The sequence below is a fragment of the Pagrus major genome, chromosome 15 (genome assembly GCF_040436345.1).
Source record: "Pagrus major chromosome 15, Pma_NU_1.0".
Lineage (NCBI taxonomy): Eukaryota > Metazoa > Chordata > Actinopteri > Spariformes > Sparidae > Pagrus > Pagrus major.
The window spans coordinates 25,556,723-25,700,901 of NC_133229.1; the positions used below are offsets into that span (position 1 = coordinate 25,556,723).

Genomic DNA, 144,179 nt, shown 5'->3' on the forward strand with positions numbered 1-144,179 from the left:
GTATGTCAACAGGGCTGAGGGCATGGAGCGACCAGCCAGGACCAGAGGGCACAGAGAGGTCAACACAATGTAAACAGAGACCGCCACACGATTTATGATGTTTGCTGGCTGCTAAGACGAGGGGTCTGCACATTCTCACAATCATAATTGCTTTTTGCAGCTTTTCAATCAACCTGACTCGGTGGACATTGTTTTTGTATTTTTTTTTCACCTCTCATTTTTCCCCCTTGTCATCAGGCGGACTGCTCTGTGCGTCGGTAGCTACCCTTGCGTAGCTGTGACTCGAGTCTCAGCGTAAGCAAAAACCCTAAAGCTCCAAGACTCTTTCCCTTTTTTCTTCTCTTTTCGTAATGAGGAGCAGACGTTGTTTCTTTCTCTCGTTCTTTCGAAACCCCGACATCGGCCACTCTGGCCGACTGCAAAGGGGAAACCCAGTCACACATGTGGACATCTGGTTGGACATGGAGAGCACGCAGCCCCACAGCATTTCAAATCCCCCCCACTCCCCTAACCCCTCCTGTTGACAGTCGTTACCTGTGCCCCGGCAGGCCCTCGCTGCCCCAAGATAAAACGACCTCTATCCAGAGCCAGACGCATAAATATTTCTCTTTCTATTTTCCAAAATAGCTTTTAATTTTACAAGTTTTATGACCCTAATATTGAGTGCATATGTTTTACAAGACACCGTGTCCTCTGCTTCACCCCTCGGGTTCACGATTGGAGTTTTTTCTTTAGTCTTCTAAGAGAAGAAGGGAATAAAAGTAAAGAAAAAAGAAAGCAGCATACATGGTGGGGAAAGGTGAGCCAGAGAAGGATTTTTCTGTATATCTTTCCACATGTTCAGCTGAATCGTTGCAGCGAAGTGTCTTTTCTCAACTGATGATTTTACATCTTGCAGACTGCAAAGAGAGAAAAATAAGAGACTCATCTGCATGACAAGGGGATGAAAATATAAAACAGGTTGTTTACACTGATTAATCATCAAAACCTGGCAGTCAGTGTGCATTTCAAACAAGCATGGGGAACTGAGTATCCCACATGTTGGTTGTTGGTCGTTGCTTTAACTTTAACAAATGAGTTTGTCTCTCTATCTATTTTGCTTTCCCACGTGTATCTGTGTTCGTAGCCTCCCCATGACCTCACTCCCTCTCCCTCCATCTCCTCGACATCATCCACATGTGTTTCAGTGACCACTTACAGCTTAAACCGCTGATTCATCTTTCATGTAGGAGATTTATAAATTTCATAGCATATGCGATGAATCGCCAGGAACTCCAGCTCATTTGACTTGAAAAGAGCGCCATCTGAGAGAATTAACGGATCAAAATACATTCAATGTTTAATGAAAAGCTTATTTATCGTCCTCATATAATGTAATTCAAACCTCAGCGGAGAGATCACAATATGTAGCAACAGTTTTCTGTCTTTCCATAATGCTTTGCAGATTGACAAGAATAGCATAGACCATCCCAAAGACAACTGTCTTTCAAGTGAAAAATATATAAAGAAGGTCAATTAAAGACAAAGGAAAAACGATACAACTGTGACTCCAAGTGAGATTTAGTCGAGCATTCGAGCCAATGGGAGTGTTTTAATTAGCTCATGTTTTGTAACTTACAGAGCCTTTCATTCTGTGATGTGTCAATGACAATGTATCTTGGGTGCTGATTAGCTCAGTTGGTAGAGCGGGTGTCCCACGTACAGAGGCTTTGCCCATGAGTACCAGGTTCGAGTCCGGGCTGGGCCCTTTGCTGCACGTCAACCTCCCTGTCTCCTGTTATCTCTCTCAAGCTGTCCAATCAATAAAGCCATACAAAGGCCAAAAAAATAACACAGTAAATCTGGAGCTTAAGTTGTTGTGTTTCCCTGACACACAGATACAGGTGTGATGGGATGGCGTATACATTTTAAAAAACATTTTGTGCGTCATGTCTACACATTTTAAATTTTTCGCGTGTCATTTAGTGCCATCTGCATTTTGTGAGTTTTGGAGGATAAAATCAGGTGAACATCTTCATGTGACCCTTTGTCGTCATGGTAACAATAGTAAAGGGACCATCGCTGTCGTAGTCAGTTAAACCTTTGTCGCGATATTAACCATAATAAACATGCGGTTAACTTTGTGAAACGGTTGGAGTTTGGTTAGGTTTAGAAAAAGAGGGTTTAAGTAAGTTTGTGACGTTACCTTAAATACGTAACTTAAATTAGATATGTTACGTAACTCAACTTTCAACAAGTTAACGTTGGCTTTTGGTTTTCGCACTTGGGGGAAAGTCTTGCTTTTGAACTAGCCACAGTGAGGGAATGTAACTAAGTACATTTACTCAAGTACTGCACCTAAGTGCAATTTGGAGGTACTTTACTCACTAACCCTAACCCCTAACCCACTTCCACCTCACAACATTTTGGAGGCAAATATTGTAAGTTTTTTAAAAACAAAACAACCGATCAGGGTAATCAGAAAAAACATGCTGAATATCCAAACCGCTAATCGTCCAGGCCGTTAATCTGTAGACCCGTAATGTAGCGTATTCATGTAAATATGTATAAATTACTTTACCAAAAAATGACTTTTGATACTAAAGTACATCTTAAGTACATCAAATACTTAATATCATTACATTTACTCAACTGACTGATTTTAAAAGTATGCAGTAGTGGAGTTTGGGAAATAATATTCTTGCGCAATAAAGAGTCAATAGAGTGATAATATTACAACATATGCAACAAGGCTGAAAACTGAGAGTTTTTTCTCACTCTTTACCTTGTTCATACTGTTTATCACTGCACTGACAGTAAGCAGCGTTGTCCGTGTGCCTCTCTGCAAGACGTCCCGGTTCACAAGTGCAAAACAGACATCAGAACAGGCCCAGCATTGCCTTAGATGAAATACACCACAATAAATCCCCCTGCATATATCTCCAGCTCGCTTGCATCGTGCTGTCCGCTGTGCTCAGATTTAGCCCCAGTGGGGACATGAGTTACAGCACTCTGTCTGAAACCACCTTGTGAGGATTTATCACAGTGGCATGTGACTCTGAATGGAGGAATATGTGGATTGGGGGGGGGGGGAGAATTCAGGAGAAAACTGAAAAAGCAGGAGAATTGATCCATTTTGCTTCAGGTTGAGACAGAAGCATTTGGATGAAGGAAAAAAGACATGGAACAAATATGGTTTTGTTCCAGAAGGATCATAAATAACTGGATTTCTGTGATTGACAAAATGATAAAACATTAACAGCATCGATCCTCCATCTTTTAGATATATTTACATAAAAACTTTTCTTCTTCTTTTTTTCAGAACAGATGTTTTCAGTTTTGTAAATGAGGAGATGTTTCGAAGGGAACATTGGAGAAGTTATTGGTTTTGTTTTATCGCTTCCACTTTGCAGATGTTGGAGACAGACTGATGAGAGAAAGAAGAATGGGCCAGAAAAAGTCCCCGCATCCTTTATAGTATTTGTCCCTTTTGCGATACTTTCCAACTCCAGCTGATGCAAACCAAGGATGATTCAGCCAAATGATTAATGTGAGTTTGTACATCTGCTGTTCAACCACCAGATGCTTGGTAGTTCTTTTCTGGGAAATATCTCTGGCAAACAGGAAGTCAGGCATTTCAGATTTCTGCAATAACAAGTGATTCTGCTTTCACGAAAGAAAAGGACTTTATTTTCAGTTTGATTCATGAAAGCAAGATAAAGAGCAGTACCTGCTGCACCTTGATCAACAGAAAACCCAACGAAGATAAACAGACTTGGTTTCCATGAATCCTGGAAGCTCCTATCAAGTACATCAAAGCAAACGCTTCAATTTAAGTGTAGTCATGACATGCGTTGTTGTAAAGCTTAGATTCTGATGATTCTATTCATCCAAACCATTTCAAGATAAAAACACATCGGCACGGTGCAATCAACAAACAAACAAACAACAAATAGCATGTACAAAGTTTTGCCATCTCACAAACTGTCTGGGTGTTTCAGTAGTGCATCAAAAACTGTTGTCTCTTATTCCCAAATGTCCACTAGATCCATTTCAGTGACATATTTAGTCCATATCACAGTATTCCATGATAAAAACTGCAATCATGGATGCTTTTTCATGTTTTTATCTGTAAAAAGACTCCATCTGTACCAGAGATCCTGAGATGGCAGCTGTTTGACAACACATTTGAGCAGATATGAGCTTCTATGCCCGCCCTACAGCCTACAACAACCAGTGCGTGATCTTGTAGACAAGTGACCCACTCTCTCGTCTTCCTTCTCTCTTCTGAGCCACTTACATGCCAGCCTCTGGATGATTGATGCATCATGTAGCCAATTAGATTTCAAATCCATCAATATATAGTTTATATCATTTTTTAAAGCTCTAAACTTGGAAATGATGTAAGTTCATGTAGTTTTAATGCGTTTTGCTCTTTGAATTGGCTGTTATTCCACCTAAGACCTTGTTTTTGACTATTTTATGTATAAACAGCTATCATGAGTTTTTGCTCCAGGTACTCTCAGGCAGGGTTATTTTGAGGTCACAAAATGGTACCAGGAACTGAGGAACTTTTCCTTCATTTTGCCAAGAATAGCAACAGTCTAAATTTTGGTTCTTGGCCCAAAATTGTCCCTGCTTGAGGCATGATATATTTGGATCTCTCAAAAACTACTGGGTTGGGGTATGGTGTGCTGCAAGGTTGCAAATAAAGGGCCTTGTGACTGCTCCATGGTCTGTGCAGCATTCATTCACAGAGCAAGCAAGCACCGTTTGCCAGTAGCAGCAATATTAGAGCCTAGAAGGGAATTTTTTTTATTTTTATTTATGTTTGAATAAAATTATGTTGCCGACTTTCCCAACTACTGTAAAAAAGGTTTGAAAACATTTGAGACTGGAGGCATTCGATTCATCAGTCTAATTCACCTTGGCTTCACAGTTCTTCATATGTGTCAGACACACAAGCAGGGTTAGCGGGAGCTGAAAAGGGGACTTTTAGTTCCTGTTTTAGTTTCGTTCCTGAGGCTTCTTTGGTCTTGAGACTGTTTGGCCAGAGTTGAGCATTGGTCACAGAACAGCACAATGATGTTCTTAGCAGTTTGTGACCTTTTGCAGAACAAAATCCACTTCGATCAAACTGAAAGTGCCCTCTGTTTACCCATTCTTCTATAGAACATCCTTTCTCCACAGACTTTAACTGTGAAAAAAGACTGGACCGTAGCATCCAGATGTTTTCCCAAACTTGTTGGTAAGTGGCCTCTCATTATCTCAAGTGGTGAAAATCTGACAAACCAGCTGGAGAAAATGATGAGAGCTGATTCGGAAAAAAACAAGGTTTGAGGGCAAAACTTTTTTTTTTTATGTTCTGAAAGTAAGCACAAGCGCTCAAACATTGACATGCAGATTACTTACAGCTTGAATTTGTTTTATTTTCAGTCAAATGTTTTGTCATGAATGAGCTTCCAGGAGCACGAAAACTAGCAATGACCCCTTATCACCATGGATCTCGCCAAAATAAAAGACAACACTCTCTTAAATTATCACAAGGCAGTGCAGGGCTTTTGAAAAGGGAAGACATGTTCGCTGAGAGTGTGATACAGATGTTGATTCATGGAAAGCTTTCCAGTCTTCTGCTAACCCCGCAGCAACAGTTTGGGTAGATTGCTCTGAATGAACAGGTGTCTTGTCAGGTCTTCGATCCAGATCTTTTAAGAGCGGAAAAAGATTGAGAAAGAAATTTTTTTTGCCCAAGAAACAGAGAGGAATGAGGGTTTAGGGAACTTGTCCTGGGGGCCTCCTCCCCTACAGGGACAGAGTTTCTGTATCTAGAAGGATTACGTGTGTGTTTGCTTTGCGCTGAGGACAAAACAGTTTCCAACACGTCCTCACAACTCACAAAGACACAAAGGTTTAAGCCGGGACAGGGAGGAGATGGCTAATCTTTTCACCTAATCTGTGCAAACACACAAGCACTCAGTGTTCTTGGACATTTAAATGTTAAACAGTTAAATATAATGGCAAACAGGAAAAATGAAGTATATATTTAACCCTTCATACTGATAGTAGAACATTTAATGATCACACATTATTTGATCGCCCCTGAAATATCAGTACATTAACCAGTGTAGCTACACAGTATGCATGGGATTTGACTCGTCCTCCTCCACTCTCCTCTTGCCCCTCAACAATGTAGATTCATATACCGTAAGACAAACATCTCCATATCTCAACCCACCCGAACCAAACTCCCCTCCACATCTGAATTCACTGCTGAAAATGTTGAACGTTCGCCCAGTCGCCAAGATTACTGTCACCATAACTTGGCTTAAACTTGGATGACGCATGCAAAGACTGAAGAAGGAAGTCGGTGAACATGACTAAACATAACGTGAATAAAACTTTGACACATTACATCGTCCGTCAATGTCAGAGTCACTGCCAGATAACTCCCATAATCCCACACTGCTTCACAACGTCTTTGTTTTCATTGTTTTGATTGAGAGGCCTCCAGAGGCAACATAATTACACACTGTGCATTTAAATAAAATGTTGACATTGAGGTAGAAGTACTAAACTAATTAGAAGTGTACACTCTGAGAAGGGTATTTTAATGTGGACACAGTTTTAGGCTTCACTTTCTCTCCCTTTTGATAGTCTGATTTTAAGGCACAGACTTTGTGGACCTATTTGGAAATATTTTCACAAACTCTCCAAAATCTCCTTTATTTTTCCATCATTTCCAGCTTTCATTTTTGTCAACCTCAAAATCAAACCAGCGTTTCTCTTCAACCTTTCGTCTCCAACTGACGCTTCATTTTTCTCAGATGCTCAGCAGACCATAAACCTCTCGTCTTGGACCGCATCGCTCCTCCAGCCTGTGTGTTTTAGAGAGCCTCCTTGTCCATAATGCCATATAACATAAACACATTGCGTTTGATTGGTAGACATAAACATTGACTGTGGCTGGAGCGCAGTTTAACGCCAGGCCACAACTCACGGCCGCTGTTAACGGGCTCGCTGTCATGACGGAGGGAAGCCAAGGCCGGCCGCTGCCCCGAGCATTCAGGGTCACAGAGTAGGATGAGAGAGAGGAAGGATAGAAGGATAGATAGATAGATAGATGGATGGATGGAGCTTTCAGATTTTCCCTGCATAATTTACAGTCATTGTCCAGTGATGAACTTCATATCTTGACACACTGCCCCAACCACTTGCAGCTGTGTAGCATTAATTTCTGACAGAATGCAGGATACATGATGTATCCATGTGTCATCATGCGCACATGAATGTGGAGTAAAGATCACGTACAATACATCAACGCCCCCAAAGCATCAACACACACATAAACATGGCGGTGGAACATTGGCACATTGTGAAGCATCACGTCATTTATTCCGGCTTGTTGTTTGTGATACAGCTGCTGCTTTTCTAACGAGTTAAAATTTGCCACAACTCTGTCGATATGTGAGCTTGCATAGAAAACAATGAGTGATGGTGTGTTTTGCAAACCGAATCACCAGAACAAATGTTGGCAATGTACGTGCAGTATGTTCCTGCAAACCCAAATATGTCGAAACTTGAAGTTTCTTTGTGTTGCAACTTGGTAAAGTCCAGTTAGGTTTAGGAACATAACACCACTTGGTTGGGGTTCAGAAAAGATCATGTTTTTGCTGAGCTGGTGCTTTTGCTACAAGCACAGATGGAAATTGTCCTGAGGTCCTGTAAAAATATCTGATATTGTCGCCACTTAACCCGGCTGGAAAATGTTCCAATGTTCCAGTGGTTTTGTGCTTACAAGTGTTGAAGCGCCGTCTCCAAAAGTTTTCTCTTGCTGGCTATATTTAGCCTCCTGTAACTCCACAATAGCACCAATCAATGACGCATTTACAATGTTGAATCATGACAGTATGTAGCATTCTGTAACTGAACTCCTCACTTGTACTTGATTAATACTGGCGATGTTAAATATGTAACCAGATGTGATGATCTGTCCGATCATGTTTAGAAAATACAATGAAGGCCTTGTTTACAAAGTCTTTTGAGTTGGGATTTCTTGCGCCTGAAACAGTCGGTCCATGTGGACTCTTTGGTGAGCAGAGATGATGCTGACAACTTTGAATTCTGTCCAGCGTGGAAACAAACTGTCAGTCTTTCATGGCGATCTATTTGTGTTTGTGTAGCTGCACAGATTGGATGTTATATTCTACGTAACAATACTGCAAAATTATCCATTTGTGTCATTTTCTTCTGGTTTGATTATATCTAAATATGTTTCAGAGAAGTTGAGTATTATCCACACAAACAGAGAAATTGTTTATTGGTAATATGAATTAGTTTGTGTTATGCCAACCCATAAAATGTTAACAATTAATGTTTCTGCAAACCTCTGATACGCTCCCATTTCGTGTTTCAAATGGTTTGTCCCAAATTGACATTTCTACAACGTGGTATGACATGTGTCATGTTTATGTGGAGGGCATGTTGGTGGAGTTATAGACGAGAAGGCTGCCAAGCCAGTGACCGCAGTTTGAGACTGTATTTCAACATTTGTAAGTGTGAAACCTACGGAAGCCCTGAGGGGCAAGGGAGAAAAACATTTTTTCTGGTGCTCCTTTTTCTAAGTTCTGAAATATTTTATTTCATGTGAGAGTGAAAAAATGTTTTTTTCATGGGTGCAATTTTCTTTTTCGTGTGTCGAGCCGAGTGAAAAACAAAAATTTTCACAAGTGAAATTTTTTTTTTCTCAGGTGAATTTTTTTTTTTCTCAGGTGACATGTTTTTTTTTTCATGTGTTGAGAGGAGTTTAAAACATTTTTCATTTGGGAATTTACGTGTGTGTGAAACCCACTGAAAAATATATTTTTCCAGAGGAGCTAAGGCTCAATTGTTTCTTTCTGTAATACTCATTTTGACCACAAGAGGAAAAGCATCCATGTTCGTTGAGGGGAGTTTTCATTTCTCTCTGCACTCCAAACAGCAGGCGGCTGTGGCTCAGGGGTAGAGCCAGCGTCTTGTCATCAGAAGGTCACTGGTTCGATTCCCCTGGTCTGCATGAGGAATATCTCATACATGACACTATGCTGCCCTTAGTGTCACAGGTGGAATTCTGGGTGTTATCAGCTCTCATCAATGGGTGTCCACAGCGAATATTGGATCACAGCCACAGCCAAGAGGAAGACAAAGAAAGTGCATATTTCTGGCAAGAAATGACAGAAATCAAGTTGATTGAGGTAGGAAAACATTCTTTATTAATTCTGCAATTGAAAACATTTCACTCAGCTCAACACATGAAAAAAAAAAATTAACCCGTGAAATAAAAATGTTTCACTTGGCCCAGTTATTAGATTAGATTTAGATTTAGATTAGATTAGATTAGATTAGATTTATTATTATTATTAGATTCTTCACCCAGAAAAAAAACATTTTTCACCCGTGAAAAAAAACATTTTTCACCCGTGAAAAAAAACATTTTTCACCCGTGAAAAAAAACATTTTTTTACCCCTGAAAAAAAAAACTTTTTTCACTTGGCTCAACACACGGAAAACACAGAAAAAAAACTTTTTTCACCCCTGAAAAAAAAAAATTTTTTTCACCCCTGAAAAAAAAAAAAATGAAAAAGACGTTAGCAAGACTTCAGATATATCGGCGGCGCAGTCTAAGTGAGCCTGATGTCATCATTAACTGCATAGCTGACCAGCTATGTAGTTAATGAGGAGATCTCGAATTAATTATATTGTTATCTCGGGAAAACAAAGTTTCGTTATCTCGAGATCTCGAATTAATTATATTGTTATCTCGGGAAAACAAAGTTTCGTTATCTCGAGATCTCGAATTAATTATATTGTTATCTCGGGAAAAAAAAACATTTTTCACCTGTGAAAAAAAAACTTTTTTCACTTGGCTCAACACACGGAAAACACAGAAAAAAAAAAAACTTTTTTCACCCCTGAAAAAAAAAACTTTTTTCACTTGGCTCAACACACGGAAAACACAGGAAAAAAAACTTTTTTCACCCCTGAAAAAAAAAAACTTTTTTCACCCCTGAAAAAAAAAACTTTTTTCACCCCTGAAAAAAAAAAAAAATGAAAAAGACGTTAGCAAGACTTCAGATATATCGGCGGCGCAGTCAGATAATTTTCTCGAGATCTTGAGAAAACAAAATGATAGTGTAGTATATTAAATCATTGCAGGAAACATCATTCAGTGTAGCAATGTCAGAGGAGCAGGAGCATATCGATCACTGCATCACATATCTTTTCAATCAAGGCCTGACACAGGCTGAAATAGCATTATGCCTTGCTATTACAGATAATATACACATTAGTGTGCGTAATCTAAAAAGACGTTAGCAAAGCTTCAGATATATCGGCGGCGCAATCTAAGTGAGCCTGATGTCGTCATTAATTGCATAGCTGACCAGCTATGTAGTTAATGAGGAGATCTCGAATTAATTATATCGTTATCTCGGGAAAACAAAGTTTCGTTATCTCAAGATCTCGAGAAAATTATCTCGTTATCTTGGGAAAATTGGCAGTTGTTATTTCGAGATAATAACTCGAGATCTCGAGAAAACAAATGAAATTAACTCATTATCACGGGAAAACGGAGGAAATAAAATGTATGAATGCATGGCCCTTTAGGGCTTCCGTAATAGTTAGCTTGCACAACCACAGCTTCAGTCTAGTAAAGGAAACTACAATCTCGGAACCCATCACTTTTCACTTGGCTCAACACACGAAACACACGTGAAAAAAAAAAAAATTTCACCCAGAAAAAAAATTTTTCACCCAGAAAATAAAAAATTAACTCGGCTCGACACATGAAAAAAAAAAATTAACCCCTGAAATAAAAATGTTGAACTAGCTTGCACAACCACAGCTTCAGTCTAGTAAAGGAAATTACAATCTCAGAACCCATCACTTTTCACTTGGCTCGACACACGAAAAAAGTATATTTCACCCGTGAAAAAAAAACATTTTTCACCCGTGAAAAAAAAATAATTTTCACCCAGAAAAAAAAAAAAATTTCACCCAGACAAAAAAAAAAAAATTCACCCAGAAAAAAAAAAAAAATCACCCAGAAAAAAAAAAAAAATTCACCCAGAATAAAAAACTTTTTTCACTCGGCTCGACCCCAGTTAGCTTGCACAACCACAGCCTCCACCTTGTAAAGGAAACTACAATCTTGGAACAATCATCACTTTTCACTTGGCTCGACACACGAAAAAAATAAATTAACCCATGAAATAATTTTTTTTCACTCGGCTCGACATATGAAAAATAAAAAAATTTCACCCCTGGAAAAAAAAATTTTTTCACATGGCTCAACAGATTGGTCACAACTTGAAATAGAAAATTGAACCTAATGAAATGTAAAGTTCCAACATTTCCGTGGTTTGCAAAAATGTACTCGGCCAACATTTATTGGTAATTGGGTTGGTTATGCACAACCACAACATCGATCTAGTAAAGGAAACTACAATCTTGGAACCCATCAGTTCTGATGACTCAGTGATGTTTTTTGGTGCTTCCGGTGTTGCAGTCTGACAGCTGAATAACAGATAACAGATATCTGTTATCTATATTAGCCATGAGAATGGATTTGACACAACATGTCAGCTAATCTCTACCATCGTCAGATGATAGCCGGCGGGCTTCGTGATAGCGCTTCAGCCAATGTGTAACGCCTCTTTTGCTCTCAACACTGCATGTAACCAAAGCACATTCAAACATGATTGTTCAAAGGACTTGGACTATAAATGGACTACTTTGCAAATGAAGGGCTCTGCAGTCAAATTAGGTACAAAAACCAGTTGCAGCATTCGATTAGACTTTAGAAATAAAGCTTGTTGACAAAAATGTCATATAATATTATGACTTTTGGAACGTAACATTGTCAAACCGTTGCAGTTTGGTTAGGTTTAGGCACAAAAAGTACTTGGTTAGGTTTAGAAATATTCGTGGCTGAGACCGCGGGATAAAAAGTTTCACATAAAGGAGAAAACAGCAAACTTAAAACAAACACACAATTTCACATAAAAGAAACTAACAGCAAATGACATCAAAACAATAAATGTACTAGCCTCAGTGTTTAAGATGAACCTAATTTCAACCTTCAGCTTCACGTGCATGCTCACACATGTACTGCACATACGCACACTTTCCGGATTGGCGCTCAGGTTACCTTCTCACACAAGTGCTCCTTATTTACCTTGAAAATTGTATTTGGTTGGTTGGGACTCCATTTGGAGGTGGTAACCCTGCTTATCTGGAGCCTAATAAATTCAGCTGTGTTTTAGTCTGCTAACACTAACATACCTCGACGTCATCCATCACGGAGCTCAACAATAGCCGTGTCTTCGGCTGCCTCTGCGCTGCTAAAAGCTTTTTATGTGAAACCTGCAGACCTGCTGAGGCTGTGCATGTGTGTGTTCATGTATATGTGTGTTTGTGCATGTATGTATGTGTGTGTGTGTGTGTGTGTGTGTCCTGGGGCCTGGAGCTCTCTCTCAAGCCTCTTATCAGATGGATGTGTTTGATATCTCTGCTGCAAAAGGATTTTCCCCACATATACATAAACGACCTGAACCACGGGCAGGTTGCTCCGACAGAGGCCGACCGTCGAAACTCTTACATGTTTAGGAGTTCTGTTTCAGTGCTCTTATGTCACCCACTTTCCAGTCCAGTCTTCCCTCTAAGCTACATTAAACAACATAAACCCAGCTGATGAAAAATGGCCTCATATTCCATTTTTCTCTCTCTCTCTGACACCAGCGCTGCTTTATTCAAAACACCACATGACGGTTAAGCGAAGGAGTGTGTGAGCAGCGACGCGCCGCCCGACCAGAGGAGTGACGTCTTCATTGATGTCAAGCTAGCTAGCACTTTGGCCTGTCAGCGTCTCATGGGGCTGCATCATCCATTTACATAACAAGCCGCGCTCGTGACACCACCGCCTCGACAGATGTCAGCCTCGTGAGGGAGGTTGGTCACGTCCTTCCATCATTTCTAAGCTTCTTTCAGTTTTTTTTTTTTTTTTTTTTTGGTTTCCCTGCTTTTTTTTCCGCTTTCGCAGCAAACACTGTTATTTTGAGGTGAGTCACGTCTCATCACAGCCTTGCTGGAGTCGTCACATTGTTTGAGGAGTCACTTGACAGTCATAAACATCATGTGAGGACATAATAAAAGTGGATCATTTTTCAGGGGGGAGCGTATAAAGTTTCATCCTAGATTTTACTGGAATGAAAGAACTCTTTTATTTTGTTTTGGCTAACAAGTCATTGGAGGTATTATAAATTATATATTGAGTATTATGAACTGTAATAACTAGTTTCCTTTTATCATCTGTGGAGCTCACCGTGAGCTTGTTGGCATCAGTACGATTCTGACAATCTCCATCATTTATTAACAATTTACAAAGAAGTATGAACATCAGTTACAGCTTCACGATAAACAATTGCTTAATAAATGGTTAATAAAGCATTTAATTGTTTCCTAACAGTGAAATAACTATTAACTAAGGTTTAGTTAACTAAATACGATTACTAGTAACTAATAACTATCAATTTATCATTTAATTATGATGGTTATAATGAAGGACTGAATTAAAAAGAGCATATTTGCAGTGTTATATTTTTGGGTATACCATTTATTTTCTTATTTTATTAAACCTTTGTTTAAATATTCAGAAACAGAACACGTATTCAGCGCTCATTAAGTCCTTAATCCTATTTTTATAATCTTCCATACTTATCAAGTAATCAAGTTTAAGGTCTCTGTAGCTCTCACCAGGATGAAGGTGCAGAAACTTTAAAAGCACTTTCACCAGAGACGGTGCAGGTTTGAGGAACGACATCCACATGACCGAAGGTTGTAGCTGCTGGTAGTTTCAGAAGTCAGGAGAGAAACAAAATAGAAGGCAGTTTGTGCAATTTGGCCTCAAAAATAAAAAAAAAAGAAAGAAAAATGTCCCAATGTTGCAATCTATGATTGTACAAGGAAGACCAACCAGCTTTCTCATACAAGCTGTTATAGTTGGACTTTGTTGTAGTAAATACTAGTAAAACGTGCACAACACTTTATTATCATTATTAATGGTTAATTTGTAGTTAATTACACTATTTAATAGTTATTTCACTGTTAACAAACAATGAAATGCTTTATAAACCATTTATGAAGCGATTGTTTATTGTAAAGTTGCACCTGATGTTTATAATACGTTCATAATACAATCCATTGAGGAAACCCTCTGGGTCAATGGCTGATGGTTGTAGTCAAGCTACTTTTGCTGTTCATGTTCAACAGATTGTGTATTTCTCTGAAAAAAATCACTTTTTTTGTAACTTTTCTATTTACTCTCTGAACTTTTTTGGACACATCTACATGGTCAGTACATATATTATAGGATAATAATATAATATAGGATTACACCTGTTTTTCACTGAAAAGTGCTGAGGATGATATTATAATAAATGTCTGTAACTTGCTGAGGAAAAGTCAGATGAAGACAAAAGTTTGATAGTGGTCTAAAGCATCCAAGTACATCATTTGAAATAAAGAAAAACATAACTTCCTAACACCAGATACTTACGTTTATATAATTCTAGCAAATTCGTCCATTCTCTGACAAAGCAAATGTAAAACTGGGACTTTAAATGAGCCGGACTGAGACTTAAAGTTCTCCTGAAACAAATAATGTATGACACTTGATGCTGACTGCTAAGATAAGGTAGTAAATAGGTAATAAATCCAGGAGAGTCAGGCGTCACAAAAATTGTTCTAGGTCATTGAGGTGATTAAATATTGTGTCGCTCATCTATAAACATTATTAGGTCGCAACTGATGTTTATAAACCTTTACAACTGCTTAATAAATGGTTCATAAAGCATTTCATCGCTTTTACTTGACTATACATGTATCATTAATTAATTATCGTTCCAAAATCGATCAAAAAGTTGTATTACAATTGATATTTTAGTAAGTATTTTTCTTCTCTGGCTAAATCACAGTAGACGAACGTCCGCACAAAGTGACAACAGCCTGATAACTTCACTGTCTACACCACGTTCTTTTCAATAATCATCCTTTACATCATACACTGGAAACTGAACTGAAGGATAAAGCCGCCACAGTCTCAACATCTCACAGAAGGCTTGTGAGAAAAAAAAAAAGTATGGCAGCTCAAAGACTCTCCTTCATATTTGGTTGGAGTAGTAAGTGGCCGTTGGTGCTCCCTGCTGTTTTACGTCACAGGGGAAACATCTTTATCATGGCGTATATTATTCCAAAACACAGCTTCCTGCATGGAAACGATCCCCCCTCTGCCCTCAATCCGCCTGCCTCTGTGATAGACTACATTGCTTCTTATAAACTGTCCATGGTCCATAAATTGTGCAGCGCCGAGCATAACACTGCACAGTGTCGGCCTGCAGGGACACGCACGTTCACAGCCCCCACCCGCCTCTCCTCTCTCCGCCCTGGCTGAGATTTGCTTAGTAAATTGTGCGATGAGATCCAAGGGGTTTAGAGAGGAGACAGGGAGGAATTGGCAGGGGGGAAAGTTTTAAACATGCTTTGTCTCTGTCACTGTCATTTAACTCTGCAGATGTGACATGTTTTCACTTTCTGTATGACATGCAGATATAAAGATAAGCAGCTCTGACCCTGTAGACAGTGTAAGCATCATCAGACCGTGGGCTGTCATTAGTGAGCAGTTGTTTGTTTTTCTGTATTTATAGTCCTGTACTTTAATTAAAATACTAAGCTTTCAAAGCTTGAATGTATCAGGTGCATCTCGGTTTCACTTCCAGATGTTTTGAATAAAAAACATTCAGTTAGAAGCAGGTTACATTCTTTTTACATACTGAGATTACTTTGTAAATCATAGAGCCGGACTGATGGCTTCAATGTTTCGGTCTGATGCCAATACTGATATTAGAGAGGAAACAATTCTGATATTGATATCAGCCAATACACACATATTTATGGGGATTATCCCTAAAATGTGGTTATCAAAACTTCACTGGAAGTTATAATAAATCAAGCTTTTTCTGCATTATTATCTCGAAAAACAAAAACAAAAGAGTTTTCATATCGTTACAAACCGGACAGCATTCATGCCGATACCAATACATCTGCCGATATCGGCCAATGATATCAGCCAACTGATAAATCAGTCAGGCTCTGACAAACATCAATTTAAATATGTGCCATCGCGTTGTGACAGCCGGCTCTCGTCTTAAGCTGAAATGCATCGCGGCCACCGTCTTTTCTCATTCACATTCTGTCATACTATGGAATGAAATACGAGAAATGGCTATAGATAAGCCCCCTACATACGCATACCATTTAAATATTTGATCTGAAAAAAAAAAATAAAGACACTTCTTCAGTTCTTGGATCCGACCCTCAGACACTGACAGTGACATGTCGAGAGCAACACGTAGCTCGCACCAGTTGTCACCAGGGTTGTGTCCTTTTTTGAACTATCTACTAGCAACTAGCAATTGTGAATAAATAAAATGACCGTGGCAGACGTCTCACTGAGTCTTTTCGTTTATTTTCATTGTTTTTCTTGCTGCTTATCGTGAACGAGGTATGAGTGTATGAGTTTATATTTTGCTATCCTTCTTTTTTACATTTGTTTCTGGTAAATATTTGTAAATGGGTTGGTTACGGCACGAGCTGGAGACAGTGAACTAATATGTTTATTGCACTGATACCTCGTTTATCTCTGCATATGATGATAAAGCCTTCGAATCCTTTAAATAAAAGCGCTTTAATGCTGCAGTACCACCGATGACCAACAGGAAGTTTTACGGCCAAGTGTCCCTTTAAAAGAGAAACAAACACAATGCACAAACAACAATAAACAACAAGAATAACATCAGTGTTAAAGGTGCATTCTGTAGTTTCGGAAAAGAAATTGTAAGATCATCTGACTGATTTTTGTTTTTCTGCCTAAACAAACTAAATAAACAAACTCTTTGTTTTCATGACTGAATATACAAACTGACCTTAAAGGACAACACAGTTTCATACTGTTTTATTTTGTTTATATTTGGTGGACCCTGCCACCTCTAGCTACAAACAGTGTTCTGGGGACCTGATTTTCCTCTGAGAACAGCTTGTTTATTCAGTTATGGAAAAGATAAATATTTATGAATTTGAATTATTACCTAATTCATATTGTAAATATTAAAACTGAGTTTAAATTCCTTCTCCAAAACTACATAGTGCCCCTTTAAATGTGGAGAAGGCGATTCTGAAGATAGTTGACTGTTGAGTCTCATTTCCAGGTTGGCAAACACTGACACTGTGGGTTAATAATTTGGGTCGATTATCACCCCAAAGCTATTTGATGAACTGAGAATGAGACTCAGAATCTTTATTTCCAGAATCGCCTCCCCTACCTTTTAAGGTGAACAGTTTAAGTAAATGGCAGAGCTGCAGCAAAGACACAAATACCTTCGATCCACAGATTTCAACATGCAGAAGAGGTATACCTCAATAAATACATAAACAGAAAACTACAACAACAAAAAAAGTTGCTGTTTGAGAGACACTGAATGAACTTACAGGAAGAAGAAACTCCACTCAGAGTGCAACTTAAGTCTACAAACTGGAGCAGAGAAGTGTGAACTTTCTGAGACTCTCGCAGTAATCAAACTTTTATTTAATTAGAGAAAAGTGTAAAGAAAGTTGAATCACAAGGGATCGACAGAAAATAGCCTGCTGGAGAACACTGCGCGTGTTGTTACTGAATATATCCCTTCTTTTATGTCCAACGGCACAAATTAAATCTGAACTAAGGTTACATTTAAATGACTGCAGGTCAGAGCTGCTTTCATTGTTACAGTCGACCCTGCTCACACACACACACACACACACACACACATTTCAGGCTGCATTTCTAGCAGAGAAACAGACAAAACAACAGCAGAGATGAAGACGCACATTGTCACCGTTGGAGGGTGGAGACGGGCTGACAGGGTGAGAGCGTGTGGAGCTGACATTTTTCTTTACCCATCACTGATGTGAGGCTGATGAATATGCGAGAGGGGGTGTAGCACATCCACAGCCTCGGCTCTATCAATTACTGCAGCGAGAGGGTGGAGGAGAGATTTAACACCAACCGAAGACTAAATCACCAAATGCAAACAGAGTTCTGTCTATAAAAATGTAAGTCGGATTTACAGATAAGAGATATTCTTTTAACTAAAAAGCACCTTTTATGCCTCTTCTGGACTTGTGACAAGTATGCATGTTGGAGGTGTTTGCCAGCTCTGACTGAGGTAGAAACATTTCAAAAATGTCAAATATTTCTGCCTCTCATGCATCTTTTTTAACTTCTTATTTTATTATATAGAAAGAAATGTTACATTTAGTGACTTCACACTTTCAAGCAGCTGCTACAGAAGCTTCAACCCTAAATTATCCATCCATTTTTCTAAATAACAAAGTTCACTTGCAGCCCAACAAGTCTCCTCCTAATCGCCACCACCATCACCCAAAACACACTTTAAGATGAGAGCACAGATTGGATTGAATGATGAATGGCGACGCAGCCTCAACATATACACATAAACTAATGAATGACGTGGCTCGGGGCCAATACTTTATCAGTATTGTGGCTGGAATTCAGCCCCTCTGTCCTGTCTCGACTTGCTTCCTCTCTGTTTACTTTCGGGGGGCCAAGCAGCAGTCAGTCCCCGCAGCCGCTCAATGGTGCGACTGTGCAGAAGAGGGAAAGACGGCACTTTGAGTCCAGCCGCGAGACAGCAGAATTAAAACTCACCCACGATGCAGTTACGCACGAGCTAATTAATGAGATGAGGGCGGCTCGGCATCAGGACGCAGAACTGGTTTGGCGCACAGACTGGACTCGATTATTTCATGCGTAAAACTGCAGGATAGATCAACACAACGATAATAATAATAATAATAATAATAATAATAATAATAATAATAATTTTGACTGAATAATTTCTGGGGGAAAGTGGATATGTTAATCTCAATATTTTTCAGATTTTCAAATTAAAATATCTTGGTTTTGGCTCTTTACGCGCACACAATAGCGCCTTTCTCCTGTCAGCCCCAGTCTCAGATCCTGGCAGCGAGGCTGAAATGTTATTACTGTGTCCAGATCTCTTCTTCTCGGACTCTGGACAGCTGAGTCACTGTTTCAGCTTCAGTTTCAGAGCATCAAAGCTCTGGGAGAAATTTTGAATCACGCGATTTTCCGGAGAATGAGGAGAGAAGGGAGGAGATGTTGGACGTAAAGAAGTGTTTACTGAGAGGTAGAAATATAACACTTTGTGCGCAAAGTTCGGAGGAGATTATTCGACTTTGTGCCAAAGCTGGCGTTTTTATTGTATCCACGAGCAGGTGGAGCGAGGAGAGAAGGGGCTGTGCGTGTGTTTGAGGTCGCTATTAATGGATCCGGCCTCACCAGGTGAGCTGAGGAGCCGACATCCCCCCCTGCTCCTCTGGCTCTCCTGCCCTGCCTGGCGCTGCCAAGGTGACCTTCCAGAGAGGAGGGGGAGAGGAGGGGGGGAGAGAGGGGAAGGTGCTGACAGAAACATCTCTGGTTGTGAACCAGCCGCGGTTTGCTTCTCTCCTCTGGAAAGGTGCGCTGCCAGCGGCGTCTCCCTCCCCGCAGCAGGAGCAGCTACCAGGGAAAACACCGAGGCCAAAAACATGTTATCCCAAGCACCGGATGTCTCTGGTCATAAGCTGCAGAGTGGAGAAACACCCCACGTGCCCACAAAACAGCTGAAATTGAAGATTACTGGTCTGAACGCGCTGTGCGTAATTTCTCCACAACCCGATTGTTGAGGAGTTTACCTGTTAGCCGCCTGTATCTGTGTGAGCCAGGCTCTCTGTCACTGCCTGCGTCTGGCACGCACTAGTACGCATGTCTCCAATCTCTGGCCCTCAAACCCACACTCATACCTGCTGACAGGCCCCCCTTGTGCGCCATGACGCGCAGCGTGTTCACTGCAAGATCGCAGGACGTCACCCAGCAGCCGCAGCCGTCTCCTCTGCCACAGAAACTAAATAAGAAGGTTTACATCGCGCCAGAAAAATGCCTTTTAATGTATCACAGGGCGGTGTAACGCTGTGAAGAAGCTTTAAAAAAATTCCAAAGCAGGAAAGGAACCTTCTAACCCACGCTTTAGTCATTTTTAATTTCCTTTAGACAACTTTTTAATTTGATTAAATCTGCAAGGACCACTGAGTCCAAAGAGTCGACGGAAAAAAATGTTATTTTCCTGCATTTCTTTCATATCATTCATGAGCCATTTCTGTCTGATGAAAGGATTCGTTTTCGAGCTGAAACCTCTAAATCTGGTCGACTGAAAAACTCAGACTCAGAAGGAGTTTATTCAAAAATGCAATTGCCTTCTTAATATTAAAATTTAATTTGCCTGTCCAGCCTAAGAGACGCCATCTTGTCCTCTTTATGAAGTATGACACTGAAATACTTGTGATGGACTACAGGATTTCTTTGGTGTGTGTTTGTGTGTGTGTGCGCGGTGTGTGGGGAGGTTGGGGCGAGGGGGGGGGGCACTTGAAGTAACTCACGTCACAGTAATTACGTCGGTATTCCTTCTGGTCGTTTGGAAAGGGAGAGTATCGCATTTTGTTTGACGCGGGGCCTCGGTCGGGCTCTGAAACTGGATCTCATGACTTCAACCCCCCCAACACACGCAGGCACGCACGCACACACACACACACACACACACACACGAGCCTCTGCAGACAGCATCGTCTGGCCCTGATGCTCCCAACTCCAAACTTCTGTCCATGCAGCAAACAAATACAAAAAAAAAAAAAAAATACCTGTATCATAGTTGGAATATCTCCCCGCACACCTCCTCCTCTTTTTCCTCTCCCTTCATATGCATAAGGTCAATTTGAGCGCTTTAACCACGAGGGCATATTGTTATAGATATGTTTAATCATCACAAGTTATATGACCACTACAAGACGGATGCCCAAGAGCCTAAAGCTGTGCGCTTTAATTCAGAATCTCGTTTTTCAGACTTAATGGAACTAATAACATAACACTTAATCACGTTACTTTCACTCTCCTCTCTCGCTCCTTTGCATTTCTAATTTTTTTATCTGCAGTGGCTTGGGGTTAAACAAATGAAACGAGCTGTTCGCCTCCTCCTCCTCCTCCTCGTCTTCCTCTCCTCTCTGTGAAACCTCAGAGGAGAGCAGACCAAACGTTACTTAGCCTGGACGCAGAGAGGCTGCAGATAATGAGAGCCTGCTTGCATTAAATGGACAAACAGCAATCCGACATCTCCTGACCCCTCGATGCTCCTCTCGGCTCCATTGATCATCCCCCCTTATGAGATAATGCAATTACAAACATCAATAAGGAGCTGCGAGGGGAATCATTATGTGGTGACAGTGATAAATGATGCTGCAGAAAATAGCGGGCTCCTCTCAAACAATCCGTGCGCCCAAGGGGCTTTTGAGGGCCGGGGCCCCGTCGCCAAGGAGACAGATGACATCCAAAATGGCCCCCGCTCAACAGTCCTCCTTCTCTTCTGTTTTTTCTCCTCACCAACAGATTTTTGTTTTTCTCTCCCTCCTTCTTTTGTTTCGGAACCAGCTGCCGCGCGACCTTTGAAGGTGGAGATTTTTTTTGGGGGGGGTTTGGTTGGAGAGTTTGTCCTGCGAGGCGTTTGTGTGCCGCTGTTCAATTTGCGTTTGTGTCCACATTGATTTCATAAAGTAGCTCAGATATTGACATGTCATCTCGGACATTTGTGTATTTCCTGTGTAATGATTTTCGCTTTGGAAACTATGGCACATTGATCAGTTGGGTATTGTTTTGTTGCGCTCTCATGTCGAATATTCACCATTTCTTACATCTTTTCCTCTCAAGTTGTACTTATGAAGCCTGAATGCAACGAGGCCTGGTGGGTTTATCTACATAATCTGCACATTTTATGGCGAACATTTAACTCCTGGCTCTCTGGAGGAGAATAAAGGTAATTAAAAAATATATATAAAGAGCGCTTGTGTTCAGTCAGTTTTACGCATTAAATTCCGGCCTCTCTCTGCTGCGATCTCAATTTGATTTCATTTTAAAAAAGAAGAAGAAAGAAACAATTAATCCTGAACTAAAACCTCCAGTGTTGCAGTTGTTAGAAATAAAATACGAGCATGAATAAAAGACAAAAAATACTCGAGGCAAAATGTGCGTTTACGTTTCAAATGACTCAATTTAAAGAATTTAGCATGAAATAAAGCAACAAAAAAAAATCAGGTTCACACTTTCCACTCAACCACCTTGGAGGGAACAGTTGAGCTAACAGGCCTCGGCGTTCAGCAACCAGTGACAAACAAGTGATTTTATTTAATAAGCCTGCACATGTTATTGGCGCCGAGATTTGTCACGGCATGTAGTGTCGCAGAGAACACGAGGCGCACAGTTTCGCGTCCAAGTTCCCTGTTTTTCTCAACCATAAAGACGCATAAATATCTGCGTTGTTGTGGGAGGAAGACAGGCCTGTCCGGGCACCTCCACTGCTCTGGAACACATTTCTGCTCCATTCATTACTCTGACAGTTCACTGCGCGGTCAGTGTGTGTGTGTGTGTGTGTGTAAGTAAAACCAGGGAGGGTCGGGTGGGTAAGTAAGGCCTACCATCATCTTTAACTTTAAATAACGTTTTGACTTGCAGCTTTTGAAATTAGCACGAGTCAATCAGGATGTAGTTTTGTGCGTAAAAACGACTTTCAAACTGCAGAAGACACAAACAGTCAAAAGAAAACTTAAAGGCACATCTCAGCAGAAATATAGGTCAGCTGTGGCCAAACAAAAAAAATCCCTGAACATGCAAAATCACAATCATGTAAAAATAAATAAATGAACCAGAGAAAATAAAAGACACAAGCTGCTCATTAATAAAAGTGTTAAAGATCTTAATTTAAGCAGCTCTCTCTTGATCGTCTTTAAAATGTCACTGAGGTGAGACAAGCTGAATAAAGTTATTTCAAGAAGGATTAAGTAAGTATTTTTCCCTTTTTGAAATAACTCGTGTCTTGTTCTAAAAAAATTGAACTTATTTGAACATTTTTTTTGTGGCGAATTTTTGAAAATGATTTAAAGAAAAATCTGGTTCCATATTAAATATTTAAAAAATGAGATACAAAAATATTTTTCTTCTTAGTGTTTGTTTGCAGAGCGCTCTTTCCTGCAGCTTCGCTTCTTTTTTTCATTTATTTTTTTTTATTTCCTCTCTGCTTTTCGACTGTTATCAAACTTCCGAGCGCGTCTCCGTCTGCTTTACGTCCGTGCGTAAAAGGAGAGGTGCTGCTGTGCGCCATCTCCAAACGTCCCTGCCCCGGACAGTTACCAGGCCTCCCTAAAGAGGGCAGTCAAGCATGGGCTTTCTCCTCTTGTCTCCACAGCTCCCAGCGGCCACTGGCTCAGGAATTCACATTTCACAGCCTCGGATTTTCCAGCCATGGTGGAGAGGCGAAGCAATTAAAACGTCGCCTGGGTTTTTTAAGAGCGTGTCTTTCTTCCTTCTTCTCTTTTAGTGTAAATAGCATTCACCTCGGCAAAGGCAGTAAAAACACAATAGTTGCGCGGAGGAGAGATAGAGATGGGAGAAGGGGAGAGTATTGATTTACACGCGCATATTGTTATGGATAAAACAGACCTTCTCTTGTTCGCTGGGCTGAAAAAAAACAAGAGTTTGGGATTCAGAGCTGCTCCCCGAAATGTATCAATTAGACAAAACTCGCTCGGCTCCTCTCCTCTCCTCTCGTCTCCTCGGTCGGCTCAGCCTCTGCCTCCTGAGGTGCAGTGTATCCCGGAGACAACCTCGGCTGCACCGCGCTGGGCTTCAAGCGGAGCCCTTTGACTGCGGGCAACAAGGCGTGAGGGAGAACTAATCTTCCCATTTACATGTTTGTAGCAATTTTACCTAAATGAATTTTAATGCTAAATGAAGGATAATTCGCCTTCTTGCCGAGCCCCCTCTTCCCTCTCCATGTGTGAGAACATTACAGCAGAACGCATGCATTAGCTGCACATTATCCACAGCAATGGGAGGACGCTGGACTTAAGTGCATGTGTCTTTAAGAATAAATGGACCTCTGCTGTCTTCTGTGGACGTTTGTCAACATGTTTGTGCCTGATTTAGCTTCACAGCATCACTTGTTGTTCTTGTTGTTTTTGTTGTTTTGCTTTTTGTTCAAATTATTTAACATTTTTTTTAAATTTTCAAATCACAGAAGATAATGTGAGACTACTTCTGAGTTCTGTTATTTGAACAAAAAGTATTTATTTACAACACAGATGTACATATATACCCTTCAAAGTAAAAGCATAAGAAACATGACTCGTCTTCAAAGGAATCTTAAAGATGTGCGTAATACATGTTTGAAGCAATGGATAATGGATGCATTGATAACCCACACACACGTTCTCCCTCACACGCACACACACACACACACACGCAGTGACTTTTACATTCTCTCCTGTCTGTTGATCAGCATTACATCATCTGGTTAAATCAAAAAATGAATGGACTGTGGTATAAATGGTGTTTTCCCATAACCTCTGCCTCTCCCCGTTATCAGGCCGCATCAAACACCGAGGGGCAAGAGAATCCATTGGCCATGCGAGTGCTCGGCCTTGTGACATAAAACACATCAATAGGACACTGGAATAGACTTTCAGAGGCCCTCCATCACACACACACACACACACACATGGAGAAAAACAGGAAACATGTTCGTGGGACACACACTCGTTTCCCATCCACAGTGATTTTCTTTTTTTTTTTTTAGATTGTTTGTGAAGCTCTCTATCATGTTTGTTAGCCTGTCATGATGTTAGCCATGTCGACACCTACATTATGTGCACGTCCTCATGTGAACAGAGTATAAAATGAGTTAAAAGCCTCGTACATCCAAAATGTTAGCTTCTCAGAAACTGCTTTTCGCTTGTCGTCACTGTGTTCGGAGTTAATCCAAATCTGTTTTAAGAGAGTTTCGTGACCCCCAGACGGTCCGAAATTTCTTTTGCACCAGTGGAGAAAAATCAACTGATATGAAAATGTAAAAGAAAAAATAAAAGAAATGACCAAAATTGGAGTTACAAGGTTGAAAAACAAATCTGTTGCACCCTGCATGTACGTAGATGGGCTGTGTCTGTAAGTAAAAAAGAAAAACAGGACATCTGAATCGCCATCACACTCTCTGTTACCATCCAATAAAGGCCTGCGAGAAATGACAGACTGATCGTATTGTCCGTTTATTCACTTTTTTTTTCTTTTAAAAATGCATCGTGATTCAATGGAGGGAGGGGGCAGGAGGTCAAATCTGATGGAGAGACGGCACACACATAGTGTGGAAAGAAATCAGAAAAAAAGAGAAAAAAGTTCACATCCTTTTTTTAAAAAATCTATTAGAAACAACATAATATGCAGAACAATACAATAGCATTTACAATACTTAAATTCCCAGTTCTTGTGAGAGTCCAGCGTAATTTTACAACAGTATACAGTATATTTTCTTTCTCCACTCGCTTCCCAAACTAGGAGTTGATATAGTTATACTTTTAATTTCTTTTCTCTCGCTTTCCCTCCTTCCATGTTTCAATCCACTATATTTTTTTAAAGGGCACCTCTTTTGCTTTGTTAGTGTCCTGTCAGATACAGACATTGGCTTCTCCTTGGTCCAATTCAGTCGTCCCAAAGAGTGGAGTGCTCTTCACAGGAAGTCTCTTTTGTTTGCCAAAGAGTCTAGTATATATCACCCGGTGCTGCATTGGCCAAAGGTACAGGCAAAAGGACACAGCGTGTCTCTTGTGTGTCGTCTATGCTCGCAATCGCAATCACTTTGAATGGAGGAATCCATGTGAACGTAGTGGGCAGTGGCAAGGGGGCGAAGTCTAGTGCCCGCCAGAGAAGAAAGCAGGGGTCTGTCAGGACAGGGGGTCGTCTGGGATGGATGAGGTTTGATCTGTGCATCTCTGTCGCTGGATACGAGGATTGAAGGCAGGTTTCCATGTCGCACATGTCAGCCGAATAAAATGTCGTTGGGTCTTGGTGGTGGACAGAGGGGTTGGCTGTTGGTTGTTGTCACCGGGAAGTCGAGGAGTCTCGTTCCGATGCTCCGTAGCCCTCTGCGAGACAGGTGATCCCCTGGTTTGCACTGCAGTTCTGAGGAAAGAGGAGACCAGAATGGTTAATCAGTGATCGATTTTGCACAGGTACATAAAAGAGATTACATCTGGAAAACAGATTGGAGTCTGCTGAGAAGGGCTGATCACAGAGAGGATCAGACAGACAGCATCTGCTGTTATGTAAAAGCCTTTAAAGGGGAAAGAGTTACTCAGAAAGACTTCTTTTCCAAATAGGACCTTTAACTTCAATCCAGGAATTAAACAGTCCCCGACGAGTTGAAACTCATTCACAGCCAACTGATCGGATGTTGTAGAGACAACAAGGTTTCACGTTGCAGCAGTGACATGTAAATTTGGTCACTGTATAAAGCTTAACATATCAAAAACTCCAGTGTATCATGCAAACATCATTATGCTCTGTGCAAGTTAGCATATTGTCTCCGCCACTGAAGCATAGAGCGTTAACTGCCAAAGAAAACTGTTGAATGAGTTAGATGTCATTAATCATTCATTAAATACGACAATAGATCACAGTAGCCTTCAGAAAGCAGACGCTCAGGTTACATTTTGAACATGGCAGGACCTGCTGATAAGACCCTGGAGGAGCAGTACAGTATGTGGCGACTGCTGCCAACCCAACACAGCGCTAATCTGGGTCAGAATACAGACCACAGTCTGCCCTTCACTAAGACTGTGTGGATGAATGAGAGAGAGAGAGAGAGCATTGGAGGGTTTAGAGAGTTAATCCTACACCCTCAGTAATGCTACTTTAACAGTAGGAGAGGACTTAGAGACCAAACACACATGATCGACTTGAAGTGATACCGAGGTCCAGTACTTAACATTTCCTGGATAATCTGTTAAACTGGACTACAAGGAAACTTAAAATTAGCCTTTGATGTATCTGTTGATTGTTTACAGTCAGCATCTAAGACTATTTCAGCTCAGTTTTAACATCAGATGCAATTTAATCTTGTGTTAAAGTGTAAAACAAACTCTAAAACTCACACATTGTTGTTACCAGTGTTGTAAAAAGTACCCAAAAGTCATATTTGAGTAAAAGTAAATGTATCGTGATAAAATATTACTTTGGTAAAAGTAAGTCACCCATTTGAATGGTACCTGAGTAAAAGTCTGAAAATATCTGATATGAAATGTACTTAAGTATCAACAGTACAAGTAAAAGTAAATAAAACAATATTTACATGTATGTATTAACTGTATATTTGCTGTCAGAATCAGTGTTTTTTTGATCGATTGCAGATAAAATAATTAAAAAATGTGCTGCTTTGTTTCTGATGCAGTCTGCAAAGAAACTAGTAACTAAAGTTATCAAATAAATGTAGAGGAGTGGAGCAAAATGTACAATATTTGCCAACAAATGTAGTGGAGTGGATGTATAATGTAGCAGAAAATTGAAATACTCAAGTAAAGTACAAGTACCTCAAATTACTTGAGTGAATGTACTTAGTTACCTTCCATCACTGGTTGTTAACCCCTTAAACTGATCCCACTTTTCAGTATGCTGCATCAACCCTCCTCTAACAATGAAAAATGAAGTAAAGAAATCCATCTGACGCCTCTTCTCTCTCTACATTCCTCTCTTTAAAGCCAACAATAGCCGCCATCCATCTCCGCAGGTGGAAAGTCACCGCTGAGGAGCCACGGCCATTGTTGTCAAAACCAAAGAGGAGAGGTGAGGCTCGCGGCCGCCCGTCACCTGAGAGCGCCCGGGGCCCGTCCACGTGTTCGCCACACACACAAGAGGGCCACTACAGGCGACACAAAGGCAGGCTGGGAAAAGGACAAAGAGGTGCAGCGGGGAGGAGGACAACAGAGGAGTGAACGCAAGGGCCCTCGTTTGTCATTCCCCTCATCCATCAGTTTTCACCTGGGCTACTGAGGAGAATAGGTGCGACTTGCGTAAGAGAAGGGCGAGCTATTGTGTGAGCTTCAATTAGCTTCCTTTCAATGAGTGAGGTGGTGGAGGTTACATATCTTTCTGGACCTAATGGCATCAAACCTGTGACCTTTTCTATTGTGGGACTCAACCTGTGGCGCTACGACAAGCTAAGTCATTAGCGATGCTAGCTTAAGTGCAGCGTGGAAGCAGTGATGCATTTTGTTTCCATACAATTAAATATCTGGGCAGTTTTCTGTTGAAACAAAACTTCAGCAGAAGACCCAACGAGCAGAAGTCACTGTTTGATTGACAAGTGACTAAACGCCACAACAATGAACATAAACGGTGTAGAAACATCCCAAAATGATCAAGGATCTTCTGGATTACCACTTCAAGTTGTTTCCCTGTTTAACGAGAGCCTCCTGATTACTTTAGTAAATCCATGTCAAGGTCCTAATAAATGCTATGCATGCTTGAAAGAGCACACATCGCTAATAAGGTTTTTCACTTAATAAGCCAATCAATACATTGAGCTGTAGGCCTCCTTTCTTAGACTCCGAGGGGGATTCCAGAGGGGCCAAATCAACAGGGACACACATTCACATGGACAATGCGAGGGGGCACAAAATCCCCATCGGGACCTGTTTTTTCCCCAATGTTCGTTAATAGTAAAAGTTCATCCACCAGAAAGAGAAGTTGGGGGTGGGGGGGTGACGGTGGGAGGGTGCGTGGTGGTGGGTGGGGGGTCGAGGGGGGGGGATCTTGACCCCTCAGCAGAAGGTTAACAAATTTGTGCTTAATGATTGGAGCAGTGAATCCTGGGACAAAGGGTCTCCAGCCGAGACTGGCAGCAAAGGGGTTACAGGCAGCGTTCACTCAAGCGTTCCACCCGACATTTTGGGAAAAGCCGAGAGCGGGGAGGGCCGGAGTAAATTCCATACGCTCTGCGCCATAATTAATTCTTCCACCCTGTGATAACTATTGTCCTGAAACTGAAAATTACAGTTTTCGGGGGCCACCCCTGGCTAATTTTCGTGGAAGAGGGAAAGCAGGGGAGAGGAAGAAGGGAAAGGGGGTAAGGGTCATCTGAGAGTCACTCTCGTCGCTATCAAAGGCTCGGCTCGCTTCTGCTTCACTTGCTGGGCTTCATCTCTGCTGACAGGTGTATTGTTTCGCAGGGGGATATAAGCTCTGTAATCATCATTGGGTGGAAAGCATAACGCTTTTCACTAAGCAGGACTAATTGGCTTTAGTTTTAACTAATGTTCCAGTGTGACTGCTAGGCACACCTTCTGTATCGAGGCTCAGCACTCCTCGGCACAATAACCGCTCAATTTAGCCCCGCGGTAACAAAACCTCAACTCTGCTAATGAAAATTGCTTATAAAATATAATGAACCTGTGCTCTCTTAATCAAATAAGATAACCGTTTCCCCTCCTCTCCCGTAATAACCTATTAATTTAATTGGTCATGAAAGAATATAACACATCACTTACATTTAATTGACCTAGAAAGGAAAGTAGCAATATTTGATGGAGACGAGCTAGCAGCTAGCAACGGCTAACTAATGAAGCCGTAAAGAAACGACTAGTCGTGGAGGAAGAGGAGACATATTTCTGTCACCATCTCTCTCCCAGCTCATTCCCTCCCTCCTCCCTCGTTCCTTCCTTCCTCCCCTCTACTCCCTCAACCCCTCGCTCTTGTCGTCTACGCTCTTCTCGCTCGCCATCTCTTCATCCGCCCCTCCCTCTTACTGTCTGCCCCTCTCTCTCTCTCTCTCCCTCTGTCTTTTTTCCTCCGCTGTCTACTCGTCTTCTCTGTGCTTTGCCCGTCTCGCAGAGGATTCCTCTGGTGGCCCAATTACGAGATTCAGCAGGCAAATTGAGGCTGTTTAAAGCAAGGTCTGCTGGGAAGGCTAGCAGCTGCTGGAAAGAGGCAGCTTGGACACGGCGAACCAGCCCTCATGTTTACACACTCGCACACATAAACACAGACGTGTGCGCACACACACACACACACACACACACACGTCTCATTCTGAAAGCACAGCCCTTCTATTACCATGTCTCCCTGCATTTCTAACCTGAAAGATGCCATTCGATGTGAGATTTTGTGTCTTGGCTTTGGTCGTGGACGTTTGTGACTGAAACAAGGGCGGCATATTTTCATCGTGGCACGGACGCACGCGCACGCACACTCTGTGGAGGGTTAATGGTCTCTATTTTTGTAAACTGAATAAGTCAAATCCATTGGTCACACCTCTGGTGATGGCATATTTAATTTGGATCTAGTCAATTAGGCCCAGCTAAGCTCCATACCCTGCTGGCTACCTCCTCCATTTTGCACTAGTTTGTGTCTCCTCCCTGTGCCAGGAGTAATCCTATTACCATACACACACATGCACATACATACACAGTCATACAGACACACACATTTGTACGCGTGCACACACCCACACACGGGCAAATGCATGTGTTCATATATGAATGTTTGTATGGTACACACACACAGATAAACATTCATTCACACACACAAACATACAAAACAATGATGTTTCACAAAGGTTGGACCCATAGCCACTTTATACACACTGTGCACTGTGACAACACCAAGTCTGTATACATCCAGAATTATGTGGGAGTCTATTTGGCCCTGGGGCAAGAGAGAGAGAGCGAGGGAGGGAGAGAGGGAGGGGGTGAGAGAGAGAGAGAGAGAGAGAGGCAGAGAATTAAAGAGAAACAGAAAAAAGGTGTTTGTGTGAAAGAGATAGAGGAGGAGAATTGACAGTGAGAAAAACCACAAAGAGGGGGTGAGACAGAACGAGCATTAGAAAGACAGGGGGGGTGGTGAGGGTGAGGGAGGGGGGTGAGGGTGAGGGTGAGGGAGGGGGCTCCTCGAGCTGGTTAGTGTGTGTATTAATGTGGCTCATGCATCAACAGCAACCCGGCAGATTTATGACACTTAAGGGGCGCTCACTTCTCTCCCTCTCTCTCCCCCTCTCCCTCTCTCTCTCTCTCCTTGCACCAGCACGACTGCTTACATTTTTGCCAATCAGTCTGTTGCCATGGTAACGTCCTACCTGCCCCCCCCACCCTCTTCCCTTTAGTCCCCCCACCCCATCTCACCACCCACCTCCTGTCCCGACCCATCCCCGCCTTGTTTCCTTCAGCATCACCCCTCTCCTCCTTTCTCCCCTCTTTGCCCCATCCGCCACACACACACACACACACACACACACACACACACACACACAAACTAAGAGCAATTGATAGAAAAATTAAAAAAAATTTGAGGATTATTAATTTAAACGCAGTCAAACATTCAAAACTTATTTGTATTTTTATGTCTGTTTTCCTCGTCCCTGTTTGTCTTTCTTCCTCTCTTCCTCTTTTTCTTTTAAATCCGGAAAACCTTCTCATCTTACCTCCCTGATATGAAGGATGTTTGGTCCTGTAGCTATTGGATATGTGTGAGAGAGCTACACACACACACACACACACACACACACACACATTACATACACAAAAGAGTTACAAGGTTGTGATCAAAGGCTCTTATCACCAGACCGAGGGCGGGACAGTTAGAGAGAGAGAGTAACATAGAAAAATCTGCCTGGGAACAACAGTCTGGAGAATTTCTATTAGTGAAAACAATGACTTTATCCATTTTAAACTCCCATAACTATAATAAAACTTCACAATTATTTGGCAGTGCATTGGTAAAAATAGTCAGAGATTTCCTTTTAGATTGCAACCTACAAGCAGACCACACCTCCTGATCTGCTGCAGACGTAAACATAAATAATGTACATCTGAGTCCTTATTAAAAATGTTGCATGTGAGTCAGTGTGTGTCCAGGTCATCGTGTGTACTTACATCCCCCTTTGTGTTGCGATTGGTCGGACTGAGGCGGGGCTACATGTAGTGCCACTGACCTTCCATGCCCATGTTCATGCCCATTCCACCCATTGGTCCTGGGAAACAGGAGAGACAGGGAGTGAAGTTAAATGCAAAACCATGGTAATAAGGTGTCAAATGTACATATTTTAAAAGGTTTGGCGATGGGCGGGGGCAAAAAAGGCTCACTAGCGCCCCCCAAGCCCAAGGGACTACTTTCACGGACATGTATGAAAATTGTTATACATGTGTATCGCACCTTGTTGATTGTTGGGTTTCATTCCCAAGGCGTCGAATAGAAACAGACGCTTAGTTTGGAGCACCACTAACCAAAATTAGTTTTTGGAAATTGACGACTAAGGAATGAGACTCAACAATCAGCTGTCTTTCTCCAGAATCACTCACCACACCTTTGAATGGTCTGTTTAGGCACAGTATGCCTCTGAGTTATTGCGACCAGGAGAACGAAAAGGTAAAACAGATGATTTTTCATGTGAAACTTAACTTCACACACAACATAGCAGACGAGAGCACTAGCTTAAATCTGTCAGGGCGAGGTGTGGTGAGGCAGGGCGAGGGGGGGGGTTAAGTAGCCTGGCAGTTTATCCAAACCTGCTGACTTTGAGTGGACGGTGAGATAGGGTTAGAGACTTGAGAGAATCCCAGAAAACAGGGGATAGAGGAGGAGGAGAGGAGCTTAAGGACAAACTCTGGGATTAGACCTGATGGCGTGAGAGAGAGGGACTGAGAGCGAGGGAGTGGGAGTGAGGAAGGAGATGGTTGTGTAATGTGATTGACCACACCTGTTCTGGTTTGTGTGTGCCGAGGGAGGGGGAGGTAGCAGTGTGTGTGTGTGTGTGTGTGTGTGTCTGTATCGTTATCACTGTGTTTGAGGGTGCATATACTGGCCCAGCTTACACTTAAACCACCACACGGCGGCCATATAGATTCCACTAAGTGCTTGTGTGTGAGAAAAGACAGGGATCTTTACTGGTAGAATAAACCAACATGGCAGATACCATATGAAAGACACCTAGAGTTACAGTTACAGATGAGAAAGGAGAGCGAAAAAGGGGCTGAGAAAGTAGGGATGAAAGAGATTCATTAGAAGGGACAAGAGTGAGAATAAATTTGGAGGGATTGATAAGAAAAGATTCAAAACGAGGAACAAAAAAGGAGGGCAAAGGCATGAAAATGAGCAAGTAAAGAAAGGAGAAAGATGGCAAGAAAGAGGGAGGAAAGAAAGGAACAGACACGCAGAGAAAGCCTTACCAGGTGGTCTGATTCCCATGTGCTGCTGGCCGTCCATGACGAAGCCCCCCATCGGCTGGCCATCTGGATTGTAGGGAGCTCCTTGACTTACTGTGGATGGAGGAGGAGACAGAGGGAGGGGAGGGATAGAGGGATTGGAGGGAGGGGACGGAGTGGTCAATTAGTGCTTTTAATTAAGGCTCAGTGGCCGAAGCGGGATCATCTGTTGGCCGGTGCACGCACAGGGAGCCGCCACCGTTGTCTTTCAACGTCATTCTGCTCCGTGTCTGTGCAGCCGGCTTCTCCACTGTAAGCTCCTGGTAGACTTTAATGCGTCTAAATGCTTCTAATAGGGATCGGACTGAGAGAGTTCAACACACACTACACAAGGACTTTTGTTTTAGAATGAGACTCGAGCCATCTGCATGAGGTGACAACTGTTACCACAGAATGAACCAATGAAACGTGTTGGCGTGACTGCAGTCCTTGTGAGGATAAAATGCTTTTAATTTTACTCCTTAACATTAAGTTCTTTCTCTTTTAAAGTAGCCTACATTTTTTTATGTGAAAGTCAGTCATGCAAAGGTAAAAACAAGGCTGCTACAGCCTCAATTCAAAAAAGTTGGGATGACGTGGTTCTTACTTTGTGTCAGAGGTTCACAAATTCTTTACTCAAGTAAAAGTACAGATACTTCTGCACAAAAAGACTCTTAAAGTAGAAGTAGTGTCCCTCTGAAGGACATTTCTACCAGCCATTTCTGTGCAAAGCTAACTGAAGCTCACGTCATGTTAATAGACTATTAATACTAAAGGTAGAACCAGTAATGTTTGTCCGAGATGTTCGGAAACGCACCTGAAAGATTGTTGATTGTTGAGTCTTGAGAAGGTGGCGTGCAATGAAGCAGAATAAAAATAATTTATAATTCTCCTCAAAAGCATTTAAACTAAAGTAACAAGCTTGTTTTGAAAATGTAAGGAGTAGAAAGTACAGATATTTGTGTTAAAATGTAGGGAGTAAAACTAAAAGGTTGTCAGAAAAGTACAGTAACAGAGTATTTTTACTTCCCACCTCTCCCAAGTCTGTCAGTCTGAACATTTAACATCTTGCCATAGGTCGAAAAGGATTTGCAAATCATCGTACCAAACTTTTTTTGGAATCAGAATCGTTCCTTAAATTAAACATCATCACTTGTTATGTAGGACTTACGACATTTAATTACTGTTCTCATCGGTGTCTGATTATTGCACATTACCCAAAGAACAAAATGAGCTCCAGGCCGAGGCTCTGATCAGACAATAAGTCATTCTTGCTCGTACCTTAAATGCTTTATCTAATAAATACTGCTTATAACTGAGCAGCGACGATAAGTGAAACCTGATAGGGTTCCTATTTTTCCCCTCGCCCCCATTGTTCTGCTCTCATAGAAATCCACTTACCTTCGATTCAGGCTGTTTGGGGGTCAGTCAAGCAAAAGCAAGAACTCAGCCCCACTGAATGCCTTTGAACTTTACTGCGCCCCTAATGCCACCCTGACCTCTGACCCCTATTACAGGTAATAAAGTTTACGGCAGTCCAAACCAAGCCATGCACCAGGGGGACCGCTCACTCGCTCCCCTCGCTCCCTGAAACAGCCGCAAATAGGGTTGAGGAGGGGGGAGTTTAAAGGAGTGGGGAGGGGTCGGGAGGGAGGGTAAAAACAGGTCTGGAGCCAAAAAGCCAAACAACGGTCACCCAAAAAAAGAAACGGGTGCAGCTCTCTTTCTGTTTTGGTTTGAGCCAGGGAGGAAGGGTTGAGTGTTTTTTTTCCTTTGCCTGGCTGGCAAAAGGGGGGAGTAAGGGGTTAAGAGCAAACTTTGCTGAGAACACAGCTAGTTTTGTTTACGGGGCTTTGAAAAATAAATCCACTCATCGTTAAACTCATGTTCAGCCAAATTATTATATTTTATAATTAATGAATAGCTTCTCACCCCAAATGGCACGTCAAAGTCGATTAATGGTTGCTGTTAATGTTGTAACATTTTGGTTCTTAATTTTAGTGGTCAGTCACGACACTGGAGGGGAAATCCCCAGGAGGTTCTGGACATTCCTGTATTTACCAGCTGAGGGGCCTCCGGGTGCATGGAGTGTGGACGGCTTTCGCCTGCGAGACTTGAATACAGTAACTATAGGAGACTTGCCTGCACGGTTTGACTGGTCGATCATGGGCTGCACTATTCTCCTCCTGGCGTTAATGAACCTGCAGAAGATGAAGAGAGGGAGGGAGGGAGGGAGGGAGGGAGGAAGGAGACAGAAACATCGTCAGTGTATTTCTCAAAACAAGATCAGGCAAAAATTGCTGACTAACACCGTGAAAATCTTGGCACGCAGCATGAAAACAAACGCGTTGCCAAACCCGCCTCTTTCTCTTAGTTAACCATAACAGTGATAGGGAGAAATTATTCTCCCCTAAGCAGCCCTGAGCCCCGGTAAAGCCACAGAAAAAGTCACATCTTAACAGCCCTAACAACCGAGGCAGTTGTCTCTAAAAAACGCAGAAGTCCACGACTTGTACAAACTTGCACAGCCTCGGCTTATACACAGTCACATCGGCCTGAACAGTGGGGTCTTTGTGGGGCGAGGCTTAACCGGGATTTTCTCTCTGCCTGTTCGAAACATGTCGACCCATCTCGCTTTGTTGGAGACATTCCACCTCACGACGAGCTCAGATTGCTGACTGTTTAACACGCTTGCCTTTCGAGCGCGGCGGTGCTGGAAGTGTTGCTGACAGAAACATGTCATGTTGCCACTGGTGAGAGGCATTGTTTTGGGTGATACTCTGCTAAGACAGGTGACCATGTGTTAGTCTGTGACAGCAGGAGCTTTTTTTAGTGTGTGTGCGTGTGTTTTCACAGGAGCTGGATTTGGTACATATAGCCCTGGACAAAACCTCTTTACCCTGTGACCTCCAATAAAAGCACACGGTCAGACCATTTATTGAGCACACACACACATGCACACACACCGTTACTCATATTTAAATCTGCTACTCTTTCATTTTCTAACTGCACACACACACACACACACACACAGACACACACTGAGACTTAATCTCGCTCCATTCACACACATTCACGCCCTCGAACACACCCACCGAGGCAGCGCTCTGGCCTTGCTCAGCCTAACCTCTTGTGAAATGACCCTTTGACCTGTAATGACCTCAAGGAGAGAGGGCTCTTGGGGCTTCTGACTTGATTTATGTGTTCCTGCTGTTGCCGCACCGGACACTTCTATTTCATCTCTAAAAAGGGGGAGCATTTAGCCGAACTTTAAGGAAACAATAGTCGCGCAGCAGCTTCAGAAGCTGGAAAAAAAGGAGCGTTTAAGAGATCTTAAGAAAGGAGACGAGGGGGGAAAGAAACAAAAGGGCCACTAGCTGGGGCATCTGTTTGACCCCTGATTAGTGAATGGGACCCTCTTGGTTTATATCTCCTTAATATTCCCTCACTAACAGCTTTATGGTGCTCCTCCCCGCTATCTCTCCTGTATCACCTCCTAAAGGCAGAGCTGCAGGGGGAGTGAGGAGACAGAGAGTGGCAGAGACAGATAGCAGGAGAAAGGGAGAATGATTAGCAGCCTTGCATCGTTTTTATATAATTGTTTCGTTACATCCTGTAAACCGCTTTGGAGAAATTGTTAATTTTCGGCAGGGGTTGCTAGCGGTGCTTTTCTATGAGGTGGAACGATCTGAGAAACAAAGCGACAGATATCGTGTCAGCCTTTGAGCTTGATTTTATTTCTCAATTTGTTCTAATAAAATATGTTGAACCGGAATTTGGGGTGGGGGGACAGAAACAGAGAGAACTAGGGAGGAATGCAAGAATGCACTGACATGGCAGAGCACCATCAAATGAGGGAACGTCTGGAGTTTTATCACCAACACCCCCCTCCCTCCCTTCCTCCCTTCCTACCCTGTTTTGCTGGGGAGATATGAGAGGAGGAGCGAGGGAGAGAGGGCAAGGAGGGTTGAGGAGGCCTGAGCATTCCTTTAACTCTCCTCTCCTATCTTCTCCTCTCCTCTTCAGGCCCTTTATAGAAGGACGAGGTCAACTCGAGGCCAGCGCTGGCTAACTGTTGACCTCTCCTTCTCTTCACCTCCTTGCTCTTTCATTCTCGGGTCCTTCCTCTCCTCTTCGCTCCTTCTAACTCCCTCGGAAATCCACTGATGCAACAAAGGAAGGTATTTTGGCAATAGGTGTGCACTGCCTAGAAAGTCAGGCATTTGTTCCTGGTATAATGCGGATCAGGGAGGAATGTAATGGACTTGTAAGTTGACGTGACCTCCCAGAAATATGGCACCAGTGGTTATTTACTCGAAGGATTAAATAGACTGTGTGTCAGTGAAGTAATAATCCTACTATCGCCGCTACCGCTGCTACAAGAATAACTACAGTGACTCTCATACCTCCCTCTCTGTCCCTCTCTCTATCTGTTTCCTTCTCCTTATCATTCCTTCCCTGTATGGTGGAAACTGGCGGTCCACCTCCCAGCAACAAACCCACACTCTGACCCACCAAACCCCCTCCTCCGCGCAAAAAAAAAAAACTCTCGCCGGTTTCCTGTCCCCGTCGTCCCCATATCTGAGGCCAGATGCACCATGGGGGCTGGAACAAAGGATAAAATGCCTCTCATAATAGCAGCCAGGGGAACGGAGCGATGGAGAGCGGGAGAATGGGAGGGAAGGAGGAGTGTGAGAGACTGGGGGGAGAAGAAAAAAAAAAAAGCAAGGGGCTCTGGTCTGCAAACCAGACACTCTTGCTGTGACCGTTAATAAGCTGACAGAAAGAAAGACTGTGAGAGAGGGAGAGGTTAGGAGAGAGGGAAGAAATCAGAAAGGGAAAGAGTCCAAGAGAGATAAAGAGTGATGGAGAGACAGAGGGGAAAGAGAGAAAGGAGAGAAGAAAAAAAAGCGGAGCTTCGCTATTAGGGGGAGTGAGGCTTCACCTTTGCGCGACCCCTGGGTGCTATAGGGCCAGTGTTTATGGCCTGTTCATTCCCCTGCCTCCCATCACAACACAATGAGCTGCACTATTCAGCTCCGCTCACTGCAACAATAGCTGGGCTATTTTGGCGTGACACACCACTGGTGGTACGCCTAAAGTTGGGCAAAAGAACACCGAAAGACAAGCAGGAGGAAGGAAAATGACTTGATGTAAAAATTTCAGGGGAGACCGGCGTGGCGCGAAAACACCGCCAGGGGTACGAGCTCCATTCCCACCGCGGGCACACATGCTTGACATACGCACGCACCCGTGGTACAATGGATCAAAAATGTCGGCCACATGTTGTGCCACAACTGAAGGCTCTTAAAAGTCATTCGAGGAAACTGGGTGAGTTTCATTCTTTGTTGTTCTGCCTTCAATCTATTTCTCCTTCTGAGATTGCTAATGTCTGGATTAATCCTCCCGCCCTCTCCCTCCTTCTCTGGAAAGAGTGGAACTGATTGCGACGGCGTCTGCCAAGCCCTTGCTAATGTCCTATTCTCATTACACCCGAGACACACACACACACTCACACTCGCACACACACAGGCGTACACAGACACACAGAGCCGAGGCAGCCGCACACAGGTGTACACGAAGCACACGTGAAATGCCCAATTAAAAGCAAGAAATTGTCTTTTTCATCAGCTGCCTTTGTTGCGTGACCAATTAGGGGATAATTTAATAACGAGCAGTGGAAAGATGCAGATTGGATATACAAAAGGTTACTCTGCAAGCTCGTTGATTTAAATTCATGTGGAGTTCTCAATTTCTGCGGCACACATACTCACACACACACGCATCTCCTGAGCCTTCTACCATATTATATTAGTAATATGAGACACACTGAAACACACACATGTGCACAAACGCATATATACACATGTCCTCTGCACTCATTGCCAATATTACATTAGTAATCTGAGAGAATGTGCACACACATGCACGGGCCTGCACACACCTTACATTTATACAGCTGGATATTTGGGCATCTCACACACACACCCACACACACACGTCAGGACCCGGGGGTGGATTTCAGCACACGTCGACAGGAGTTTACATGCATATTCAAATCTGAGGGCCTCTTAAAATAACTGTATAACTACAAAGTCCTTCTGGCTGCCAATCAATGTGATTTAAAAGCACTAAAAGAAAGCGAGCTCTGACGGGTAGAATCATGTAGCTTATCATCAGGTTGTCACCGCGAAGCTAGCATCGATTGTCTGCTGCTCAACCACAATTAACGCCGAGCCCATATATCCTTCCTGCTGCCACTGAAACACGCACACATAGACACACACAAATACACTTAATCATTCAAAATAAAACACTGTCATTTTATCTGAATTAATCCTGTTAATTCTTTTATCTGAACTGTTCTTTCAACCAATCCTGTTTCTAAAAGTCAGACATAATGTCCTTATTATTAACAAAAACTACACTTTCTGCACAGTTACCACAAGATAAGCCTTCACACAGCATTTTAAAGCTAACTCTTACACCATACGCCCCGTTCCAATTCCTCTATCTCACTCTGTATCCCTGCAGAACTTTATTATCCCATCCCGTGTCCCAGCACATCTCCATCTTCTTAAGTAAGTAGTTATTTTATTACACCACTCACACATGATCCTACGCGTAGCGGGGGAGGCGGCGGCGCGTTTGTGCGCATGTACCTGCATACTGTACGTCTGTGAATGTATGTGAGCGCACCGCACGTGGGTGTGTGAGGGAATTACAGTTATGAGTTTCTCCCCTTGTTCTCCTCAGTTGACGAGTTAACTCATAAATCACCTCCTTCTCCTTTCCTCCCTCCTTCCATCTCCCCCTCGGTGTCGTTCTCAGGTCAGATGCTTGGATTAGATGTTTCAGACAAGTTTAAATAAACTAATGCAGCTGCTTGCACACAAATCCACATATAGTTAAGAGAAGGGAACGTCGGGGAGGAGTGTACAATAAAAAGCCGCCATACCTAATATTGTGCAAAGAGACGTATTGTCCGTGATTTGTCCGTGCAGCTTTCAACACGTACAAACACCTCCATGCATTCACAGTTACAAACGTACTCGTAACCGTATGCTCTCATCCTGCTGCATGCACTCACTTGTCAACCAGTGGCATCATTCTTACGGTTTTCCCTGAAAGCTGCCCAGACCAATCGAATGGTTGCAAATAGCTGCATGTCCATAACACTCCTACACACAAACATACACCCTGTCCCATGATCCTCTCTGCTTCTCATCCTACAGATTAAAAACCTGTCTGACTTAGGTCTAAGGAGAAGGTGTGGTACCTTACACATGCACGGGCATATCAAAACAATATGCAACACATACACATTTGATGTTAAGGTAAGGTTGGAGTGAGGTCATGCAGGAGTCACATGACCAAGGCTGCAGCTAGGCTGTTATTAGACAGGAGGCCTGTGTTTTGAGTCAGCGATACATATACGTCTTTATTGGCGGGCGAATAGTTCCTGAACCGTTTCCAAACACATGCATAGCTATGTACACACACACACACACACACATTCAGTCAGTACACGCTGGTCTGCTGATCGAGCTCATAATAACATGAGGTGGATTAGTTGGATTCACTGCCACATATGGAGGGAAACATAAGAAAAACAGTGTGAAATTTAAAAGGAGCTTTAGACTGAGAGCAGCCATGGGGTCACTTAATCCCCATTACTGCACACACATAAAATACAAGTATGTAAGCACACACACACACACTCTCTGTTGCCCCCACTACCCAAGAGCCCAGTGTCCATTAAGAGAGCCATGAATCTACCACTAAAGCTGGTTTTACAGAGTAGAGCGACAGGCTAACCACACACACACACAAACACACAAGCTGGAGAAGAGCTCAGCGTGTTTTTATTGTGTATGTCCATGACAATGTGCCTCTCAGAGAAATACTGGCCACTTGAAAAACATACATGAACTCATTGGCTCTGACTGGGCTGGCTCTGCAACACTCGCTGACTTCTAAACAGGACTAGCCAAAAGGCAAAATACAAACAGAGGGTGAGAGAGGAATCCGAAAAACAAAGACAAAGACGAAGAAACAAAGGCAGAGAACAAGAATAAGACATCAGAAGAGAGTGTGTAGCTGTCAAATGTGACCTCCGTCATTCTCTTTATCTCGGTTCCTGCTTCCCTTCACACACATTCACACAGTCTTGGACTCAGTCGGCCAGTCATCCATCAATGCCAGAGAGAGGCTATGGCTGGAAGCCTGGCTTTACCCAGAAACAACATGGCGGTCCTGTGTCGCCCACTCCACAAACACAGCATTGGAAAGAGTCTGTGTCCTTTAGCCTTTGGGCTTGGATCAAAATATATGTGCCTCTATATATGTGTGTGTGTACGCCTGACTTTTTGTGCATGTGCTTTGTCGAGGGCCATGTTAGCATTACTCCTCTTGTGTGTGTTTTTACATATGTATTTGCAAGTAAATAAATACAGTGTGTTTCCGTTTACCAAAACCACAAGAAAATACACAAACCCAACCACACAAAACAAAATCTGTGTTTACACACACACAGATGACCAGTGTCACACAGAGCCAGTATTGCTGACAGGGCATACAGTGGTGACTGCTACAAACACACAGTGGTTGACCTAAATCCGCCCCCCATACTGCCCGTGTCATATCCTGTCTCTGCGCGTGTCACTTCCCCCCACTGGCTCACAGCAGCCATCGCTACGGGGATCCCTCTGACTGCCCAGAAAGAAGGCATTCAGGCAGTCGATATCCACAGTCAGCAAACACCAAAGAAAAAAAAACTGATGGGGTAATATGTTTTTGTCTTGTGATAGTGACATGCCTGCAGGATCCACTGAACAATCCCTGATTCAGTTTGTTCCATCAATCTGTTAGCTCATTATTTTATGCTTTGTCTACAAATCCCTCTCACAGAACCATCACTTATCTTAATTGCACAAAATAAATGTCACTCTTATGCTTGTTAATTGTCAGAGTAGGTGTCCTATTTTTTTTCCTAGATGTTTAATTTTGGCACACAGCGCTTGCGCCGCGGCCCCGGCTGATCCGCTTCACAACAGCTTTTGATCAACACAAGAAAACATCAGCGTGAGAACAACAACTGACTGATGGCGGCGGCGAGTACGACAGCGGCCGTGTGTGCCTCGACACAGATCCTGGCATTCACGTTCTGCCGCCTTTCATGTTTTGGACCCCCCCCCTCCCCTCCTCTCTCCGCTACTACAAAAGAAGGTTGAAAAGCAAGGGAGAGGAGTGGGGAGAAAAGAGGAGGGGAATAAAAAAAAAAAGACTGAGAGAGAGAGAGGCGAATGGAGAGAAATGCAGGTTTGGCCTCGGGCGGCGTGCTGTGATGTAAGAGAAACAGAGAGAGTGAGAGGAAGAAAGAGGGAGGTAAGGGGGGAGGAGAGACGGTGTTCGGTTCGCAGTGTTTCTTTGCACATGGACACCTATATGTGTATAAGCACACACGCATGTCTACACACATTTCTGTTGTCATAATACAGCAAAGGCAGGGTCGTGTCTGCACAGGCTGAAGATTCCTGTTAAAGGCGATTGGTGGCAACAGACTTGAAAGTGGGAGAAGAAAATATTAGCTTTGAAATGATTTTCAACATTTTATCTCTGAATGTGTTGAAATCTGAGGGTGACGTCGTTTCCAGAGAGAAACATGCGTGTTCATGTGTGTATGTGTGTATGTGTGTGTGTGGTATTTGCTGTTATGTCGGGGAGTTTCAGGCTGAAGCAACTGACAGAGCTGCAGTGTATGAAACAGGCTCTAGGGCATGGACTGAAACTGGGCCTGCTAAATCCAAAACACACACACACACACACACACACACACACCTCAGAAGGCTTTCTGCGAACAAGTTCCAGCATCTCTCTCTCTAGCTTGTCAACACACTGAACCATGAAACTCATCTCACTCTACCTGTTTGTCTCTCTCGCATTTCTTTTAAAGGATATTTCTGTTCCTGTAAAAGGCGACAGCTCGACTGTCATAGTCAGTAATAACATTTTACTCACCAAGGTAATATCTGAGATCAGGGAATAGCTTTGTCAGATGCAACAACAGGATCAGATTGGTCATAAACAAGCCAACAGTGTCGCTAGATTGTCTAAAAGCAACTCTAATTGGAGAGTGCACATGAATAATAATCTTTTATCACACAGGAAAACTGTGGGAAGTCGAAGTTGAACCAGGATTTTGTTCTGTAAACTGTGAGGAAAGTTTACAACGGGCTGTTTAAGTCATCATTTCACAGTCGGCCTTTGTTTTCTCTGGCTAACCTGCGAGCTCCAGGTGTGTTCTTGTTCTCGCTCTGCCTGATTTCTTTTAGGTTCGTCCCAGCCTTCTCAGAATAGTACAATTATATGACAGCTGCCAACAAACAATGGCGGGAATCCAGATGTAATAAACCGGAATGATCATTTAATTTTGATTTAACACTGCATGTTCAAGTTTACCGGACCGTCTGAACACTTAAAGTAAAAAGGAAATAGACAAAATAACAAAACAAAGTGCTTCTTCTCTGTCTATGTTGTCATGCTTCCTTCTCCTCTCTCCCTCTTCCCTCACCCCTTCCTCTCCTCTCTTCTCCCTACGCTCGTTTATTTTTGAAACCTGATAAGCGGCGTATATGAACGTGCCACACCGCTCCTTCCTAAGTAGCCTCAACGTCCGTCCACTCTGCCCTCTTAAATACTACCTCTCTCTCTCTCTCTCTCTGCTTCTCCCTCCCTCGCTCGCTCGCTGCCTGTCTGTGCTTTTAAGACGTTCGTAAAAGGAGGTCTTATTGACAAAACAATCGCTCGGCGAGGCTTAAACACTGCCTTTAAAGGGGCATTATTAAATTGCAGGCAGGAAGGGGAGGGGCAGCCAACAAGGGAAACCTGATGACCTCGCCATCGATTTTTACATCACCGGAGCGTTAGGAGAACTTAGCAGAGAGATACTGACTGTAGCCGGAGAAAGAGAAAGTGGAGGGAGAAAGACATTTTATATGTTACGCTGGTGAGCTTTTAGCTGATGCACGGTTCAGAGTGGTTTACAGTGCGTGAGCAGGTAAAAGGTTGAATTGTTCAAGGACATTCAGATACTGTGGTTCTTAATAGACTTAAATCTGGGTGACTTTACTTAAACTGGTTACTTTTATGATCCGATTACTGCTTGACTTCTTTCTTTTATTGATCCGTATGGAGCGTTATAGGTTCACATCACATGTTTTTTTTGTAAGACGTGTCAAAATGTCAAGTGACAATGTCTCCTTGTCTGAGTTGATCAGAAACAATGAACAAGTAGTCACTATCTGCTCATAAAAAGCAGATGGGATGTCAATAAAACATGACTTTCAAGCAATCCACTTGGTTCTTAGCCAGATTGATGCACTTGTAGTCCAAAAATAGATTCATTCAGCTTAACAAACATCATTTTTAAAGGGCTTTTCTGGGATTATTTTTGAGCTTTTAATTAACCTAATTGCTCTGCAAATAATGGCCACTCAGATTTGTTTGATTTTTGAAGTTGACACATTTTGCTTCAAGGTCCAATTCACTGCGTAAGAGAGTTGATTGTTGAGTCTCATTCCCAGCTCATCAAATACTGACGCTTTAGGCTGGTAGTTCGGGCCGGCCACTAACGAAGTGGAAACTCGAGGCATCAACGTTTGACGAGTTGGGAATGAGACTCAACTGTCTCACGGTCTGGATCTTTTAGGCTGTGTACTATTGTCATCAGACGTTGCTCCTACAGGGGCCTGTGAGGGACAGCAGCTCGACAGCTCAGTGAAATCAAATAAGTAATGGTTCGCTTTACAGTTTGGTGACTGAAAGCATTAATGAATCTATGCAAGACAATCCTTCAAGTCATCAGAATGTATTCAGAAATACAATGTGGAGAAGTAAAATACTGGCTTCTCTTTATGTATTTAGTATATTACTTCTACAGAATGTTATTTGCTGTATCACATAATGAGACTGAATGTTTGTTGTACATGTGTAATCGTGTGTCTGTGGGTATCGATTAAAAAAACCTTGTGGAGCATTTCACTGTGTGAGCAGTAAAAGTGTTTCTGTCATGTGGCGCTTTGTCTGCTGCATGGGTGTGTGGAAACAATACACTCTTTCACTGTGTGTACATACCTTACCTGTTGAGCATATATTCTGCACAGGCCACTATGGACGGATGTGTCCTAGTATTTGCATTTGGGTGTGGACAGCATGTGTCAATATATGACTCTGCTGTGTAAATGCACGCACAAGCAGTCGTGTTTACATCACGTCAGAGGACATTACACCGACTTACTTGTGTTTACCTGTCCCTCGCTGCTACATGGCTAATCCTAAAGCTAACCTTCACCATAACCTAACCTTAATCCAAGTCTTCAGCCTAAAATGTAATGATGATGACATTATGGTGACTTAAAGGAAGGCGAAGTCCCCACAACATGACAGCCTGAGCAGATTAATGTCCCCACAACATGAGTAATATACATCCACACACACACACACACACACACACACACACACACACACACACACACAGAAAAATTCTCCATTCAAATTGAGATTCCCTGGTGCAGCGTATTTCTGCCAATAATTCATGAGTGATCTGCGCCCCTTGCCGGCCTTTAGCATTTTTATTTAATCTGCTGAGCCCTACCGCGTGCTCGCTCATCAATAATACACACCGACATGTGTGTTAACACATCTATGGTGTGTGTGAGTGCGTGAGAGAGAGAGAAAGAGAGAGAGAGGGAGACAGAATGTGTGTGTACAGTATGTGATGGAAAGCACATTGCACAGTTGTGATTAAGGAGATTGTGTGTGTGCGTTTCTGTGTGAATTAGCGGATGGGGGAGAGTGTGTGTGCGTTCCGCGCTGGAACATGTGACAGGATTGAACCGTGCGTTTTATTTGTCGGTTGCACATGTTTGTCATCGTCAGGTCTCCCCCTGTTGGGACAACAAGCATGGATGACCTGCAGTTCATCTGCGGCCATTCGTCGTGATAGCCAGGGTACGACCGTGAAACACACTCCCGCTAAGTGTTTTATGTCCTCTTCGGCTTGATGTCACAGTTGTAGACCTGATTTAGTGCGAGTGAATGCATGAGAAAGTGTGTGTGTGTGTGTGTGTGTGTGTGTGTGTGTGTGTGTGTGTGTGTGTGTGTGTAGTGCTGACAGAATTTAGACATGCGTGCATTTATATGTGTGTGTGTGTGTTCATGAGCAGCACTGACAAACAGACTCACAGCTAGGGAAATTGACTTCACCAAATCAGTGGGTCAGGAGGTAACATCACCGGGGGTTGCTATGGAGACACCCAATGACGGGGCTTCCCAACCAGCACAACAACACGCCTGCGAAATGGCAGTTCCCCTAACGTAACCTCTCTCTCTCTCTCTCTCTCTCTCTCTCCCTCTCTCCATATATCTGTCATCTTTTCGCCGTCCTCTCTCTCCACCTCTCCTCTTCCACTTTTATTCCATCTTCCTCTTTTTCTCGACTTCATCCCTCCGTCACCCCGTCCGCTCACTTCATTGTTCTCCCTCTCAATCACCCTTTCATGCTACAGTGTACTGCTCACTCGCTCAAACAACCTTGCATGGAAATTTGCCTCTGGACAAGCGTGCACACACACACACACACACACAGGCACACACACAAACACACACACTTGTATACAACGAAATGTGAGGGGGCAGCGGGATCCCAGCATGCAGGGTTTAACAGCTAATACCTCTTAGATTAACCACCCCCGGTTCCCCTCTCTTACACACACACACACTAACACACACACACACACACACAACAACATCTTCCACAAACTAAGATTAACCTCCCACGATTTACACAGTGTGTGTTGGTCATGCACAACTACACACACACACCTTGAGGGTGTGTTGCTATCCCCCTACCAATAAAAACAACAAACAGAATGAGAGCAAGTGACCAAGCTACTGTTCATGTGACTGTCTGACTCACGCAACACACACACGAACACACACTGCTTGGCTTTATCTCAGCTGTAAGAATTGATCCCCCATGGATTTCAGAGGGGTCACGTGATTTGATAACCTCTACAGGATTCCCTCTGGTCAAGAGGCCTTTTTTCTGCCTGTGTGTGCATGTATGTGTGTGTGTGTGTGTGTGTGCGCGCATTATTTCTGGCCCGGTATAAAATGAATTCTCCATAGACTGATACACCATACCCTAATCTAACGTCTGTCTGTCTCTGAGGTCTGAGATTGAACAATGGCTGGGAATAATGTTAACATCATTAGACCGCTGGTAATGGGGATTTATCATGTCTCATCTCTTCGCTCCCTCTCTCCTTATCTCCCTCTCTTTCTCTTCATCTATTTTTCACTCCGTCTGCCTCTTTAACTCTCCCTCTCTCCTTCTGCTGCTCTTTGCCTCTCTGCAGTCTCCGCTTTCATGCCCGTACCTAGCAACTGACTGATACTTTCAAGGATTATTTTAAGGGCCGCTCAGATCAAACACCCTCTGCCCGGACCCTGCCTCAATTACCCAGACTCCAGCCCCTTTAATTAGACATGGCTAATAACACTAAGCATGTGCTGATAGCCATCTCTCTGATAAGACAAGCCGCACAAGGACACAGGGCCCCTTTCTACCTTTAACAGTGCTACCTAAGGTTAAAACGGCTAGTTAGCAGCCGTATTTTACGGCGCGGGCCAGTCACGCTTACGCCCAATTAACAGGCTAGTTGGCACTTACAAAGCATTAATGTGCAAAGGCAGGATAGCAATCGGGCTGCACACTTCTAAGCTAAGCTCCTTGCTAACAAGGACGGCTCAAAATGCTAAATGCATTATGAAACTAGATAATGTTATAAAAGGATATATGGTCAGTGGACACCCTAATGAAATTATTTTAACAGTATAACGATCAGAGGATAATGAGAAGATGTTACTATTACGTAATAACAAAAAGTGAGGGTGCTACTCAATTTAAGTTATGGGTTTTTTAAAAACGTCATCTGGAGGACAAAGCTGCCATTGTCTTCGAGCAAAATGAACTTTAAGCTAGCATGAAGTGATACTCGGTGCATAAACTGGGAATAAATGCTAAATGAGATGTTCAGTCCGTGATTGAAACAAATGTTAATCACACTAAAAGGTGCTACAAAAACCCACAAACCCCAAAATAAGTCAAAGTAAAACCCTATAATTAGTCTCAGAGCTAGCACTTTTTTTCAGCAATCATTCTTGTATAACTGGGAAAACATCCAATAAAATCACCAAACTTGCAAGTTGGATGATTTTATTGGATGTTTTCAGATGGTACTTTGACTTTTAATTAACATGGATGCTCAGGTTTTGGGCTGAGTTAGACTGTTGGTTTGGAAAATCACTCCAGGCCATATCTCTTTAGATGAATTGATTTAGGTGAGGATGATTCAGTAAGTGGCATGTGTGTGTGTGTGTGTGTAGGATGAAAATAGGGGTGGAGTGGAGGCATTAATTCCAATCATTAAGAACTTGGATAGCCCCGGGGTACAAACCCCTGAAATCGACTGCATGTAAACTCTGTAATGACTTACCAGTTGTTCACTTGTAGGATGGTGAGACCTGTGTCTTGCGCCAGCTGTTTCTTCTGTTCTTCTGACGGGTAGGGATGCTGCAGGAGAGGAAGACAACATCTATGAGCAAAAAGCTGACCACAAATTGTTTAATGAAGCTTCTTGTTGTTGAAAAAAAAGGGTTTGATGTGCCTTTTAGTGAAGACAGCGTTCTTACAGGTTACACACACACACAGGCACACACACACGCAAAACCATACAGCGTAATGAGAGGTGGAAAATGAGATGTGTGCTCATGCTCATTGGTGCGTAGGTGTCAGTATGAGCGCTGTGTGTCTGCCTATCTGGATGTATACTGTAAGTATGTGTGAGCGTGTGCACATTAACGTGCCTCTCTACCCCCGATCATTAATGGAATATGAAATCTTGTAATTAATGGCAGCCAAAAAGGCAAGCCAATTAGAAAGTTAAGTGAAGTGGAGAACCAGCTCTGGTAATTAGGCAGCCTCTTACACAAATATATTCGCGTCGACGGCCCCCCTTTCACCCCGCTGCATATGTAATCAGTGAGCGGGGAATATGTAACGTTAACCCGATGGAATACAGACAAGAGGATTTAAAATCTCTTGTCTTTTGCTGCCGTTTGCTTTTATCCTCACTGCAGCTGGTACAAGAACACGACTCTGTTGAGTTTTGCTCCTTTGCTGTGATCATTTTTGCACTTTGTGTTCAGTCTACAAAACCAGTGTTTTAGAAGTACTACTATGTGTATATGATACGTGCGTTGGTCCTATGTAAAACAGGATGTGTTCGTTTGATCAAAAAATGAGGACTTGTGAATACGCCTGTCCGTTAAATTTTAATCTACAGCCAGCAACCGGTTAGCTTAGCTTAGCATAAACACTGCAAATAGGGGGACACAGTTAGCCTTTCTCTGTCCAAAGGTAACAAAATGCGATGTTCGTGGCTGGGTTTAAAGGGAGACAACACAGAAACTACACTGAGCTTTAAGTACAGTTGTGCTGCATTCACAGTCCTCAGATGGTCCCATTTCCAGAGTTGGGAGGTTGTTTTCCCGACTTCAGTGTGTTCATATGCGTCATGTGGGACCAACATGGAGGCCAGAAAGAAATAGTTTTGGATTTTACTGCTCAGAGTGTTTAAACAACAAGCTGTTTCCAGTATTTGAGTCACGAGACAGCGCAAAGGAAACGTTACAATAACTAATCAATACATGACTTTGGGAAACGTCTCTTGCCATCAACACACTGTTTACTTTCATCCGCCATGATTCAACGTCATATGATGTCAACTCGGCAACTCATGTACCAAAATTTTCTCTTGACTTGAGAGGGCGTTCACGTGAATTTTTGCAGTTGGAAAAACATTTTTCCGATAATTCTGACAGCACATGAACGCACAGAAAAACCTTTTAGGTTTCATCCTTTTACCAACCAGCTTAAAAGGAACATACATCTCCTCCAAGTGACACATTGCCACCACAGCGAGGCATTTGAGCTACTTTACATCTTAAATCTAAAATACTAAAATATCAGCCAGTGACAGGGAGGAACAATGTTACATTTATATGATATAAATCCGTTTTTCACACAGAGATCAACTTTTTGGTGTGAATTTCTTCAGAACAAGACAATTTGCACTGATGCAAGATAACCTACGTTGAAGAAAACATGATTCATGAATGCCTGATAAACAACAGTTCAATTTCGGGAAAGATGACCCAAACTGACGTCAAGCCCGGTGTCGAAATATAAACTATTGACGGCAGCCCCTCCCCAAGAGGCCAGCTGAGAACAGTTAAAGTCCAGACACCTGTTTAAATATATCAAATGAATAAATTGGATAAATGTGAACTCGGGGAGTTTGTTGATTTATATTAGAGTTGGGGGTGGGGGGGGGTGTCACAGTTGCACAGAGCCTTGTTCGTGGAGGACAATGTTCTGTTCATGACCGAGACAAGACATGGACTGTGCTGGACACCATAAAAGAGGAGGAGAGGAGGGAGCAACAGGGGAGCGAGGGGAGAGAATAGATTGTTGAAAGGGACTAACTGGAAACTTTATAGCAAAATGCTATGTACACATTTAGGAAAGAAATAAATCATTGCAGATCGCTGAGTGATTCATTCTGCAAAAGTGTCTTCATCTTTGTCGCATTACAGTGAAATTAAAAGACATACTTTGTCAGCTAATTCCACCATGTTCTCCTTTTGGAGTGGTTTATGCGGTTTATTTTATAACACAAAAATTTGTAAATCCACAGTTAAATGAGAGAGAGGCTCCTTGTGTTTATTTTTGTTCCATTTACTGAATGAAATGACAGGAATAGGCCACCCTCTGACATTTATTCAGTTGCTTTCCCATGTTATGGTGACCAACAATAGGCGCCACAAATACGGCCACTGTGAAATTTACAGTATGGAGTATGTCTAACAAGAACACACACACTTAATAGTCAATCAGACGTGCAAAATCTGTGCGGCGCCAGCGTTTTCATTTTTTCATTACAGTTTTTTCAGCGCATAATGAACAGGATTGTGTTTAATGCCGGGACGACCCGACAGAGAGAGAGGAGACAGATTTTTTCCCAGCCTTCCCTTGTCCATGTGATTGGTTGTGGGGAATGGGAACACAAGGAGGCTAATTTCATGCGCTAAGTTATAATTGCATTGTCGCCTCTGGCCAAATTTGTGTCCACTTCTGTTCTGCAACCATTTTTTATGTGCCTTTATGTGTGTGTGGTTGCGCACATCAATGAATATCAACTGTGTGTCCATTCATACACTGTGTGTCTGAGTATCCACACCATACTGCGGACTGATCAGATAATATCAGAATGAAAATAGCTGCAAATCTGGGCCACGGCTCGCCTGCCCATGCGTGCAGAAAGTGAGGATTCATTACTCTTTGGGCTCGTGTCATCTGATGTCTTGACGCATTGAGCGCTTCACGTATAGACCCCACACACACTCCCAGCTGACGTGTTGACGCTCATCATGTGAACAACATGTCTTTTAAGGCTTTCTTCTCAACAGACAAAACTGATTGAACATGAAGAAGATCAATGTGTCCATTCTACATGCCGTAGATATGAGGAGAAAGGAGTGTCTGCCTCGTGATATCGGGGGGCTGCGGCCACGCCAGGGGCCACAATACAGCACAAATACACCCTGTTTGAGCGCTTCCCTCCTTTAGCTTCCCAGCACACACATGCAGACAGAATGCTATACACAACTAGTCACACACAGGCAGACTTGCACGCAACCTCGATCGCAGACAGCAGCGCTGGGAGAAAAATGAACCTGGTGGCCTCGCCGTGCTCTGCTCAACACACATCCTGCCAGCAGTGCAATATAAATAATTTTTTATAGGTTTTTGTAATTGGAATGGTTGCAGAAAAAAATTACCTAACAGTGTATCAAAATGAGCAAAATTAGATCCACCCCCATCATTTACAATATGAGTAGAATAATGCATGAGTGTACGATCACACAACACCGGCAGGGACCATTTTGTGGCTACTTCTACTCTTCATGCTTTAATCTCGCTGATAACACAACTTTTACTTAACAAACTTGTGAATGCAGGACTTTCACCTCTAATTGAGTGTTTTTAACGTTGCGGCGCTGCTACTTTTACCTAAGTGCAGGATCTGAAAAACGTCTTCCTAACCCTAATTAAACCTCCAACGTGCTCCATGTGCCAGAGTTCTCAAGTACAAAATAAGACACTCCTAATAGAAGCGTTACCAGGAAAAAAGATGGCCCGAAAGCCAGAGCATCAAAACTGTTTTTGTCCTCCTTTTTTCGAAACCGCCAAATTAGCTCCTATCTGTCAAAACACTGTGATTTACTTTCTCGCTCAGCAACAAGTCGCCCAGTTTTAATATTGTCTGTGAGTGATTCTGGTGTCTTAACGGCCTTTGGCTGTGGTTCAGCGGGTTGAGGGGGAGAGAGAGAGAGAGAGAGAGAGAGAGAAAGGCCTTTAGTGAGAAAAGCAATAACATGTTCTTTAAAAGAGCAGATGGAAAGTTTCTGCGCATCCTTCCCTCCCTTTCCCTCTTCCCTCCGCCTATCTTAATGATATGTCTTCTCCAAATATACAACTCCTTTCATGAGAATTTCCACCCTGCTCGCCGCTCTCCGCTGGGCTCTGCATGTGGGTGCCAGGAGGGGTGTGTGTGTGTTTTTGCTTCTCTCCTCTGTGAGTCTTATCAATCCGAGTGTGCATGCGTGGGTGTGTGCGTGCATGTGTCCATTTGAGTCGATGCTTCTTTGCTGGAGTGTGTTCGTATTAGCGAGTTCATCGCAGCGCAGACATTAAGTGTGTTTATGTGCGTGTGTGTGTTTGTTCTCATTTGAACCAGCGAGTTCGCTTGGCCCGACAAGTGAGTTCAGCTGTGCGTGGTCATGTATGTGTGTGTGTTGGCGTGCAGATGTCTGTGTGGGTGAGTAACAGAGCATCAGTAACATCGACTCCCTGTCTGACCGTCTTCCTCTCTGACCCCCTCAGACAAGAACAAGAGGGGGGATAGACAGACGGAGGAGAGGAGGAAAGAGAGAGGAAGAGGGGGAGAAGAAGGCAGAGGAGGAGACATGGAAAATGATATCTGGAGCCCCGAGGGTTTAACGAAGAGATAAGAGCATAAATATTCCTCAAGACCCTGCTTTACTCCCTTTGTCCCACGCCTAACCCTGGAGAAAACTATTTAAAAATGGCAACCATTACAGTTAGCAGCGCGACAAGACTCGCTGTAAAAATTTCTACGCTTAATAAAATTATTTCAAATTATGCTTCATCAGCTTTGGATGATAATTAGGCTCTGCAGAATATTTTCTTATTTTCATCTTACCTTTTCTACTTTAAGTAGTCATATTACCAAAAATATTGAGTTGTATCAACGTAATGATTCGATTCCCTGCTCTGCTTTTTAATTTATGTTTGAGAAACCTGAAGGCAGAATGGCTTACAGTACGCTCAATGTGACTTTGACGAGCCACGTGGCTACTGCTAGGCCGAACCATTAACCTTTACAGGACAAACTGTCCCCCAACAAAAACCTTAATCTCATCTGCAACAGCAACAACGCACCAAAAACTTTAAGTACCAACTTTCTAAAGGTCATGCCACTCTAATTTTTTTTTATTTTTGCAACTTGAAAAGCGTACGAAGCCTCACCATAGTCTCTCAGGAGCAATAAGAGAAAGTAGGAAAAGGAACAAAGAGCAAGAGTCTGAGTCACTCTTTTGTCGGGGATGCTCCGCTCTACCACGAGGGGAGGGCTATTCCAGAAATGTCTTTTATCTCGCTGCTGTTCTCCCTTCTCTTCATCGCGCCTCCTCAGCAAAACCAGTCGTCTTTCCTGTCTCTTCCCCCTCTCTCTCTCTCTGGCTGTCTCTTCCCCTCACTTTGTCTTTTTACTTCTAATTTGGCTTTGGCTCAAACACAGGTTATCCACCCTTTAAAAGTGACATAAACATTGATGAAACAACACTATAAATACGATAGTAAAACTCAACCTTTACACGTTTTCGTGCTTTGCCCTCTTCTCACACATCTCCATGTCAGAGTTGCGATTCCATCCTTGTTAACCAATTCACTGCAGCCACAGTCCTCTCAGTCCTTCCTTAGCCATTAGCATTATAGTGTTATCATTGCATATATTGCTATTTAAAGCTGCGCTTCCCAAGCTTCTGTGCATCCCATTAAAAAGGCTTGACACGCCACATTAGCTTTATAAAACTGCTGCCATGAAACAGGATGGAGGGAGGAATAAGAGAGAGGGAAATCATATGTTGTCACAGTCATGTGATGTCCCTCAAAAAAGAGGCCATGACACTGCACAATCTGTGCATAAATGACATGGGTCAATGGTATTTTGAGATAGCTTACTTTACCACCAGATGGTTGGGGTTTGCCACAAGGCACAAGGATGCCAGAAAATGCAATGAATCACAGTAAACAGCTTTTTGATATGCAGCAATTTACCCTGCCGCACTTTCCTGTTATCAATAATTTACTTTTAGTCACTTAGAAAAGAAGTAACCCCAACGACCTGCGGCAGGTTACAGCAGCATTATGCATGGTTATTGACTTGGATGTGCCAGTTGAGGTATAAGTAAAAAGACTTGGCGAGAACCGGGTCTGTTCCCCTCACTGGTCCCAGGTCAAATCTCTGTGGAAACCGAGCTGCCCATCAGGAATGCCTGACGGCTAATCCAGGGGCCTTTTTGGCTAGAAGGGCATCAGAGTATCATACCAAACTGTCTAACACACACACACACACACACACACACACACACACACACACACACACACACACACACTTACATTCAGGAACACACAGTTTACTGGAAATGTAGCCTTGCCACTGCCAGACGTGTATGAGATTACCTTGAATATTTGGGGAGGCGAGCACATTGTTATGCTAACAACAAATGCCCAGAACCATGAGCACAAGCAGACTATAAAACAAGCGGTCCAAACTGTAAGTCTGGTGTATCTCATACAACAAGCTTCCAATTTCAGAAATTTTGGTGCTCATTCAGTGGAAGTTTCATCCTGTGTGTGTGCGCTCACGCTGCGCTGTGAAAAGCTACGCCATTTCAAATTCCTCTCTGTGTAGGTGGCATCGACTGACATCCCTTTGACTTCATTAGGGAGCAGGGACCCAGCAACAAAGCTGGCTCTGGGAGAAAGGGGGGATTAAAGAAAAGAAAAAAAACAGAAAAGAGAGTGAGAGCGAACAAAACAACAACAGAAAAAAAAACAAAGCACCCCTAACCTAATTTCCTCTGATTCAGGCTGCTCCAATGCAAAATAACAAAACAGAGCAAAAACAGATCTTTTGAGAGAGTCAAAATGAACTAACTACAGGATGAGTTTCCCAGTGCCCTCTCTAATGTCTGCACAAAATAAACGCCCCCCACCCCCCCATCTTAGCGCTTTAATGCGCAAAAAAAGCCTCTTTTATGGCGTTGGACTACAGTAAACCAACTCTGTGCTTGTAGCATGAATAATTCACCTCGATTTTTTTTTTCCTCGATATATACACCCCGAAATGGCAAAGAAACCCCCATTCAAACTGTTTTTGTCATCAAATCTCTCCATTTCTTCTGGAGATAAAGAAAAAAAACAGATGTTCTTGTGCCTTTCATTCATTAATGAGCATTTCTCCCTCAAAAAACAGCTTTTGTTGATTTAGGGAAATCTCACAGCACTGTTGCCTATGGGAATGAGATAAATCTAGTTAGCGAAGCAAAGGGTGAAAAGTATGTCATTAAAGCTCTAGTACAAAGTGGATTAGACAATGTACAGCATTACCATCTTCTCAACTATAATAATTGATGATTAGCATCGCACACCGTCTTCCTAAAACTCTAAGGGCACATAAGATAATGCAGGGCAGCAGCCGGTGCTGGAGCTGCTCCTGCTGTGCTGCAGGGCGTGAACAACGATCCGTGTGCTCTACAGTTGGGTGGGTCTCTACATGTGTACACTGAAGCTTATAGCATGTATGCACATGACCAAGTCTCAAGTCTTAACAAAGTGCCATATTGTTGGGTTTAACGCAGAATGTAAAGGGTGAGGTCTGTTGCTGGTGATGGAAAGCATCTTATATTGTGTGCTGTATGTGTGGTGTCTGTACTCGCTGGTTGCTTTCACTAAGAGCGAGGGCGTGCTTCATTAGTCCTCCCTATTCCAGCTCAGGGGAGGCTAAATTTATTAAGGGGGCCGGATGTTGCACAACACCTGCTGCTGTGCTTCCCTCTGTGCAATAAAGGGAAGGGGGTGCAGCATGCTAGCTAGTGCTAGTGGTAAGCGCTGCTCGTTGGACTGAGGCTGATGAGCTAGGGCTAATTCAGGGGGTGATTATGTAGTTTGCTGGACCACTAAACCTCTTTAAGCCCGTAATTACTGCCTATTTGAGCGAGGGGAGGCACTCCAAAGCAATCGGTACTTGCACCAAGCGGCGCAGTGAACGGCAGCCACAGCTGGAGGTGGGCTGCCTCAGGGCTGCCTGGGATGGAGGGGTGTGTAAATGAAGAGTAGGAGGGATCCACAAAGCCTCATCCCAGTCAGGTACCGCAGAACGCTGAGCGAAAACAGCGGGAAGCCCCTCGGAGCGCCAGCATGCTAGCTCCAAGCTACAGTGCTTGGAGCTAGCACTCTAACAGTGATCTCTAGGCTTAAAAACAAATGTTCTGTTGTTACACACAGATACAATACACAGAGCTCGTTACACGGGGGTTGCAGAGAGCGGCAGGGTTCACAGCAACAAACAAAAACTATTAAATTAACGAGCACACAAGCTAATCACACAAACTCGTCTAACTTAATTGAGGCTGGAAGTAAGTGAGGAGGGGGTGTGTGTGTGGATATATGTCATTGTAGTGAGAAAACTGAAGGGCTTTTTTTAGACTCAGTGTCTCTGACATACAAGAGGGAATCATATTCTCAGATTGCACCACGACCATGGGGGAATCCATTTCATTTCACCTGACTTTCAAGGAAATTTGACTTTACGTAATGCCACTGAAATCCGATCTCTCCGAGGAAGCAATTTGGGGACCACAGAACATTCTAATAACCCCTGCGATATTATTATGTTATTATCATAATTACCCTTTTGCCCCTGACGTTTTAATTAGAAACTCACCGTTGGCCCCCGGGGGGGTGAAGAGAACCTGGGTTGGGGGTGTGCTGAAACTAGGTGAGGGTATTTCACAATTGCTCCCTTATGCTCTTTGGAGCGGCAAAGTCTAAGAAAGAAGGAGGACACAGCCATTCTCTCGCACTCCTCTGTCTTTCTCTGACATCTCTGTCATTCAAACTACGGATACACCCCTCCCTCCTGCCTCTATCTCCGTATCTTTCTCCCCCGTCTCTGCCCCCTCTGTTCTATATTTAGCATTTTTCTTAACTATCTCATGCTGCCTCCTCCTTTTCTCCCCCCTTTTTTCTTCCACCTCCACTTAAATCCCCTCTTTACCGTTACCTCTCATGTTCGATTTTAATATCCTCGCCTGTTTTCTCCTCAGCCAAATGCGTCCCCTCCGTCTCCCTCTTCCGCTTTCTCTCACCCTCCTCGTCTTCAGCGGCGGAGGGCCTTCTCCATCAGTGCACCGCTTTTACAAATCAATGACTTAATCTGTCGTAACAAACAAGTGAGCAGCACCCTCAGCCCTGTTCACTTCCCCGCCTGCCGTTGCTAACACTACGACGGTGCGGCTTCAGAGAGAGCGGAAGAAAAGGGAAAAAGGGAGAAAAAGATGACATGTATGCAAAATGAAAGATATACGGTGTGAGAGAGTGTGTTGGAAGAGAGGGAACGAAATATGGAGGAACATAAACATCTGTGAAAGAGGGGGGAGACGAAGAACAAGAAAGACAAGATAGTGAGAAGTGAGAAAAATGGAGGTGTGTGCGCTGGTGTGGGTTTTTCCCACCACATCTCCTCTCCGAGCCCTCAGCTCTGTTCGACTCCTCTACCATGAGTTATTGCCTGTCTGCATTCACCACCTGGTTCACTAGCTATGATTTCTCTCACTTCACTGGACACACACACAAATACACACATCGTGACACACAAATGTACACACCAGCATACCTGTACTGTGTGTGTGTGTGTGTGTGTGTGTGTGTGTGTGTGTGTGTGTGTGTGTGTGTGTGTGTGTGTGTGTGTGTGTGTGTCACAGATGCACACACTTGACCGCCCCGCTCCACGGGGGCACCCTGGGTCAGCACACTACCAGCCTGTGGTCATACCTTCCCGTAGCACCTGCCTCCGGTGCTTCATGAGCCTTACAGTGTTTTCAGCAGAAAACTTTAATCATAAAATTACGAGACAAGAAGGTGTAAAATGATGAGTTATGGATAGATATCACAAGAGATCTCATCTATAAATCATAGCTCTCTCCCCAATGCCTTTGAAAGAGCTCAAGTGCACCAATATTGCTATGATATCATGGTTCAAGGCCATTAACATGTAAGGCAACGCAGCTGTACGTTGTAGAAGAAGTGAGAGGGAGTCATGGAAGAAAAGAGGAGAGGGAGAGAGAAGTCAGAGAGGCAGAAGAGGCATGCATAAAAGATAGGAAACCCTTATGGTTTGTCAGAAAGAAGTGTTTTGTCTGAGACAGAGACAGAGTGTAGGGGAAAGAGAGAGCGGGTTCACGCATGGGAGAGAATACAAGTGGGAGGAACTGAATTGATAAATTAGTTCAGCCAACGCGCAAACTGATTACCACGACGGCAAAGCCACAGGATCCATCGAGCACACGCATGGAATGAGACACAAAGACGCGCGCGCACACACACACAGCACTCACACAGGAGACGTGAAGCTGACACGAACAAATAATAGCACAACTGCATATGCAATCACACACACACACACACACACACACACCAAATGTATCTAGGGCAGGCTGCTGCAGTTGCTGTAAGTAAAAGGTATTGAGCTGCTGACTCCAGCCAGAAAAGATCCCACAATCCTCTGGATCACCAAACACAGCCTAATGGATAATGGCTAACAGCTAGCGCTAATGTGATTTCACACTTAGCAGATTTAATATATGACTGGCTGAACAAAATCATGCTACACAAAGAGTCCATGCTAAACTCAGTTTCTTGAGAGGTGGTCCACAACTTTACTGCCAAAGCTTCACTTAAGGAGTTTTAAACAAAAAAAAAAGGAAATGACTTAGAGGCTAAACCGCTAACATTGCTAATCTATAAGCGTCGGATAGGATCTTTCCATCAAGCTAACCACAGACGTATGACAATATTTTTCCCTGACTCTTCCACACGACAACTTGCCACTCACTCTCCAATAAATACCACAGTGATGGTGGGGAACTCCACACCCCACCCAGCCACTGACGTCACTGCTGTGGGCCTGTGCATGTGTGTGTGTGTGTGTGTGTGTTTACATCTGAGCGTGTTTGTGTGTGTCTGAGGCCTCAGAGTGGGCCTCTTCTTCGGATTTGCAAATCATCGTAAACTGATTAGTGGGTACCAAACCAAGAATGATTTCACACATCCGAGTTATTGGGCCTTTGTTCAAGCTGGAGACACACACATCCACGCACGCACACACACACACACACTTATCGCATACAGCTGATAATGAAAAATAGAACGAGTGTGAAACACAGCTTCAGCATGAAGCCATCAATCACTCAGACGTACAACAATGAAACCACACACTGAACTGTTTCATAGTTTCCCAACTATGAAATTGTATGAGGGAGTGGGGGGAGGGGCGAAGGAAAGAAGAAGGACGGCGAAGCAAAAAAGACGAGGAAGATGGTAATAATAGTGATGAGATAATTGAGAAATTAAGAGAGGAAGATTAAATTTCCTCTCACTTTGATGTTTAAGCATTTAAACATGTTAAATTTTAAAACATTATTAAAAAACAACCACTGAGCCAAAATAAGATTTTGTATAAAACATTTTCTCACTTGGCAAGTCATGTTAAAAAGCCATTTGTAAAAAATATAATTTGTAATAAAACAGAAATTAAAAAGAGGCTTGTTCGTGTGTGTGTGTGTGTGTGTGTGTGTGTGTATTCTTGGGAGCCGTGTAAGATGTCTTGCGACTGGTGATCCCCTCCAGTGCTACTGACCGACCTTGAGGGTCTGTAAAGTTCTCACGTTCTCAAGGAAACACACCGACCGCCCCCTTGACTGAGGCCAGATCAACACACTCACACACACATGCTCGCTTTGGGTCTAGATCTGTGGCAGACATTTTGGAAAAGTTCAAAGGGGACATGAATTAAAAGTTAACTGCCCTTGAGGGCTTTTAAAAAGCGGGGTAAAACGATACAAGAAGCAGGGAAGAGAAAGTGGGAGAAAAAAGCTGAAATAAAGGATTGACAGAAATGTAAAGGGACTTTGTGAAAGACCTGACTTACACATGAAAAGAAAAGAAAATCGCTATCCGAGCACACACGAGCCTGAAGGTGTTGGGTTGGACTGCTTCTTTGGTGTAAAATGTTCACTGAAGAGTCAAACAAGTTAAACGAATTATTTCCATGTAGCATGAGACCAAAATTTAACATTTAACATGATAATACTCAATTCTATATTTATATAGATATATACGTATAAAAAAATGTAACATATGCAGTGTTTTTCCCACCATCAGACTCTTGGCAGGATGTAAACGCCTCCATAAACGGTCACCGAACCACTAAACTCTCCTTAGAAACACATTAAGGTGGGTTGGTTCTCAGCACATGATCGACCAATATCAAAAAAATATCACCTAACTTTCAACATCACCCCGATTTTTCTGCAAACCAGTAGATATCCTCCAAACTGCCAACATCTGCCATGTGTCAGTCTCCCTCCCATATACTGTATCCCTCCATCCATCTACTCATCCATCCATCATTCCATCCATCAATCATGAAACAGATGGCCTTTCAGGACTCCTTGTCAGGACTGACGGCTTCCCCCTGCCCGGGCTATACCATTACCCCTCCTCGCCCTTTTACACCCCCAGAAACCCCACATCACACACATATCCATTCACACATACAGAGACACCTCCACCACATGGACTGGCCTTACTATCTAACCCCTAACATGGACCGCTATCTACCCTCCTGGAAAAATACAGGTCATCTGCCTATCAGCTTTTAATACACACAGTAGAAGAAAAAAACACACGCATGCACTCATGAGATGGTTGCAAAGTGTGTGAGTAGCAAGTCTGTGTATCTGTGAGGGTCAGTCCACACAGAGAAGCCCCCAAAGAGAGCTGTCTGCCTTTAGTCCCTGGGGCCTGTCAAGAGGGATAATTGATGATGTTTTCATTACAAGGTGTGGGGTAATGTGGGGGTTGGGGCACAGTATGAGTGTGTGTGTGTGTGTGTGTGTATTGTGGGGGGTGGGCAGGTTGACTCAGCTGCCTCCTCTTTGACACCGACCACTCCACTGCAACTGGTACAGACAAGCCTTTGCCTCCAAATGCCCTCGTACAAACACACACACACACACACACACACACACACATTTACACAAACACTAGCCTTCAAAGACAGAAACACACAGCCCAAAGCCAAATCCATTCCCAGAGATAAACTATCTGAAACTCTATAAAAATGCTGAGAATAAGACTAACTTGTTCTCTTGTTTTCCGCCCGGTCTCATCACAGTGTCATGCCAGGCCCTTGGCAGATCTGTCCGTCTGTCTGTCTCGCGTCTCTGAGGACCTCTTTGAAATCCTAATGCGGTGGCGCCTCAGATTCTGACTGCCACTTAGATTAAATTAAGACCTAATCGGAGACACCAGGCCACATAGGCCACTATATTACTTTACAGTATCAGGATGGACATTATGCCTTTGTTGTCGTGTATGAAAAAATGGATATAGACGCATAAAAAAAAAGTTTGCAGATGTTTTCCTATTTATCTGTCTTTCTGACCTTTGTCTTCAAAGTAATGGCCAAGGCATCCTGGCGCCTTGGACGATCAATAGAAATTATTTTTCATGAGAAACTTATTTTGAGCAGTGGATAACAAACAAGTCTGACAGAAATCACAGGACAACCGGAATGAATGCAAGTAATGTCTCTTTGTTCTGTGTAACTGTGGAACAAAGGCAAAAAATGGCCACAATTAAAACTTCAGATAAGCAATTTAAAATGAAGACTGGGGACGATTTCGCACTTGCAAAATCGGTCGGACCAGTTGGGTAACGGCCTTCCAGGCGTGTGTTGCCGTGGCGGGTCAGGGTGCTGACATGTCCAGGCTCCAGCAATAAACAGCCGAAGACTAATGGCATCTGAGGCAACGGCGAACTCTGACCTCACAAGTTTTTTTTCGCCCCCTTACTTCTGCTGTTTGGACGAGGCTTTACATATCTGGTTTGTGTTTTCTCTAAGCTGAGAAGTTCAGGATCTGAGAAGTCTGAGTCACTCTATGACCAAGAGAAGGCTTGACTTTAACTGTTCAATTCCTGATGCGTATTTCCTCGGAAGCACCTTTTTTTTTAGGTCAAAGCAACAATTGTTTGTTACTAAAATCCCCAAAAGTTGAGCGTTGTCTGTCGCAGTAACCCTCCTCCACCCTAGAGAGAGCACTTTTTGTCCTATGCCCCGTTTTTTCTCAGATTCAGATCGACTTTATTATCCCACATGGTGACATTAGTTTGGTCCAGCGCTCCAAATAACACCACAACATAATCATCGTAAAAAAATATTAGATCTCATTCGGACGAATCAAAACTATAAAGTCAAATTAAAACAATTTACAGCAGTGAAATCAAATTTGGTGTAAAAGTTTGGCGTTCTCTGTTCGGTTTGATCCCAAGTCGTTTAGATACGAGGAGAAAGTATCTTGGCTTTAATGATTAATGCGCCTATCCATCTACCCATCCATCCATCCATCACCTCCTCTCACCCTCCTCCCACCCGGCACACCCTGCCTGGATTCTTCCACCACCCAGGGCCCACGACAGCGAGGCCCCTGGCCTCCTCTGCCAGCGCAGAAATGAATTATATTGCTTTTCACACCTGTTTCTGCTCAGAAAGCCTGCTGCACGCTGCTGTGTCGAGAAAAAAAAAGAAAATTTCCAAGGGGGGTAACGGCGGCTCCCCCAGCTCGGCTACATCTGCGTACACGAGCGGTTAAATTAGACTCTAATTGTATTAACGGGGGATTATGCCTTCCAGTTGGATTTTTTATACTCTCGCTCTCTCTCTCTGCGCATTTTACACGTTTTAAGGGGAGAAAGGAGGAGGAGGGAAAAAAAAGCAGCTCATTGAGGGTTTGCGGGTTGGCTTCTTTTATGAGCTGCGATCACGGCTGCCCCTCGTTACACTGAGTCTGTGTACAAATAGGAGGGGAGGAGAGCCAGAATGAGAGTGTTAGTGATAATGTGTATGAGAGTGTGTGTCCCAGTCTGCCAGGCTAATATACCGATGCTAACACTCTGAATGCCAAAACCCCCCTGCCCTTCTTTTATACACACACACACACACATTTACACACACACAGACACACACCTACTTCAGTTTAGCAAGGCAACAATCTAAACGGGGATACGGTTGGTGTGTGTAGTGAGGAGGCGGGGGTGAATTCCATCTAATTACTCTATCACATAATTTCACAAATTGCCTTTTCATAGGGGAGTGGAGAGCAGAGCACAGGGCGCGTTGGGGATTTGAGGCCTGAGCTTTCATTTACTACTCATTTCTTGTTAAATTAAACAAGAAAATACCGTTTGTGAGGAAGGAGGGGCGCGGGGAGGAGGGTGGGGGCGGCTGGGTATCCAAGTGCACAATATGAGGGATGGAGTAAAGAGATTGGGTACTGCGTCTGACTCTAAAGGCTCGTCTCTTTTTGCTTGTTACACAAAGCAGCGAGGAGCTTCAGACAGTTTTGCAACCAGTTTGGAATTGATTCTACGACTTCAATTATTTCTGCTTTTTTATTATTATTTCACAAAAACTCTCTACAGGTATACAAGTTTAAACATATCCTCATTGGTGTTATAAAGGTGAGTTTGTCCGTTGGAAAAAATGTATTTTTGGAGATTGTTTCTGCTAGTAGTCGCGACATATGTTAAATTAAGAACGTCAACACCAAAATGAGATGAGAACGAGAGCGGAAAGCCCTCCCCTCACCTTTATTTTGGTTCCCCACCAAGTTTACAGCTGCATGTCAAGTTGGCAGCAGGCAGCGTGGTTCGCCCATTGGTGACAGGCGGTAAACGCTAATGTTTTGTAGTCTCTCCAAGTCAGGGCAGCCAAATTCTTCCGATGAAACTTGTCCCACAAGTGCTGTCGACAACATATGAGCTCATTGGGTGTGTTGGAGAGAACTCGGCGGGCTGCGACTGTCGTCATCGTCACAAATTCAATACCACTGCTCTATCTGTCAGTGCAACCATCATGCGAGAGCTCTGACACTGGTAATAATAACACCAGATATCTAGGGAACGACGACTGAAGGTGTCCACACTAATAACAAACACAGTCTCGGTTTTCCTGCGAGAACGAGGCAGTGAAAATTAGCAAATCCTTGATGGATACATGAGCAGAGATGCAGAAATATCTTCAAAACAACCCTTAAAAAAACATTTGAATGCCACCTACCACCTACCCTGCTGGTGCACTTGCAGCCTGAGACTGCCACCCACCTTCCCCTTCCGCTCCGGTACAATGGGAGCTCCCCTGAGGGTCCAAGTGTGAGGGCGAATAACAGAAAACACACCAAGGTGGGTATCCAAACTTCTTTTCCACTCTCTTATGTTGCATTATGCCTCACTGTCTCTCCACTGCATATTGAGAAATAACAGATCCAAACTCTGCCGTGTGTGTGTACGTGTGTGCATGCACGCGTCTGTCTGTGCCTAATTGGCATTGTGTCTATCTCTAAGGGGCCAGACTCACATCCTCCATCCCCCTGTGAGACAAAGGCCGGCCAGCTGATGATGCCGTGGATGAGCCTGGATCAGCTGTCCATGTTTATGAGAGACAAGCTGCCAGCGTAAGAGATACTGTAAATGTTCTTCCATTAGAGGTGCTCCGTGTAGCAGTTTTTAAACACGGGCATATGCTGATTAAATTATTGGTGACACTGAAGAATGATTAGTGTAAACAAATGAGACCACTGCGAGCATTTATCTGACACCAGTGGTATTGTTAATGCCAGTGTTTCTCAAGATTAAGACCACATTTCCCATAAACAGCGCTGGGTTTCATTTTCTATTTTGCTTACTAAAGAGAGTAAACATATTGAATGGGATTTTTCCATCAACTTCACAGTTCTGAAGCTCTGTTTGCACTTCTCTCTGCTTTGTGCCGTAACAACCTACCCTGTGTGCCATTGTGTGCCCTCTCGTGTGCACGCTTTAGTCTCTCTTTCTCTTTCGCCTGGAAGACAGAGAAGTCTGATGGATCCTCCTTATCCCCTCTCCACCTCCTCGCCTTCTCCTCCGCTTCTTCTTCTCCTCTCCCTCGCTCCCTTGACACTCACTTATATCCTTCCCACTGTTTGAGATCTAACAGAGCAGAAGCCTCCCATAAGCCCAACTCATGGTGTAATATGACACAGTAGGTGTGTTGCTGCGAGTGTGCGCTGGACTAGTATTTCCACAGACAGGATGTGTGTATGTTTCAAACACCTTTCCTCTGTAGCCCCGAAGGTTTCAGTGGGTGTATGGGTTGAGGTCAGGGAGTTGGGGGAAGAGGTTAGTGTGTATGTGTGATGATGATGATGTGTTCGTGTGTGCAGGGTGATGGAGAAGTTTGTGAAGGAGGTGGTGAGGGTCAGATGGAAAGGGGAGATCGAGAAGAGAAACAAAAAGGAAAAGGAGCCTGGTGTGATGTGTGAGTACACAGATATACACCATGAGTCTCTGCCACATGCCACACAATGAAACTTCAGCTCGCCATTAACGGTGTTGGAAGCAGGAGAGGACGCTGCACGCTGCATACCGTCAACATCAACAACAGGCTACAAATAAATAAAAAGTGGAGCCCCATGCATTATCCATAATCCAACAACAAAATTACTTTACCCAGAATCCTCTCTGTGGGCTTGTGCAATTCAAACCAACACCCACTCAGCAGAGCTGTATCGTGTTCTCCACAAACTCCTGACATAGGCAGAATGTGTGTGACGCAATGCTGGCTGGAGTTAGTTTTGAAACATATTTCCTCAACATAGCACTAGATTCAAGATGTAATCAGGACTTTGACTCAATAAAAACAGTTTTAACAATATAATCAGTATCAATACTTCCAGCTTTACATGTGAACTCCATATATGATGCAGATTTAATGTCTTGTTTGAATTTTTTAATTTCACCCAAACTTCAAGCAATACATACCCTGTTTACTGGTTTTCTATATTCATTTTTAATATTTTTAAAAATGTTAACTTTTGGACATAAACCTAGCCTGATATCAGTCTGGACTGCGAATTGATAAATTATTTGAATCAGGGAAAAAAACCTGAGATGTCACCAGAGATTCAAAGGTCTGAAACCTGTTGTCAGCTAACATGTTGGGCATTTTTCAAGTCTCTGAAATGTGTTCATCGTGCTATTCAAAGCCAATTCCACAAACTAAACACAGGGTTACTTACGACATTATTTCCAAATTCTTTCCAACATCTATGTGGCTAAAGTTAAGATTTTATCCATCTTTAAAGCTGCTGTAAGCGTTGTAGTCGTCTGAGCTAACTTCCTGTCCTTTTTGTAGTTAGCAATCATCCCTGCACGATTCCTTTCCTGACCAAACACTCTATAACAGTGATTACTGTTATGATATAAAGATATTTAACACTTATTTTAATAATATCTTAAATAACGCTTACAGCTGCTTCAGTTTCTAAAATCTAAGTGGATAAAGGTGAGATTTTATTCACCTTTAAAGCTTTAATTTGAATAGTGTTATTGTCATCCTCAGTGATGATTATAAAACCGAGAATTTCCCTAAACTGATCAATAAAATGTAACATTATTGTTTCTGTTATACATATCAGGACATGCTTTGTAAGTGCCTGCACGGTGCTAATGCCTCATTTTCTCAGGTTATTTCTCCGTGATGAACTGAAGTGAATATCCAGACTCTGTCAGTCAGTAAACTTCACCAACATTAAGCTGAAAGAGGCCACAAGTGACTCCTTAAAGGAGCCACTGGTGCGAAAAATGCATTCAATAATTATAAGCGGCCCAGTATACTTGCTGTTTAGCTAAACGAGGGAACAAGTTTTCTATTTATTCTCTTCTTCCTCTCCTTTGGTAAGCATTAGAAGATGTTGGCAATGCTAACTACGGCTGGTAAACTGATCGTGTTTGAAATGATAGAAGACAGCATTCAATTAACTGTTGGCCCATTTCTATCTCCCAGTGTCAAAATACATTTTTTCCCACACTATTTCCCCCCGCACAATTTGTGACGCTGTCAGCTGGTGCTAAAGTCAGTGGTATTCCCTGCTGTAATTGAGTAAATATAAAGCCAAACCACAGGCCTTTGCAGCATCTCAGGCATCTGTTAAATAATGACAGATTTGTTCTTAATAAGGTTCATCTACTGTATGTATCTGCAGTTATGGCCAGGGGCGTCTCTCCCTTGGCTTCAACCTTATTCAGTTTCAGCTGATGAGGAGCGAGAGCGCGGGCTGCCGAGATCGCCGGCAGATTACACGGGCATGTGTCTTTGAAGTGTTCACCGTACGAACCGGGATACATTGTGGAGACGGGAGGGAGGGAGGGGGGGAGCTCTGGTGGTGGTGCGTGAGTGTCATTGAGTGTGTGTGTGTGTGTGTGTGTGTGTGTGCTCCTTTGTGTGCAAGTGTATTTGTGTCAAACATAGAAAATGTGTGTGTGTCTGTGTGTGTGTGAGTAAGAGAGCCCGTGGCTGTGAAGTTCAGTGTGCACACGTGATATGAAGCTGAGAGCGACTGAGAACAAATGCTGTTTCATTCAACTCACTGTTAGGTGCTGGAAGAGCCATGCTCTCATGATGTTGGTGGCCACCTTAGGGAAGATTCCTCTCTTCTTGTTGCGTTTCTTTTCTTTATCCGGGTCATCGTCATCCCCTGTGCTCGGAGAAGCCACGCTGTTGTCCAGGCCATCACCTGTCACATGACAAGAAACAGGAAGAGACAGCGGAGATCAGACACACAGTTTGTTTACTTCCTGCATTCGCTGCGCCTCCGCGTTCAAAGGGAATAAATACGATTTCGAAGGAATTCTGGAGGGCTTTGTATGCACAGACGGAGGGGTATAGAGACACAACAATGGCAAGCAGAGAATGGCTGGAAAACAGCACCTCATAAATGCATTCATTTTTAATACATTTATAAATAACCCTGCCTTTCATTTTCTCCCCCCGTCACTTGAAAACACAGCGAGCGCTCGCATCTTTCTGCGAGAAAGAGAGGGAGAACGGGAGCACAAAGGACTTGTAAGGTCGCATTTCCCCACTCTCCCATCCAAGCTTGCGCAGAATTGAAAATGACAGAGAGATTTAGTCTTTATTATCCTGAGGGGAAAATAGTTATTGAAGCGTCGCCCCGGCGCATTCTGCCATTTTACCTGAGGTGGAAAGAGTAACACGGCACTACAAAAGGGGAGGTTGCGAGGAGGGGGAAGGCAGCAAATAAAAGGAAAATAGGTGGAAAAAAAGGAAGTCAGAGGCACAAACAGCGCTAACAAAGCTAGCTGCTTTTCATAACAATGGCGTCATGGCTGCTTACAGCAACCTGTAGGGCTTCGATAAGGCTCTATTAAGGCCAGTTAACCTCACCTAAGGGGAACACCGAGACAGCTTGGAGTATTTGAGCACTGAGAGGAAAAAGTGAAAGGAAGGTGCTCCATGGGCCTTTTCTCTGCATTCAGCCTCAACAACATGAACCCACACACACACACAGACACACACACACAGCACATATTCAAGACTACCCAATTACTGTACGCATTCTATACAGCTCCAGTGGAGAGAAAGAGGCTCTTCCCATCTGGCTGTGAAAAGCCTAATTGTTATTATCATTATTCAAAAATGCGAGCCACCCTCAATGAAGACGATAATCATAAAAGAAACATGAGGCGAGGTAAACAAGTGGCGCCCTCACTGCTTGAAATCTAGCAGCTGATAACTGACTTTTGTCCCGTTCCGCCTCTGTCGACTGGAAGTGAGGGGAAGGAAAGAAGAAAAAAAATAGAAAAACACTGAAGCGGCGCACAGAATTGGATCCAGTTATTTATTGATTACACACAAAGCACTTCTAAAGCTTCTAGGTCTATTCACTGTGGCGGGAGTAGATAACTGCATTCGAGCGGGCCCGCACTCCGCTAACTTGCAGAGGGCGACACCCAGCACCTAGCTAAACCCTAAGCCCCCGATTCATCGATAATTAATGGGGATGTTGGCGCTAATCCGGTTGGAGATGACTTTTTTCCAGCCTGCCACATCAATGGAATAATCAAGGGCCTAAAACCCAGGCCTTTGCTCCCCATTACCTCAGGCAAAAGAATTCCTGAAAGCATGCCTGGAGGGCACCTGAATTATATACACCATTAGGAGAGAGAGGCTCTCAATGATCCATACGAAACAACACTCTTGGCTAGCTCTCACTCTCTCCCTCTCCCTCAGACTGCTCTGGCAGAAGGAGATACATATGCACACATATTGAAGGCTGTCTAATGAACCTCGCGTGGAAGTGGAGGTGACGCTGTTAGAGGGTGGGGGAGGGATAAAACAAGAGCGTGCTTTTCACAGATACTGATGCAAGCGCCGCCCACTGCACATTAATAATGCATATATGCATGTAAAGCTGGTGGTGGGGTCGGGCTACTGTACCACCACCTAAAGGTCAAAAGTTGGGTTCAGGCAATGGCCACGTGGCAAAGTCCTCTTCGAGCAAGGCAGTAACCTCTTCCAGTTCAACGTGAGTAAATGTACAGCACATGTAGACGCACTTTCAATCTTCTGCATTCATCCATGCAGGATTATTATTACCTCCGCCAAGGAGGTTGTGTTTTTGTCCGTTTGTTGGTTGGTTTGTCAGCAGGATTAAACTAAAACTACTGAAGGGATTTCCATGAAACTTGGATGGAGGATGAGTCTGAGCCCAGAATAGACCCCATTAACTTTTGGTTTGGATCCAGATGCAAGGGACAGATCCAGAAATGTTTCCTCCCTTTCTTTGACATTGCGACTTTGGCTGTTTTCCCACATTTTTATTGATTTCTCAGGGAATAATGCATGGATTTTGACAAAAATTCAGTTGTATTTAGGTGGCATCTAGGCTCTATCTTGCATGTTTTATTTGATATTGGATTAGTCTTGATTGAATTAGAGGGGACGGCTGGGCCTTGGCAGAGGTATGCACTCTACTGAATGTCTGAGTATTTCTAAACATACACAATGCAATTTCCTTGAGCCTCTTTACCCCAAAAAATCCCTGAAATATTATGTTTAAAAGCAGTAAAACAGCGAAAAACAGCAAGTCCTTACATCTAAGAGGGCCTTTTTCTTGATAAACGTTTGACTAATTATCGTAGTCCACTTCCCAGTCCTTTAATTCATTAATCCACCAACTGTTTCAGCATGACAGACTAAGTACCCCTTACACCAGGCTCCTAGACCTCTCTCTGTCCAAAAACACACTCGCGTTGCAAGCTTCAGTTACATCATTAACCCGGGACAAATGCAGCCTGAGCTTAACAAGTGAGTTTTTTCTGCCTACTGTTTCAGGGCTTAAATACACCCACCCCTCTGTCTGTCTCACTCTTTCTCTTTTCCTCCCTGCGTCGCTCTTCCTGCTGGAAAAGACGGGGTGAGCCAAGCCGAGGCCCTGTAATCTAAGACCAGATTTTCATTGGAAGCAAATGCTTTCAATCCGTTGTAAAGACCGGCTCATGTTCAGCAAAGCCTACAATAACAAACCTAGGGGCTTGTCCCATGCGAGTTGGGGAAACAGAAGCGAACGGCCGGAGTACCAGCTCAGATCATGACTGAATGAGTGAGTGGGTGAGTGAGTAAGTGAGCGGGTGAGTGAATGAGTGAGTGAGTGAGTGAGTGAGTGAGTATGCATGCCAGTGAGAGAGTGGGCGAGGAGGGAGGCACGCTCAGGAAGAGGTGAGAAATCGTGAGAAGCATGGGGAGAGAGGGAGAGATAGAAGGGGAGAGAAAACACAAAGGGGACAGAGGAGGCACACAATGGGTAATAAAAGAGTGGATGCTGGGTGTGTTGCCTGTACACTCATTGTATCATGCAGTACTTTACATTACTGTATATGTTTTTATCTTTAACCTTTATTTAACACACTTAGTGAATAGTCTCTTTTCCAGGTGCTCTTTCCAGTCCAGTAATCGAAGCGGTCACAAGCCTGCTCTCTAACCTTTACGTGGCCACTGCTCCATATAGTGCAACATCACTCTGCACTACTGCAGCCATATCTTACAGTAGTACATCCTATCTATTGATGAATGGTGAATAAAATGGTGTTCAAGCAGCAACTACAATCTTTAAGACTCTTAATCGTGACCCTACGGAATATAAAATAACCCCGAAGACCTCCAGCTAATCAATAATTAATTGCATGCCAAAATGATGCATAATGTGAGAGAAGTACTCTCTACCCATATCATATCCATCTCATTTTATCGAACCGCGTCCAAAGAACATTAAAAAATACTGCTTGTGTTCATGTCCAACATACACAAGATCTCCTCAAAGCACTGACGCAAGGAGAACGAGGAGGAAACAGACACTGAATCAACAACTATTTTGCAGATTTCGTCACCTATTACTCAAACCCCAAACCAGAGAGGTGAACCCAAACCCCTCCAAATATCCCTTTCTTTCCTCACCCCTCTCAATACTTATAAGTCAGTCTGACCTATAGACACTTACTTTACCTAGAGGGAGAAAAGGAAGAAGGAGGGTTGGAGAAGGGCCGTCAATTTTATTGGCATTTCCATTTTCACTGCAATTTGATACCAATCACCTCTGCGAGGTCTGGGGCTAATTTCTGCTTTGCTTTAGTCCCAGCGAGCGAGGAGAAGAGCGGGAGGCGGGCGCAGACAGAGAAAAGAGAGAGGTTGTAGGGAGTGAGGAAGGGTGAAGCAGGAAAGGTGTTGAAACTGTGTCTGGCAGCCATGTTGGGAAAATGTCAATGGTGTTACCTCAGCCTTAGAGAGAGAGAGAGAGAATGAGAGATGGTGAAGGGGGGTAAGAAGAGAGGCAGAGGAGGAACGGATGTGGAGTGTTCAGTGGAAGAAAAAACTCAAGCCACTGAAGCGGGCGATGAAGGAGGAGAAAATAATGGATAGGAGAGGGAAGAGATGGAGTTAATCAGTTGAAAACATCAGACACAGGACAGTCAGTCGGGCCATGTCCACTGTAATGCAGATAATTTTGTCCTCTGTTTTGGCCTTTGAAGCTGACATTTTCTAACACCGAAAACAGAAGTTCTCCACAAAGGTCTTCCTCAGTGGATACAACTGAAAACATGCTAGCATGTGCAGTGTTGTTATGCTCTTCAAGTGCCCATTTTACGCTCGTCAATTGATACTTGAAGTGCACGCTAGATGCATCCTACAGAGAGAAGAAGCAGTCAAGTAGTTGGGTTGTTAAAATCTGGAGAGTAAATATTATAAAATTGCTGATTTTCTGGAGTGTTTATTATAAACCACAATGCTGCCAAGTGGGCGACCGCAGTTTGAGTCTGTGGGGAGATTTCCAGCTGTATTTGTGGCGACCAAAACAGGTATTTTAAGCCAAATCTTGATGTTTTCCTAACCATAAGTGGTTTTTGTGCCCAAACCTAACCAGACAAGAGAGAGAGAGAAAATCGAACTTAAACAAACGTCAAGTTGCAACATAAACATTTTAACTTATCTATGGTTTTGCAGAAACGTACTTAGCTAACGTTTATCGCTAGCCAGTCTATAAAGCCACCAAGTCAGTCATCAAGCAACGTGTCAGTCAGCCGGTTAGCCAGTCAGTCAATCAGCCATTCACTCAGGCAGTCAGAGAGCTAGCCAGGCAGCAAGTCAGCCAGTGAACCAGTCAGTCACTCTCATACAGAGGCTGCCAGGCTCATTAAGAGCATCAGCAGGCTGTAACCCTGGGCTGCATTCATACAGCGTGGGCAGCTAGGCTAGCAAGCTCCAGTCTCCCCACGAGGAAAAGCCACAGGCACAACTCTGGGCCTGGCCCACTGATCGGCCATGACAACATCTTTGCAACTAGTTAGAGGAGGGGCTGGGAGGGGGGAGGCGGAGGAGGGGGGTGAAGGGGTGAGGGGGGTGAATCAATGCAGGACGGTGGGGGTGCATGTTCGTGTGTGAAGAATGCATGCATGCATGGATGTGCATTGGTCTGTACGTGTGTGTCTATCTCTGCCTTTCTTTATGCATGTGTGTTTCCAGCCACAGAAGCTCTGAATGTCATATGTGCGTGTGTGTGTATGTATGTGTGTGTGTGTGTGTGTGTGTGTGTGTGTGTGTGTGTGTGTGTGTGTGTGTGTGTGTGTGTGGCAATTAGGGAGCAGGCCAGTGACTGGAAGGAGCCAGGGGCAGTTGAAATGCCCCGGGGCCAACCAAGGGAAGGAATATTTTATCAGTCCCCTCACACGCTGTATACACAAATACACACTCGCACACAAACACACACACACACCCACACGCAGACACACACTGCGCGCAAACAGATAATGACGTAAAAACTAGGTTAGCTTTCTTCATGCATTTTCACTAGCTTCGTTAGCATTAGCAAAACAGACAGTTACTTCTATGCTCATTCAGCTTCGATGGCTTTTATTTAAGCCTTTCCGCCACTTCATGTTTCATTCCTGCCTTCCCCTCCTTCCCACTTCATTACTTTTTCTCCCTCCTCTTTCTCTCGGTCTGACTGCTGGAGTGTGCGGTTGGAATCGAGGATATTTGCACAGTGTTGGGGATGTAAGATGAGGCATTGTTATCTTTTGTCACTGTAGGTTGGAAGCTTTATTTCTTTGTTAATCAGACGTAGAAATTAGGGCAAATGAGTTGATATTGTTAAATATCCTCAGTCTTGATCTTCTCAGTCTGAGTCCTAATGACGCTTCCTCTTTTCTGTCTCTTTTTCTCCCTCTTCTGTGTCTTTATCACTTCTCTACATCTCTCTGTCTCAAGGCGTACCCTGACATTATCAAGCAGTATCTAGGCTAATCTGTTATGATCTGATTATGAACCATCTCTCAGTGTAAGACAGAGATTGGTACTACCTGCCCCCTCCGCGCGGGCACACGTGCCATTCCGAGGTGTCAGCCATTTTTCTGCTGCCTGGCAAATTAACAGCAGCGGATTCACCAGTCACTCATCTGCGAACAGCGATCTTGTCAGACACGTCGCTTGCAGCGCAATGCAGGAGAATAATGACATTTAGCTTTCTAATAATTTCTTCATAGAAGCACTGCTGAGTTGAGGAATAAGGGGGTTATGAATATTAGCTTTGTGCCAGATGTCACAAGTGGGATCCTGTGGCAGGAATCATTCACAGATGGCTAAACGTTTTTGGAGGATACTGCGAGATGTTTTTGCAAGCTTTTATAGGCCGCGGACTAGGGGAGAAGGAATGGAGACAGGTCTTTTGAGTTTATGACAGTGCGTTTATTCTATGAGCAAGAGAGAAAGAGAGTGTGTGTCTTTTCCGCTGTGAGTGCGAGTGACCTGGAGCTGATCTCTCATGGGCCACTCCTAGAGTTTCACACCCCAGAAAGCTCACATGACCCTGGGTTGGCTGCCCAGGCAAGGCCCAGGCCTCAGGGACCTGCTATCCTGTTCCACATGGGATACACACATCTCATATTGGCAGGCGAGGAATCCATACATTAACACACATACACACACACACTCACCAAAAACATGATACATAAAGCGCGCACACACGTATGCCGATGTACATTCACTAAAGTGCTCTCCCTCTCACCCCTTTTCTCTCTCGCACACAAAAACACACACTCTTACTCGCACACATACATCGCATTCCCAGAAATCCTCAGAGAGGTAAAGAAGGGCTCGCAAGAGGGAGGGAGAAGAGAAAAAAGTGGCGTTTATTGTATTCAGGCCATTCATAAGCTCTAGACTTGGGGAGGGGGAGTGCAGGGGGGGGGGGTTTGCAGGCAGTGGGGGGTTCCCTTTGCATGGGCCCTGCAGGCTCCTCCCACCTGCAAATATTCTGAACATGCAGGAATTCCTCGCAACACAATTCCCAACTAGGGGCACATTTTAAAGAGCGCCTTCTCCTTTTACTGCATCCGAATCAGACAAGACACTCGAACACGCTCGCATGCACCCATTTCTTAGGATCTTCCACGAGGCAACTTTCCAATAACGACGACCAAAGTATTTCTAAACCAACGCACACACACTTACTTCAATACAAAACACTCTCTGTGACCAATGCTGTTTCGCCTCCCTTTTATTCCAGAGTAGGAGGAGAGACAGAGAGAAATCCCCTCGACTATTCCGCGGATAATGACATGCGCTGTCGACAAAACAATATGGCTAGTCTAGACTTCCCTTCCTGCCTTTGCCAGAGAGAAACTACTATTTTCAGATCTTTGTTCAAAACTTCAGCCAACGCGCTTGGATCGTATCACCCTGAAGCATAGATTAATCTTCCTAGATACAACATAATAAACACATGGATTGAGAGAAAGTTGTGATTACTACAAAAAGAAAGAAAAATGGGGGTTTACCAGGTAAGCAATCAGGGGAGAGCTAAGTAATTGCTTCCTGCAATCAAAGATTCAAGTAATTACAGTAAATAACGAGTGCTTAGCAATAACAAAGCTGGTTACTTTGAATAATGACAGTTTTGTGGATCGGCGCTGACAGATTCAATAATGACAGTAACTGGTGAGTCATTTACGAGGGTTATTTGTAATTAAAGCACACTGGAGACGTCTTGATGTGAGAATCCGAGCAAAGTTTGGAGCAATTATTTCATTTGTGGTGATCTGATGAGGAGGAGAGCAGGAAGCCAGAGACATAAAACCTGTTTAACAACAAACAAAAATAAAAGCACGGGCACGCTGTCATGCTTAGAAGTTAATTAAAAGTGTATCTCAAAGCCTCGGGACTGTGAGATGTATGTGGCTTTTGAATGCATTGTAACTAGTTTTAATAATGAACATATGTGGACATTTGTGCCACATACAGTATACGATATATATTGTTATCGTGATATGAGACTATATATCGTGATATGGCATAAGTGTTGTCTTTTCTTGTCCTTACCAGATGGTTGTACTTGTTTTAATTCATGCAGTTAGTCATTAAATCCACAATATGATGATTACCTCTCAAAAATCTCCTTTTGGGTTACTACTAGAATATGTTTACCTGCTTTAATGCTCAAAAAATGCATCAGTTTTCTCATCCAGTGCAGCAGCCCTGTATTCTCCCTCCGTCTGAAACACTGTCTCTTTAAGGCCCCCCCCTCCCAAATACCCAGTCTGCTCTGATTGGTCAGTCCACACACGCCTGAGCCAGCACCGCTCACTGTGTCTCCGGCCGGCTCTGTCGTATTTTCAGCCTCCAGTTAGCTTCACTTCTAGCGTGAATATAAGCATATATCCTGGAAATGTCTGATTTCACAAAGTGACGGAATTAAAGGCGGGACTACTGACGAGGCGTTTCAGGAGCAGTGTTTTCTGTGGGAGAGAGGAGCTCCCGTTAGCGTGGTGTTTGGGCTTTTTAACTTTCAAGACCTTTTACATGCACAGGAACCTATATAATAAACTGAAGGAAAGGAAATAGGTCTCCTTTAATGTTTAGTGATAAAGTACCAATAGTCATCCCTACAATATTGTCACCATATTTGATTTTGTCGCCCGTTCCTAGCCCTTATGATGTGCTTATTAGGACATTTTAAATATATCAAGATATATATCATGTATTGCAATATTTTTAAGGCCATATCACCCATCACTTGTCTCAAGCTCTTCAAATGTGCTGCTTCTTCTCAGTTTTATGACATTTCATGATTAATAGTTTATAAAATATTGAATTTTAGACCTGTGGTAATGGTTATTGTCTCTGTGAAAGTGTTCCTTTGCTTCTGTGTGTTATGGCTGAGGCCCATCCACTGTTGGTTGTGAGAGTGGGAGGAGGGGGGAGGCGAGGGATCAGGCCTGTTGACATAGCCATAGGTGATGGCAAAAATGTCAGTGTAAATGTGACTGCTCTCTCTGTGCCATTTTCCCGTAAAGGGTCATCACCACAGGCTGCCTGACACGCTGGAAACTGCCTCAAGCGTGGGGCACCGACACGACATTAAACTGCAGTATGCCTCCACGCACACAAACACACACACACACACACACACACACACACACACACACACAGCGACTGCCTTTTATTCCCACTTCCAGATCAGTCGAGAGAGAGAATGAGAGAGAAAGAGACAGACGGTACAAGCCAAAATGAAAGTGTAAGGCGATGAATTCACCCTTTCATGTTGAGCACTTTTGCTGTGTAACTATTGATTTTTCCCCTCTTGCCTTTGTGTTGCCGTTTTCTTTTTTTTCTAACCTGAAGATAGAAGGCCAGACTCGGTTCAAATGGGAGCACTTGTGAGGGGGGCCCACAGATTCCTCGCCTCAGTGAAGGGAAGTCCTCAGACGCACACACACACACACACACACACACACACACACAGAGACACACAAAATGCTCAGATTCCTGAAAATCGTGCCTCTTTTGCAACATTCTCACTCTTAACTCTCGCTCTGTCGATTGTTTCGCTGCCTCTCGGATGGCTTTTGACACCTTCGACTCACCAAGCCTCAGTCAAACTCAGCACACAACAAACGCACAGAGAGGGAGAGGGAGTCAAATGGACTATGGAAGACGTGGTTAAAGGGGGGGAAGGGATGGTAGAGAGGACAAGGACTATAACAAAAGCTAAGAGCACTTAACAGCACAATGGCACGGCGGTCCTTTCCAAAAGTCAGCTGATGTGCTGAAGGGCGTTCAGAAGTCCTTCAGTGTAGACACGGGACAAAGACAGGGAACCTTCAGCTAAAGCAAAGGAAAAACATCCTATTTAAACTTTGTTGTGACCTCACAACACATCCTAACAACGAATATACAGTAAAAATTGTATTTTTCGGCACAAGAAAAATACATTTTCTCATGGACGGCCTTGAATAAACCATTAAAACGCTCTTTTTCTTAGCAGAAAGACACTTCTTTAACTTTCAGGAGCCCTCTACTATCTCTTTTAGCCAACGTGAATTCCCTGAAAACCCATCCTTTCTCATGATCTCATCCTTTCCAATGAGCTAAATTTTGTGAAATTATATCTTGCAGCACTACCTTGTTTTAACTCCAACCAAGCTATCAAAGCCAGCAGTTTAATGAACTAAAATTAAGTGAAAATGTATCCTCTAAGCACCAACAATCAGTCCGTTCTGTCTGTAATCATGCCTTCGTGTTTGGAGTGAATCGTTCCATTAACCAAACTAAAGTTTCCCAGTTTATTTTATAGAGCTGGCGTGTACATCTGTACACGCACGTGTGCGTCTCTCCACATGGTGACTGTCTGACTGACACAGCCTCTGATAAACACTTTTAATACACCAGGATTTTCCCACTCATGCTAACCTATCAGCGCCAGCCAAACTGCAGTATGTAGTTAGATAATACAGGCACGCTAACCCTGCGGTGGCAGAGGCTAATAATAGCGCATTAGCATCCAGTGAGGGTTTTTTTTTTTTTTTTTTGGGAATAACAGAAGGTTTTAGTAATACGAAGGAGGGAAATATGGTCTGCACCCACAAGCTCAGGTTAGGAAAACAGGATAAGTCATTATCAGACAACAACCTACTCTATTTTAATACTTATGGTTGATGCATTTACATTTTTAAATGTGTAAAAAGGGCACTAGCTGTTGTGGAGATGAAGTATGTGGGATTTTTATTCTAGGATGCCCTCTCACACACTATCCACAAGCTGAATTATTATGAACCTTTTAAACGCTCCCCCGTATCTCCACTTCCTCCTGCTCGTCAATGTGTCCTTGATAGGTACAGGATGTGTTGCTGTGGGGATGTGGGGGATTTGTAGTCCTATCAGCCTCCCCATACGTAGCCCTGATAAGGCTTTCGGGACATGGGCAGAGGAAGAGGAAGTGAGTGGGTTTACAGCAGGCCTACTTCCTGTGGAGCGTGGGCCCATGTGGACGGGAGTGATATGCCCCCCGTGGACACCGGCGCTCTCGCCACACAGTCCCTCCGAGTCACTTCCTGAAGGAGGCAGCCCTCTCTGGGGGTGACTTCCTGTAAAAGTATGACCTCTCTGCCACGAGAGAGAATCTCAGTGGAACAAAGACCTTAGACTGTGTGAGTACAATATATGTATATGCAGCGTGTGTGTGTGTGTTTAACACCGCCACTCAGGCCTTTACTCCAAAGGTTATCAATAGTGAGAATCTCAGCCCCCAGTCCCTGCTCATCTCTTTGAGTTTCACTGGCTCGGAGCGAGAGGGGACGATCGGGTTACATCCAAATGTGTGTGTTCATGAGTGTGTGTATGGCAAGCGGCGTGCCTTGTATTGCTCTCTGCAAACACACAAAGTAAACGGCAACGCTGCCCTCCAGCCCACCCTGCTGCTCTTGTGTTTATCTACAGGTATTTGTTATCTAGCCCCTTCTTTCCTCTCTCTCTCTAAACTGTTAGCTGAGGTCTTTATCTCTCAGTAAAATCCCTATAGCAGGTATCCATGTCAAAAGGACCAGGGGGTGTTGGGCCTCAGGGGGCAGCATGTTTGGTCTGGGTCAGCCTTGGGTCAGGCTCTGGCCCAGTTGACACACATTAAATCCACCCTTTGCCTTCAAGCTCCTGCGTCACAAGTTACTTGGGCTTAAAGACACATCCAGTCAGCTCAAAACGTGGTATTTCATTTTACACGTTGAATTCATTATCACCCAAACTGAAATATTATTCTGATGTTATTCACACTTCCACTTTAAAATGAGTGAGCACCTGTGTAGACTTCATGTTTAAATGTTAGAAGCAAGAGGGAGTTGCACATGTCATATCAGGGTTATGGTTGAAGTACCATCGACCCATATTCAATGATTAAAAAAAAAAAGAAAAAATCCACAGGGATGCCGGTTTTGACCGAAAATGGTGCTTCTGCTGGTGTTTTCCTGGCATGAAATTGGCTTTGTGTGGGTGTCGTTTGGAGAGCCGGCTGGTAAATTCTCCCGTTCTTTTGTCAGAAAAGGGGGGGCTCCATGCATAATGGTCTTAGCCAGGGAGGTCTGGAACTGTGTCCATAAATTGAATTATTTCAATTTGAGGGAGAGAGAGTGAGAGAATAATGGAGAGTGGCTGTGCGAGTGTGTGTTGCATTTACATGTGAAACATATGCATGTGTGTTGATGGCAAGGGGGGAGAAAGAGAGAGACTCATTTCTATTCTTCGACGGGGGCTCACATTTACAAGCGGGAATATAAACCAAGTTGCGGGAGATTACAGAAGAGGCCAAGTGTTACCTTGCAGCTGGAAGCTATAGTGGATAAAAGAAAGACAGCCATCGCCACAAGAACAACTTCCTGTCTGGAAATGTTGGCATTTCTTTCTATCCTTACAAAATAAAATGCAAATTCTGTGACGTTTTTAGGGACAGTAAAGCACATTCATAAATAAGCTTGCCAATTTGTCTTAAATATAATCGTTTCATTTTTGCAATCAAACCGCTCAATCATTTCCACATGTTCAGATGAAGCCATCTCCCGCGCAATATCTGCTGAGACAACAGATATGCGAGTGTGTTTGTGTGTTTATGTGTGTATATAGGGGAGGGGTGGGGCCAAATTATTCCTGACACAATATAATCGGCAGGGGACCATATGGCAAACTGGCAGCAAGCTATTTATCCTTATCCTCTTTGGAGGCTAAAATTAGCACTTCGCTGTTTGTAGCTTTAAGCTGGACTCCAACCACTGCGATAGGGCTAATAATAAAGAAAAAAAACAGCCCGGCTGGCACAACTACTCCGCCTCCTTCTTCTGTTTCCATTTTCTCTCTCTCTTACTTCCTTTCCATCCACCTCTCTCTCTCTGTCTGTTTCCCCTTCACCCTTTTTCCACTGAAAATATACCAATCTGACCACAGTGACCTCCATTTTAACACCGACACATGTTAATCTGACCATTAGGAATTGCATTAATATCATATAAGTGTTGCTTGAGCCAAGTTCCCCTATAAGCCCATGTGTCAGGAAAGCCAGGATTTCCTGAACACGGACCCCCTCGGCTAGCTTAAGAGCGTAGGATGATGGGGCTAATCTCTTTATCAAAAGCTTAAATAAACGTTGGTGCTCTGTGCATGTGTGTGTGTGCGTGTGTGTGTGAGTTGCTTGTTTGTGTGTGTGTTCTTGTGTGTGCCAAGGGGCCAAACAATGCTTCTCCACTGAACAAAGTGTTAATACCCTGTCTCTTTGCACTCCCCCTCCCTCCTCCATTCCTTCTCTGTCTTTACTCTCATTCTCCCTCCATGTAAGTGAATGCCCAAAATACAGTCTCTGGTATCCATCTAAAATAAATACTCCACTGAAAGAATTAATTGTTGCTTTGTCATGTGAAGTTCATGAGAAAAAGCTTGTCTGGTCACTCCTGTCATCCGCCGCCCCACCTGTTATCAGGATTTTTCCAAGAAAAGTTAACATCTATCTGATCGGAGGCCTCCTGGGTCCTGAGCTCAGCTCCTCTTCAGGGAGGAGGAGGAGGAGGAGGAGGAGGAGGAGGAGGAGGAGGAGGAGGAGGAGGAGGGAGGCAGAGTCAGCGAGAGAAATGGAAAGCAAGAATGAGGAGAGAGAGTTTAGGGTTGTTTTATCGGCCAGATGTAATGCGTTGTGACACGCCAGTGATGAGTCGCTGTGATTCCCTATGAACCTGTTTTGGCCATGATTAAGAACCAGGGCATTTTCTTTCCGGGAGAGCTTGTGTGTGTGTGCATGTGTGTGTGTGTGTCTGTGTGTGTGTTGTGCATGTGTGTCCCTGTGTGATTCGAGGCAATTTGGAGCCGAATTGAAAACAGACAAAATAAAGAGCGCAAACTGGTGACATATTCCAAATCTGTCACCGCGCTGAGCTATGACAAGTTTCCCATGGCAGGAGCACAAGACCCTCCAACACAACACAAGGGAACTTTTTCTTTTTTTTTTTTTTATCCTGTTCAATTGCATGACAAGCGCATTACCACGTTTAAACTTGTTTACATTTGCAAATCAAGACTAAAGAATTTCTTTCCAAAAGGAGATATCCAGTAATTTGACAAAAGTGGCATCTTCTTTCAGGATATGATTACACGACAACGGTGCAAATTATGGTGCTTCATACAGAAATAAACCTGAATGGAGTCCTCAGTTGACACTTTCCAAACAAGATCTTGGATTTAGAGGCGCTGGGTGAAAACATCTTCACGCTTAAATGTGTATCGTATGTGGAAAAAGAGCTCTGACTTCCTGCACACAGGCAGAAAAAACAAAACGTTGGAGATAAAACCGAATAAAAAAAAACTGGTCTTTACCACGTTTACACATTTAACTTTTCTTGTCATAATCTCCCCACCCCGACACACAAGAGACCTCTACAAGGCAAAAAGTGTGTGTAAATAGTATCTTTTAGCAAACACCAGTAATTAGATATAGGCATCTGGCATTCACGCCAGTCGCAAATTAAAGAAGAGCGCTTCCTGTAAACAGACAGTGAGAATGTGTCTACATCATTAGCGTGCCACAATTATAACATGGGAGCTAAAGATACATTTCTCTCCCGCTTGCTCTCCCTCACTGGAGCAAATGACGTAGAACCTCTTGTTTTTTTTTTTCTTCTTCTCAAACAAACGGCTGCTGAGCTCTTTCTTGGAGCGGCAGCATGGTGTGATCCAAGTGCATTTATGGATAAAGGAAGGAAGATGAAAGGCAATTATGTAAGAAACAAGAGACATTAACGACACCACTGTATTCATTTAAAAGACTTTCTGAACAGAACACGTCGACAGAGCGAAGGCATGAGAGACGCAGGGGAAGAAGAAGGAGAGGGAGAAGCTATTTCGTGTGCACGCATGTCATGAATGAATATGTATTTCATGTAAATTGTGCACACAAGGCATATTGTTATGGTCCGGGCGAGACTTTGCATTTCTTCGGTCATGCAAACATGCCCACATGTAACCAACAGACGGAGAGAGACGGAGTGAACGATTGCAGGGGGATTTAAAGTAACAGAGAGACAGAAGGAAACATTTTATTCACCTCCAAAATGTGCACAGCATTCCTCTGAATGTCATTACAGACAGTGAGAGAACAAGGAAGTGGTGAGAGCAAACAAAACGGGGGCTATGAGAGAAAAGTACTGCAAAGACAATAAAAGTATGAGGCTCAGATGATGATGTGTGCACAAACTCAGCGACAATCAGCGCATAAATCCCAAAGTCAAACAGTCAAATAACCTGCGATACCTTATCAACTAGTTTTATGACCACTTCTCACAGACGAGATGTTCGTTCAAGACAATAAAACACACGTTAGTGAAGATGACGGAGAGGAGAGGAGAGGAGAGGAGAGGAGAGGAGAGGAGAGGAGAGGAGAGGAGAGGAGAGGAAGTCACTTTGTTTACTTGTATTCCTGACTCTTTCTTCCACACGACCCCGGCGGCCCGGTGACACCAGCCCTAATCCTAAAAGCAAACTGGCCCCTCGCTGTGGGAACCTGATACAATTTCCTCTTTTTCAAGAGGGGCAAACTCGGGCCACTCCGAGTTTGCTCATTGCCTACGGGGCAATAAAAAGTCATTGAGGGGCTATCATTTTCTGCGAGGCGGGTCGCTACATGTCGACGGACGTGTCTGCCGCCGCGATACGGCGAGGTTGTAAAGATCTCTGTGAATCTGAGAGCGGGAGGTTGTGATTGGACGCCGAGAGGCCGAACATCTATTTTCCCAGGTAACCACAGATAATAATGTTTGAGATGCAGTAAATCCAGTTGAGGCTGGATAAACATTCCTACCGGCTACGCCGAGTTGTCGTGGGATGCTTTCTAAAGGTGTTTTGAGATGCAATTACCCTTTACGCCTCTCAAATATTGATTTTCATAAGCAGCATGTGAACTGGAAGTTATGCTCTTGTTACCCTGCAGATATTAAACCGTTTTAACACATGGACACTCGCTCACACACTCTTTACTCGAACCCGCTAAGGGACGCGTAGTGAGCTGAAGGTGGCCCGGCTACAACTCTTTCACCTCTGAACCGGCAGAGAAGATATTGCTGTTTGCTAGCAGCCCGTACGCCTCAATAGACTCCCAAACAACACTCAGCAGCACTTAACACACTCATCAGGGATAACTGCTCTTCCTCGCTCCCTTTTTCCTCAATCACTCTAGGATTTTCACACACAGAGAGACACACTGCTCCAGTCAGCATCAAAATGTTTTCACAGCATTCACACTGAGATTCTCTTCCTTCCTCCTTATCATCTTACGCTCTCGTTTTGCTGTTTCTTTCTGTCGTTTTCTTTCCCTTTCGTCTTCTTACTCTCTTTCTCCCTGTGTTCACGCTCTGGGGAAATCAAAGAGGGATTCGTGTTTGTGTCTGCCAGCTACTGTACTTGCACACACCTCCAGTAATATAGACAGCAGACTAATCAAGGGAACCACACGCCTTTTATCTACCCACAGAGCCTCACATTTAAACAGATTACCAGGAAAGCTGGACACCAGTAAGACACTTACCGGACTGAGAATCTTCCTCGGTAACGTCTAGACAACGTCTAGACAACCTCACAAAACTAAGTAGTGTTTCTCTTTCTACATTTCCACTTGCAGATTTAAATAATTAAAGGTGCAGTGTGTAGGATTTAGGGTGGGATCTATCGGCAGAAATGTAATATAATATTCATAATTAGCTTTTCATTGGCGTATAATCACCTAAAAATAAGAATAATTGTACTTTTGTTACCTTAGTGCACAAATTAAACGGGCAGTATGTAGAAATTTTGCTTGACAATATAAAAAATAACTATATATAACTAAAAAAATAACTAAAATAATTAACAGAATGTGAAGAAATACCAGTTTTGAGGTCATCATGTCTATGTATTTGGTTGTGGAGATATCTACTGAAGTTAGCATTGCTAACGAGCTAGCCCTGGCCCCTCTCAGTTCAAAGCTCCTGTGCTAGTGGTGAGCTAACTAGCTAATGGCAGCTCAAGTTAGCAGCAGTAAGCGGTTTTGAGTGTGACTTTGGCATTTGGCCAATTCTTACATATTGCACCGTTAATGCTTTTCACAAATGTAACATTACACTGCTGTGTTTGCGTATTTAATAATTTTGAAACTGCAAGCTGTGAAATGTCTCTCAGAGTCGTCACTGTATGTGGTCCATCGCAGCCAATACACATAAAGTGCATCAAATTCTCTAATTGTGAGTCTTTAACTCGTTATTGCAAGAGAAATATTTCGAGTGCAGCTAAAAGCTACTGGGAGAGAAAAGCTATTTAGGGAGGGGAACACACACACACACACACACACACCACACAGACACTCACAGTCCTCTCTTCCAGTCTACTGGACAATCGGACCAATTAATCGGTGACTTTGAGGGGCCACGTGAAGCCGAGTGATTGGTCGAGCCGGATCTGGCTGCTGATTGCCTGGCACCCCTGTCCATGTCCCCGTTTGCTCGCCCCGGCCCTGGAGACCGGCCAATGAGGAGACTGCAAAGCAAGAGCTCCTGTGTGGCCTGACCTTGTTGCGGGGCACAGAGGTCGGAGGGTGGATGGATGGATGACAACGTCAGGAATGTTTCAGGCTGATCGATGGGGATTCACAGCCAGTGGAGGTTATATACAGTGTTTCAAGATGAATGGAGTGAAGCTGACTCAAATGGTTTCGGAGCCACATCCTGAAGAAGGGACCGGGATTCAAACTAACTGACCAGGAAAAGGTTTCCTTCTTCAGCCATCAGGGCACCATGGGTCATTTGCGTGATGAGTTACAGTATATTCCTAAAATGTTGGCATTTTATGTTTCTGCAAACCCAGGATAAGTTAACTTTTTCCGTTTCACAAATATGACAGCAAGGCAAGATGGCTGCCAAATGAAAGAAGACGACGGCACCATCTGGAAGCTGCATATTATAACCACAGGATATTTTTAGCCAGACGTCAGGACAACTTCCAGCCGTGTTTGTGGCGACAAAAACAGGTATTTTAAGCCAAAACATGATCTTCTCCAAACCCCAACCAAGTGGTTTTTGCTCTTAAACCTGACCAGAACAAAAGCACAGTGCTGTCACAACAAAAAAATTAAAAACTGAACATAAAGAAATGTAAAGTTTCAACAGAAGTGTACTTATCAGACTATATCAGACTATGATTTGCACGTATTAGACTTGGACATTCACACAAGCAGTTCAGGTCAGTCAAATAGCAAATATTAGCATAGATTTCATGTTGAGCATTCCTCCAGCTACACCAGCGAGAGAAAAAAAAACCTCAGAGCTAGATACCAGACCAACAACCAGAAAACTCAGGCTCCTACTCAGACACTAGAAATGTATGCAGACACCAACACATCGCCTTACAGGGAGCTATTTGCCTTGGCGCGGCACACTGCCCTCTTTACAAACGGTCTGGGTAATTGGTGATACATATCTAATATCGCCAGTCATCGCCTGACTCCCTGGATGTTTCTGACAAGCGGAGAGGGAAACCCTGTAGCTTTCGAAAACAGAGCAAACACTCTGCTCCGCTCCTCTGCTCGACTCGCATCCACATCGCTGCTGCAGCTGCCCGATTCACTGCCTGAATGTTATTCTGTTTCCATCGCACGCCAGGCCCTCGGAGAAGCCAAGGGGTGTCCTTACAAATTCACACAGGCAAAGAGGAGTACTTTATACTGGGAGAAAAAGAGAAGGCCCGCTCATGTCCGTGAGGGACCCCCCTCCATAGCAGGCATATATGATCTGTTGGCTTTTCCTCTGCCCTTCGAGCATTACGCTTCACAGAAAAAGCATGATCCAAGGCAACAACAGCTACAATGCGGTTTCTCCAGAGGGCTTCTGGGTATTAAACAAAGGGGCCTGTTGGTAGGAACTAGCTAGCAAACAGCTGGGCTAATAGAGTGGGACTAATTAACTACAGGGCCGCTCTCCGACTCTCCCTGTCGAAGCTTGTGGATGTTTACAAAGACGTCCCAGAGAAAGGGAGGAGAAAAATAAGAGGCTTTCTTCTTTGTCTGCTCTTTTAGTGCGAGAGGAGACACCCAGGACTGATTTTAATGACATGTGTGAAGCAAATGTGATCCTCCCTCCATTTTTTTTTCTGACTGCCAAAGGAATTCAGTGCTTAAAAAATACCACCGGCACTGTGGTCAAAGCATAAACACCCATAACTGGGAACTCAGCATGAGAGTATTGTCGCCACATGCAAAAATAAAGAAATATTTTCATTTAATTGCTCACATTCTCACTGTTAGATCGCTGCCGAACACCTGCTGATGAATAAAAAGATCCAAGAGCACCAATAAATATTTCATTTTTAAAAATCACATTATCAAGTTATTGCGTACTCGGGATTAAAAGCAGCTTCAGAGTTCAATAACAAGCGCACAGAGACCTCTGATCTTACGTAATGCAGAGACCTCCTCACAATTCCTGCAGCTCATACAATCGAGAGAGTGAATGCTGCGTTTCCGGGTGGAGATGGGGATTTTTATACCAGTGGGCAGTGATCCGTTCACAGGAGAGGGCAGAGCGGAGCATGTGTTTGTCTCAGGAATAGCCTCAGAAAAAAGGCTTAGAGAGGAGACTGGAGTTCACTAGTTAAAGGCCCCTCGACCAGCCAGCATCCTTCCTCTGAGCTCTGAGAGGGGGAGGATGGAGGGAAGAAGGGGGCAAAAGATGGAGAGACAAAGAGGGAGGAATTAGAGAGGAACTGAGTGCAAGACGAGGTGTAGAAGGAGAGGAAGAGGGTGGCTCGATAGACTGAGGAGAGAGAGCGAAGGGGTGGATTGAAGGGTAGATGGGAGAGAGAAGGAGAGAATGAGTACAGGAGAGAAAGATGGCCATTAGCTGTGCAGCTCTACAGGCAGAGAGGAGGAAAATGAAGAGAGTGGAAGAGAGAGAACATGAGGGAAAGGTCAGGGGGAAAGCAATCTGTAAGAGGTGGAGGAGAGAAAGTGGTGGAGGGAAATACAAGAACGAAACATTGAAAGAAATTGAAAGAGGAAAGAAGAAGAGAAGAAAGTGAATCTGAGAAAAGAAGGACGAGAAGGAGGAGAAGAAATTGGGATGAGAAAGGGAGAGTGTGAAATATAAACAAGATAGAGAAAGACGAATGAAGAGAGATGATGAGCAAGAGAGAGTCAGCAAGAAGAGGAAAGATGAGAGAAGAAGATGACAAGAAGAAAACAAAGGAAAAACAGATGTGAAAAATGCAAGAGAGGAGGATGGGGAAGGAGAAGAGAGCAAGAGGAACAAAGAGAGGTGAGAGAAAGGGAATAGAAGAAGGATAAACAAAGGTAGCGTTTTAGAGTGAGTGGGAGGCATGGAAAGAAAAAACGGGGAGGAGAGAGAGAAAAGCACGGGGGTTCACAAGGAGAGAGAAACCGACTGAGAGCGAAATGAAAGAGGGAGACGCGAGAGTAGGTGGGAGACAAGGGAAAACTGGAGAAGAGAGGGAGGATGCGAAGATGAAAGAGTAGAGGACGAGGGAGGAGAGACAGCGGGGTGAAACTGTCGGGGAGAGAGCGAGCAAAGTGCCAAACAGATAAATAACCAGCTTACTGGGATTACCAAGTGACTGACACACAATTTGCCAGAGCCAATATGACGTGGCAGTGATAGCTCTTAACCCATATAAACCTGAACACAGTCCAAGATGTCCTCCGGTATTTACTGTTGTCACTGCGTCCTCATGCTCTACAGTGTGTGTGTGAGTGTGTGAGTGTGTGTGTCAAACATCACATAAACAAAGCAGTCACACAAACGCAGAAATCAGGGTGAATGCAGGCTTCTGAAAGATGCTGAAAGAGCTGTTTAATGCCAGACTAAATTCAGAAAAATACAATACTGTGCATGGACACCTGAGCGTTATACCCACAAACCCTGGGCATTGACATGCAGCTATTAAAGCCTCAACTCTGCAGAGATTTCTCCCATTCAGCCATTAGAGAGGTCAATATAGTTTCCATAGGTGTCATTTGCAAAGGTAACTTTGGGTAAATGTCCCCACCACTTTTTTAAATGGATGATTTTGTCCCATCACTTTTTAAAAGCATAATTAGTTGTGCTAAAAAAGAGTTTGCACCAAGAAATGCTAAAGGTCCTATTTATGAGAAAAGTTGATTTTTGAGTCTCATTCACATCTGGTTTCCCCAATCTGCCAAAAACGGATACTTTGGGATGGCGCCCGACTCGACCTACAATCCCAAAGCGTCAGTATTTATTTGACAACTTGGGAATGACTAAAAAAATTCAGCTTTACTGACAATTACGACCTTTAACTAACAGATGAGATTAAATGAATTTTGATGTAAAAATCTACTCTGACCTCATATGATCCCTTGAAGTGACACCCTTTCAGGACACATAGCGTAAGTGGAAATGTGATATTATTAATTGTTGAAACTGTAGAAGAGAAATGATTTAGTGGAAACTTTTCAGGAAGTCAGAAAAAGTGGAACCGACTCAAACTGCCTGATAGCAGGAGACGCTAGTGGAGAACACGTCTTAAGAGGGCAAAACACGCAAATAAATCTAAAGTACTGTCCAATTAAACACACTCCAAAGCACTTTATACATAACATGGCCAATTACCTTAATTGTAATGTGTATTTTAATAACTTTAAAAAGCATAACACAATTTGCTTCAATGAGAATTAATTATAAAACTGTTTAAACAACATGGCTCTTTCAAATGATAGCAGTATGAAACTAATAAAGTGGTTTCACATGTTATAATCTCGATTAATTTGACGCTCATGGTAACGAAATGGACATAAAATATGGGGGGAAAAATATTTTTAGGTCATTTTACTATTTATGATTAATCTAGTTTAGCAAATATGTCTCAGTAACCTGCAGATACTCTGATACCTACATACATACATGCATCATGTTCAGCTCCCAACTCTCCTGCAACACTTCAAAGCACCTCACTCATTGAGCTGATACACACATATGTGGAAGATGCACATGTATACACACACACACACTACCCCATATTTTACCCTCTAATGAACTTCAACAACAAACAAAAAAACCTACAATAGCCGGGGAGAGTGGAGGGGGAGGAGATATGATGAGAGAGAGAGGGACAAGAGGACGAGAGGAGGCGGGACGACGTAAGGAGTGGGCATATAATTGGAAAGATGTGAAAAATGAAGTGTCAGTTTGGTCAATAAAGGGCAAAGGTCACAGAAGCAGGAGCCCAAACTCGACACAGAGCACGCTCATTAGAGCCACCAATCTAGATCTTGCCTGGCTGCCCAAGACCATTAGTCATCAGAGGTAGGGTCGTGCACGTACACACACAATATTGCTTTGTCTTCCTGCTTCACTGTAATTTCACTTTCTTTAAAATTAGTCTGTTCTCCTTCGTCTGCATCGTCCGTCTATCTTTTATTTTTATCTCCGCTCGTGTCTCACCTCTCGGTCCCTCAGAGCCTCTAATGACGAGCGAGCGAGAGAGAAAGACAAGCATGTTGAGAGAGAGAGAGAGAGAGAGAGAGAGAGAATGTGTGTGAGAGACACAGAAAGAGAGAGGATGAGACCGAGTGTGAGACAGACAGAGACAAAGAGAGACAGAGAGTGTGTGTGTGTGTGTGTGTGTGTGTGTGTGTGTGTGTGTGTGTGTGTGTGTGTGTGTGTGTGTGTTGACTATATAAATGGCTGCTCATTGGAGTGGAAGGCATGGCGGCGCTCTCTGCTCCCACCCAGGCTCTGCCTCCTGGCACTGGCAACCCTGCAAACTGCTCGCCTTGACATCGCCTTCAATAATATATGAAGTTGCTTTTTTGCCTACAGTTTGTTTGCAACGCCGCCCCACCACCACCACCACCACCACCGACCCATTCTCCCACTGCTGCCTCTTTCTCTCTCTCTTCCTCACACACACACATATTCTTAGAGTGCACACACATCCAGCAGAGTTGTCAGGTCCAAGAGGAAGTGAAGATTAATGTGCAAGACCCTTTAAATTAATTCAATTCTGTGCACATTTTACATTTTTCATACGTTCGTTAACAATTCCTACCCAGAGTGTATGAGTCAAGTTCACGTACATCGACTCGTAGTAATGGTTGCGAGCTTCAAAGCCGTTGCTATTCTGCAAAACACACCCTTGTTTTTAGCTGTGTATTTAATCGTATCCACAGAGAAATCTGTTATATTTTTATGGGCCTGAATTCCTTCCAACAGGTGCATGCACTCCTTCAAACAATGGTAAAACATGAAAATCCGCATCAGCAGCTTATGACAAGGGGTTCATATGACAAAAGAATAAAAAAGATGAGAAAGAGGGCAGAAAGAAAGAGTAGGGACTTCTGCAAGCTTAATAGTCAGAGAGTACATACAATATAAACTGTGTAGTCTGAGATATAATAAAAGCAGAAGCACATGAACACAACCACATACGCTCAGATGTGAAGCTACATGATTGAAGCATGAGACAAACCACAGCCAGGGCGGCACCAGAAAACTGCTCTCAGGTATGAGCCATCTACCACACCATGTCTGCCCCTGAGCAAGACAGCGACAAGGTTCAGAAGTGCTCTTATATAGCTAGCCATGACCTTTGACCTCTCTAGGAGCCGTTCCAGAAACAGTCTGGATGAGACCGGGCACATAATAAAGTTTTTTTTATCATGTAAGCTGTACGTGAAACTCAGTCTCTTACCCTGTTCGCTGCTGTTGTCGCCGCTGTGTGATGTGTGCCCGCCGCTGGACGGCCCCGGCGTCCCTCCGGAGCGTGTGGACGCCGTGTCATCGTGATCTCTGTTCCAGGACGTCTGTCGTAAAGAAAGGAAGATAAATCCGTTAATCCAATGTCAACTTTCTGATGTTGTTCTTCCATCATTAGTTGTGTTGATTATTATCTTATTTTGAAATATGCAAAACATACACGTATGTTTCCCAATATGTGCCAATATGAAAATCTTGCTTTACTGTATGCTTTGGATAATTTATAGTTATTATATCCCCAATAAATTTACTATTTGAGTGCACTGGTGTCATTTTAGACAGTAAAGTTTGTTGTTAACTCTAATTATCCTTCCACCATTATTTATTTTGACAAGTGTTTGATGAATCATCCAACCAATTGTGTGTTAATCAGCCAATATTACAATATCAGGATCTTTACTTCCTATTATCAGCATCAGCCCCAAAAATCAAGTATTGGTCGGCTCAGATACATACACAGAAATATCACACTCCACATAAAATTCATCATTTGCCAACTCTCAGCACAGTCACGCGGTCTATGTGTGTGTGAGCCCCTGCAACAATTTTATGGAATGAGGATTATTGGGGCTCGATGAAGAGAAAGGCCCAGACTAATATAGCGAGCGAACATGTTGTATTAGTTCCCAGCTTTCTGAGGCATGCAATCCACGGCTGCCTCCATTTGGCTCAAACCACTAGCAGATGAAAATACAAAACAGCTACAACTTAAGATAGGCCGCAGCCAGCGCCAGGGAGTGATGTCATCCAAGCAGAGCAGACCGGAGAGAAAGGGAGAGAGAGGTAAATAACTCAAAGTATTGCTACACAAGTATAAATACTCCGCTTTGTCCAAAAAATGAAACACACACAAAAAAATGGATGACCAATCCCGCTAATGTAGATTTAAATTTCATTCTGGGAAGCGGAGCCGGAGCAGAGACATAACCAAATAAGCTGAAGTTTTCCCACAGCCTTCTCTCAAACACAAAATGAAACAAAAATGTTGCATGAAACGGACTTTTAAACTTTATATAGACAAATGAATAAAGTTGAGGTTTTACCGCAGAGTGGAGGTCCATTCCTTTTCTCTACGTCTTCAAGGAAAATAACACAAGAACACACGCAGCTGACTAGAAAAGACAGGATCGGGAGACCTGCGTTTATATATAGTAAGCTACGTGTGTGTGTGTGTGTGTGAGTGTGTGTGTGAGGACAGTCTTGGGCCAGATGAGTGTCAGCTGCACACCGGACACACAGTGAGAAGCACATGGTCCAGACAGGAGGATAAAGGGACACACACACACACACACACACACACACACACACAACAAATACTGATCAGACACACGCATATGCAAATAAACCCACACACATACACACAGAGAGACATATTCAGCGACTCACACACATTCACAACTACAGATTTGGTGCTTACACACACACACAAATCACATCCTGCCACATCCGAAGCTGCTACACATTATTGACACTAAACCAGATGTAACCTCTTATCTCTCTCTACGCCTCTGAAAAGTAACATTAGCACCGAGGACAGGAGAGAAAAGAGACTTCAAAATAGAAGGAAATGGAATCTAATGTCTCGCCACACACAACTCGCTATCACAAACAAACACGCAGCAAACCAAACACACACGCACGCACACACTTACTCGAGCCTACTCTGCGCCCACGTGAGCCTATCTCTGCTCCGTCAAATCAAATGAAGCAGATATCAAGGGGGCAATGTGGTGTCTGCATCACGCTTTTAGGGCTACGTGACGAAATGAGTGATAGAAACCCACACGGAGGCAGAGCAGAGGAGAGGAGAGGGGAGAGAGAGGGGAGAGACACACGGGGGAACAACTGGTTTCAATTGGGATACGACAGGCAGCGCTGCCTCTGCGAGGAGGATTTGGAGCTCAGTTTAGAACGATGAAAAAAAAGTAGACATTAATTCACGACACAGGGTTTGTTTTAACAAAATGTAAATGGAATAAAATAACAGAAAAGAATATACAAGTCAGCAAATTCAACACATTTGGGGTCTATTAGAGCCCGTTTGATGTTCCTGGGCTATGAAATTATAATACAGTGCTTACATGGACGATAAAATCGTTGTTTTCTAAATTAGGCTTTGAGTCTTTGCAATAAAGAGGAAAGTCGCCGCACAAAGGCATGACTAAGACGGTGATTGGGTAGATAAACGTTGATTTTAACGGGGATAAGATAACAAGAGGATCTTTTTTTTTTTCTTCCACCTCTCACAAATCCTTTTTTGCTGACTGTAGAACGCTGAAAAATGAAACAGCCGTGCATGACCGAGTAACTCCAGAGAACATCAGAAGTGAGGTAATCCGGACCACATGCTCAGCACGCAAACAGTTAACACTGGCTTTTGCCAGCTCCTCCAACAGTGCAGCTTTTAAAAATGAGCAGAACTTGTTTATTCAGAGCTCTGTGAAAAAGAAAAGTGCAGTACCCCGGGGATGTCGAGCGGCAAGTATTAAAAACCCAAGAGCCTCGACTCGCAGAAAGGATGTGTTTTTTTTTTTTCTTTTTGTTTTAATTCTGTAACAAATTCCACTTGAAAATATAATTAGAAAGTGGAGGGGGAAATGGCAAACTACTGCATTAGCTGTAATTGAACAAAAGAGTGCTTTGCCTGCTGGGAGCTGGCCGCTGAGGCCCCATGGGAAAGGGGGCGGGGCTGAGACAGGACCTGGTGGCATCTCCGCGGGGACGGGGAGTTTATTTATAATCACAGGCCGCCCTTGGACGGAACAGGCTCGGCACTGATCTAACACGCAATTAATACACACACGGCTGAGATCACACAACCCGCGCACACACAGACATACCAGTGCACACAGGTCAAACAGCATGTGTGCACACAGCCGTACACAAATAAAAACACACACATTTATACTTTCTACTATCTACTTTTTTTTTGCAAACACGTCACAGAAACCGCAGCACAAAAGCACACACCTCGACCACAGGACACACAGCGTCAAAAATAACACAAACACACACCCTGAGCCAACAATGCAGAGGTCCACCTTCTCAATATGTAAATTCACAAGATGAATAGATGCATAAACAGAGAGCTGGAGGAAACAGCGAGCAGGAGCGAGCTGTCCCTCTGCACACATAGCTACACACTTGATTTATTCTGTCCCCTTAATGAGCCACCATGGTCTCTCGCCCTCTCTCTCCCTCCCTCCCTCCCTCCCTTTAACTCTTTCCCTCTCTCGCCCCGCTCTCCCCTGTGCAGGATGTAGATTAATTCAATGCTTAATTGTTTAGTAAATTCAATTTTCCACATTCTATTCTGCCTAGCTTTAGCTAAAGTTCTTAAATCTGCCGCGCCAAGCCGAGGGAACCCTGTTTGTGAGCCGTGCATACCTTTTTTTTTTCTTCTTCCCCTTTTTTCTTTTTTTTTCATTACCATTTTTCTTCCCTCCACCACCCTAATTCGCCATGAAAAGATTTTCCTTGCTGGAAATTCTGATTCCGCTATGATCGGTGAGGCATTCCAATCCAATGCATTCTCATTGTGCCGCGTCTAAGATGCGAGGGGGGCTTCCCTTCCTCGCTGTGCCAGGGCCCATATCATACAAGCGCTCATGCAAGAAATGTTGCCTTGCCAATTCATTTGCAATAATAAAGAAAATGGTTAAGGTTGTTGTGCTTTGCCCCCCCGCCCCCCCATCCCTCCTCTCTTTCCTCACTCTGAAATATCTTTTGTGATGATATGGATATTTACTTTTCACTCTGTGCCAGCGAGCGTGCGGGAATAATCATATGTGCATACTTAACGGCACAGACATAAATATCCAAATAACCCCCCACATATACACTCCTCAGAGGTGGTACATCTGAATCAAAGATGACAGTTGGACTACTCCATCCCCCAGAATGCTTTGGTGCATCTGTTCTCTGCGGTTGTTTTCTTTAACACCATTTTTGACCTTTGCAACGGCGCTGCTTCCTCAAGTCAAAATCTGCGAGAATGCCATGTGTTGCAGCAGCGAGATGGCCTGCAATAACTGCGGACACATTCTCCCACTCGGCTGAATGCTGTTGGGGAAGTTGTTAGTGAAAGGGGCTGAAAGGCCAGCTATTGTAAACTCTTGTTTACTTTGCTTTCCACTGTGACTAGATAAAGCAGGATCTGCCTCTCTGATAACCGGCCAGGCAAGTGCTTGCCCAACTACCTCCGCTTTCACTGCTCTCTCCACCCCTCTCCTCCCCTCGCTGCAATATTAGTGCCTCCAAAATGAAAAGAGGGGCTGATAATGGTATGCGTGGTGCAAAAAAAAAAAAAAGAGAGTGAGAGAGCAAAAGACACCCCCTCCCTCCCTTTCTGTTCTGCACTCCCCTTCTTCCCTAACTCTTCACAATAGACAAAGAAAGAAGAAATAACCTTATAATTGCTGAAGGGGGTGAGGGAGAAAACTGGATTTGGTCTCTTGAGTAAGTAAAGTATGCTACATTGAATAGCCGTCAGGTACTCTTCAATCGGCTTTTTAAAAGCGGTGGGTTAACCTCATCGAGACAAGCAAAGATAATTACATGTTTGAGATAATTACCAGAGCTTTCAAAGTCCATTTAGATGACACTCGCGGAAACTGACAAACTGATTTTCTTTCTTTGTGGCCTCTTCCACTTCAGGCTCCTTGTTTACTCTCTGTGAGCTGAAATCCAAACAAAAACATTAACTCGAGTGCTCCCCCCCCCTCCACGCTATCTAACCCCAAACAAAGCATATTTCCTTGTTGTTCAGCTGTGAATGAAAAGGCAGGCGTAATTTCTTAATGACATGTTTTGCTGCGGTTTCTTCGTTAGCCTAGCCTAGCTCGACTCGCAGCCGGCGCGCTGGGATGTTCTTAGCGGATCCCTTGGAGACGGGCTGTTTGTGACGGTGGCCATTGTCAGAAGCTCGCAGGGGGTTAAGGGGGAGAGGAACTTTCCATTAGCTAAGTACACATGTGTTAAGCCAGGTTATTGTTTACTTAGCCAAAGAAACCACAGCAGGCCTCGGGGACAGACATGGCCGCCCATCATGAGTAACACGAGACACAAGCCAAGAACTTTATTTGCAGTCAGGATTTTGTGGCTATCACAACAGAGTATCTGTTCCTCTAAGCACTAGTTTCCATCAGAACAGAATGATTTAAAAACAACTGATAAATCAACCCCCAAAAAAATCAGAGAACAGAGGACGTCTGAAACTGTAGGAAAACATATAAGAAGCTCCGTACGTCCCCGTTCTTTGAAGTCGCACTGGCCTTGATTTGCTTAACCAGAATCACCCCTACTTGCTATTCCACCACAATAATGAAGAGGCTAAGAAACACACAAGTCACGTGGTCGCCCTCTTTGTATCACTTGTTGAATCCTGAACAGCCGCCCCGCATTCACTCCCCGATGGAAAAAAAAAAAGGGGAGTTCAGGGGAGGGGAGGGTGAAGGGGGTGTAGAGGAGGGAGGGGGCGAGTGGGGGTCAAACCTCTCCTCTATTCAACTACAAAAGCTGCTATTACCAACAATCACCACGATGATTCAGAAGTTTGTATTAAGATCAGCAGCGTGCCACTGTAGGAGAGAGAGGGAGAGGGGGGAAAAAAAAGAGAGAGACAGAGTGTGTGTGTGTGTGTGTGTGTGCGGCTGTTAAGTCGGGTGTAACTCGATCCATACTTCAACGAGAAGCGGATAGATTAGCGATAGCGGTGTACTGATTAGGAAAATAGTGGCTGACCCCAGCGGTCAGGGTTTCCATTGAGTTAGGGAGGAGGGGGGGTGCAGGGGTCACTCTCTGACCGCCAGAGTTACCTAAACCAACACTGCTGGGTCTCACTGACCTGGAAACCAGCACTTGTATGGCATAACAGTGCCAATTGTTGGGAAAAGATACCGCGATAGCGCTATCGAGAGTAAATTCTTACACAGTGACCACAACACTAAGCTCACACAGGCAGGGTTTGTTTAGGAAAGATTGTGCGGGACGTAAGGAAAACAGCGAATGCAGAGATGTTGTTTCAGATTGACGGCTATTTTACATTCTTCTTACATGATTTCAGCAGCAAAATAACAAAATCACACTCACACAAATGTAGAAGCACCTCCCCACTGAATTAAGTCAACAAATCAACCCCTGAGCATTCACAACCACTGAGGACTCTCCCACAAAAAGGCAGGCGGAGAGAATATTTTTAAGGGAAATTTCAATTATTTCCAGCCCCACTTCAGCCTGCATGGCTCAATCAAGTAGAGGAGCTCTTGAGACTTGGAGAGAGTCCTCAGCACTATTAGTAGTGTTCTGCTCTACAGCGGAGAGCCCGGGCCCTCGGAGTTCATTAGCAAATTGCTGCGCCCCTCCCCGTGCTCTCTGCGCAATTAAAGGCAACTGTGCAAATGACGTACCGCGGCGTGGAAATACCTCCCCGCTTTCTCGAGACAGAGGCGAACATGTGCGCCGGGCAAATAAGGATGCAATCAGCGGAGCGACTGCTGCCACATTTCCGCAACAACAAGAAGACCGAGACAGTTTGGACACGAGGGTTTCTACATTAAAGGCCTCCACAAATTCACCCCAGAATAATAGATTTTAATTGTGTCTTTTATGTTTGTATACAGCTGAGCTCAGAGCAGGATGTGTGTGTCTAACAGGGCAACTGGAACTGTGGAGAAATTAGGCAAAACATGGTGGGAAGTTCTCCAGGGAGCGGCAGGGAAAGGGTTAAGAAAGTCCAACTGGTGCTAACCAGTCACTCCACTCACATAGCACCTGAGGGGGGTGCTGCATTTATCAGGCCAGTCTGAACACACACACACACACACACACAAACATGCACACATATATGCATACACTTGTGGACATATGTGTGCTTACAGCTCATGCACATAAGCTTGCACACACACACACACACACACCCACGCACAAAGACACACACAAACACAGGAGGGTGAGCCCAAACTGGCTGGGCTGCATTCACAAGCCGGTGCAGAGCCTCTCTGACTTTTTCACCTCTCAGCTATGCTCTGCTTTCTTTTAAAAGGGGCGCTCGCTCGGCGTCCCTGCACACTCGCCTCCATAGGCAGACTAACAAAACAACGTAAAGACATGTAGAGAATGTTCAGAAAATTACTGTTATGACGCAAGAGTGCATAATGCAGCAAGAAAGTCGCTGTCTTTGGATTGTTGAGTTTAATAAATTCAAAGTATTTTTTTTTTTTTTTGCCTCTGACATTTTTTTTCTCCTCTGCTACAGTCGCCTCACTGGAATAAATTGGTTTATGAATAAATGAGCCTGCTTTCTCCGTCTTGTTAACATTGTTCTTTTGTGCAAATTCTCAGCATTTTTTTCCAGTCCACTTCAACTTTATGCCCGAGGGCATATATTAAAAATACATATGGAAAGAGATAATGCACACACAACGCAAATTCGTTAGGGATGTCACCGCCTAACAACTGCAGATAAGATGTCACACAAAAATAGCCCGCAAAACTCAAAAAAATATATATTCAGCCCCGAGTAAGTTATGAAGTGCACTGCCATTAGATTGACAATGTGAGTATTCAGCAGTGAGAGGCATGCACCCCTCTGCCTGTTTGGATATGCCCATTTACACACAGCCTGCTGCTGCTGCTGCTGCTGTGGCCCTTCTCCATGTTATCCTCCTGGAACATCAGCCCAGCCCTCACCATTACACATCTGTCACAAAGTTTTCCCTGCGTTTTGATGCAAACTCTCCCTGTAGGTCATTTATATTATTCTGTCACATCACAGTAAACATACGCTTATGTGGTTTAAGCCCTGGATTGGCTTTATGCAGAGACCATCATTATATTAAAATAGGCCATGTCTTCATCTTACAGTCAATTAAAGATACGCATCAGTGCCTCAAGCACAACATCATTTTCTTCATATACCTAGAAACCCAAGGGTTTTAACACACTATTTCCACGTCTATATACCATAAAGCTTCATTGCATCTCCTGACCTATCTATTAAAAAAAAAAAAAAAAAAAAAAAAACTTTGACAACTGAATCCCCGAGAGAATACAACAAGCCCTTCAAAGAGACACTTAAATGCACAAGTGGCGTCTGTGTTATTTAATTCTGTTTCTGGATTAAATGAAGTATTATCTTCCGGGTGATCTTTTCTCATTTCCATAATCAGCCATAAGGGCCGGGGCTGGAGGAGTGTGGGGGTCTTTCCCAGTCGGGCCCCAGTCCCGCTCCCAGCCCAGCCATTCAGCACAGGACATAAAAGCCGGTGGCTGCCTCTCTCTCCACTCAGACCAGCCACTCAACCATATGGAGGTCCGCGGATTTAAATTATTTAGCCTAATCGCTTCATTACTTTTTATGTCGGACTATCCAACTAATCCCTTTAATTTGGACACTTGATTTCTTTTTCCCTCGTCGGCATCCGTAGGTTATAGCCGCTCCTCTGCTAAAACTCTGAGGATAGTTTGACTTATTGGGTCTCATAGCCTGCAACCCTGCTCAAATGACTCCAGCTATTAATGGCCGAAAATCCAGATTTGCATAATTCTAATCATCGGTTGCTGTTATCATTATTTAACGGCAGTGTATGGACCATTAGGGTCATGCCTGTGCGCACACTACAATGTCCCCGGAGTGCCAACAGTCAGTGGAGCACATAATGAAGGCTGTGGTTATCTCTGATATCGGCACAAAAGGAAACACTCCCTAATCTACCTTTAATACCCGCTGCTTCTTCTATAGCTCTCAAATATAGACCTCCTCATTGGCGCTGAATCTGTGCGCTCTGAGCGAAAATAAAGGAGGAGGAGAGGAGGGGTCCCGATAAGCAATGTGCACTCATGTCTAAGGAAAAATACTGACAAGACGCGTAATGAACCGTGAACTCCACAGTGGAGAAACCAAGGCACCTAAACCACAGTTGTGCAGCCCCATACTGCTGCTGCTCTCCTGGGCTGCACGACACACACAAGACGGGGATGATAACGCGAGAGGAGAGGAAAGGAGAGGAGGAGAGGAGGAGAGAGGATAGGAGGGAAAAATGGAGAGGCACTAAATTAAAATCGACATGAAACAGGTCAAGTTTATGGCGATGCTTTTTCGAGCTAATCTCCCCAGGTCGGTTCCGGGTTCAAGTCTTAATGGGCCAATAATAGCAACATTATTCAGAAAATTTTTCATTCCGATGGATGGAATGTAAAACGGCCTTAATCATATGCAAATAACAGCGCAGCGGAGTAGTGACCCAGAATAGCTGAATAGCCAGCAGGGAGAACACACACACACACACACACACACACACACACACACACTGAGGCAAAGAGAGAGAGAGAGAGAGAGATGTACCTGATCAAGGGCCACCGATGATCTTGTGATTTCCTCGCTGTCTGATTTGGACCCGCCCTCTCTGTCGTCTATGACCAAGTCGATGGGCATCTTGCCTTTCAAGCAGCTGATGTACCGGTGACAGAAATTATCACACAGCTCGTGTACCTTCACACACACACACACACACACACACACACACACACACACACACACACACACACACACACACACACAGGGAGAGAGAGAGCATGAGGCGTCACACACACTTACCCAAAAGGGACATCATCACACAACTGTGACATGTGCGAGCATAACGCACACAAACACACACGCCGGGCTGTGACGTGAAGATCAAGCACAGATCACAGAGCAGACCTGCATCTGAGCTGTTTCATTATGTCTAAATAAATTATAGATATGACACTAAATATACTTAAAAACTCTAATTCCATTTATTTATTTTGCTTGAAATTAACTTTAAACGTTGTTTTACATTTGTCTTGAAATTATAAAATCCGATGTGTCCAGTTCCGGTGCCGTGCCGAGCCGAGCCGTGACAGTAACTTTATTTTTTCCCCCTCCTCTCAAAATAGAGATATCGTCGAAAATTGACAGTGACAAGAGGGCTCAGGGGCTACAACGCACTCAACACCCGTGTTAAATTCATCATCGGTGCCCCGGGTAGTGGCCATTAGAGGAGGGTGACCCGCTTGACTGACATTTAAGGTAAACTGTTTAATTTCGGCTACTTATTACATTATCGCTGCCAATGCTGCGCGTCACCATCACCCGAGAAACACAAAAAGGAAGAAGTCAGATGGGAAGAAGAGCTGCTTTCACTGAATTTCTCTTATTTGCAGTTTGCAAATCTCTTTCTGGACAACATGATCTGAGAGAGAAACAAGTATTTAAAAAAGTGAAAACTTTCTGACAGCTTTGATGATGTTCTCATAATGTGAAAAAGTTGAGGTTAAAGTTGGCAGCACAGGCTACTGTAGTCCATCTGATGCGCAGACAAATCAAGAGTTTTACACCCACTGCTGCCTCGATCCACAGATGGCAGCCGGGGGGCCTTTTGCCCTCCACAAAGAAATCATTTCTAAAAAAACCCCGCAAAGTTCGCCTATACGTTTCACCTTGCGTGCAACTTCTGCCAGCATTAAACTTCATTAAAAAAGCGCGCGGGGAGATTTTGGGCACAGAGATATCCGTTCCAGTTGTAACAGCTTGCGTCGTGATTAAACGCGGAAGAGAAATGGCCCCGTGATTGATTTTGACGCTAATTATAACCGACGAGCAAAAAAAAAAAAGAAAAAAGAAAAAGAAAAAACATTTCATGTGCGAACGCAGCCCATAGGTCTGAAGCGGCACAGTGGACAGAGGAAATGGTGAGAGAATATTACCTTCTCCAGCTCCAGAAGATGAAATCGTAAAACTTGAATGGCTTGAATCATCTGAAAAATTAAAATAACAATAAAAAATGAGCTGCTCACATCTCTTGATATTAAACAGGCACGTTTTTCTCAATACAAGTGACTGCAGACGAGGAAAATATTCATGTGAATGGATTTTATGTGGGACTGATATTAAACTCGGACGTTATTGCAATATGAAGAGCAGGCAGCCGGTGCAGCCTGGCGCTGCAATAAGCCTCAGAGTCAGAGATCTATTAGCCACCAACTAGTCGTGAGGAAAACGTTACTCCTCACATCACACTCAGAGTATCAAACTGTACAAAGTGGGAGAAGCCTGAACAGAATAAGTTTTCCAGGCGGAGTTCAAAGGTTTGTGACAGCTGTGAGTCAGCGGCCCTTCATCTGCAGATACAACCGGGGGCCATCATGGTATCAAACAGCCCGAGAAAAAGAAAAAGGAGCATCACCTCCAATAATGCAGAAACTTTTTCAGCAGCACATGGGCTCCCTGACACACATGAACATCCCGCCGATAAACATGCAAACAAACATCTGCTTTATTCTGAGGAAACATGTGGAACATGTCACGTAAAAACAAAATAGAGAGTGAGAATGTTTCTTACCAGATTATCCAACTCTGGATTCGATGAAAATAAAGGCTTTTCTGCGCGAATCTAAAAAGCAAAAACATGTGCGTAAAATATGTGAATAATAAATATAATAAAGTGAGATTAAATCCAACATGCAGCTGCTGACATACACACACGCCATTTAGAATTAACACAATTACAAATAACTTTTTATTAATGAGTGCCGTTTTATTTTCGGTCTCTTTTACGCACGAACAGTCAGAGCTCCGCAGGTGAGGAGCTCCACCAGCCCGAGCATGCAAGATTTCTTTTTTCTTTTTTTTTCAAGAAGAAGTCAAACTTTCCTGACCTGTTTTGCAAACACTGCTATGTCTTCATTGAAAGATTCCGATGAACAGACGTCTCCTCCCGCCACCCCGGGCTCTCTGGGGGTGCACGTCGCTAATTCACATTTCTCAAAAATCAGTGCAAGCAAGGGGAACAGGGGGTGCCTGGGAACACACACAATAGCAAATGTCACCAGAGAGAACAGCGCCGGGGTCAAGACGACTCCAGGCTAGATTTAGCCAGCCATGCTACTCTTCAACAACTCGCCCATGGGGACTCGCTGCTGCAGCCCAATGCTATTATATTATGCAGAGGCTCGGGGAGGAAAAAGGGGCTGCAAACAGCGGGCAGACCCTGTGATTAAAATCTAGGTGAGCCCTAATAGCATGAAAGCTTTGTGGAGTCAGTCAAACAATTTCTTTGCACAGGTCTCCATTTGGATCCGTGTGTGTGTGTGAGTGTGTGTGTGTGTGTGTGTGTGTGTGTGTGTTTGGCGAAAAGCTCTGAAGCTGTAGGCGACCAAATGTTGATGATTATTTATCGTCGCAGTCATCAGAGTAAATATGAGCAGGCTGTGTTGGAAGTTGTGTCAGTTGTGTCGTGAGACGGTGGGAGTCTTCACAGGCGTGTTTAGCCACCGTGAAAAAGCTCCTAATGCTGGGATTTCTTTTTTTTTTTTTTAATTAACTGCTGTAAATTAATAAATGACATGCATGTGTGGGATTTCCTTTAAAACGTGATGTATTTTTTCTTAATTTGCTCAAGCCTGACACATTACACACAATTAATTAATTAAAAACGGGTTCAAAGAGAGGAAAAGGTAATTATTTTGCTCATAATAAAACGCTGCAGCTTAAAAAGAAAAACCAGGCACGTTAAATTAAAATAAAGTGGTGTAAATACTCATTAAAGTGGACTTTGTCTCTTTGTTATTCTTCACATTCTAATTAAAATGTGTCAGTGAAATTGTGAGCAGTCATGAGACAAGCCTCAGAAACAAAATAAACTACACATTTCCTCTCCCCTCCTCTGTTTGTTCAGAGCTGGAGCAGCTGATAAATATGATTCACTTTAAAAAAGCATTTAAAAAAAAGAAATCCAAAATGAAGGAGGAACAGAGGCTGCAGCCGCTCTCTGCACCACTCTGGTGCTCCAGTGTTGTGCTCAGACACTTCACCGAGTAGCACGGCTCCACTCAGCCCGCTGTTCCTTCCTGCTACCACGGCGCTGACTCTGCGCTGCCCCCCTCCAGGGCCTGCCTTGCCCCGCCAGAGAGCGAGTCTCCCCCCCGGCGGACCGGAGAGCTCGCACCTACCCGTATATAGCGTCTTTATCTCTCTTGAGAGCGTCGTTAACAGAGGAGCCCATACTGGGGGGCATGGTGTTGGTGTGGGCGGTGTGCGGGTACTGGTGGGAGTGCAGCTGGGGCCCGTGGTTGAGGTGCACCGCCTGCATGGACCGGGCGCCGTGCGGGTCTCCGTACATGGTGGTCGGGATGCCCACCCCGTCCATCCCGTAGTGGGGCAAGTCTTCGTACTGCACAACAAGAAACACGCGGGGAGCACACAGTGAATACACATGCACAGGGACATATCACAACTTTACTGTTAAAACACAAGTTTCCTGACTTTTTGTTTTATATGTTATAAAAGTTATTTAACGCAGGAGACGTGAGATTTGGAGTCATGTGAGGGAGAAAAGTAAAAATGTGACAACAGGGCGAAAACCATTCCCACAATGAGTCGACATGTTTCAGGCTTTTGACGCTCAGGCAGAACAAGACAAATAAATTCACGCAAACGCTTTTAATTTGTACTTGTTTTCAGGAAATTAACTTTTTAAAGACAGAAGTCAGAGTGACCTGTTCAGCAGGTTATCGCTCACAGTCACAGAAACTATTTATTCTGGAGTGGAAAACTAGTTTTGTTCTCAACTTCACCACACTGACCTTTGCTCCTCAGATATTATTAAAATAAATATGAATTATTGAACGTGTTAAAAATACCGCGAGGACAAAAAGGGAAAAGTGCAACAACATGGCGCAGATATTATTATTATTATTATAATTAAAGAGGCAGTAATTAGTTTTAACACCGTCTCTCTTGTGTTCTGTTTCCACCGCTGCAACAAATACCTCCAACTTGTTCCTCGCAGTGTTTTACGGTTTTAAAGGCTCATAATTGTGCAGCATGTTATTACCCATCAGGATCTCTGTGATTAGTTCATGCAGCAAACAGCAGGTAAGCGCCTGTTGTGTGTTTTTTTCTAGCCGGATTGTTCAAACTTCAAACTTTTTCCACGTGTCAGCTCTGAGATAAATAACGTAGTCTCGTCTTTACACTGTTGTCTGCTAGTTTTTTTAAACACTCAGACGTGTTGGTGTTGGAGTGCACAAGACTAGAATATAAATATTTACTCGAGGGTTGCTTCTTTTACAGATTAAAAAAGAGAGAGAGAGAGGCTTGAATTATTGATAACGCTCTCCAGAAGTGACAAACAAAGTGGAAAGAGTAAAAAATAAAATAAGAGCATTATCGCTTAAAGCTGAGTATTTGGACCCTAAAGGCAGAAAGAGGTGCAAACCCCGGCGTGCTGCAGCTCTGGTGCCAAACTAAAGCAGCTAAATGTGTCCCGAACATCTCTGCTGCTTTTACACTGTTTACTAGCCCGTGTGTGTGTGAAGATCCCAGCCGCTGTCTCGAAGCTGTCCTGCAGTGCATGAATCAAAGCGTTTGTCATCACCTCGTTACTAAAAAACTGCCTCCTTGGCATTATGCTAATAACGCGTGTTTTAGCACATTTTGCGGTGCGAAACGAGGATTTGTTTTTTTGTGGCTGTTTTGTTCGTAAATAATAATAAAAAAAGCTCCACTCAACGTGAAATCTGGAGTCTTGAGGAGAAATGTGGAGATTTGTTTTTGCCTCTATGCCCTCCCCCCCTATTTCGCTTCCAGTAACTGGCCTGTCATAACTAATCTAAAAAACACAGCCGATGTGAGATATGATCACGCTTCCAATGTCCCTCAGCGGGGCCGGTTTGTGGAGCAAACGAGTGCGGCCGTGCGTAATACCGTGCCAAAAGATGCCAAAAAACGAGCCCGTGTCTCCATGTGTCAGGAAGACGACAGAAACTTTCGCCGCGAGTGTGTGTCCGCGCGGGTATGTGTGTCATTAAGCCACGTTACAGCGCAGGATTGCATTCAAGCACAGCAGACTTGGAGAAACTTTTTTTAGGGGGGATTGCCCTACGTACCCGTTGCGCCATAACCCTCCTGACTCCCTGGTCGTCCTTTCAGTTTAGATAAATCCCCTCTGAGGCCAGGGTGGAGACGAAATGAAGAAAGAAAATCCAAATAAATGGGAAGATGTTTCAGCCAAAATCCCGTATGCTTCTTTTTCCACGGAACGGTGAAAGCCAGCCCCCGCTTTCTGCGCAAGTTTAGCCCAGGCGCGGCGAATAGGTCCTCGGCTGTCCTCGGGGCAGCGGCGCCAGGCTCCTTTTCCAAAACCAGGATGAAAATAAAATAGCCCCTCAAACAAAACTGGCGACTCTCATGGCTTTCTGCCACTCCGCCTGTCAGTCAAAACGCGAGGGCTTGTCAAAAGTACCGGATGAATGATGGTCCGACGCGCGTCTCCACGGGATCGGCACCACCTAAATGTTAATGGTCACAATCACAGTTAAAAAATGAAGCAGGCTCTCCTCTCGTTTTCTTTGATCACTCTCGGCTCCCGGCTTGATTTTCTTATGCAAAAGCGTCTAGAGGAGATCAAGAGGAGGTGGGGTGATAATTCTGGCTTAGGCTTTCTTAAAGGAGCCACGATCGATGCTGAGCGTGTGTGCGTATGTGTGTGTGTGTGTGTATGTGTGTGAGTGCGTGTGTATGCATGAGCCGCCTGCCCGTTTTGTGTACAATGGATGTGTGTGTTGAGCTGAGGAGGAGCGGAGGATCTGGACCAGACTGCTGAAACCCGGAAGTAGTGGTGGCCATAACAGGTCGCGTCTTACACAACGCACCGGGCTGCAGCAAGTCGTGCGGAGAGGAGGGGGGGTGGGAGGACCCTGCGAGCCCGGCGAGCCGCGCAGAGCGAGCTGGAACAACACGGGGATAAACACAGAATATCCACCTATGACTCCAGCTCCAGCTCTCATTCTCATAAAGTGGCTTTATTCTTCAGTCTGCAGCGTTTTTGTCTGTAAATATGCAACATCTGTTCTTCGGGATTGGCGCGTCCAGCATCCACTCCTCTGCCTGTAAACAGTTTATTAACGGCTTATTGAACCATCTCTCAACTCTGATCCCAAGATATTGTCAGGTATGTCATCGAGAGACTATACGCCCTGAATTTTAGATGAACTTTGGACTGGACTGACTTTGTAATCACGCAGTTATCAAGTGGAAAAGATACGTTTATAAGTCTGAAACTACTTCTGGAGGCAGGTTGGGCTTCTGTCAACATCACGTCTGCATGACATCAGTGTAGCTCCGTAGCCAAACATCCAGTCCTGCAGGTTTTTGCGCCTCTGGGTGCTCACTATCAACTTCTACGCAGCATATTATCCTCCAATGTTTGCATTAATGTGTGACTGAGACAAAAAGCGTCAACTTAACATACAAAGCACAACAACAACAACTTTCTTTAACTCATTTAGAAGCACTGTTCATTTTTTAATCATAAGAAGTGGTTGTTAATTAGTCCACACAGAGTTGTAATCTGCACGCTGAATTGTGAAATAAGTGATTAAAAACGCAACAGCAGCGTTTCAAAAGGTCTAAATATCAGTTCACATGTTGTCCCGTCCCCTCTCCCCCACAGCAGCGCTGAATGGGTCGCTCCAGTCTGCCCGGGCTGTCCAATGGCAGAGAGGCTCAGGGATGGGAGCCCCCTATTGGCTCCCCGCATGATCGATCCGGGGCTGATTGATCGGTTTTAGGCCACATTTTGCGAGGAGGCGCAAAACAAAACATCATCCGCGGGTAGAAAACACACACTCTGCGTTTTCTGTCAGCCTGCACGCGCTGTAAATCCACCAAAACAGAGAATATTTGACCGAGACATCTCTAACCTCTCTCTATCTCTCTCTCTCTCTCTCTCTCTCTCTCTGACACACACACCAATCCTCATATCACTGACTTAATTACTCACTCTCCTAAACTCACTCACACTTTGACTAAAACTTCCCCCCCAAAACCCAAACAGAACCACCAGCTCACGTTCAGAACTTTTCTTTCTCTCTCAGACGAGTTTTAAAACTTTCCCTGTCTCTTCATAATGAACCCTTCACTCCGAGTTTCCACGCTTTTGCAGAAGATTGTAAAAGTTTGGTCAAATATTGATGAACTTTAATTTATGGAGGGGAAACTTCCACTCGAGTAATTTCAAGAAAAAGTAATGATATAATTGATTAATGTGTGGCTGTAAATTAACAAAATAGTTTGAATTTACTACGTCACCGTCGTTATATTTGATTCCTCGCTGGGATATAAAGGAGTACAAATCTTATTTAATTTAATCTATCAACTTTTTTTTTAATTAAGAAGTTTAACTACCTCAAAATCTCCATTAAATATTTACGATATATTTCATGGCATATGAAGTAATATAAAAATGGGATAAGTCACATGGACATGATTGGTTTTAAGAGGAGACGCATCCGTAAAGGATTTCAAGAAATTATAATTGATTTCTGTCTGTTTTCCACACGCCCAACTTTTTATTTATTTCTCAGCCCATCACACGTGAACTGAGTGTGTAAAACAGCCACATTATCCTCTGATTATGCTCATAAGGTGTTGCTGGTCGGTGACAGTCTGCTTGAAGTTTTTTCTTTTTTTTTTTTCCTTCTCCCCCGTGCAGCGCGTCCAGTCATCGATCATCTGCCCCCGGTGCCAGAAATGGTGTCATAACATGATAATGCGGCTTCACACATTCGGCGTTGATTCCTGCGGTAAAAAACCCGACCGGTGGGATCCGATGGGACAAATTTACAGGCATGAAACGACGATCAAAGCCTCCTGCAAGTCCGGCCGGCGAGGCTCCGGGGCGCGGAGAGCAGAGGAGCCACGGAGCCGCGCAGGACGCACGGACTTTTACGCACAGAGAAAACCGGATCAAATAATAATGTGGGTTGCCTTGTGCTCGTCGAGTTTGTTAAATCAATTATTTATTGGTGAGTAGAAGCTCTCATTTTCTCATCCTTTATTATTTTAACGCCATATTAAATAATTTAAAAGCTTATTATTGTCACTCAGATATTTTTCTTGAAGGAAAGTATTATTATTTTTTTAATTAAAGGGGAAGCTGCTGTTTGAATCCACTTTCTTGCTGAATTTGTGGGTTTAAGTGAAACGCAAACAGGATTATATAGCTCACTACACCACAAGGCACACTAAATTTTAGAGGGTCATTGAGAGAAAGCAAAGCTAAATTAACATGAAAGGAGACCACATCAGCGCCTGACCACTGTAAAATAACTACAATGGCATTATAAAGCAATTAAGCTACCTCAATTAGCGTCTATAAAAGCGAGACTGGAGCTCCACTTTCTCTCCTGGAGTTGCTCTTCCGTGAGGGTCAGCGCGTTTTGGCATCCTGCAAGACAGCAAGGAGGGTGGTGGGGTGGAGGGGGGGGGGCAAAATACCGTCATTTTCTGTTTAATCCGCTTTGCGATGACGGTAATGCTGTGAGTCGTTTCAATAAAATCAGCAGGTATTACTTTCAAACGGCTGAATGTAAATTGACAGCATGTTTGACTGGCGAAACAAACGGGAGCGTGTTATCAGGCGGGCCTGTGCGCCGCGACTTCTGCTGCGTGGAGACAAAACACACAAGTTGTTGTCTTTTATGTTGAGTTTATAAAAACACACACATCCTCAGTGAGTAAGGTGTGCGTTCCTCTTTACTATTTCAAGCCACTGCAGGTCATTTTCAGCCCAGAGAATGTTGTAATAAATAATGCAAATGTGATTATTAATTGTAAAACGTGCAGTTGGAGTTAAAAAAAATACACAATAATAATAACTCCAGGTCAGAGAGTCCGAGTCTGTGTGATGGTCCGTGCCTCTGCTTGTCTGTGGCTGTTGTTTTTTAAAGAAACCGAGGTCTAACCGGCAGCCTGAGGAGTCAAACTGAGGTCAAACTTTTTGCAGCCCCGCAGCTCTGCGCCCCAAACATGTCGGGATCTGCAGGGAGGAGAAAAAAAAGGCCACCGAGTCTCTGCTCTGCTTTGTGTCACCGCTGCGGCTCTCAGGCAGACAGATAGACCTGCTGCAAAGTTTTCACAGCTTATCTAATTATATGGAACTACTAGTATATATCGTCTGTCAGAAGAACCCAGCCGGATTCATTAAGAGTGCGTTTAGGCGCTGTGTGAGCTCAGAAATTATTCAGTCAGGGGGGAGAAGGAAAAAAAAAAAGGCGCTCGTCTTTCTCGTCTTCTCTTCTCTTGCCTTTGAGATTTATTCTTAAAGTTAGTGTAATGAGCTATAACGCAAAGGAAGACACGTATTACATCCTGATTATCCACCAACCTTTACAAATTACTGGTTTAATCAAGTGGAGCAAAGATTGGGATTATTTTAATACACAGTTTGTCTCACATTAGTGCAGAGAGGATGATGGGACGCGATGGATTTTTAAAAAATAATGCCGCTAATGTCTCGGAGTGTAACAACATGGCACCGAACACATCATGGAAAACACTCTGGTTTGTGGTCAGTGGTGTAAAATCACAGTTTGAGGAAAATGGTGATAATATAATAAATCGCAATATTATTTTTTTAAGCATTAAATCAGGTCAGTTTGGACCAAGTGGCACTGTTTCCTCTGGGACTTTTCACTGGTGCTGCTGCATTCTGCAGTTTGGCCCAAATGTTAATGTGAGCTGCTGCTGCTGCTGCTGCTGCTGCCCAGATCGCCTCTCACACACATTAATGCTTAATCATTTGCGCCTTCTACCGGAGCTGTTGGAAATTACACGACATGCAGAAAAGGCAGAGGGAGAGCAGCTCACATAATTAAGATTAAAAAGTCAAAACTCCTGCAAGATAAATCCACTTTTTTTTTGTTTTGCATCATCTTCTGCATGTTGCACTCAAAGCACAATATGATGTTTGACTCTGTGAAGAAGTTGTGGTGTTTATATTCCCTCTCTTTGTTCATGTAAATAATTCAACACGCTAATAAAAATTATAATCCCAGTGCCAGTGCTCTTTTCACGTGTTGCCTTTTATTGCAAAATATCCAGTGTGTGTTTTTCTGTGTTTGTTTTATTTGGAGCTATAAGATAGAAACTGGTGACACCACATGAAGCGTATTTCTATTGCTGCGTTTAATCTAGAAAAATGACTCTGCAGGCTGTGATCACGAACAAATTCATAATAAGTCATGAATTTTAAAAAAGCCAGAAGCGTTAAAGGTTAAGTTCACCAGGAAATGAACACTCAGTCATTATCTGCTCATAAGGGTGGAAAGTCGTAGTCCACAAAACATTTCTGGAGCTTCAGTGCAGAAATCAACACGTTATCAGTGCAATGAAACTCGTAGTTCACTCTGTTTCTATGTAGTGCCATGATTAACATACTTCCAAATACATATAAATATACTAGAAATAAATTAAAAAAGAGCAGAGGATAAGAAAAGTATCATACACTCATACACACTGAGGTACACGATTACCAAACCACAGTACAAAAGGATGTGCAGCATTCTCCTGAACACCTGAAGTAGATGGGGACTTCTTTAAAAATGTATAAAAACAACAGAGATGAAAACAATAAAAGGCAAAATCAAAGTCTCCGGAAGCTCCAAGATCCCAAATGTATATGAAAAGATGTTATTTAAGTCTGAAATCTTCACTGAAGCTGCTTTTAACCTTCATGTGTAAACGTGCACCTTGTCTCGACCGAGGGGATGTAAATAATGTCCTTTCAGATCAAGACTCAGATTACGCCGGACGAGATGTACGAAGCCATTTAAATTCTTCTTCGGTTGTTTTATACGTTGGAAAACAAGTTCCCATCTACCTCAGTTGTTTAGGAGAACGCCAAACAAGAACTTCCTCCTGACTTTCCATCCACAAAGGCAGATAGATGATGACTTTTGTGTGAACTTTTCCTTTATGGCATCGAATGTTACATTAAGTTTGGTGCACAAACATCAGCACTCAGCAGCTTCTTAAAGAACGTCCCCTTCTAGATGTCACAATGTGTAAAACTATCAGCGGTATCTTAACGTGTTAAATATAAAAACAGTCATTTAAAGCCTCATTTAGCTCCGTTAGGGGCCTAAATGTGAGAAAACTGCAGCTGCTTCCTCTCTGTACGTAGGTGTTGCATTCACGTGAACATGTGGACTCAAAGAACCGCAAACAACCAAAGCTGGATGTGTGTGTGAGTCACACTGACATCGCCGCATCACACTTATGGATACATATACGTGATGAACAGCTGCTTTTTCTATATGGTGCGAAATTAGACGCACATATAGAGTTATAAACATGTGCACCACACACACACACACAGCGGAGGTCTGTGATTGTGCTGAATGCTGCCAGTCAATTTTCACATTGTGCCACCGGCCAACCGGGTCAGCAGCTCCACTTTTACTCTGAAAGGCTGCTGAGTCTGAATTAACCTCACAGATAGATAGAGAACTCATCACTCTATCACACACACCGCCCTCCCTCCCTCTCCCTCTCCCTCTCTCTCTCCCCTTCTCTGTCTCAGTGTCTCTCGCCCTCCCCTTCCTGCAGCATTTGTCACCAGCGCTATTATTTCAGGTGTGCTAATGGTGTCACAGACACTTTTGCTGAGGGAGAAAAAAGAGAGAAGGGGAAAAAAGGAAGAACAGAAGAAAAAAGGAGTACTGTCATCATCATCACATGAGCTCCTCTCTCCCCCCCAAAAGTCCACGGGTGAAGGATTTGGGTGAGGGAAGGGTAAGGGGTATCACATGTTGGCCAGTCGCACCGTTCAGGGTGGCAGTGGGTGGATGGGTGAGGATGGAGGAGGAGGAGGAAGAGGAGGAGGAGGAGGAGGTGGTAGGGGGTTCTCACACCTCCCAGGGAGACTGTGAATTGATCAGCACCTTAGAGAGAGAGGGAGGCCGAGAGGGAGGGAGGGAAAGTGAGAAAAAAAAGGAGAGAGATGAAGGATGACGATGAGGAGAGAACAAGTGGAAAAAGCTGGGTGTTGGAGCCGAGCTATAAAACCAGGAGGGGGGGGGGGGGAACAGAGCGATAGGAAGGGAGGAGTGAGGGAAGGCTGCAGAGGAGGTGTGAAGACTCATCTTTTCCTGGATGGGTGTGAGTTTAGGCTGGAGTGGAGAGTGGCCTGGGAGCACAGCATAGCCTAGTGGTAATAAACCAGCAAACCCCCGGCAGAGAAACAGCAGCTATGAGGGAAACATAAGACGGGCTTTGATTCAAAATGTACTATTCTGTGTGTTTACAGGTTCATAATTAATTCAGCTGGTACAACCTCACATACAGAAAAGTCAACATGTCAAGAGTTTTACTGTTTTTTAAATATGATGAATTTGATTATTATTTGTGGTTAGTTACATTTCAAATGACAGAAATCTAATTTTGCTTGAAACGTACAAAACCTCATGTGTTAAACTGCTTAATTAATATTCCTTAAAACAAGAATAAAGCCCAAAATTAATTATTAATGGCGGCAACAAATTAAAGTATCATGTCACTGCAGAGGATCTACAATTGTGGTCAGTAAATGACTTGTTTTTTTGATAATGGAGGCAACATGTTGTTTTTGGACGTTTCTTTAATTAAAATGAAAATTGAAAAGTACAAATAAAAGCAAACATGCTTGTGATTTTCTTTACAAACTGAACCACTCTGACACTTTTCCTAGTAAAAACCATTCCTCCACATGACGGCCGGTTTGTTGCCCAAAGCAGCTGGTAGAGGATAAAAACCTTAACCACGACCAGCGTTTGGCTTGTGGCTGATCCGTATCATCCAGCAGCCTGCAGTAAACGCAAAGTCGATGAAAGTACAGTTGTACTTTACAGACCCCACAAAACCACTGCACAGGACTCACATCAGCGAAGGTGATAAAAGCTGCTGTGTTTGAGTCAGACTGTTTGGAAAAATGCACAGCCAATTAATTCATGTCTTATAAAATTGCACCGTTAACAGTGTCAGATTAAACTCTGACAGTTTATTTGTCTATTCCAGTTACTGAATCCAACTTTGGGCAAAAGGTTTTTAACATGTAAAAGCTAAAAAACCTCAAATAGAGACACAAAAATGGAAAAAGACAGATAGCAATAATAAAAACTTCAGTAACAGCAAAAATATCAAAATAAGAGTGATAAAATCAAGTGAGATTTATTAGATACAGAGTCATAAAAACTAGTGCATACACTGGGACCACAATGGGAATAAGTCTATTCGACTGTATGACTGTTTTTGTAGCTGTTTGTGATTTGATGCCCTCCTTTTCATAATGTCAGATAAACTGAACTAAAGCAGAGAGAGACTGGAAGAGATAACAGGAAGACAATAACAATAATGACATCATTATAAACTAGAATGGCACTCAGTAGAGTGTATACCTCCGCCGAGGCCCAGCAGTCCTCTTCTGTACTCACTCATAGATACCAGCCACATAAATATGCCTGATTGTTCCATCAAGATCTCTGCATCAATTAACGAAAATGTCCAAAAAATGCCGTAACTTGCAATGTTAAAATCCTGGATCCACACCAAAGGTTAATGGGGTCTATTCTGATCCAAGACCCATCCTCCAGCCAAGTTTCATGGAAATCCATTCAGGAGTTTTTGCGTAATCCTTCTGACAAACCAACTAAAGTATAAAATATAACCTTGTTGCCAGAGGGAATAATATTCATTAACAGCAACAATACCAAAATAACACTGATCAAATCTAGGGAAATATACGAGACAACAGGTAATAAAAGGTTTGAGACTACAGTGGAAACAAGTCTTTTGTAGCCATGTGTGACTTGATGCACTCGTTCTCATAACGTCAAATAAACTGAACTAAAAAAAGAGAAAAGATCAGAAGAGATTAGAAAGGAACTCGCTGGAATATCAGTTTACTAAAAGGTCTGTAATCTGTGTGGATGCCAAGCCGAAAAAAAAGATGTGGTTTCATTTGAAAACATCATCAGGTTCAGATGCCTTCAGGTGCTGAGTGAGGACCAGGCACTAACGCTGCTTCCTCTCCTGGACAAAAAATTCCTCTACCAGAGGACTGTAGGTCATTCCGGCTGACTTATATTCAGGCACGAGTCTGCTACTGAAGGAAAAGATTCTTAAAATCTCAAAAACAAAATGACTTGTTCTGCAGGTGTTGGAACATGTGTTAGGTTTCAGTTTCTGCCTCTGAGAGAAATACGACTTGAGAGCACGCTGGAGATAAAAGGCAGGTTTGGTGATTGATACAACTTTCACTTTAGAATAAATATGTTTCCACATCAGGTCGGATTCTTGAACACCAGTTCAGCTGAGGGGCACCCGTCCATCCTGGCAGCGGTGAATCAGATTACCAAACATACTGATTGACTGCAGCGGTTGCTAGTGAACCCTACAGCCATCTCTCGTAAACAAAGTTATCTCTACTGAAGTTCATGAAGAGGTCAGTGGTCACATCATCTCGTCTAAGATCCTCCGTATACTGTACGACCCTGCGGGATCCTAATAAAGAAGCTTTCAAGGCATAAATTCCCGTCATAACAGCAAATGTCAGAGGTACGTGGAAGTACAGAGGACCGGTGCTGCCGTGCACTCACTGTGGCTTTGCTGCAATAAATGGAAGCAATTATTCTGCTACAAAGAAAATCCACCAAGGCTTTTCTCAAACAATGAGACGCAAACTTGTTTTCTGTGAAAAGTTCTTCCACATGCCCACATGCAAACTGTCAAAGAATCAAGGTAGTGTGATTTGTTGTAAATTTATTCCACTTAGCTTTTGTTAATTATCACAAGTGTCATAACCATCAAAAGACAACAACAGACGACTTGGCACGCGCTAGTGTTTGACACTTCTATCTTTATACCCTTTGTTCTGTCGCTCTTTCTTTCCTCCTCTGTTTATCACACATTATACCACACCTGCCTCACATAATTATTCTTCCCTCTCACTTTTCTGCCTCGTCCTTGATTTTTCTAAATGCAGACAGAACCTGTACATTTGAAGATTTCTCTTATAAAGAGCCGTACGTCGCGTCAACTCAGGGGGGAATTAAAAGTCATTACGTTGTCATTAAGATTGCCTGAATTATAGAAGATCCGTACCTGCAGTGCTCACCCTTAAATGTTTTCTATAAATCCTTCTGCAGGAGTAGGCGCACTTTGTTTTATATGTTGTTTATCTAAATCAGACACGAAATGACTCATCCAAGGTGGTAAATGTGTGTTCTGTGTTTTCAAAAGGATGGAAAAGTTCAGTCTTCTTTGAAAAGCACTGAACTCAGAGAAGTTTTCTCAGAGAATAAGCAGTTTGTACCAAAAACTTAAAACAACAAAACCCAATTTTCCAAAATTTTCCCAGAGGTGCAAAAGGTCTCCATCAAACTGCAGAGTTTTTGTAAGAGCTTTAATGTTTTGCACATGGTCACTAAAACCTTCTCGACCTTCGGGGACTTGGATTTGACTCCAAGGTTCAGAAAATTCTGCAACTATGCAACTTTAATTTTAAATATTTTCCAAAAAATCTTACACAGATATTGTAAACTCATCAAATAAGGAAAAAAAACAGGTGGTTTCTCTCTGTCACTGAAAACTTGTGGTAATCACTCAGGCCGAGTAATACAACATCAATTTAGCATAAATTAGTAATTTTTGAATAAACACAAGTGAACTGTAAAACAGACCCTGAATAATACTGTAATTCAACAAAGAGAGAAACAGAGCGGCTGCGGCTCACCGCTCCTGCTTTCCGAATGGGGAAAAAATAGGATTCCCATACAGAAACAGTGACAGAGTTAATCAGACTGGATTGACATGTTAGCAGTGATTACATTGTGCCTGGATTTGATCCTCACCACCAAACCACCAGAGCTTCCACTGCAGCAGAGGTTTGAGTTCCCATGTCCTGTTATTTTTCACCAAATCCTGGAATATAACCCAAAATCTCATTTACTCTGCGTATTAAGTGTCATAATCTCACAGCAGAGAACTCAAAGACTGATGGAGAACTGTATCAACCTGTGGCTACAGCGCAGAATCGACAAATAATACTCATAATACATTTGTTTTACACTAATTAACAGATGAGCGGGTTAACTGTGTCAGCACTCACACTGTTACTAAGTCACATACAAGTGAAATAACATACAGCAGTTATAAAGTAGCACACTAGAAAACAACGTTAGCACTAGCACTTGTACTTTACTTCAGTATATCCATTTACATGTTTCATTTATATCTTTTATTTACACATGTATATTTATATTATTGTACTTTTTACTTCACTACATTTATTTGAAAGCTTTAGTTACTTTGCAGGTTCTGATTTTAGATTAAAATATGCATGATGAACAAATTAAATGATGACATTTTTTTGTGTACACATAAAAGGAATATGATTCAGGTTTACGTGCACAGTAATAGACATACAGCTTGAAACGAGGACATTAAAAAACTGAACCAATAAGGTGAAGAATGAAAATATAAAAGAAACTAAGAAACTAAGAATGGTGATTAGGTCTGTATGTAAGCCAACTGTTTTGTTTGTTGTAAACATTAAAAGAAGCACAAAGAAACAATAGAGGTAGCGCACAGATTAAAGAAAAAAAATACTGGATAAATATGCACAATTAAAATTAGCAGCATCTGGACCGACTGTAACATTAAAATACTGTTTACAAATTAATGCAACAACACAGTCCAGCAATATAATATACACTCTGAAAGGATCCACTCTGCATTATGAGTCTTTTTACTTCTGGCTTTACGTTTATTTTAATGATGATAATAATGATGTACTTTTATCCAGTGTTGGTGATGCAAAGCTACCCTAAGTAGAAAATAAAATAAAAATAAAAATAATTTCTTTCCTTTTATGCGCCAAAGTTGAACGCAAAAAATGGCAAAAAAGTAGTTTAACTACTTGAATCATTATGTAAATATGACCAGCAAGCTACTGCAAAACGTCGTTTAACTACTGGTTTGATTACATGTCGTCCGCTTCTACCTAACTCTGCTTTAACTGAAGTAAATCCTCACATGCTGGACTCTTGGCACTGTCAGTAAACGATGGCAGTACTTCTCTGCCACTGCCTCTCTGTGACACATCTAGTTAGAGTAACTGCGCGAATAATTTTAAAATGTATTCTGACCTGTGACGTCTCATTGTTCCTACCTGTGGAAACACTAAACCCAGCAGTGATTTAGGAGCGGCGTGGGTTAATCCGAGTCTCCCGAGGGAGTCAACATCACAGGGCTGCGCATAAACATTTTAGAGACTGACCTTTCACCTATCGGGCACTAAAAAAAAAAAAAAGTCTGGTGGGGTGAAATGTCCAAAACCATTACAGATCACAAGCAATTTCCCTCAAACAGTCAGACAGGTAAATTGTGTGCGCGTGTGACGCAGACTCTCGCAGAAAGTCACAATTTTCGGCCCGCGTGAACCCAAAACCTCCTTAAAGTAACACAGGTAAGTGTTTCCTCTGATTTTCTGACGGCTACATATCTATCGCTGAATGCAAAAGAAATTCAGCTGCGCACAAACACACACACACACACCTACAAACACACTGTCGGAGAGCCAGTCTCCGGCAGACAACATCAGTGCAACCTGATCCGGCTTAATAAAGACCCTTACCTGCATTTACTGCTCCGTTAAAACGCCCTCTTGTTGTTCTACCAATTCACCACACTATAATTGCACTGAGGCTGCATATGGTCCTCATCTAGTGCCCAGTGCAAGATAAAAGCCAACGGGCTGCGAGTGCACAACGCAGGGGAGAAGTGTGTGTGCACACGGTCCTGTGTGTGTGTGTGTGTGTGTGTGTGTGTGTGTGTGTGTATGTAAGCATTTTAGGGCAAATTGGACTCAACATAACTCAGGGGATAGTTAGGAAAACTGCATGATGTCACCGTTATTACACTGTAAACGCAGTTGATTTGGCTTTGAGGATTTGTGCATGCGGCGGCCTCAGACATGTGCGCTGAGGCTGGTTCACAGATCCCACCTCCACGTCCAGGCTTTGAACTTTTTTTTACTGAGAATCAAAGTGAGGTATTAACACATCAAGCCAAATTAGTCCACTTATTAGTCACTTATTGTGTGTTTTATTACATTTTCGGGAATATTTGGGACAAAAATGAGAGGCTGCAGAGTGAGTTAAAGTCCAGAATCAAACATCCTCCTGTAGTTTTTAAAGGACAGTAGGTCACTTGTACTGCTTGTCCAGATGTAGCCCTTTATATTTTCTTAATGATGAAATTAAAGCCGTGACTTTGGCAAGAAACTAAATAAACAGCTCAATAACTGGATTAAGACTGACAGGAGATTGGCTTGTGGACAACCTCACAGTGCTTCCTTCGTGCTAATGCCCGTGATTTGCCTGCTCTGCCCAGTCAGGTTTATGAAAGTCAGCCGGATTAGAGCCCAGCTGGGGCTCAGTAAACCAACACTCGGCCCTCGTACTCACACCACCATACATGACTTCCCAAACAAATCTCGACGTCCACCCCGCCTCCCCTTTACTTTGGGCTCCTCCGCCGCTCTCCCCTCGCTGTTTTTCCTCTTCGCAGGCATCGCTACAAGACTCTCCAAAACACAACACACACACGCTCTGCTCCAAATTAAAATACCAAGGCTTATTGAGCAATACTCTTCTAATGGTTTCATCCACCACTGGTTTTTATCTCTGCAGACATAAACACACATGCAGCCTCTCAGCTCCAACCGAAAGGAGCTGCTCTCCTCTCTTCTTACGTAAGCTGGCAGAAAATCTCTTAAATCCCTCTCTTTTGCCGTTGTTGTGTTGCGTCTCGGCTGCTGCTCGCTCTCGGAGAGCATCTGAGACCGGGGCAATTAGAACCTGAGCGGGGCCTTTGGGCATCAGACCATTTAGCATAGAGGCTAATAAGGCTGGCTATTGAAAAACCCAGACCTATTGGCACTGCAGCGCGGTGCAGAAGGTGAATTGATGGCATGGAAACGTACAGAAGAGCTTCAAGATGTCTGAGAGATTAAATGTGGATAGTTTTCTGGAGCAAATGCAGACTTGCAACAACTTTTTTCATTAATATGCCAGAAAAAAAAGAAATGTTTCGAGCCCAAATTGGCTCTTTGTGGGTACAGAGGAATTTTTTTAGAAGCGAAAGCAATAGAAATAAATGCTGTGGAAATGAGGCTGCCCTGTCATGCAATAAACTTGGACTGGAAGAAAAATGAAAGAAATGAAAAATGAGTTCAGATGCAGACTCAAATTTGTAACACAAAAACTGATGTGCATATTGAAAACATGCCAATAAAGCCCCAGACTGCTAGCAGGCACAGAGATGTGGTGCAGGGTCAGCCGTTTTCAGAAATCTGTGAATTTTTAAACTTTTAATATGAAGGCGAAGTTTGCGTCTTTACAAGCAGGATCGTCTCACTTTTTGGCGGCGAGCCTCACTGCATTTTTAGCACTTTGACAGGTGCAAACAACACAAAATTGCGAGATGACCGGAGGGAAACAGTTAGAAGAAAGGCAGCGGAGTGTTGCAAGAGATCCAGAGACAATATGCAAGAGACAATGAGAGGAAAGGTCATAAAGAGAGGAGGAGAGGGAGAGAAGGGGTGAACAAGGCAGGAGAAAAGCAAGAAAGAGAGAAAGAAAGAGCAATGGAAGGTTGCTGCTAATTCTTCCATATCTAAGCCTCTTTGCAGAAACTCCCTTTGTCTTCCAAGTCCCAGTCATTAGAGCCTAATCCTATCAACCAGGGGCTAATCTGAGGGCAGAGGGTTCAGCCCCCTCAGCTCCACAGGCCAACACACACACACACACACACACACACACACACGCACACACACAAAAACAGGTGTAAAATGTAAAAGACTCGTAAACAGATGGAAACACTTTGAGATTTACACATTCACGCACTTGCACGTGTACACGCAGGAAACACACACACACACACACACACAAAAATGACGAGAATCCATTTTTATTAAACTAATCAAATCTGAACTATTATGATTGAACACAAAATCAATGATTTCCCTCCTCAAAAGAAAAAGTGTGATTCCAGCCAAAACTTTTCAGACTCTGATGATCTACTTTATGCCTCGGTGGAGCCGAGACCTGCCTAGGTGCTGGTGTGTGTGTGTGTGTGTGTGTGTGTGTGTGTGTGTGTGTGTGTGTGTGTGTGTGTGTGTGTGTGTGTGTGATGGGAGGTGGGGGGCATCAGTTTCCCACACATTCCAGCAGAGCCTCTCCCCCCCGCCATCATCATTCTCCTCTTTATTTCAGCGCTGACTATGCTCAAGATTAGTTATTGATCAGCGAGGATATAAATTATTCTAAAGTGAAAGCCCAACAACACAGTCATTATAGATCGACTATTGACCAGCTCCGATATATCATTCCATTTCCACTGCACTGCACCCCTGCCACCGGCCGGAGAAATGCTCAAATAATGAGATGGGGGGATTTTTATGACTCCAGCACACTCTGCTTGACCTTTCGGGGGAAAGTAGACGGATGATATCAGCATCGGGGCTCTCAAATGCGGTGCCATTTGGAGAGTTTGGCCAGAATGACCTGGTAAATTTAGACAGAGACAGGATCCGATGGAGATGGATGGCCTGGGCAAGAGAGGCTGTCTGAAGTTTCCTTCTCCTCATAATTTGTTAAAAAAATGATCAGCCTGATGGGAGTGGCTTTGTCTTACAAAACAAATCACAGCAGAAAATGAAAAGAATGTTATCTGACGTCTCTTCGGTTGACGAACCACACAGTGTGAAACATTTTTACAGATTGGATGATGAAGCTCGTGTGTCTGATTTCATTGAGTTGAATAGTTTTATATTTGTTAAAAGACAAGCATAATAGCTCAGGAGCAAATGTCACGGCAATGTTGTCATAATTGGTGGCAATTTATGGTTATCAACGATTAATCTGTCAATTATTTGTTCAAATAATTGATCAATCATAGTGAAAACAGTCTGAAGCCCAAAGGTATAATATAACACAGAAGAGAGAAAAGCAATGAATGCTCACATTTGAGAAGCTGGAACTTGCAAATATTTGGCACTTTTGGTTGATGAATGACAAACAATTCAAACAATTCTCCAGCAAAATTTTCTGTTGATCACATATACTCAATTAACTGTTTTGAAACTGCATACAGGGCTGTTCCTGTGCCGATGCCAGTAAGGGAAATGCCTCCAATACAGTATTTGTCTATGCCCTCATCTGATACCACGTAATTTATTAGCCCCCAAATGGGAACCTGCTACTTCCCAGCATCATCCCCTGCACCTGTGTGAAACTTAACAGATTTTTTAATGCACAAGTAGCCAATATACATAAACTGCAAACAGCTTTTATAACGTCAAGCACCTTTAACGAAACATACATTTGTTCATATTGGTGTTATTTACCCTAAACCAGGCCATACAACAATGATAGCAGCAATATTACATGCATACAGGCTTAGTAGTATACAGCAGTTCAAAATAATAATAATAATAATATATTTTTAAAACACACTGGTATCACATTGGTACTCAGTATTGGTTGATATGTAACTTCAGGTATCAGAATCCGTATCAGAGAGGGAAAAAATGAAAAGTAATCCAAATGAAACTACAGAGTATGTTAGTGGTCCATGTCCTCCAGAACGGCACATCGTTATTCAGAAAATAAAACCATGTTTTGAGTGACACTGCTGTGGTAAAGGTTTGGTTTGGTTTAGGCACAAAAACAACTGGGTTAGAACTGGGGAAGGATCACAGTTTGGGTTAAAATGACTACTTTGTTAAGGTTGGAGGGCTGTTGTTGTACAACCAACTCAATTGCCAGACTAAATGTTGGCAGTGTACTTTTCTGCAACCACAGATACGTTGAAGCTTGTTGACACAACGCTGTGCTCATGATCTGCTTAGATTTGGGCACATAAACCACTCGGTTAGCTTTAATTGAGACCATGTTTTGGTTTAAAATACCTATTTTAGTCACCATAAACACGACTGGAAATTTCCTGAGATCTCCTTAAAAATATCTAGTAGTGTCACACTTACAAATGTTGAAACGCCTTCTGCCCGTAAATCCACCACCATCCCCTCACATCTAGATACGACAGTCAGGTCATAAACATGCAAAGTGAACGTGATACGACACGTATTGTAGAAATGTCAATATGTTACGTAGCCTATAACACGTACAAATGTGAATTAATTGGTAGTTTGCCAAAACGTTTTTAACACATTTTATCCTGGTGTCTGGGCTGTTTTAATTATAACCACTTGGTAAAGAAACAATCGTGGACATGGTGAAAAGAAACCAATGCTGACTATCTGCTGGAAATGAGAGAATCACTACGGCTGCTCGAGGGCTTTGTCACTTGAACGTAAACATATATGTCATTTAAAGGAACTTGCCGAAACCACCGAAGCCGCCTTTTAGTGAGGGAGGACGATCTCTCGTTACGTTACGCTGTTCGTTGTAAGCACTTTGTGAGTCGCCGCTGGCCTCCGTGTTGCTGCGATGTTCAATCACGGTTTTGTTTTGTTGTCGCTTTGTGCGGAGTTGCGAGCAGGCGGAGAAGGGGCTGGTACAAATGGGGGGATTTTATCCACGGAGGTGTCAGAGAGTTTAGCAAAGTGTAAAATACTTAAAGCATCAGGGCAACACAATCCCCTGCTGGTCACAGTATAAATCACCATATATTCTTATTGGCCTAAGCCCTTGTTATGAGTAAATACATCCACAGGCAAGGGAGGCTGGCAAGGTTCATGGGAGATTCATCCAGCAATAGCGGAGGGAAAGTCACTGTGTGTGTGTGTGCTTGTGTGTATGTGTGTGTGTGTGCACCACATACCGCTTAGGGAGGCTAAGGAGAGGATAAGGAGATCAGCAGAGGGGGAATATCACGCCTCTTAAGCATGTATACACTTTCTAACTTTTACTTTTTTCACCCAAAAAACCTAAATAAATCCCCACTCATCTGAGCATGATCGACTCGCCTCACCCCTCTCTGGTTTTCCTCTAAATAATTAAACCCCCCCTTATTTTTGGCAAGACCATAATACCCCTCAGCCTGACAAATTTCAAAGAAAACCAAATATATTTAACGACTGCGTCTTATGTCCAATCAGCGATGCTTGTTTACAACATTTCCTACTCACTGTGTTGGAAAAGCTTGCGGTGTATTAACCAAAACCACACAACACCAAGTCATTTTCCATCCCGGGTCCAAATTATTTATTGCTTTCAGTTCCTTGTCTGTTTAATGGATGAATTGGGTTAACGGACAGAAGAAGGGGGGAGGAGGAGGAGGAGGAGGAGGAGAGAGAGAGGGAGAGAGAGAGAGAAAAAAAACAGTTTCATATTTCTGTAAGCCTCAAACTTTTGGCAAACAGAAGAAAAGAGAACTTGGCCCTAATTCCATCTCACGCTGGCGTTTGTGCATTCTAAGTTCTCGGGGGCTGCTCTGGCGGAGGGCCTGAGCCCGTAAATTGGATATTAGGGGACGATATAAAGGAGCCTGTGTGTGCTCCCGTCCCAGGGAATTATTGCCTCCAATATCCCTGCGTATGCGTCTAGGGCTTCCGAAGCCAGGCCAGATAGATCCTCATCTCGTAAGGGGGCCAAGACTATATCCATCGCTCCTTAACTTTTATGAAGCTCCCAAGCTCTACAATGGGATTTGCCAGGGTGTCTTTTCCCCTTATCCAAGCAGGGGAGGGGGGGTGTGACAATGCAGATATCGCTGCATTCTTCGGGCTCCAAAGCTCCGACCTCCTATTTGAATACAAGCATTCAAAATTGTAAAGTGGCATTCTTCTTTTCTCTGTGAAGCCGGCTCCGTGGCGAGATTTCTCCTCGGTTTAAGAAATGCCTTTTTTTTTCTTCCCCCCCTCACTTATCACTCTTTTCCTCCTGACTCTCACTCCTTCCCCTGCCTATTTCTTGCATCTTTTTTTCCCCCTGTTGTTTACCCTCACTCCCCACCTTTCCTTGTACAGCTCTTGATTGCCTCTCTCTCTCTTTCTCTCATCCTACGTCTTAAAGTCTTGTTCTCCCTGACGACGGGCTCCAGTGACTGCCCCCCTCCCCTGCTCTCCTGCCATTGCCCTCGTGCCCCCACCCCCACCTCCCCTTCTTCCCTTGGGTAATCCTAAGAAGGGGCAACACCATCACAGGGTGTGAAATTAAATACATTACAGCATTGCGGATTAAAGTGTTTCATAGGCAGTTGCTCATCCACATCAAACTTTAGCTTTTTAAAGCCTAACATTTGATCTAGGTTAGAAACCGAGGCCAGAGGAAGGGATTGGGACACTTGTGGGCCCCAGAGAGCGGAGAGAGCACTAGAGGAGTGGACAGACCGAGAAAGTAGACGGCAAGTCAGAATTTTTTCTGTTGAAAAAAAACCCTCACTTCTAAATGGAGGAAGTCGCAGTAAGAAGAGGAGTTGGACGAAACATTTACAGCAGTTACTGGAAGTGCCAGCACGCAGGGAAATAAAGCAGCCGTGTGTTCTGTTTCACAAGGCGTATATATGAGGATAGCGTAATCTGGGAATTAAAGTGCCTGCACACAGGGCTGTGTTCAACCGATGCAAACCCAGGTAATCATGCCTCTTTCAAAAGTAATAAATGTTAATGTGCCATTTCCCAGTTAATGAGAATTACTCACATCATCCATCACATCATCACAATCTGGGCCACACATGGCTGCCATCTTACACCGGACCGCTGCTGCACGCTGAAGATGGATGAAGTAGGACTTCAGATACATGTGTGTACCATCGGTCTGGGAAAAGTGTCGTCCTGTACTTTGAATGTATTGAAAGCTGTTGAAGTGCCTCTGGGCAAGACTCCAAATAATGCTTCTGAATAGCCGATAGTGGAGGGCTGTGGTTGTACAGCAAGCAGCAGCCCACTGCACACTGTACTTTTCTGCTAACAACAGATTAAAATTTTTATATGACAAATGTATCAAATAAACGTTTCTACAATACGTGTCATAAAGCAGGTGGAGGGGATGGTTGTGGCGTTAGTCAAGCCAAGGACCACTGTTCAACATTTTGTAAGCATGAAACCACTGGATATTTTTAAGGAGCCATCAGGATGTCTTCCAGCCACGTTTGTAGCAACCAAACTGGATATTTTTGACAAGACGTCAGGACAATTTCAAACCCTGTATGTTGCGACAGAACCAGGTAAGCCAAAACATGATTTTCTTCTTAACCCTAACCAAGTGGTCATTGTGACTAAACCTAACCAGACTAAAAGCACATTGTTATCACAGCAATGAAAACTGAACTTAAAGAATCGTAAAGTTTCAACCTATTCATGGTTTGCAGAAATGTACTTTGCCACTATTTATTCTGGTGACGAGGTTGTATACAGTAGCTCATATGCACGGTGGCCCTAAAGTGCAAATCAAAAACAGCAAAAAAGCAAAAAAATTAAAAAAATTATAAACAAATAATCTAAAACTACATTAAATGTAAGTTGCACTGAAATGCCAGTGCTCTCATTGATCTGATACTTTGCACTAAATGTGATGACTGGAGAATTGTTGACTGACTCTGAGATAATACAACAGTTCTACTACTAAACTAGATCAAGTGTTAAATGAACTCCAACATAAATGTGCATGAACAATAAGTATTTCTGTGTACGGAGCACAGCTTCCTCTGCTGTCTGGGTACCTGACCAGATGGACGGCCGTGACGTCTTCTCTGGCGATGAGGTCAGATGTGAAGGGAAGTCGGTCCAGCTGGGATCGGTCCTTTTCTCTCTTTCTCTCCTTAGTCCTCTCCTATTCTAATGAGTCTCCGGAGACACCGGCCCTCACTTAATCCACTCATCTATTTTGACTTCCTCCGCTTGAGAACAGTAACCTCAGAACTCCGGTAAAGGTCATGTTCTGTCAGCTTTGTTCAATGACATCTATTGACGCAGCTCCAAAACCCTGAGTTTGGGTTACACGGCACCAGTGAATCAGAGACGGTCCGTGGAGACATGGCTTCAACATCAAAGACGTCAAAATATAGAGAAATTTGTATTTATATAAGTATTAGAGGAGTAGAAGGAACAAGTGGAGCATGAAGATTATAGTTCTGTAGCATTTTTGTGTCTTTGTTTATCCTGGTTAGTCCAGATGAGTCCAGGGATCTTTTCTCAAGACAGACATTAGCGAGAAACCAACGGCAGCTGTCTGTAAGACTTAACACAACAACTACTTAAAGATCTGAGAGACACAAGAGAAACATCTGTTGGTGTCTAGACATAGCAACTTATTAAGAAAGCCAGCGAGACGGACAAGGTTGCAGCACCTACTCTGAGAATTAAAATAGCTATATTTTTACATGCTTTATTATAGAGGAGTTGGCAGCACTTCCAACCAGTGATGCAGTAAAAGTATGACAGGCCTCATTCCAGTAAAAATATGAACATTTTACAAGTATTTCTCCCTTTAAAGAGTGTTGTGTCTCATTTTATCAGTTCATTTCAAAATGACAAATTCATCAACACTAATGTTTGTTGTTTACTGCCAACATGTCACGTTTGTTAGCTACACAACACTGTCATGTCGTTAACTGTATAAAATATAGACGGAGCTTCCGGGGCTGAAAAGTGAAGCCAATGCTAAAGTGCCTTTAAAATGAATTCCTTCTGATGGTCAGCTGGAGGCGACTGGTTTCAAGAAGTCTGATTGTATGTAATCTTATGAGAAAATGACTTCTCACTTGATTCATTACCTCAGTGAACAGTTTCCTGATGACTTTATGGTCTCAAGCTCTAGTTTCAAGTCTTCGTCAATACAGTATGATGTTTATTGTGTAAATTATGGTCCCATTTGGAGTCAAATAGACAAGGCAAGGCTAGCTTGTGACTGACACATAGCTATCATGGCGTGTACAATGGAACGCCACTCGATGTTGGAAATCCTAATCGTGAACTTGTGAAATCACCCCGACTTCATTAAGTGGTAGTTTTCTGACGTCACACAACAATGGCAGCGGCCATAGGAAGGGGACAGGGTGTATTTACAGACTACAGTTTTTCTGTGAGAGATTTCCAAGTATAAAAGTGCCGGAAAATAAAATGTGTAATGGCATCCGTTACCCATATCTGTTGTTGTTGTACACTTGCAAAAATGACATCATTTTGTCATGGTCAGTCAAGTTTTTTGTTCACTTTTGCCGCCTTGCATCTGAAACGCTTTGAGGTTGGAAGTCTCAACTAGGAAATTCCAACCTCCGGCGATTTCCGATGTCAGATACAGTCACGGCTGCAAACTCAAGGCTTCAAACTGGTAGCTGCCCAGTGGATGACATCACAGTGATTCGACTCTTGCTCCACACAGACTTAAGCTCTGCCTGAAGAACCGCAGCCCTTTCATTTGAAATGGGGCAGGCCTCCAATTTATTGTGTTCTGATCTACAAATCCACATCTGCCTTTTTCAGATGTGCTCCCTTTTCCTTGTCCTGTGTATGTAACAATTATTACAGCAACCTTTCTACTGGAGGCTGATGATGGCGTCAGACTTGACTGACAGATCTGGTTAACTGCAAATCCTCTATCAATGTTTGAGTCATCTTTGAGATTGGTGCATCTTGTTGATTGTGTAACTGGGAGAAGCATCATCTCAGGTTTTGAATTGATTGAAGGATTTCAGGTCACAACATTTTAACTATATCAGGTTTGCTATAAATGGAAAAAAAAAATCCTTCATGTGATCCCCATCTTTCATTTCATAGATTGAGAAAGGGAGTAAACATGCATCAAAAATGGAAGCAATCCAACAATATGTCCCACTTATCTGAGCATGAATGACCAAAATGACATATGTTAAGTTCCCAATGAAGGTAACCTGACAAATGTCTTTACATCTCCACCTCCTCAACGAAAGCTGGCTTGGCCTTTTGTGTAAAGGCTGACTGAAACATCGAGTCTGATGCTCCTGTCATCCTACATCCACTGTACGAACAGGCTTTCGCCAGCGACAAGTCAATCATCCTCAACCTTCTCCTCCGGTAAACAAGCTGAGCTGAAAGAGCTGCCACGTGCTAACCAGCCGGCACGCCAGGACACTCGCTGACAATAACACCAAAGGAAAAACAGATTAATAAAGAGAAGAAAAGGGGAGTAAAATAAAGATAAACACAAACAGAAAAGGAGAGCAGTCGGAGGTGGTTGGAGTGGAGTTGAGGGGGGTTTAAGAACGCTGGCTGGCTGTGTCTCTTTGGTGAAATCTAAATGAGAGTGTATAATATGGGCCCTTCATAGGATTGATCCAGAACATTCCCCCCTTCACTGGGCTTTTCTTCCTGCTCAAATTGAGGGATTACCCCAGGAGGAAGTGCTTTGATTAGGCACAATAGGCATCTATCCTCTGTTGATTTGTGGGATTGAGGAGGCAAATCCCTGACAAAAAGCTGATACAGAGAGCGAGGGCCGCTGGATGATGCCGGGCTGAGGAGGGGTTGGTGGGGAAGGGGGTGAGAATATTCCATAGAGAAACAGCCAGGGATGGCCTCTTCCAAAAAATTTTTGGCAAACAGTGAAAAAGGGAGAATCAAGGTTGGGTCGGAGGTCACGTGCGAGGGAGGGGGAAGGGATGTCTTGTGAAGTTCACGGCAAAGGAAGATGAGAAAAAAAAATCAAATAGAGATGCAGATTCTGGACTAGACAGTTGCTTCTGTGGGTTCAGATGATACTGCTCTTGAACTTTATCCGAGGACGTCTTACAGTATTTCTGTTTACGTCAATAAACACTGAAAAGTTCTGAGTAATTTCAAGAATAAAGCCATCATGGCAAATGTCAAGGATCCCAAAAATCACATGATGGAGAAGATTTCTACATTTCTGCTGGAGACAGCTGCTCTCTTGTTTCTTCTTCAATGACTTTTACAGCTGTCATAACTATCAGTAAGCACACTGAAAGCTTGAAGGACGTCTTTCATTGACAAAAACCCAGAGATAAACACTTTTGACCCATTTCCTAATACTCCCTTTAGCAGAAGCCAGATAAGAGTGCAACATAAGTTAAAAAAAAAAATGTTTCCCACAGTAAAGATTTTCTGTTGACTGTTGAATTTCTGGGGTGTGAACAGGTTATCTAAGGTTCACGAAACACACAAAATCAAGCACTGCAGTTGTGTGAGGTAAGCAGGAGCATCGGCCTCCTTGCAAAACCTCAACTCTCACACTGAAAGTACTAATCTGCTCTCCCTTTCACCCCTCTCCCTCCGGTTACTGCTGCAAGAGACCGTGGACGGTCCCTCGGCCTGTCAGGCGAGCCCTGTTATCCCGAATGAATCCTGAGCTGCTCTAAACACACTGCTGTTATCCAGTTTCCGTGGGGACCCTGGAGCTACAAGGCACAGACAAACGTGGGCCGGGTGGGAGTGTTGGGCAGGGGATTTTTGTCGGATTTACACGTATATACGATTTCAGGGTTTAAAACTAACTTCCCCCTCCCCAAGGTCAGCGCGCCCAGGAGAAAGGGGCCGTCGGTGTCGCCAGTTTCAGCTCGAGCCGCCGGTGTGACACCCAAAGGTGCAGCGGAGGCCACACGCAGCACTGAATGAAGGCGCACGAAGCGCTGACAAAGTGGGCGTGTCGTACCTGTTAAAGTGCAACTACGGCTACGGTGAGCTGAAAGGGGCCAAACTTCAAAGGAAGGAGGAGGGGGGGGGGGGGGGGGGCTCTAATTTAAATTCTTCAGTCCAGTCACTGGGATTTGGTTTAATGAGCTGAGAAGCAGGGGTAGACAGCTGACTCCTGACTGTGTGTGCACGCCTGTGTGCGTACGTGCACGCGTTCGAGGAGTTTTCCCACCGCTAAGTCCCCGTGTGCACGTATGCACGTTTGCTTTGCCAGACTACTGTGGCCATGCACTGACACACACACACACACACACACACACACACACACACACACACACTTCTCTCTTTTCTCTGAAGCCTCTCCAGCACTGGAGACCGAGCACACACACACACACACACACACACACACACACACACACTCACACTGTAAAGGTCCGGGGATTTGCCAAACTGCAGCAGACTGGGTTTCTACTCAGAAGCCACAGCTCTCCCTCTCTCTGTCACTGCTGCCACTGAAACTGGTCAAAGCTGGCTGTTTTAGTGGCTCCAGAGCTGTTGGCAGTGAGTGTTGGCAGCCTTGTATCTCCTTATTTTTTATTTCTCTTCATGCCTGCGTCTGGAAGTCGGTGTGTACGTTTTCTTCACTTGAACAAGTGGCATCTAAAATATGGAACGGCGAGCCCTCACACAAACCCTGGCTGACTGACACTTTTAACGTCACGCTAATCCCTCCTGTGCATTCAGCCTCAGGAGGGGGGAAAAGTCACAGTTTCTCTGCGGGGCTTGACACAGAAGCGGCTGCCGTCAACCGCCGCCTTTTCTTCTGCTGTTGTTCTGTTTTTCCACAGACGTCACCAGCCTGAAGGAAATGATGCTGTAGGCCCTTTGCTCTCTGGCAGAGAAGGCAGACCTGGAAAAATAACTAAGACACAGGAGGGAAGCTTTTGGTTATGACGGCTGCTTGTTTTGGCTGCTCGCTTGTATCAATACGTGAAATGCGGTTGTGGCTCCAACCTTGAATGTTTCAGTACATCAGTGCGGGATAAGGACATTGATATTGATGCCACTTTCTCCCAATTTAAATATAATCACTCATGGAAAAATGTATTTTGAATCAGTCCAATTTTGTTAAAAAAAGGGCTTGTCCTTGGAAAAAAAAAAAATAATCCTTACAAACACTACAATAGTCTATGTAGATGTTTGGTCTAAAGCTTGTGAAATGTTCAGGCTTGTTAGGGAGTGTGACAGAGAGGTCCAGCTCTGGCAGACAGACCCGAATATGACACTAGTGTTAATCTCTAACCCTGCAGGGGAAGCAGGCATACAGAGGGATCCTATTACATCTTTCATTGGGCCCCAGCGGGCCCCATCCTGAACAGAGGGATTACTGAGGGCTCTCGCAGTCACTTAGCCGTACGCTGCCCCATACCAAAAAACCCCACAATCCACCAGTGACATCATCAAACAAGGACAGACCAGAGGAATGTGCGGAAAGCAACATCACACTGTTTTACAAGAGCTAAACAATTAGACGTCAAATGTTTTGCCTCAGCGCAAATAAACAGGCTGCTGATCATTATTGGTTAATGAACGCCGACCGAGTGAAAGTAAACTTATCATCAGCAGATGTGATGACGGGGGCCGGGACAGTGGCACGCCGCCCAGAAGTGGGCCGATGTAGGCGGAGGGGTAGTGGCAGTGCAGGAAAAAAAAAAAGCGAAAGAAGACGGAGCAGGCAGAAAAAAAAGGAACAAGTAGAATGAGAATGAGGGTGGAGATGCATTTGTATGGGAGTGTGTGCGAGAGAGAAGGAAAGCGAGAAGAAGAAGAAGAAGAAAGGAAAGAGAGTTAGCTGTTGGCAGGAACAGCTGCTCCGGCCTCAATGCAGAAGCTTCAGATTGAACTTGAGGCTTGTGCTGCACGACGGCGTGTATCAGCGTCGTCGCATGCAACGCCGCCCCTGTTCTGTCGTGTGCAGGATAGATAGTGCAGATAAAACGACAGCTCTATTGAGAGGCTCTGTTGTGCACCTGTCTGGCAGTTTGTGGTTTTTTTTTTTTGGCTTCAGTCTCCTGGATTCCACTGTGATTACCCAGCAACATGCCGCTCCGCCGTGACATCAGCCTGCAATTTACATCCAAATTAGAATCAGATGAATAAGGAACGGCTCTTTTCTTTTCTTGTCTTCTGGCCTTCCCGCGGCCATTCTCTTCCTCTCTTCCTCCAGCCCTCCTCCATTTTTTTTCCCCCCTCTCTCCCTCTCTGACTTTGTTGAGGCCAAGTTAGCACAAATGTGACATGACTTTCACTGAAAACAGGCTGGATGTCTCTATCAAAACAGCTCTCTGATGTGGGCGAGTGGCGTCAGTTCTGGAGGAGTTCTGGGCAGCGAGAAACTTCTATCTGACTCACATCGGTCAATAACGACGCTGATTAAACTGAAGAATAAACTGCACACAAAACTGAGTCATACAGAAAAGAAGAGGGATGAGGATTGTTTTTGACCACATGTCAGTGAGTCATGGACCACCATCGCAACTATCCTAGCCCCCTCTTGTGGCAAAATATTCACAAGGAGTTTCGAGTTGTTGAAGTTTCACAGGCGTTGTTAAAATAACTGTAATGATATCTACAACCACAGAACTATCATCTTACATGAAAGTATCTGCCGATCAGCCGTTTTATCCCTCTGTTGTTTTAACAGAGTAATTAAGTAAGTCTGGCAGTAGAAGTATCATCCAACACGTTTACTCCCGACACTTATGATCATTATCAGCTTGTGGCTACGACAGCAACCGTACTTTGACTTTATAATCATTCAAGTACTTTCAGTGGATCAAACAAATCACCACCCTCTTGGCACTTCCCAAATTCTTCTATTAAAGCTACAATACATCTTTTTTTCAACCCTCTTCTTCAAGCCAACGCACAATGGAAATGGTTTACTTGGGCAGCCACCCAGGTGTATGTTGCGTCCCATTTTGGCATTTTACGTCATCCACGATCAATTAACTCGTGGACAATCTGCCCTCGCTTGTGATGTGACCTCCCCTATCTAATGTAGACCTACTTATTGTTTTGTACAAAGTTATAAGTGCACCTGGTTGTTGTGATGTCATTCGGTGCACATTGGTTTTGATCAGCTTCATAATTAACAATCTTTCTCCACACGCGACTCACCTGTTGTTATGACAACGGATTCGCAGATTCACATTTCTAATCGGGATTTCAACAATTGTTAGTTTGCTAGGAGCAACATTGTTTGACAAATTGTAGCGTACATTTGTCACATTCACAGAGAGACCTACCAATGCTGCATTGTGGGTGGAATCCAAAACTCACTGAGGCAGTCAAAAGAAATTTCACAGGCTCAATAAGTACATTGGAAGAAAAACTTTCTTCTCTGTCCAAAGTTCTGAAAGTTCAACTTTTTTTAATGGGTTGTGTTACTACTTTTTCATACCCTTTTCCTGTGAGACTGTCAGTAGAAGTACATTAGGAAAAGCCTGACACGGTCAGAGTCGGCTTTACACTGGCAGATGCCAAAATCCAACCAGCTGTGGCGAAGACATGACAGGTGATGATGGCTTTACTTTCCCACACAAGTATAAATGTCACAGTCATGTCAGCTGTTTTATAAGCACAGTATGCTATACGCTATATGTGTGAGCTGGCTCTTTAGGTGCAGAAGCATCAAATCCTTCTTCTTTTGTCATTAAACGGAGACATTACTAGTGTGGTTAGCTGCCGTGATGAAGTGTAAACCAGCTGTACGACCGTCCACATATTCCAGTTGCCACCCGAGTGGCAAGGGTGAAAGGGATGATTAAACCTCAAGCATCTATCCACCAAGTCGCTGCTGCAGCTCCTCTCTCGTCTTCACTCAGACTCCACATCAACATGTTTGCTCTCCTGGCAGTGGCAGAGTCTGAGGGGACACACACTGCGAGCCTGTATGGCTGGTGGGCCAAGAGATCACAGAGACAAACATATGTTCACTGGCAGCCTGGAAACCTGGAGGACGGTGACTGGCAACCTTTTAACCTCCACACACTCACACTCAAACGATGCAACCTATACATGTGCACACAATAAACACACAGTGTGGAGAGATCGACGTGCATGCACAAACACCCTCTTGGTGTCTTGTTCAGAAGCACAGGTGCATATGTATGCACAGACCACACAAACACCCACAGAGGAACACTCACACATACACACACACATACACACACAGCACCCAGTCCAGCAAGCAATATTTTGTATTATTCATGAGGGAGAAAATATTCAAATAATTATGAGCTTCTGCTTCTGTGCCAAACACTTTCTGTGGTTCACACTCCTACATTAGAGAGAGAGAGAGAGGAACTCCAAACACCAACACACTTCATCCTCCTCGATCTTTCACACAGGTTTGACTGGATAATATGTTGCTGAAATGTAATGAAATGACAACAAAATGACACATGTTGAGGATGAATAGTAGAAAACACCAGGCTAGAAAAGCAACCCTGTCCCCAAGATATTGCGTTTGCATATTGCTAAATTACTTTCATAGTTACATTGTGCTGAAAACTGTAACCGCTGCCTGGATTATTATTAAAAGGTTTCTTTGAGTGAATTTAATGCATCATGCTGCATCACAGGGAGGCGGTTGGGGTGGTTGAGCGGCGAGCAAATTGCCGGACTGTCACGTCAGGTTAGGCAAAGATCAGGACTTTGGGTAAATGTTAGTAAAAATCTTTTGCTGACTGTTTCTGTATTAAAACAAGACGTGATCTTTCTTCCTCCAATTTCTGCCAGTGCCTAAACATAACCATAAAAAAGCTGAATACTGCTGTTTTCACTACATATGGATGGTGTAATGCAAGGATTTCCTAACAAATAAAATGCACAGACAAAACACAGAGTATTGTTGGAATAGTCTGAATCACTGTGACGTGCAAGCAACAACAGTCACTTCCGGTTGGACGACTGGCAGTTGATTTGCATAACCAAGATATCTGAAATCGCCAAATTTGTACATTTCTGTTGTCATTTTCAGCCATAACCATGCGTTTTAGGATCTATAATAGAAAACGATGGTCGACCTATGTGACGTTTCTGCTCATCTTATTCTATGTACTGTGTTGCTTTACCAGCATCTATGATCTCTACCCAACAGCAACGTCTTACGGACTAACTGCTAGTAAACTCAACTTACTCACTAAACTCAATAAATCAGGTCTCTAAACTTACGCTAGTGAAAGTGATGTTGTTAATGAGATATTAAAAGTTGCTTTTTAGATGAATCAGATGTAAACACTTTAATGATTTCATGAATAAGTTCTTGTAAACAAACATTGGGATTGGCTCAATGGAATCAAATAGTAGACAGGAGAACATAGGCTAGAAAAGAAAAGAAAAGAAAAGAAAAGAAAAGAAAAGAAAAGAAAAGAAAAGAAAAGAAAAGAAAAGAAATTTTACTACTCTGTGGTAACAAATATGGTTTGCAGCAGCTTGTGCACATGAACTCTGTGAGTGCGACACAGTTTCCTCCACATGATTTGACCACTAAATAAACTGCAGAACATCACTTCAGTAAAGCACTGTGTGTCTCCGAGCGTCGAGGTGTCACTCAACCTCCTTCACCACCAAACCGACTAAAACAAACTGACTCTGCGGACCTCGTCTTTGTTCTCTCCGTGTTAGCTGTCCGTCACTTTGATTGGCAGACAAGTGTCAGAGTGAGGGAATGTCGCGGGAAGCTGGGAAGAGAGCAAAAGCCACGGCAGCAATCTCAATATTTCATCTCGACCCCTGAAGAAGGGCTCGGCAGTCTCATAGTTTAAATTCTAATCGTGTTAGGCCACAGGGGCATGTCATTTAGAGAGCCAGCCTCCGACTCTCCATCCCTCTGCTCTCCTCCCTGGCCAAAACAAATTATTAGGAGATTCCATTATTTCACCATTATGCATATGTGTTTGCGTGTGGCTGGCTGTTACGGGCTGGGGAGAAAGAGCACGGGTAAATAGGCTTAGTTTAGCCCATCATGGGCCAATATGTCTGGCCCTGGACACAGCTGGGGTCCTCGGGGGTCCTCAAATTGGTCATCATTAGGGCCATAATGCTGTTGTTTTGCTTCCACTAATGCCTCAGTCCAGATAATCAGTGTGCAAAAAGGATGCTGCTATCTCTGTTTTTCTGTCTTTCATTGTCTTTAGTCACATTCACAAGGGACAAGTAGAGAGTGAGGACCTCAGATAATTAAGGAATTACCCTCCGATGTCTGAACTCTGTAAAACTCATTTACACAGCCTGATTAAATTTGCTGGTTGTCACTGAAGCGTCACGTACAACAGCAGATAGAGATTTTTTTTTTTTACACAACTTGAGATTGTTTATCTACTTCTGTTCCCAAGGTCAAGACTGAAATTTACCTCAATATTTCCTCAATACATCACGTTCAACATGATGCATGTTGAAGTTACGGACGCAGGCTTGTTAATACTTTCATTCGTCTCTGTTAAAACGTTTGAACATCATTCAGTCTGTGCTGCATTTGAAAGAAAAGCTGAAATAAAAGATATTAAATAAAGACACAACCGTTACATTGTCAGTGACTTCCGTGTTTTTGTTCAAGCCTTGCCAGCTGCCTGATCGGTAATGCACATGTGCAACTCTCAACAGAGATGAGAAAGAGGCGAGATGCCTCACTCATTTGCCACTTTTGTCATCAGCTCCAGAAGAAACGATGTGTCTAATTCAGAATATTATTATTTCAGACTTGTCCAGTTAAATGTCTGGATGTAGTCTGATCTGCTGCTTTCTACTGTTTCCTGTTCTTCCAGCACACATCGAGAGACTACGGTTCGAAATGGCATTTCAACATTCGTAAGGGTGAAACCAGGTAAGCCAAGAAAGTTATTTTCTGGCTTTCAGATTTATGATATCCAAATTTAACATGACAAAACCTGATACTGATCCGTACCTTAGAAAAAAAAGAACAAACACTTTTTAAAGATTTTAGGTTTCACTGGTTCCTGCATTTTTATGGAAGAAGACAGAAACAACACATTTTCTGAAAGAACATTTAGCACATGATTTAATTTGCACAATGATTTATATCAGGATTTATATTACTGATATTCAGTCTTGTAATGTTCTGCTACTGAAATGGATTTGATACTAGCTCCATGTGATAGTAATATTTGTTCAGCTTTAATACCTTTGTGCCTTCCTTGCTCTCTAAATCTAACTATGATCCCAGTTGACAAATAATCCCAAAGGCAGCAGGGAAAAACACACAGCTATAAAGCCACCCTCCATGGACATCATCAGGACAGCATAAAACACACTGTACATACGGTTTTCTCATTCATTATAAATGAGAGCAGAGGGAGTTTTCCAGATCATGAAAGATATAAAGAGAATTGTACTGCATTAGGCGATAATCCATATTTCTGCCTCGTGCAGTGTGTCGGGGTTATTTTTGGCAATGTCAGCTGGCTGTTTTTAATGGCCTGCATATTTATAATGTCATGGTTTTATATTTTACAGCCTCAAACGGATTTCCTGCAGTTGCAGGGCCATAATCATGGTCAGTTCATAACTCACCTGGGATTATTGATGCACTTTCACTACAGCATAACATATCCCATTTGGTACGGCAGATGCCATTAGCCGCTGCACCTTACAGTATCGGGGGGTAAGTATATTGTTAATGTGGGTGCCAGCAAAGGCTATCAAACCACTGAAAATGGCAGCGTTGGTGCTGCCGATTTAACCACAGTCAGGGAGTGCAAACCATTCACACCGGTAAAAGGCAACTTTTTGGTTTTTAAGCTGATGTGAGTCACCTGTGCAGGAGTGTCTGCATTCAGGATTTATGTGCATCATAGTTCAGGTGTTTTACATGATTGTATATATCCCTAAAATATTTTTCTTACGTCTGGAAGCACACATACTCACATTTTAACACTTTTCTTAAGAGAAACATTTGAGTATGGATCGTTATGACTGCCTCATTTTGATGCTCAGTTCTGCTATGCCAGTATTCAGATGGTATCAGCCTTACTGAGAAGATCTGGTGTTGGCTGGATCTGACCAGTCGACATTTAATATAGTTTAATCTAAAATGTCATTATGAAAGTCTGTTCCAGCTATGAGCTACTCTCTTTAAGTCACGACGAGCCACCAACTCAGTTTTCAGTGCCATAGCAAACCCTGGCCTTACGTAACCTTTCACACAAATGGGAGCCATGCAGCTACATGTACAGATCTGGGGGGAAAAAAAGGAGAATCAGCAAAAATAAAACTGGATTGGTGCCCCTGTAAAACACATTAACTGAATATAAAGGTGTCTTAGAAGTCCGTTGTACAGGATTAAGGGATATTTAGGGGCAGAAGTTAATTTTATAATACTCATAACTGTGTTTTTATCAGTGTACAATCACCTGAAAATAAGAATGAGTTTGTTTTTGTTACCTTAGATTGAGTCTTTTCTGGCTACAGAGGGAACAGGTCCTCATCTACAGAGTCAGCCATGATTCTACAGTAGCCAATGATGGACAAACTAAACAAAGGCGAATGAGGGCATTTTCAGTGGCCACAGTGGTTTTTGCTGCACGCTTGAGAGGGAAGGTTGAGGCGAGGTATATTCAGTTGGTTGTAATCTGTAATGTTATCTGTTTTTTATCCAAAGAACAGTATATATATGTTTTATTTTAAAGGTGGTCGTAGCACACTCTGCTACTCATACTACTGCTCTGATTCAGAAAGCTCCAGGGAAAAAATCTCTTGAACGTGTGGCCATAACGGCACCTAGATCACATGACCGCGACAAAAGTGAGACACATTAAACCAGAAACTGCAGAGCTCGGAGCAGATTCGGTCTCATCAACTACAGCACCGCCATTCAGCCCCCTCATCTTGCACACTGCTCTGTCCACACTGGTTACAATGTGAAGACTCCCGTCAGTAAATCAAGTCAGAGGGGATCATTTAGTCCTAATGGCTCTACTACAACTGGACCCCCTGTCTATCCGACAACAGGCCCCCTCAGCGCTGCAGCCCAATGTGGCAAAATGTCACCTCTGAAAATTAGCCATCAAGCGGGGGCAATTTTCCCCCTAGCTAAATTGCTAAATAAGTAGCGAGGCTGTAATAGGTAGCAATCTGGGGCTAATCTGATGAGATCATTTGGAAAACGTTGGACTGGGGGTTGAGAGGACAGGAGGGGAGCTCTGTGTGCGTGTGTGTGTGTGTGTGTGTGTGTGTGTGTGTGTGTGTGTGTGTGTGTGTGTGTGTGTGTGTGTGAATGCATGCATGGGTGAATTTTGTAAAAAGTGCAGCGAGTGTGTAGCTGCATGTTTGTGTATTTACAGGTAGTGACCTCTCAGTAGACCTCCTTATAGCATCTGTATACATACACACTTTATATTACATGCGCTGTATGTGCGTGAACGTCTCTGTGCGTGTAGTGTGCAAGCGTCATATAAGCTTACGCTGTGACTGAGGAATCATGTAGACACAGCTGGAGGATCACGTGACCACAGACGTACAGCAGTGTGCATTACTGCGATACTGTGGATGTGTGTGTGTGTGTGTGTGTGTGTAGGGAGGGGACATCATGGCAGGGGTGGAGGGTGAATATTACTGTCGGCGGGCACCAGATGCCAGCTGGCAGGGGCACAAAGGGAATAGACGGGGAGTGGGCTGAACAATTACTGTTATTCATAGCTGAGCCAACAGAGAAGGTCTTTGCCATTAAGAAGCACACAGGGCCAGATTCATGCAGAAACGTGTGGATTTAGAGCCAAACAAACAGGAGAAAATAGCTGTCGATCTTCCACTGGTAGTCTCTACGCCAACACACACATCCTCTATCTCTTATCTCTCACACACATCCAAGAATGTTAACATGTTTGTGCTCCTACTCAAGCAATTACAGCAACAGCGAAGTCTTGTCAGTCTTGTCTAAACAGTGTTTGCTCCTAACTAACGGCACGACAAAATAGCACAACCTACCTCATCATGATTGACGCGTTGTTGTGATTTAGTTGTAGGTGTTAACTTTAAATTAAAAAATCTCTTTGTGATTCATTTTCTCAAACGTGGACAATGGCTTTTCCTTTGTTTCACTAGTTGAGTTGCCACCGTACAACCTAATTTTCTCATAACCCACTTTTGCAGAGAACTACAGTAATTGTTATTAAGTTCAATCAGAATGGGGTCAGTACTGGAAGCCACTCGGCCCTGTGTTTAGTAATTAACATTTCACAGTGAATATCTCATTACGGGAGACAAAGGTTGATAATAGGAGGCTCTGCTAGTGAGAACATGGAGCTGCGGCGACAAAGCCCCTCCAGTTTTAGTCTGGATGCAATCAGTCATGGAATTCAGCAGAAACTCAGATATTTCTGGACTGGGTGATAATGTGTCGAGCTTAGATTCCTCAGTAATGCAACAGTGTCATGTCCACACAAGAGAACACACAGTCTACTGCCAAGAGTTTAAACTGTTATTTAAAGAATTTGGTTTGATGACACAGAGTTTATCCCACACACTGCAAGACAATCTGCTGCTGTGAGCCTCAATCATCTCCTGTTAGCCTGGTGTCATTTGTAGCCACGTTAGCGGCTCTGTTTAGTCGAGACAGAAATATCTCAACAACTATGGATAGATTGCCTTTAAATCTTGTCATTCATGGTTTCAAGAAGATGAATCCTAATGAATTTGGTGAACTGCTGACTTTTGATCTAGTTTGTCTAACGCAGAGCCACTAGCACTGCTGTGACCTTGGGTTATAACAGAGGTCGCTTATAGGCAGGCCGCGGTCTCGGGTCTCGACCCAGAAGCCATCCGATCCAGACCCGGACCTATAACTGATAAATTACTGAGAATGATTCAAGTTTGAACTTTTCTGGTCTTTCCAGCACTGATTTAGTGGCCACCAGAAACTCACAGACCAATTGCATGTGTTGTAAATCAGCTCATGTGATGCTAATCTGTCCGTTTGGACAAGCATTGGCGACTCGAGTTAGATACACACTCAGGGGATGAGAGATGAGAGACAACGGTCAGAGGAATAATTGCGTTAGAGGAGGTATTTCACAAGGAGTTCTCGAGACAATGACAGCAGAGCCTTGATCAAGAATGAACATCATTCTTCCCACGGGCATTTCAAAACCAGTATGTCTCATAGTCTTATCTATCTCTTACTCAAAAATGAATTAAGGGCACAGAAAATAAAGGCAGCTCATCTCCCGGGTCGTCAAATACTTACACAGCTCTGATCGGACGCCAACCCAAAGTATCAGTGTGTGACGACCTGAGGATGAGACTCAACAATCAACAATCTTTCTCCAGGAAGTTACATTTTATTGCTTTAACTTGCACTGAATCTTTGCATCAGACTAATTCCACAAATGCAAAATGTACAAATGCCCAAGCGAAGTTTATGAATTCACCATTTGCTGACCCGGCGCCTGTGGGTGGCCTCATGAATACTGGTCACATTTTCTCAGGGCTAGATCTCATTTCAAGGTACAAAGCTCTTCAGGGTGTACGGCAAACGTCGTGGCAGGAACCTGATCGCATGAGGGGGGAAGACGGCACTTGACTCAAAGCGAATAGCTGAATATGGTAGCTTTCAATCAAAAACATATCCACGTCTTCAGATTCCTATCAGACAGGACAGAAGTCACCCGTGTGTTGAACATTCACCAGCGATTATCTTTCTTAAGCGGGCCTCTAAATGGACTTCATCATTACCGCACTTTCCTACTGAAGCTAGAAGTGATAATAATAAAAAGGAAATGAGAGAACATGATCATGTCTCCTTTAAATGAAGTTTGGAAGTTATTCGAACACTGTAAAATACAGGCAGTCACACAGGGAAGGAAAAAAAAAGACATATATATATATATGTATATATATATATATATATATATATATATACAAAAGACATATATGAAGACGGGGTGTGATCTAAACAGGCGGCAGGAGCCATATGCTTCCAATATAGTAAAATACAATGTACTCACATTTTACCCCCTGCCCAGAACAGGAAAATGACTGTCAGTCTCACTTCTCTTTAGCCTTATCTCTCTTTCTCCTTCGTATGAATGAAGAGAGAAGGAGCGATTGTGCACTTGGATGACTGCCTCTATTGGAAAAAAGCACCTTCTTTGATCTGCCTTTTGTGACCTATGCTAGACCTCAGAGGCCTCATCTCCCTTGATAACAAGACAAAGAGGGTAAATGTGTTGATGGTGGCAGACGGTACTGGAATTCTGGGCAAATGTGTCAAATTAGTTCTCACGTCTGGGCCTCATTCCTCTCCACCTCGCTGTGATCTTTCGCTCCCTTCTCTCCGTTGCTCTTTACACCCGCAGTCATTCTATCCGTCGATCTTCCCACGTGTAGCGCTCCATTCCTCCTGTGACCCTCGCTTCTCTCTCCTCCTCTACCTC

General features: G+C 43.4%; 1 protein-coding gene across 1 annotated transcript; it reads right to left on the minus strand.

Annotated features, from left to right (window-relative positions):
- Positions 1-24,263: 24,263 nt before the first annotated feature.
- On the minus strand, positions 24,264-107,871 carry LOC141009147 (homeobox protein Meis1). The gene is made up of 13 exons (XM_073481593.1): positions 107,198-107,871; positions 105,260-105,480; positions 103,967-104,108; positions 103,651-103,701; positions 103,016-103,066; positions 101,631-101,777; positions 92,223-92,334; positions 68,249-68,394; positions 48,789-48,865; positions 35,371-35,429; positions 33,214-33,303; positions 31,921-32,018; positions 24,264-26,179 (listed from the first exon to the last, which is right to left on the minus strand). Exons 1-12 carry the CDS (start codon positions 107,207-107,209, stop codon positions 31,960-31,962), a joined length of 1,167 nt encoding a protein of 388 aa, XP_073337694.1. The 5' UTR covers positions 107,210-107,871; the 3' UTR covers positions 24,264-26,179; positions 31,921-31,959.
- Positions 107,872-144,179: the final 36,308 nt, after the last annotated feature.

What these genes read in the sequence shown, in the direction of transcription:
- LOC141009147 (XM_073481593.1), bottom strand. An exon ending in GGCTCTTCCAGCACCTAACA is followed by an intron (nt 48,866 to 68,248) that starts GTGAGTTGAATG and finishes CCTCTCCTGCAG; the next exon opens with CATCCCTACCCGTCAGAAGA. An exon ending in ATCCTACAAGTGAACAACTG is followed by an intron (nt 35,430 to 48,788) that starts GTAAGTCATTAC and finishes CATCTTCTGCAG; the next exon opens with GTTCATTAACGCCAGGAGGA.